Below are 144,179 nucleotides of genomic sequence, written 5' to 3' on the forward strand. Positions count from 1 at the left end.
GGGACGCCAGAGCACACCGTGTAGCTCGGTGTTTCACAGCATAGTTACTCTCATGCCCAAATCCCAAGTCCTTTTCTACATACAGAAAAAAATAGGTGGGTCTCAATGTCTCCTTATGATAAGGGTGTGTATTTTCTGAATAGCACTTCAAGTGAATTAGAAAAAAAGGCAAATCATAGTAGTTGCTTATTAACATGAGAAGTTTTCTCCAGAGCTGCTGTGCTGAGTAATGGCTCAGGCAGACAGTGCCACAAACCACATCCATTTGCTTGTAGACCTTTCAGGAAACTATGAAGCAGATGGTGCTGCTCCCTGGGCGCTTTTGGCAACACGGCACCTGGGCTCGGCTCCTGGTGCTTTCTGCCTCTGAGATGCTCTCTAGGCCAAGGCACTGCTCACGTCTTCTTCCTTCTTCCTTAGACAGGCTGTCTCCCATCTCTGGTTGGCCTGACCCAACCCGGAAGGCCTCGGAGGTTCCTTACGTACTGTAGTGAGATGTCACTTGGGGCCTCTGACCCACTGCGTTCAGTTTACAGATTTCCCTCCTGCCTTGGGAGGAAAGTTCATGGAATCTGTGAACCTTGACTCTGAAAGAGCCGACGCACAGCCCTGGCCTGAGGTGCAGCATCACCGTGTGGTGGGCTATGGGAAGTTTCAAAAACAAGCATGACCCCAGAGTTGTGGTCTCCAAATTAAACCAAAAAATGTAAAGAAAGAAAAGAAGAGGGAGAAATGGGAAGCTCAAGTCCAGTTAAAACACACACGCACACACACACACGCACACACACACACACAGTGATGTCATCAAAAGTTATGCTTTAAACTTACTGGCTACCTTTCTTGAACTTTTCTGACAATGCTACGTAACAGGGCAAAAAATACTGTTAAAGTTACAATTCTGCTTGTCATGAAAATTCCCTGCTGTTTGGGAAGAGGGTGGAATATCTGGAGGGTCCTTTGCTTACCAAGCCAGGTAAGTGGTAGGGGAGGGGGAGTGAGAGGTGGAATTAATGGAGATGAGGCAGCTGAGACCGACAGGGTGACGGCAGGCAAGGGACAATGGTGCAGGGTCTGGTCAGAGAAGGGGACGGGACATGGGAAGGTCCAGGCAGATATTTTTGCAGAGGGATCACTATGCTCCACAACCTTGCAGGGGGATCACTATGTCACCATCTCCTCCATCTCCCCAGGGGACACTCAGTAGACAGACCACTCCTTATTAGCACAGAGTAGAGCTGATATATTTCTGACAACCGCTGAAATTCTGAGTCACGTTTCAAGGTGGATTCAGGCTAAGAACTGAAGCTGCACAGGAAGAGCCCCATTCACGTGGTTTCCAGTTAGGGCTGGCAGTGACCTTAGGAATCCAGGAAAACACGGTAGCTTCAGGCCAGGAAATGCCAACCTGTTCACACAGCTACTGTAAGAGGAAGGTTTTACATCGATGGCTAGGATCAAATATCCTAATTCACTGGTAAATCTTATTGTGATGGGATCTGAATACCTTAAACCATTTTTCATAAAAAAAAAATATCTGGGATTTCCATAATACAGGAAGACTTGGGGGAATTGAGATTCTACTTTATTCTCAGAACTGTGCAAGATGCTCTCTCTGCTTTATGTACCTTTCCCTCTTTCCTTTCTTCCTTCTACAAATATTTAAACAGAGTTTTCTCCATGCTAGGACTGTGAGGAGCCCTTGCCCCAGCTACTTACCTCATGTCACCAACCCAAAATGCTTCCAGATGGCAGAAAGCGCTAGATAAAATCCTAACTTTTAGAGGCTAGTGGTTGACATGGGGTGGCACGTTTAGACAGGGTTTTAAGAGAGGCTTCTCTCACTTTGGAATGGAGTCCTGAGGGATGAGAAAAGGCTGTTCCAGGAAGGGATAAGGGACCCAACCACAGGAAGGAGCCGGTATAAACAGGATGAAGCAGGAGAAAATGCAAGCTCCCCACAGGCCTGCAGGACCCTGTGTGATTTTCCTATTATTGTCGTGGGTCACCACTATACAGTTTTAAGATTATCTGATATTATCTGATAAATACCTGTATAGAATCCCTGTGGTTGCTGTGAGCAGGAGGAACTGTAGGGAGATACGCATTACACCACGGTCATGTCAGATCTGTCAATTAAATATAGTTGATCACCTCTGAAGATGAGGAAACCGACTCAGGGCTTACATACCTTGTCCAAGAATATTTGGCTTAAAAATGGTGAATCGGTTTTCATACCCTGATCGGCACCAGCCTCAAAGCCCATGCTCTTTTCAGGGCTACTGTGTACATAGGTTTTGCCGGCATTTTCAGTAACATTGAGATCAGTTTTCCACGAAAGGGACATCCCCCTCTGAACCCCACTTTCTGATTCCAGTTCCCTCTAATAAAGGGCTTAGACTATCCTGACTTTCAGTGTTACACGTTCTTACTGCATATAGACACGGTCTACATCGGCTGACATGACTTCTTAAATATCTACTTCTGACACCAGCAACTGAATTCCTGCCTGAACCCCATCCTTCCCTGCAGAGCGATGGTTAATTTGAATATGTGTCAGATCATGGCCTGGGTACATTTTACTAATGTCAATATTTTTGCTGCCTAATAGTACACAGTGTGATACCTGAGATTTTCCAGGCTGGCAGGGTGCTATTACAAAAGATTGCTTAATTGTGGATTACTACTGTGCATTTAAATTTCAGTAGCATATTAAGTTGTCAGACTTAATTACCGCTGTATGTTTAGATTATGCCACAGATTATTTAGTTCAGTACCTAGGTTTGCCAGCCTGTTCTCCTTGTGATGTGACAGGGCAGTAATCAGAGCATCGCTGAGAAACCTGAAGTTTTCCGCAGGGATGTCCGGGGGGCCCGGCACTCCTACTGACCCTTTGGAGAGCCCTCATTCTGCTGCTCCTCTGCCCCCCATCCCTTGGTGAATCACTGAATTCGCCTGGGAATAGCCCTGGCAGTCCTAGTGGGCTTCATGCATGATTTCATCATGAGCATGCAGATGTGGGGAAGCCCAGTGATCTGACAAAAGGCTCAGCACATAAGCTAATAGGGAAAAGCTTCTGATTTCAGTGCTCTTGACATTTGGGGCCAAAAATTGGGGGCTGTCCCATGAGATATAGGGTGTTTGGCAGCACCTCTGACCTCTGCCCATTAATGCTACCAGCACCCTCCTCCGCCCAACAAGTTGTGACTGTCAAATCTGTCTCCAGACATGGTCAGAGTCTGGGGGCAACACTGTGCCTGGCTGAGAACCACTGTCGCGGAGGAAGGGGAACAGGACTGCCTGTCAGCTAATCCTGCATCAATGCTCAGCACGGAAGGTGTTTTCTACCTTCAGATGAATTTCACAATCCTATGCCATCCATTCCTGGAGGCGGGCATTCCCATTTCCACCTCTTGGGTATGGCACAAGAGGAGTATTAATAAGAAATGGGAAGAATGTTAAGAGAACCAAACGGGCTTCTCTGAGGATTGGAAATTTCTAGACAGCACCTCCAGGCAGATAGATTCCTATGGTGCTAAGGTATCTGGTGAAGTTTTAAGTAACGGTCCTTTGCTATTCTTAAGTGCTCAGAATGTGACTTTACTGATGCTATAGCACCAGATAAACAGACTTGATGTCTTCCATTAGGGGGTGCGGTAGAGCCGGTCTGGACTTGTATTTTCCCATCACACAAATGGGTATGAGGACTTCCATCTAAGGAACTGTGCAAGGTCCTCACAATACATTTTCCTCTAAATACGCTCCCTTTTGTCTTTGGGGAAAGCACCTACTCATACTTCATGATGATTCAAATACTCTGATATCCCTCATTTTCTCTTCTTCTTTTCCATTCATTTTTTCCTCTCTCCTCTACCTCCTCCTCCTAAGCCATCAGTTGCTCCTTTAAGGGCAACAGAGTTCATGACACATCATATAAAATCAACATATTTTTGTTGAATTAATGAATATATAAGGGAAAGGATGAATATAAAGAAGCCAGAAATAAAATCATAGGTTTCTATCTTTCTAGCCTATATAGGATGTGAAATTTTAAAAAATATTAATAGGAAGGACCAATCACTCAGATGATTAACTGGATGGCTGACGTCTGTTTAACCCAAGTTTATCCTGAGTGGGCATTTCATTTGCATATTGATGTGCCTGCCCTTCAAGTGAATACTTCTTTCCTGTCCAGTCATAGATAAGTTGCACGCAGGATGCACACGCCCACCCACACACATGCACTCACACACACCATACACTCCCCCCACACACATGCAAACTTTCTGTAAATCTGCGTGACCCTACTCGGTGAACTAAGGATTTATGTGCAGAACACAACAGCATTTTGATGGATCTTCAGATTTGTTCAGCAGAAATACGGCTCACACCTCCTAGGTCTGGATTTTCATAGCACTTTGGGTTTGGTTTCAGGATATTTGTAAAGCAGAACTAACAGCAAGCACTTCATGAATATCAAAATGCCATTTCCCAAGGGAAATGGCTGGATCCAGAGGACTCCAATCAGGGCTACTTTCATTTCTTGAATGGAAAATCTGTTTTAGATACAGACAGTTCTTCAGGAATAGTACTTTCATGTTAGCTTGAATGGCTATAGTCAATTTTTAGGAACAGACTAATATACAAGCCTTTTCCCATTTGAGGGGAAGGTAAACCACAATTGTGGAGTGGGAACTTACCTCAAGCACAGTCTGGGTACAGTGAAATGTGTGGTAACTCCTCAGGAGTCCAGCTCACTGGCTCATTTCCTTCAATTCAACAGGATTGTTTTAAGCATCCAAGTGACATAATTGAACCAGGCAGTGGGAAGAATTCAGAGGCGGGAAATACATGATTCCCACCCTGAAGAGATTCCCACTTTGCATGACCTCTTTCCAATCTGAAGCTGAAATATGACATTTTTCATCTATAGAAGTTGGAAGGGACCTTAGAGACAATCTCCTAAAACTCATATATTGACAGTATCTTGAAGAGTAAAGGAGATTATACTTCATTCTCTCAACCATGAAACCAAGAATACTGACTTCAACATCTACAAGATCCAATGAGACTTATGGTCAATAATACCCGTTATTAACTATAATAATATGCCAATTACTATGTTCACTGATTTCTGATTAATAACAACAGTAACAGCACTCACAGTTCCACGACTTTCCTTAAAATAGGAAAACAGTGTTACAGGCATTCCATTTAGAAAACGGGTATCGTTTTTCATTTGACTTAGGATTCCCCAGGACTGAGCCGTCTGAAACTTCTATTATGAAATTCTTGAGAGTTGGAAGGGACCATAGAGGCCAACTGGCCCTGGCCCAACCTCTCCTACACCCTGTGACTGAAGTTCTTCAGAGAGTTCACTCTCTCTCCTATGCCATTCCCCACGGCCCCTTCCTGTCAGGGGGGTGGTCTCACCTGGCTCTTTCTGGGCAGAGTAGCCGATCCGCAGTGATCCGACATTGAGGGTGGCCATGATGGCCTCTGTGTCCACCAAAGTCTGGCTGCTCGATGACATGGACGGCGAGGATAAGACAGCATACATGGAACACTCCTCTAGGCTGACTGCATGGAGGTCCGCAGGAAAGAGTGCAGACCCCTAGTGAGAGAAAACTGGGCAGAGGAGGGACTTGTCAGGCAGAAGGATTTTATATCATGGCTCCTGGTGGTGGCACTTTGTGGCTGATGTCGTTTTTGAGCCAAAGTGTCATCAGCCTCCACTGACTTGGTTGTAAGTCTTCGTTACCTGGTATCTGACACAATTAAGCCTTACCAAGCGTTAACATCTTAGTGTGACTACATTTCACAGACTCTTTCCTGAGAGCGAGTAAGGATGAGAGGAGAGGGGGCGGTGCTGAACCCGTTTAGATGATTCAAGTGGGAGAAGAGGGAACAGTGGTGAGGAGTTCGGGGAAGGAGGGGTGACCGATCTAACGCCCAACTCCGCCTCCTCGCCCTTTTGCTCCTGGCTCACCCTGATGGTACTCTTCTGATCAGCTGGCAAAGTGGTGGCTGCTTCTTTCCCCTGGTGAAGAAACGGGAGCATGTCTGGTCTGCTTTCAGGTAGCTTAGGCCTGAAATGACGGTGATTCCTAACACGAGGTGGATCTGAAGACCTCTGATCATTTTCTTTTCTTACTCTCTTTGGAATAAGTAAGGCACAAGTGCGGGAAACTTTGTGGTGGCTTTTAAAAAAAACAAACAAATGACATTTGCTCCTTGGGGGAACCATTTTTGACTTGTGAAAAATATTCCTTACATATTTGCCAGCATTATTTCATGAAAAATCAAAAGCTTTGGTGCATTTCATGCTGCACATAATGTTGTTGTTTTTCTTTGTTAATCCAGGGACATGGTGGCATAAAAGGGATGCAGACCTATGAAAGTTCAGAGCAAATACAGTTACCACCACAATGCCACATATGCGTAATGGATCCGTTTCTCAGAAATGTAAATCTAATTCTTCCTTTTCTTACATCTGTCAAGGATTGTGTGGCATTATGTGCTCCATAAAAGATGTGTCTCCAGAAAAGATGAGAAAATTAGAGCACAAAGGCTGGCTAGTACCAGCTTAGGTTTAGCCATTAAGCCAGAATCAGATTCAGAAACGCAGAGAAACTCTGATTTATATAAAGGCCATAAAACATGGTTACAAACATAAAACATAGAGCATAGTGACTCCTGGGAGTAAAATCAAGAGTCATGATGTCTGGATTTAAATCCTAGTTCTGCTACTTACCTGCTGTGTGAACTTGGACAGGTTACTTACTCTTTCCATGCCTAACGTTCAACATGTTAAAAATCTACCCCTTAGAGTTATTTTTAAGGTTAAATAAGTTAATATATGTAAAATGCTTAGAACAGTTCCTGGTGCCAGATACTGATTTCTGACATAACTGCAAGCTATTATTATTATTACTATTCTTATTAGTGCTAAAACTATTATCATTATAAATATTCACTATCCCTTATATGGTACTTACAGGTAGAATGTATATCTAGGGAAAATTCTGGAGAAAGAACCATTCTCTCTGCAGGTAATCTAGAGAGCCAATGAACACAATGTCCTTCAGCTCCTGCCGGGTATAGTTGCTAGTTCTCAAGGGCATTACAAAACTCTGAACTCCATCAGCATTGACTGGGCATCTCTGAAGACACATGCTACCACGTGGTTTCGAAATTTGTATTTTGTCTTATCAGTTCGTTTCTAAGCATAAGCATGCCAGAGTTAGGTCAGTCTGAGAACTAAGTTGAGGGGCCTTTAAAGAGGGCTCCTTCCCCTCATCCCACGTCTTCTAGGTGTGTCCATAGGAGCACTTCCGTAAGGACAACAGGACGTTTGCAAACTGCTCATAAGAAATGGAACTTACCCACAGTGGGATAATTATAGTTTTTATCTTTCTGTGGGCTTCCTTATCTCACTTTTTTTAGTTCTCTATTAGCCTGGAATTAGCTTGTAGTGCATCAATTAAACCGGAGATCAGCCTCATTCCTCAAGGTGTGAAATCAATGAAGCAAATGGCGAAAATCTCTCTTATTTTCATTGTGTTCTTAGACTTGTGTGCACTATAGCAAGGTCCAAAGAAAAACTAAAATAATCCAAATTCCATTGCTAAACTTACATCTTTTCGTGAGCCCTGAAAATTACATCAAGTCTTACAACATGTTGCAGTTTTCAGTGGGTTTTCATATGTAAGAAAATATATATCAGTTGGAACTAAATGAAATTGCCTTCTTATGGGTCAAAAGTAGTTGAATATTGGCAATTTCACGTGGTTCAATGGACTCTTCCCAGAGTGGAGGAAACTCACTATGTGCACAAAAAGAAACGAGAAAGTCATAAGAATTCCATTTGATCCCAAAGTATTACATTTTATAGGCATTGTCTCATTACTATTATCGGTATCATAAATTGTTTAACATCTCTTCTGTATCTCTCACTTTAGAACAAAATAATATATTCAACAGTATTTTGGTGAACTTTTCCCCACATTCACAGAGACATCTAAAAATCATAAATGTAACTTTTGAAACAGGAATGACATTCCTGTAGGAAACTTATTTTTGGCCTTTGTCCAGTTTCTTGCAGGGAAGGAGTCCGTGTCGTCCCTCGTGGCCCTGCGATGGAGCAGAAGGAGCAGACGGCCTGGAGTCGAAGACCTGATTTTGTATTCTGGCTTTGTCATTATAACTGTGAACAATTAGTTAACCTCTCGGACCCTCAATTTCTTTAAGTTTAAATGGTTTAAAAATAAACGTGCTAGTTCTGTTGTGGAAATTAGGTAACATACTGAAAGTATAGTGCTTGTATGGACTGTTTTCTAACTATTAATCCAATCTGAATCTTACTGAATTCCTAGACTTTCAGAGAAGGACTCTTGGAGGCTGGCAGAGAACAAATTAAATGCATTTAAAAGCAGTTCACGTATGAGTATGTTCTATTCCTGAGCACAGGAACACTCAGAATGGATATATATCATTCTCCTTTATCCCAATCCTTAGCTGAGTGAAATGACAAGTTTCTATGAAACAGGGGTTGATGAAATTCAACAGGATAAATAAGTAACACTTAACATCTCAACAATTAGAGTTTGTCCGATTAGCATATACTAAGAAATACTCTCTTTCCAAAGGGAATTGCCCTGTGAGGAGAATCAAAGCAACTTGTCTGGAGAGCCTTCCTGGAGAGTGCTATGAATCTTAACCAAATCTATTAAATTGTCTCTAGCTAATCTGATTAATTTTAACTTGTACAGTGAAGCTTCTACCGGTATTTAATGTAAAATGCCTGAAGTCCAACATTTGCTCTTTTCTGTAGAACTAAACAACTAGAAACAAGATACATGGCAGAATGCATTAATGGGCACAGCTTAAGAGGCAATTTCTCCAAGAAACTGTGGCACAAAACTGTCTCCAACTGAGAAGAGTGGTGGCTTTTGGGGAAAGGGGAGAATGCACTATTTGTTCAAAGTAACTTAAATTAACCACTTCCACTTGACCCTTCTGTCAACTAAACCCAGTTCAAAGCCTCCTGAATTCTGCAATCTGGACATTTCTCCTCTAGGGTCACACATTTCAAAACCTTTAGAATTTCTTAAATCAGAGGCCCTTCTAAACTTATCAAAAGATTCAACTGATGTTCTGAACTATATTCCACATTAAGGGCCATAAGGGAGGTATCTATCATAGCAACCTGTCTGCACGCTTAATAAATAGAGTATAATGTCTGCTATTTCCATTTCTTGGTCTCTTGGAAGCTTCTATCTGCAATCAACTTCCCAACCTTTCTAAAGATTTCCCTCCCACTGAAAACATGTTTAGCTTCCTTTTCAACGGGTGTTTATTTTGCTTAGCTTAGAATAAGACATATTTGCTAAGATGGTGAGTTTTAGCAACCCAAACAGTCTTCTACTTGATGTGACAGCTCTGACAATTCTGTGCTTCTGATCAAATGATTGATCATGCTTTTACAAAAATTGGAACACATTATGTCAGGACAATGGCACTGAGCCACAAGGATTGGGAGTATGTGTGTTTAATAGAAAAAAAGTGAACTAATCTACTTTCGGAAAGCAAGGAAAAAAATAATTATCAATTACCCATAGTTGAACAAATTACATGGGGTTCATAAACATGTGAGCAATCACTTTTATTAGGTAAATTTACCAACTACTTCTTGCAAGGTAAACCATTGAGGTTATACTTGAGTTTCCAGCTCTGGAGAAAATGAGAATAGACAGGAATCCAGAAAGATGTCAGAACCTGGATTTTTACATCTTAGCTGCTGGCAGTTTAGGGAGCTGAGTTAGTTTGTCTCCTTTTGAGAACAGAGACAGGGCCAGGATTCTAATATCTATATCTAATATCTAACATCTGTAAGGATTTGCCCATGTAGGAGGTGGGGCAAGCATCTAGGTGAAACATTCTTGCTAATGTGTTAGGCATAAAGATGGTCAGTTTTAAGAAAAACTACTATAGAAAATCTGAACTTTAAAGCCAATAATTAGGAAAATGTTGCTTTACTTGGAAAAAAAAAAGACTTCAGAGTTCTTATAAATGGTAATTTCCCTGGTACATTTAAATTAATTAGATTTAATAAGAAAACAGCATCGTTTCAGGAGAACAGTATTCTGAATAACTGACTCAGCTAAACTGGTCAAGGAGGGGAGAAGTAGTTGAAGAATCTCATCCAACTGTTTCCGATCCACCGTATTACCTACATATCTTTCTCAAATGCCACATCTGTTACCTTTCATACCATTGGTATGGCTGCTTTTCCTTCAAAAGTCACAGTTTACAAAGAAAAATGACAGGTGCTTGTAACTGGCAGAAGGGCATCATTTGCCCTAAGAGAAGCTTTATTTTATTTGCGATTTGGGGCAAGATCACCTACCAGAATCACCCTGTCCAAAGGGGTTGCTTTGCACCAGTGACACACGCCACTGCTGTCAAGCTGGTCAGAATTGTCTTCCGTTTCATACAGAAAAGTCCTAAAACAGGGAGAATGGAGAGTTAGCCTGGGACCATTTGGGGCTCTGGCGCGACAAAGCCAAGACGTCAAACGCATCAGGGCCTTGAGCCCAAAGTGAAGAATCACACTTTGGAGAATGACACTGGGTCTGTGAGACCTCAAAATACAGAGGCATGTCTGAAGGATACCAAGACCTGAAAGGTCCAGACTACATCACAGCTGACAACGTGCTCTCTGAGGCAAAGCCAGAAGGATTGTATGTGTGCGCACGTACATGGGGGTGTATGTTTTACAGACACACCAGTCTCTCTTTGACTTTAGATTAGACATGCCCTGAAGGTAGTTATTTCTGCTTTTAACTTTGCTACTATCATGTTGCTACTCTTGTTTGGAAGAATTCATGAGATGCGTTTTGGGTATCTGCATACAGAATTTAAAAGGCTGTGAGACTGAGTCATCAGTGGCACCTCCTTAGCCTGTTCGCCTCCCCTCTCCTTCCACATCTTTCCTTGTGGGTTCCTGTTGAAACATCCTTGTTTATTTAATGCATTTTACATTCGTTACAGCTTCTGTCACTGGCCTGCATTTGACGAAACTTTGCTCTAATCTTAGTCTGAGTCTTAGCAAAGCCTTCCACATGATCTCCCCACATTGCAGTTAGGCACAATGACTATTATGTAATATAGTAAATCACTGAAAGGGTTAGGAGATCTTTTGAAAAGCCCACCACATCCTGAGAAATGCATATTTGCTTGTTAAAGAAGAGGGGAAACCTTTCTGGAATCACAGAAAGTTTAGGGTTGAAAGGACCTATTTAAGTCAGAAGAATTTAGCTTGGGCTGCAGAAACAACCTCAAAGTCCCAAGGGCTTAACACAGCACAGGTTCTTTCTCACCCATATTATCTATTATACTTGAGTGAACAGATGTCTCCGCTCCACACAACCACTCAGAACCTGAGGGGGACAGAGACTCCACCATCTTACGACCACGCAGCCACATGCATCACCCTCAGTCACTAAGGCAAGGGAAGACAAGAAGACTGGAGAATCAAGCCGGGCTTTTAACTTTCTTGGCTCAAAATGACACATATCATTTCTGCTTACATTTCATTGGCCAGAACAAGTCACATGGCTCCTGTTAACCTTAAGGGGGACTGAGGAACACAGGAAGCAGTTGAAATATCTGGTGAGCATTTCTGTCTCTGCCAAGGACAGTAAAGACCACTCTTTATTTTATGGGGAGAAGTTAAACAGCCAGCAGATTATAAACCAGGAGTTTGAATATAATGCTGAGGATGAGTATTGATGCTCATGACATCAAATTATCCTTTCCTTCTTAGCAACTGGGCAGTCAGGTGGGGCCACATGACTAGTTATGGCCAATGAAATATGAGAAGTGGCAGCTGACATCATGAAAAACTCCCATATGATTCTTCAGGCTCTCTCCTAACCTGCTGCTGAGATGACCACCCTGAGTACATGAGCAAGAAATATATCTCTGTTATGGTAAACTACTCTAATTTCTTGGTTATTACCACAGCAAAAGCCCACCCTATCTTAACAAAAATACTTTTCTGGAAGAACAGGTTCCATGGAATATTAGTAATGAGAGAGGTTCTAAGAAATATTTTCTGTAGTCAAAGTTTGAAAAAAATGTCCTGTCTTTGAGATTCATACTGTACTTCAGCATATGAAAGGTTCTCCAAATCTTGCAAAATAAATCCTTTGAAAGTTTGTATAATCCAGTGTTACATACACTTATTTGACCATGCAAATTTTTACTATTTACTTATTTGCTTACTTATTGACCTGTTACTATCCTTTGAAACACCTTTTAGGAATACTATGCCAGGTCACACCACAGGTTAAGCCCTGGTTATCAGTAGCTACGACAGCACTCTCCTGGGAGGGTTTACTCTACATCCTGGGAGAAATACAACCTATTGTTCTCGGTGCTGTAAGGTTAGGGGGTCTCCCTGTGCACTAATATAGCTTGTTATTTAACATCTGGGCTAAAGATTCCACCATAGTATCAAGCAACTTTCTCTGTTTAATAAGATCAGTGTGTAAACTGCTCTCTTAAGTCATAATTTTTCAGGCAAAGGAACTTACTTAAACTTAGCTTGAAATGATACACCTAGAGTAATGGAATGGAGAGGACCCAGCAGAGAACTGTCGTGGGAGTATGGTGCACTGGAGAAGGGTCTGGAAAACTAGACAGCCAACTGCTAATGAAACAAGTCAAGGCCAAGGTGCAATCCTTTACAAGGTGCAATCCTCTACATTTAAGACCTGTAAACTTAGTGGATTCGAATCACTTACCTAGCCAGAAGATGTTGTAATGTCAGCCTCAAGGTCACGTGCACTGAAATGGATTCCTTCATTCATTCAAATTAACATGCCTTTGGTAGCTTGATTAACCATAAGTCATAAGCCCCAACCCAGATTTCTAAGAGCCATTCACGCTCTCTGAATGGTACTAGTCAGGACGTGGTGTTGGCCTTACGCCAAGCTTGTTCAAGGGCTTCATCAGGGGACACACCTGAGACCGGAGTCTTGGTTTTAATTCTTATCAGGTTTGAGATTTGGAGAACTATGTTCCTCGTTCATAGGACCTCCTTTCCTCTGCACGTGTAGCTTCCTGCATGCCACCCCTCAGCAGGTACTATAACGTATCCAATGTACCTTCCGGAGGTTGCTTCTCTGCCCTCTGCCCTCAGCACCAAGTTGCCAACAACTGCTAGTACTGCTCTTCTGGTGACTTTCTTCAGCTTTTTCCCTCTTCCTCTCCTTCTCCCTCTCCTTGCTCCACCCCCCCCCCCCCCCCCCGCCTCCATAATGGACAGAGAGTGTTTGGTCTCGAAATTAAATGCCCTTTTCACAAATGGAAGATGATGATCTTCCCCCAAGCACATTTTAACTTGACTCAATAGCAAATGAATCACTGTACACTTTTCTATCATAATAAAAGCATGATCTATGTACACAAGCTGTCCCAGACCACATCTTTCTTCATTCTGATGTTATGGAAAACAGATATGCCTTAGAGGAAACACCTGTTGGAAACCTGCATAAAAGAACAGGCTGGAGGAGCCCCACTTCATCACAAAGCCATCCATCTGGTGTCCTTACCAGAGCAAAATCTGAAGCAGCTCAGTTCACCGTCCCTTAACTAAAGCTCCCTCCTGCCATATGCCTTGCAAATGACATGATCCCTGCAGAAATATATGTTCCTAAAGAGACTAATCCATCATCTATGAGAATGTGCAGGGTTGGCAGTCTCAGAACTTGGAAACAAGGATCAGAACGCAGAGACGGATGCCATTGGGAGGAAAGGGGCCACAGGGCACCATCCAGGTCACTCAGGGCAAAAAAGAAAAGCCACATCCTGACCGCAGGCAGAAGCCTGCAAAGGGCTGAGGAGGCTCTCTGTGTAGGAGAAGTTGCAAGAAATGTGGTGGGAGTCACTGGAAAGGAGGAGTTATTGGAGAGGGCTGTCAGCAGGACATGCTTGGATGAGGGGGGATGGGTCACTGGTCACAAAACAGGCTTCTTATTGTGCAAGCAAAGTACAGTGCTTCCACCTGGGAGCACCTAAGAGGCCTTAAACCTTGAAATACCCTCAGAGTTGGGTCTCTGACTTCCACATTTGGAAGTTGACAGGTCAAGTGTGCTGGGTGAGAACAGCTTTTGCTGCCAGCCCTCTTGTGGAGGTGTGGAACAGCACACGCATGAGGCCGCCAGCTTTTTTTGCTGACCCCTGCCTTTTTTTGGACTGCTTTGCTCTGCATGAAGTCAATGTCTTGTGAGCACATGTTTGCACATGTCCCAGCAAAGGAAGGTAGGCTCTTTCCTCCTGTGTTTTCTGGAACCATTCTCCCAAGCCCGTAGGGTTATCCTGTGTGAACCCGATCAACTTAAAGAAATAGAAGTGAGGGGCCATGTGCCCGTGGTTTCCAGTGGTGGCATCTTAGGAAAGACAGAGATCAAACCAGGTAGGAAAGCCTCAGTAAGAAGGTGGGGCAGGTTTCAGCGCCAGGTCAAGAAGCATAGCTTCTCAGGGTGCACCTCTAATGGCATTGTCCCCTCCCACTTACAGGCTTGACTTATTCTGGAAGATGACTTGCCAAAGGCCGACCCTTCACGCTATACCCATTAGAAAGCTCAAAAGGTACCTACAGTTCTTTTTGCTCTTTTACAGGCCTCGTTCTGGATGTGTTAGAAAAGCCTGGCTGGTAACCATTTCATTTGAAGCCTTTTAAAAACTCCATAGGTGGTGTGTAAATTCTTAGGAAAGAGTTTTCTGGCAGAGCCATGTTTTTGTTTTTGTTTTTTTCACAAGACTTGAGTTAAATGAAAGTAAGTTTCAAAAAGTCTTCTGTGCAACACAGAGAAGACAAGTAGTGATTTTACAGCATCTTACTATGTTGATGGACAGTGACTGTGAACGGGGATGTGGGGGGGACTTGGTGAAGGGGGGAGCCTAGTAAACATAATGTCCTTCATGTAATTGTAGATTAATGATACCAAAATAAAAAGTAAAAAAAAAAGTCTTAGCAGGAGGACAAGTCCCTTGGCTGAGTGGTGGGGAGGAATCTGTCCATGTGTCCAAGAGTTTCAGCATCCTTCTTGGTTCAGTCTTTGGAAAAATCCACTGCAACTGCCTTTGAAGATAATGATCAAGTTCTCACCAAAAATGGGGGAATATTTTCAGCCCCGGGATGCCTTTGGTGCTGGTGAGGACTTTGTATCTTGAAGGCTACGGCCGCCATCTCTCCAGTCACTTTATATACAGTGACGAAGCTGCTCAGTTCATACTTAACCTGGAAATATCCACCTACTATCAATTCTGACTACCACCTTTTGTGTTCTCGGAAAGAGAAAATCACCTCAAATTTGGGAACATAAGGACAAGCTTATAATAAGTGTTTCCCACTCTATCCTGTGCCAGTACCTCTCTCTCTGCCTCTCTCAGTCCTACATACATACATTCCTATATACCTACACATGCACTATAGCTGTATTTCACAATATGAGCCTTTATGGCCACATTATGACTTCATTTTGGGGGGTTTCAACTGGTTACCAGTTATTCATTGCAAGGCATTATTTTTACCTTGGAGGGAAACTTAAGATTGAAAAACATGGATCATTTTTTATAGTCATTCCTTTAGGAACCTGTCTAAGAGCACATGGAAAAGGGCTCCTCTGAGCTCTAAGAAACTTTCAGGTCCAAGCAACTGTGGAAGAATCTTAACCTCCTTCCCCGGTAGAAGGACTGCTGTGATCACTTCCTTTGTCCCGAGAAGGGGGAAGCATGCACAGGCTCTGTGCATTCCTTCAGCTGGACCCAATATCCTCAAGGAGACTCCTTTACAGGGTAAAATGCCAGAAAGCCTGCATTAAATCTCATGGGACGTGACATAGGGTGACAGCAGGCTGGTTACCTCCAAAGCACCATGCCCTCTTGGTTGCCATGTGGGAAGGCTTAGGGAAGGTGGTGAAAAAGAGATTCACTGTGTGGCAGCTATGGTGACTGACCCTTCTCATTTGCTCAGAACTGGGGTTTCCCAGGACAGATGACTTTCAACACTAAAACTGATCATTCTACTGCTAGAATGGGGCAAAGTTCCTAGTGGGGAAGGGAGGAGGAGGGGAGAAAGAATAAAACCCTAAAACACAGGCAGTATAGCAAAGAGAAGACACATAATGACTCTATAGCATCTTACTATGCTGATGGACAGTGACTGCAATGGGGTATTGTGGGGGAATTGATAATATGGGTGAATGTAGTAACCACAACATTGCTCATGCGAAACCTTCACAAGACTGTGTATCAATGATACCTTAATTAGAAAAAAAAAAAACACTTAAACACTATACCCAGAAAACCTTCTATGATGGGTCCAAAACCCCTTCCACACCTCTGTGTCTACAGCTGAGTTTGATGTTCTATGAAGAGAGGGCAGCAAAGTGGTCAGAGCCCTGTATGTTTTAAGACAAGTAGTTTCCAATGAAGTATATCTTCTGACTTCTCTCTGGTTCCTGTCTCCTGATTCTTTGCATATACAGACACTTCACAAAGTCATTGTGGAATTATAAACTTGAACAGTAAAGACTGTAGGTATGACTTAAAAATCTGTAGATGGCATTTAAAAAAGGGTACATTAAATTCAGGGTATCACTGGATTCAGCATGATCTTAGTCCACATAGGAGAATGTAAACTGTGTTCTAATATAAATCAGCTGTGAATAGTGTTCTGTTTGCCTTTAAATGGTGCTTTACAGATACCATCTCCCACATCCACGGACTCTGTTCTCAGTGTTTACAACTGACAATCTCCACAGACATTTTCCCTACCCTCCTGCTTGGAAGTGAGCCGCGAGGTCGCAGTGGCCCCAGCCGAGGTGAAGGCGAGAATAGGATGGTGTTCCTGTTAGATAAACCCACATCTGAGCTCACATGTGAGCATCTCTCTGCTAAGCTTTGCTTTATTTCTGAGGAGTACAAACTGTCAGCTTTCTGCAGGGCATTTGCTGTGAAAACATGCACGCAGGCATCTCAGAACTTGAACTGTTACCAGACAGAAGATCAAGGAGAAAAAGAAAAAAGACAATTTCTCTCTTCCTCACCCATTCCCCAGACAGACCCCTATTTAAAGCCCTTTATATTTTACGGATATTGCATTTGGGATTTCCTACAATGTGAGGACAAATGAGGTGTGACCCTGAGTGGCAGGTACCTTTAATAAAGGCTGGAGTTCGTGCCCTGGAAAGAGAAGCTCCGAGCTTGGGGCAAGCCTCACATACCATGGAAACAATTTCCTCAGCCAGTCTTTTCAGCATGAGCTTGTATTATCAGGTCCTCTTCCCCAAACCACACATTTTCTAAATATCCACTGACATAGTTAACATAGAGGTGGACCTAAATGAAAAATATTCTCCTTCCACAGAATTTGGGATACAGTTCGATGGACTAGGAACTGAACAGGTAAGCCAGTTACTCTGATATTTCGATCGTAAAACATATTACTGAAACAAATGCAAATTTCAGGCAAAAGATTTTTACGTTTTTGGCGGGATATGGCAGTGGGAAGTAGGAATTTGAAGTATCTCAAAACTAGCTCATGTTTCACTGTATTCATGTACTTTCTAAGGTTCGATGGGATTGAACCTGGGTCAGAGATTAGCATGACAAAAATGTCTTCCTTATGCAGTGGGGTGAGAGGGTTGGTCTGGGCAATCACTAGCAGTAGTAGCCCCCAAAAGAAATTAGGACTGGAAAGAAACAGCATCCATCAATATGTTACTGCTATGAGTGTGCATGTGTGATTGTGTGCCTGTGTGTGTGTGCATGTGTGTACGTGAGAGAGAAAAAGACGTGTATCAAATAGGAAGGTACAAGCTGTGCAGAAGAAATAAATAAATTCCAGGGCACAAGAATACTACTGGATTATTTTTAAGATAAACTTATTTGTGAAGTCTTCTTATCCACATTCCTTAGTTTCTCTGAAATTCCTACTGCTGAATGTTGAAATGGAGATATTTGCTGGTGTGCTGGTGGTTACGGATTTTTGGAAACATTGGGAAGACCTAATGATGTATTGAGGGCCAGAGACTCTTAGAATTTGCTCACATCTGGAAGCCATCGCTGGAGGTTAGCCTGTTGAATAAAGGCATCCTGACTGTTAGAGCATTTTCCTTAGCACCAGTGACCTGTCGAGGAGCAACGGACGTAATGGAGGTGTGGGCCACTTGGGATCGCTCATGACAGGGCCCTCCTTCTGCTCTTCGCGCTACAGGAAGGCTAGTTTTAGAAGCAGCATGCCTTGATGAAAGGTGAAAAGTTGGAATTAGGGGTCTCTGGTGGGAGGGAAAAGGTTGTGGCTAGGGTTCTTTAACATGAATTAGTGATTAAACTATGGCTGTTATTAGGGATGAGAGGGAGGAGGATTTTTAGTGGGAGATGGAAGAGGAGTCACTGGAAGGTCATGGACACTCTTACTTAGATGTTCCCTGTGTTTTAGCTCTTTAAGTTAAGGATGAATGAGAACAAAAGAGGGTAAGAAGCAGAATGATCATCCTGTTCTGTTCCCCTCTAATCTGAAATTAAGTTTCTGCTGTGCCTCAAGTCTTGACTTGTGCTGTGTATGATCCTATCAGTGACATTCATATCTGAATTTCTTGAAGCTGAGGCCTCTCGCACCAACAAAACCATCTGATGCCCCACCTCTTACCCCTACTGCTTAACGTCCAGAAGGAAGTTTTTGAAGGCATTTATTGCCTTTCTAGTATTTACCTAGTGATTCTACGAACTTTACAGGAACTTCCCTATAACTTAAAAATCAGCACCAAACATACAAATGTTTGCACAAACATACACACACACTTTTGGCAAAAATTTCTTTCTGACGTCTAACTCAAATGTATCCTGCACCATGGGGCCATTGTGCATGTGGTTGAGTGAGTTTTGACGTGGATCTTTGTTGTTACGTCTCACAGCAGGGGCAAGATCACCCCATGGTCCACCACCTGTCACCCACCAGGCAGAAGCGCACACACATCCCTCCTCTCCGCCTGTGTAGACCAAACGGATGGACCGCATTGGTGCTTTGTGATTTTTCAGTTAAGAAGCTCTGGCTTTTGTAGATTAGAATAAATTGGCATCTGCACAGAATTATACAGATACTTAATATAAATCTGCCTTCCTGGTGAATAGTTTCTTGACTATTTTGCAAGAATGAAAATGCTTTTTCTATCATCTTTGTCTCTTCCATATCAAAATCTCCAAGTTACATCTGAGCTCTCAACACTGTGAAAAAATAAAGAAACTACATGCTCCAAAATCTCCTGAATTTTTCCATTTGACCATCTGACAGGAACCCATCTTCTTTCACTCAAAATGCTAGAGCTAAACCAAAGATAAGGTGTTTTAACGGTACTTTACTCCACTTTGTGATTCCTTTATCTTCTATGACTTTTTTTGGGGGGAGGGGGTTTCAGCAGGAAACAGATTATATAGTTGAAGAGTCAATTGCTTTTTAAGTGGGCAGTCTTTATTTATACCCCTACTTTTCCAAACTCTTCACTTCCCTTTTCATCTAAATTCAAAACTTTTCATAATAGTTTGAGATAAGAATTAATGCCTTGGGAGAATTATCCTAAAATCAGTCTTCAGCTATTATTTATAAGCATCTGATGTCATACTGATCAACTTAACCATCTAAAACAGGATCAAGAAATTTTTTTCTTTGAAGGGCCAGACAGCAATTATATTAAGCTTTGCAGACCAAGAGGCAAAACTGACATTATGCAGATAGTTCTATAATAAGACAGAAATAAATGTTCACAATATGTCATTGCTGATATTCAAAATATAAGTATAATTTTTTATATTACAGATCTATTAATGAAAAGAAAGGAATTTTTAAGGGATTTTCCTTAATTCGAATTCAAATTTGATGATAGTCTTCTCTATCATCAAAATCAATTGCAAATGTTCATACGTTAGTGCTGACCCCTAATAAGATTTGACATATATTATCTTTGAAAATGTATTTTCACATAGACAGGTACTACCAAGTACTGATAATGCTCCATGAGCATATGATTCTAATTGAGCATATCCATCACTTAGAAGGCATTTACAGAATTGTTAGACTCTTCTCTCAATATCTGCCATTTAACATGTCATTATATGGCAGATTAATCACTTACAATGGAAGGTTAGGGGGTAAGTCCTCAATCGCACAATTAAATAAACTTAAAAATACAGAAATTTCCTCTGCACTTGTATCAAGGTTCAAAAAAAAAATCCCTGCTGGAACTGAGATCAGAAAATACATCCACTGCATATTTGTGTGGAAATAGTGATCTCACTTTTTGTTTTAACTTTTGTCATGATGGGAAGTGCATAAGGCGGCCTGATATTACTGTGATTCAAAGAATGATAATTCTCACTGTGAAGACTTTATCATAGAACAAATTTCACATATGAGCACTGTTTTGTCTTTCAATTTAGGTTAATTTCATTAAGAAAAATTATCAAACCTGCAGTGAATGCTGTATTTTGAAAACTATTTAGTGTTCAATAATAGTCATTCAGAAGAATTTCAGTCTTGATCAGGAGCTCAAAATAATCACATTAAATCTTATCATTGCCACACTGTTGAATTGCTTGTGGTACGGCAAGTCAGAGCATTTAGCTTCTATTTCTGACAAAAAAAAAAAAAAAAAGAGCAAACGAGTTTCACCACTGACACTATTGGCTGAATAACTCAAGATAAATTCAAATATTTTCCACAAAATACCTGATGATGAATAATACGATGAATAACCATAATATTTACACACCTTCCATTTCAACAATTTTGTAAATTTGTCTAACTAGGAATTTTTCTGCTCCACATGTATTTTTAACACTAATAATTACAATACATCTTAGCAGATTCCACTTCAGACTGTACTGGAGTAGTGTTTGCTCAACTTTTAAAAATATTTTTTCATAGGTAGTTGTGCAAGAAACTATTCTCAGAGGCTAATTTTTTCAATTACTTCAAACTGTGCATTGGCTCCTTTAATAAACAACTACAAACATTATCAGTAACATTTATCAACTCATAAGGAGCTAAGGGAAACCACTCAAACTCATTTGCCTTATATTTTAATTGACTATTGATATTGCTCCCAATGTCAACTCCTTAAACAACTGTTTTGCTGAAAAGTTGATAGTATTAAACAATTCTATTTTTTCTGGACACATTTGTTGGCTGCTATAATTAAACACAATTTAACTGACTCACCATTAATAAATGTCTTCTGCGGCCTGGCTAGTAAATGAGCCACTTATAAACAAATTTTAGTTTCAAATTCTGCTGTGATGAAATAGTCTTCTTAAATTTTCTAATATTTAAAACCAGTGTTTTCCTGTGAATTAGGAATGTTATTTATGATAGGTGCCTAATCTCATAATGTTGATGCATATTGCACTCTTTTAGCATAGCTAGACTGTCACTGCAAATTAAACATACTGCTTTACCACAGCAAACCATTTAAAACAACTGGTGGGCTGGATTTGGCCTTCAGGATAACCTTCTGATCCCTCATCTAGAACATAACCTGACATCATTTTAAAGTAAAGTTTGCATAGATTTTTTTACTAGAGGGTCTCAATGAGAAATTTGTGCTGGCAAGAGAAATCAACAAACTTGAATATAGATCAATGGAGATTATCTGATCTAAAGAAAAAATGGCAAAAAAATAGTAAGAAGAAATATGAACAGAGTTTCAGGAAACTAGATCAAATGTACCAACTTACATCCCAGAAAACAAATAGAGAGAAAGGGGTAGAAAGAATATTTGACTAGATAATGGCCAAAAACACCCCAAATTTGAATGAAACCTTAATCTACATGTTCTGAAAGCTCAACATACTCCAAGCAGAATAATTAGAGATTTGTGCCTAGATACACTGTAGTCAAACTATTCAAGGCCAAAGACAAAGAGTATCATGAATACAGAAAAAAAAATTAGACACAAGACAAAAGTTATCAACTCTGTTTCTATTCAACATGGTACTGGTGGTTCTAGTCAGAGCAATTAGAGAAAAGAAGGGAGGAAGGGAAGGAGGGAGAATTATACCTTATATAAAATGAACTCAAACTGGATCAGAGACTTAAATATGAGATAAAAGTATAACTTCTTAGGAAAGAACAGGTGCAAATCTTTAAAACCTTGGATTAGGCAATATTTCTTAGATATAACACCAAAGAGCATGGCAATAAAAGAGAACAGACAATTTGGATATCATAAAAATAAAAATCTTTGTGTCTCAAGGGCTTTCATGAAGAAAGTGAAAAGACAACTCATGAAATGTGAGAAAATATTTGCAAATAATGTATCTGGTAAAAGATTTTATCAGAAACTTATAAATAATTATTTTAATTCAACCACAAAAAGACAATCTGATTAAAAAATTAGTAAAAAGGATTGAATAGATATGTCTCCAAGGAAAACTTACAAATGACCAATAAGTACACATGAAAAGATTCTCAACATCAGTAGCCATCAGGAAAATTCAAATAAAAACCACAGTTAGATATCATTTTACATCCACTAGGATGGCTATAATCAAAAAGAGTAACAAGTGTTAGAGAGGATGTAGAGAAATTACAACCTTTATACACTGCTAGTGTAATTGCAAACTGGTGCATCCAATATGAAGAATAATTTGATGATTCCTTAAAATCTATGCATAAATTTATCATACAACCTAACAATCTCCTCCTAGGTATGTAAGCAAGAGAATTGAAAATGTGTTCATACAAAAACCTATACACAAATGTGCACTGCAGCACTATATACAATTACCAAGAAAGAAATAGTCCAAATGTTTATCAACTAATGAGTGGATAAACACAATGGAGTGGCTGATACAATGGAATATAATCCAGTCCTAAAAAGGAATGAATAATTGACATGCTTATGAAAGGGATAAACCTTGAAAATGTTATGCTAATTAATAGAAGCCAGATATAAAAGGCCATACATTGTGTCACTCAAATTTTCATGAAATGTCCATAATAGGAAAATCCTTAAAGACAGAAAGTAGGTTAGTGATTGCCAGGGGTGTGTGAGGAAGGTGAATGGGAACTGACTGCTAATGGTTATGAAGTTTCCTTTGGGACTGATGAAACTTCTGAACTTAGACATGCATGATAGCTGTACAACTCTGTGACTAGTCTAAAACAACCGAGTAAGGGTGAATGTTATGGGAATATGAATTACATCTCAATACAGTTTTCATTTTTAAAAAGTAGCAATAAGAAGGAACAAAGTACAGTATTCTATTTATTTTCCTGTAGGGTCAAAATTTTCCTCCCATTTAATGAACTATAGCTGTACTGTGTACTATAACACATATAATTACTGACATTCATAATGATAATTGAACAATCTAGAAGTTCATTTGTAGTCAATACATTCTTCCATAAAGAATCTGGAAAGCACCTATGTTTCCAGGATTATTTCCATCTAAAATTATGTTAACACTAATGATACTTAGATAATTAAGTTTTAGACAAAGCTATCTGTAATGATTCATTCCAAGAGTGCTGACTCACTGAGGTTAGAAATATATTGCAATGAGTATCTCATATAACATTGAGATTTATAAAGATGAGGGGCTATTGAAATATCCTAGGGCTTACAAAGAACAACTACATGTTGAACTGAGTTCCATGAGAACAGAGATCATGTGTGTGATCTAGCACCTAGTGTAGTGGTCTTCAACCCTGAAATGACAGGGGACATCCAATGAATTCCCAATAAGTATTTGTAGACTTACTAATTGGAGATGGAATGACTGATGAGTGCCATTGACTGTATCTCTGAATTTGTCCAGTTGTGTTGCCACGTGTTATTCATTTAAGAGAGTTATTAGTAAGTCCAGACCATCTCTCCTATTACTAAGAAGTTCAAACTCAAAGATAAAACTCAACTTCCTTACAGCTTTCACCTATGATTTTAAGCAAATTCCTATCTATTTGTAGGTACATGGTGATTCTAGTGAGATGTGTGCCCCCGCACCCAAACCAGGAACTAACAGGTGAAATGTAGGGTAATAAAATCCGTATGATGAATACCACTGGATACATATGAGCACAAACAAGAGAGTCTCTAAAGTCCCCAGCTTCCAGGGGGAAAAGCAATCAGGAGAGCAGGGTGAATATGACTGTGATTTAGTAAATGGCTTTAATAAACACTATTTTTGAAGAAATGTTCTCTGAAAAAAACTCCCTTCAACCTAGGAAATGAAAGGGAGAGCTACAGTCAGCATAATCCATCTACTCTTCCCCCTGGAAAGATTTCTCCTGCTCTTGGGCTCAAACTCATTCAGCAACAGGTTGGAGAGGGGGCTCTGATCTGCACACACAGATGCTGCAGCTGTGAGGAGCGTAAGAACCTCTGAACTCATTGTGCTCTAATTTCAGGTTCTTCAGCTAAATTTCATATTATAATGTTTTATAACAGGTATGTACCATGCACTGAGTGGGCACTTCTAAAAATACACTATGCTAGGTACTTTATATTTATTATCGCTAATCTTACAACAACCCTGTAATTACCTCATTCTTAGATGAGGAATTTGGGGAAGCTAAGTAATTTGTTGCTCTGTGGATAAGGAGGGATGCACTGGCCACGGCTGCCTCACCACTGAGGTTCACGTGTCGTTTTATTGTCAAGTTGTATTTATATGCCTGCTTGGTTGGTGTTTATCCTTTCCAGAGAGGCCAAATCAAGGCAGATCAAGCTGAAAACCAAATTCTGAAGGGCAAATAACCACACATGAATACCATCCTCTAAGAAGGCTTGAAACCAACAAATATTGTCTGCTTCTCCCACTCAAACACTGATAACCACATTTACTAAGGCCAAAGTATTGGACAATTCTCTGAAAGAAATCCATTTCTGCAATATAATAAATTCACTGCAGAACAAATGGGACATCATGCTATGTTTCAAAACATACACAAATATCATTTTGTTTACAGGCAAACCATTTAGCCTGAGATTTGATGGGTAGGTAATGGCTTTTGTTTTTACTATCACTACAGTTTTACCTTTTCCAGAATTTCATATAATTTGAATCACACAGTATGCAGCCTGTTCAGACATACTTCTTTCTCTTAGTAATAAACATTTAAGATTCATCCATGTCTTTTTGTGGCTTGAGCTCCTTTTTTAAAACTGGCTGAACAAAATTCCATTCTTTGAATATAGCAGTTACCCATTGATGTATTAAAGGATATCTTTGCTGCTTGCAGTCTTTGGTGTTTATGAATAAACTGCTATAACATTCACATGCAGGTTCTCGTGTGGACCTAAGTTTTCAAAGAAGTTGAGTAAAATCCTAGGAGTACAATTACTGGATTGTGTGGTAAGACTGTGTTTAATTTTGTAAGAAATCACCAAAAACTGTCTTCCAAAGTGACTGCCATTTTGTATTCCCACCAACAATGAATGAGAGTTCCTACTACTGTGCATCCTTGGGAACAACTGGATAATTGTCTGTTTTGTTGAGTTCCAGCCAAATGAATGGGTAGGTAGTAGGGTCTCATTTTAATTTGGAATTCTACAATGATAAGTAACTTGAGCATTTTTTTTTGAAGTGATAAGCTTTGTGTGTTTATTACTTTTTTTTTTTTCACATTTCTATCACTTCGACATTTATTTCCTCACACAACATGCGCACACCAAATCTGGCTACACAGGGGTACAGAAATAACACAAATTTAGTTTTTCTTTTATTCCCAAATTCTATAAAATACACATAATGTGGAGCCTATGCAGAGTATCATAAAGACTATTGATATTTTTTTTTGAAGAACATTGTTTATTAGGCTCCCCCCTTCACCAAGTCCCCCCCACATACCCCTTCACAGTCACTGTCCATCAGCATAGTAAGATGCTGTAAAATCACTACTTGTCTTCTGTGTTATACAGCACTCCCCGTGCCCCACACACACTGATTTGAGCATTTTTTCATATTTTCTATTTATCTTCTTTGTTGAGGTGTCCTTTCAGTTATTTTGCCCATTTTTTAATTGGATTTTCTTATTGAGTTTCAAGCTTTCTTTGTTTATTTTGGGTACAAGTCCTTTATCAGATAGATGTTTTGCAAATATTTGCTCCCAATCTGCTTATCTTTTCATTTTCTTAACAGTATCTTTCAAAGAGCAGCAGCCTTTGGTTTTAATCAATTTCAATTTAATGACTTTACAATGGTTTCTTTTCTGGATTTTACTTTTGGTGTTTGATCTAAAAACTCATCCACAAGCCTAAGTTCACCTAGACATTCTCCCATATTTTCTTCTAGAAATTTTATAACTTGCATTTTATGTTTAGCTGTATAATCCACTTAGAGCCAGTTTTTGTTAAAGGTGACACGTCCACATCTAGGTTTTTTGTTCTTTGCATGCGGACATACAGTGGTTCCATTACCACTTGTTCAAAAGACTTGTCAGTTTTCCATTGAATTTCCTTTGCTTTGTCAAACATCATGATGTTGACTATATTGCTGTAGTCCTATTTCTGAGCTTTGTTATGTGTCCCATTGTTTGATGTGCCTATTCTTTCACCAATACTATGATGTCTTGATTAATGTAGCTTTCTTGTAAGTTCTGCAGTCAGGGAGTTCTTCAGTATTATGTTGGCTATTCTAGATCTTTCCCTTTTCAAATAAACTTTCAAATCAGTTTATCAGTATCAACAAGATAGTTCACTGAAAGTTTGACTGGGGTTGTGCTGCATCTACAGATGAAGCTGGGAAAAACTGACGTCTTAACAATATTGAGTCTTCCAATCTATGATATGGAATATTTATGCATTTACTTAGATCTTTAATTGCTTCCAAATATTTTGTTCTTGTTTTAAAAACAGACCCATACAAATTTTGTGAGGCTTATACATATACTACTGCAAATAGTATTTTCTTTTATTTCAAATTCCAGTTGTTTGTGGCTGGTATTTAGGAAAACAACTGACTTTTGTATGCTAACTTTATATCCTGTGGCTTTGCTATAATCACTTAATAGCTATATGTATATTTTTGTAGAATCGATGGGATTTTTAGAGACAATCATGTCATCTATGAAGACAGATAGCTGTATTTCTTCCTTTCCAATCTGTATTAACTTTTATTTTCTTTTTCATGCATTATTTCACTTGCTAGGACATCAAATATGTTGATAAATAAGAGTGATTAAGAGTGTATATCCTTGCCTTGTTCCTGATACTTAATTGGGACGTATCCAGTTTCTGACTGTTAAGTATGATGTTACCTGTAGGTTTTCTGTGATTCTCTTCATCAAGTTGAGGAAGTTTCTCTCTTTTCTCAGTTTGCTTAGATTTTTTTTATCATGAGTGTTGTACTTTGTCAAATGCTTTTTATGCATTGATTGAAATGATCATTTGACTTTTCTTGTGTAGTTTGTTGAAGTAGTTGATTACACTGATTGAATTTCAATGACTTCAGTTTTAATTTCAGTGAATCAGCCTTCCATAATCATGGAGCATAATTCTTTTTATATGTTGTTACATTTCAAGTGCCTCCATCTTGTTGCAGATTTTTGCATTGTGTTTCTGTGAGCTATTAACCTACTATTTTCCTTTCTTATAATATCTTTATCTGGTTATGGGGTTAGGGTAATGCTGGTCTTGAGTTAGGAATTATACATTCTGCTTCTTTTTTATGAAAGAAACTGTGAAAAATTGGTATCAATTCTTAAATGTATAGTGGAATTCACCAGTAAAATCTGGGTTTTTGTGGGGGAGGAGGGAGACTATTAACCACTGAATCAATTTATTTAATATATATAGGCATATTCAAACTACCTATGTCTCTGTGTGTGTTTCAAGGAACTGTGCTGTATCAGTTAAATTACCAAATTCTTTGCCTAGAGTTCATGGAATTCCTGAATTATTCTCTTTCTAATCTGTATTAACTTTTATTTTCTTTTCTTGCATTATTTCACTTGCTAGTTCATGTTCATGGCATTAGTAGTTAATAATCCCACTTTCATTTAGTCTGGCTAGAGGTTTATAAATTGCATTGATATTTTCTACCCAACTACCTTTGGGTTTTGTTAATTTTCTTTTTTATTTTTCTGTTTCCTGTTTTGATTTATCCTCTAATTTTATTACTATCTTTCTTCTGCTTGCTTTAAGCTTAAATTTTTTCTTTCTCTAGTTTCTTAAAGTAGAAGCTTAGATTAATAATTTTAATTCTTTCCTTTTTTCTAATATATTTAATGACATAATGACATTTAATGACATAAATTTCCCTTTAGGATTTGCTTTTGCTTCATTCCACTAATTTTGCATTTTCATTTTTATTCAGTTCAAAACATTAAAAAATTCCATGTAGACATCTTCTTTGACCTAGGTGTTATTTATTTCCACATATGTGGGGAATTCCAACTTTCTGTTACTGATTTCCAGTTTAATCTGAGAACATACTTGGTTAATGTATGTTCTAGGGACCAGAATGAAGTCTATTTTTTGTGCACTTCAGAATGTGTATTTTTCTGTTGTTGGAATATTCTACTAATATCAATTAGTTCAAGTTGATCATAATGCTGTTCCAATCAACTATATCCTTACTGATTTTCTGCTAACCTGATCAATTACTGAAAAGGGGGTCATGAAGTCTCCAACAGTGAAGAGTGGATCTATTTCCTCTTTCAGTTCTAATGATTTTTTGCTCCATGTATTTTGATTTAATGCTCTGTCTTTAGGTGTGTATAAGTTTAGGACTATTATATCTTCTTGAAGAATTGACTGCTTTATCATTATAGAATGTTTGTATCCATGTTTGGAAGTTTCTTTGAAATTAACATAGCTACTCAAGCTTTCTTGTTGATTAGTGTTGGCGTGGTTTATCTTTCTTCATCTTTGCATTTTTAACCTACCCAAATTTTAAGTTTAAAGTGGGGTTCTTGTAGATAGCATATAGTTGGGTTCTGTTTCTTTATCCAGTCTGAGACTGTCTGTCTCTTAGTTGTTTTATTTACACCATTCTTAGTAAACGTGATTATTGAAATAGTTGGATTGTCTACCATGTTTCTAATCGTCTGCTGTTTATTGCATTTATTCTTCACCTACCCCTTTTTTTCTGCCTTCTCTGGTTTTAATTGAGCATTTTATGATTCTATTTGATCTCCTCTCTTAACGTATTACTTTACTTCTTTTTTTAAAATTAAGGGTTTCCTACAGATTTGCAGCATACACTTTTAACTATCACAGTCCACCTCAAATAACACTGTACTTCCTCATGCATAATGCTGGTAGCTTCTCAGGCAGCATTCCCGCTTCCTCCCTGCAATCTCTTACGACACTGCTGATGTTCATGTCACGTAGCTATATGCTACAGTCACCCAATACAATTTTACTTATTTTCAGTAGCTTTATTTTAAACCAATAAAGAATAAGAAAAATAAAATATTTTTATTTTACCTTCATTTAATCCTTCTGTAATGCTCTTCTTTTCTTTATGTAGATTGGAATACCTGACCTGACCTATATTATTTTCCTTCTTCCTGAAAATACTTTTACTTTCTTAACTTCTTTTGATGTTTCTTGAGGGGAAGGCTTTCTGGTAATGAATTCCCTAGGTTTTTGTCTGTCCAAGAAAGTCTTTACTTTTGCTTCCTTTTTGAAGGAAAATTTCACTCCATATAAAATTTTAGGTCAATGGGTTTTTTTTCTTTGAATACTTCCAGTGTTTCACTGTGCTCTTCTTTGTTATGGTGTCTGACAAAAAGACCACTGTGATTCTTATCCTTGTTCCTCCACACGTGGGTCATGTTATCCCTCGGGGTTCTTTCACACTTTTCTCTTTGTCTTTGCTTTTTAGCAGCTGGACAGGATATGCAGAGTTATAGATGTTTTGGTATTTATCATACTTGGAATTCTCTGAGCTTTCTGGATCTGAGATTTGGAGTCATTCATTTTGGAAGGTTCTCAGCCAGTATTACTTGGCATCTCTCAGCTTACATTACTCATTCGTTCTTCCACATTGCTTATGTTTTTCATTAGAGCCCTTAACATATTAATCATACTCATTTTAAATTCCCTGTCTTGATAATTCCAAATTGGTGAGATATCTGAGTCTTGTTCTAATACGTGCTTTTTCTCTTCAGATAGCATTTGTTTTCCTTGACTTTTAGCATGCTTTGTAATTCTCTTTTTTTTCAAAGGGATATGATGTATTAGACAATAGGAACCAATAAGGTAAGTGGATCTGTAATAGCATAAGGTTTACAATGATCTGGTTAGCAGTGGCACTGTGGTTAAGTTTCCTGTAGCTGTAGTTTCTAAAGGCTTCAGATTCCTCTGTCCTTGCTTTTGTCTCCTTATTGTCTTTATGTTTCAGGAAGAACCCTTTCTTGAACAGTCTGCACCTTGCTCCTTTTTCAGCTGTAACACACTGTTACACTGGAGCCCTGCCGTTGTAGTAATAACGCACAGAATAGAGGAAGATAATGTGATTTTGTGATTGAATTTCAGTTTTCAGTGGCCCTATGTCTTGGGGCTGTGATTTTCATAACTGTATCTAGCTCCACCCTGCTCCCCTCAGATGAGAAGGGACGGCTAGAGGGGGCTCGACTGGGAGAAACGCCGTTCTTACACCTGAGATGAGGCACTGGTAGAATCTTTTCCCCTGGAGAGGGGGCTTTGCTACAGAGAACCCCCTGGGTATATTCACTGTAGTTACTCTTTCGCTCCCACTGCCAGAGTTGCTGAGGGAAATTTTCTGGGCTCTTCACTGCGAGAATTTGGTAGAATTCCTGAAGGCATGAAACTCCCAAAAGTGTGGAGGTCCCTCTAAGCCTAGAGTACCCAGGAAGTTTTCACTCTCCACCTAGTCTGCACTCAACCTCCAGTAATTCATCAAAATGACCATTTAAGTGTTCATACCAGTTCACGGTTCCAGTGGCTCTTTCCCTAGATCCTAAGCGGATCTCTGCTGTGACTCTCCAGATTTCAAGGTGATGGCTTTTTGTCCTGTATCCTCAGTTGTCTGACGGATGAAGAAAAGTCTTTAATTCTCAGTTTCTTCAGTTTTTTTTCCTACTGGAATGGCAGGAGTCATGACTTCCAAGCTCTTTCTCCATTGGAGCGAAAGCTGGGAATCGGGGATTGGCTTTCCTTATTCCCTGTACTGCAACCTTCAGGGGCTGGTTCTTCCGTGTCACAGAATCGGGCCGCCCAGTTTTCAAACACAGTTCACATCTCGGCACATTCCATCTACCTGTTTAATCTGAGAACTCCCTCTCTAGTAATTAAATATACTTTCTTTATGGTTCATTACGATGTGATTTATGACATGTGTGTAACTGTCAGAATTACTGTGGGTAATTAAAACATGAAGTGAACGCTGCCAGAGGCTTCAGTCACTCCCGGTGCCCTCATTAAAAATCAGGAGCTGACCAAATTATAAAGAGACTGGTTTGCAGAACTTCCCAGCAAAACCTAATTATGAAACTTATCCTTATTCCACCTGACCTCTCCATTATTCATGCAAATTCTAAAAATGAGTAAGTTATTTTATCTGCTTGAATTGTGGAATTAATAATAAAGAGGTGAGGAGTAGTGATTAGACATTACTATGAGACTTTACTATGTCAGGTCACTCTGGATAATACTGCCTCTCTTCCTGACCTCACATCCAACATACACACACACCGTTAAGATACTTTAATGTGTGGCTTAATGGTTTTAGTACATTTATGATACCCCTATTAAAACAAGGAAGGCTAAAACAAGGAGGAGAAGGATTTGTAAACTCTGCATAAGGTATTATTTTTGAATGTGAATTTGTCAGAGAAAGAGATTTGGCAATTATTATCATTAGGGGAATCTTTCTCTCCAGAAAAGGCCAAGAACCCCAAAGAGAAATCAGTTACTACGAGGATGTTTCAAGATACGGCGGCTGGAACAGGAGAAAGTGATAGAGCTCGAGAGAGCTTTAGATGATCATGTTTCATCTCGTCTCTGGTTTTCCAGTTAGGAGATTTAGTGTAGAGAAATTACGAGGCTGCCAGTGAGTAAGAGAGACATGGTGTGTCCGGCTGGCACCCTCATGCAAATGTGACAAATAAACAGAAATTCGTATGGAAGGTCCCTGGAATGATGACATAGGAAAAGAGATGAGAGACAAGGGAGTCAGAAGTACACACGAGAGAAGGGTCTGCTCTCAGCTGCAGCTCAGACTGCCTACACATCACTCCCAGAAAGGCAACCATTTTAAGAGATAGTGGAGGCAGAGCTTGACATGAAGGGATCGGGGGATGAGGAGATGAGTAAGAGAGAGAGATCAACTCAAGAAAATGCAGAGAGAAGGCAAAGGTCTGGTTGCAAAGTGGTGATTAAAATGACCACCTTCGACAGGGGTAGGAGACAAATCAACTTGAAAGTGTGTGTGGATATGTGTTGTATGACTGGACTTCACAGCAACACCATGAGGAGAACAGGAAGCATATTCTCACCCACATTATCTGATGATGGGACACTAAGGGACTCAAAGACCTGAGATTGAAAGCAGTGACTTTAGATTCCTGTCACCTAGACTACCTACTGTGTGTTCCTCTACAGTATGCTGGTCCTTTATAGAAGTGCTCAGAGTGGATGCAACGGTGCACAGGGAGGATAAGCAGGAAAATTCACACATACTGTCCCCTCCTCTTATAAACGAGGGCTTTTTAGTGGGTCACTTTTCTCTCCTGCAATGGTGGCAGGCCTTGGACTCTGCAGAGGGGCTCCTGTGGCAATCTGGCAGCTGCCTGGTGCCATGAGAGGAGGAGCAGCTAAGGATTCCCAAGCTCACAGCTTGCCTCAGTTATATAAGTCCTTCGAGGCCTCTGTTCCTGCCCCCTCCACAGGGGGCTGAACACCTCCCCGGGGCTCCCAGTCTTCCTCTCTGACTGACTCCAAGGAGCCTGCTGAACAGTTCAGATCACAGAGGCTTCTGTGCTCCCTCCAGGATGCTTGCACATCCACTACATCCTCAAAGAATATTAAGTCCTTTCAGTGTGTCTTTCTGCTTGCTCTACTGTTTGCGTGTGTGTGTGTGTTTTAGTTTCTCAGTTTTTTAGGAGGAGACTATGGCAAGTTCACCTCCAAATGTGGAGATGTCTCAGCAAGAGGCACGCGCTCCTGAGAAAATGCATTTCAAAACAGCACTTGTCTGGCTGGAGCCGAACACAGACACCTCTTCTCTTGCTTGGAATCCAGAGAGGGTGACTGCCAGTCGGGGATTCCAACCAGCTGGTGGAATTGGCCTAAACAGTCCGACAAAAGGGATCCCTTTTCCTCAACAGCAGCTTCTCCACCTCTTTCTCTCTCCTTGTTTGCCTGAGAATGCACAGTTTTTCACTTGTCCTTCATACAAATAACTGGAGGGTGGGAATTATTCAGAAAGCTCATGTCCGACACCCCATCTGTTCAGCTCTGACAGCCATATATAATGTAAGGCTATAAAAACTTGAAAAATAATGCAACATAAAAAGGGATTGACTCAGCTCCAAGAGGCCATAAATGGTAACAAATACCACGGGATGATTTATTTCATGCTGTAATCTTCACAGTAAGTCATCTTTCAGACATTTCCTTGTGACAGGTTTTAATAATATTAATGCCCAGAGCAATCCAAATCATAGCCAATAGACGTATTTATCAAGCTGCCAATCCAAGTAAATGAAATTCTATAAGCAATAATGTAACATGTTTAAAGGAAGCTAATAAAACAAGTCAGCAGAGAAATATTACTTCAAAGTGTTCTCTTCCTCTAATCCAGCCCTGTATGTAACACAGCCAAAATGCAAATCTTTCCATACTTGATTTATTGCTCCAAAAATACCAATGACCTTTTCCCAAGCTTCTGTATATTCACTCACACACATTCATAAAGCCTGCAGTGCATCCTGACAGAGCTGCTGAACACCGGAGTGCTCAGCATTTACTGTTAGTGTTTGTCTTGCTCTTATGCAGGTACTTGATTGGCAGCAGCAGTGAATAACATCTAAGTTTCTAAGCCTTATTAAAATGTAACAAATATCTGAGCCATAAACCAATCTGTACAGTGCCCACTCTAGGCTGGCCTTCTAGAATACGAGGGAAAGGGACTTGATTAAAGTCCTAATGGCTTAACAGTTGCCAGGTAAGTTTCATGTCACAGAAAGCCCACATGCATTTCCCTCCAATCAGGTTTGCTTTGCTTTGTATTAATTATTTGTTATTCATGCAGATCACAGTTTGCCAGCTGTTAAAACATTTGACATTTTAAATGCAGCTCCAGTTCTTCCTCCTGCAGGAAGCCTTCCTTATCAATTTCAGTAATTTTGTGATCTCCAGCACAGTATCTGACCCAACTTTCTAATTAATGAATCTGTGAAAGCACAATGCACATCAAAGGCACGCACCAAACATTAGACAGAAACACAGGGCATTGATTATTTGATCTATTCTACAATGAAATGATGATTCATTTTTTTCCTGACTACCACACTCATGATCCTTGAGAACAGATTTACTGTTTAAAGGGGAAAGCAAGTGTTCACTGGGCCACTGCGTATCCTGTAAGAGCTATATGCATATGCATGGATGTATCCCCTAACTGACATGATGTTATTTATGTCTTTATTATGGTTACGGGTCTTGTGTTTATTTGAAGTTGCTCCTTTGCGGTGTCTACCAATCCCACTATGTGCATTTCCTTCCTTCTCTGGGAACTGCCTCATCCCCCACTTAACGGCCAAGTTTGTTCCTGATGACTCCACCTCCTGGGTGTGACCGGACAAGTCAGGGACCCTGACTTCAGCTGAACCAAGCAGACACTCTCTTCCTGTAATGGGACCCTGGGACCCTGGGGGTCCAGCCCCCTAGTTTGTAGTAGCGGAGCTGGGATGTGACTTAAGGACGGGAGTGGCTAGATTCTGCAGAACAGAGTTACAGAGAGCCTGTGTACAGAGGATGAAGGCTCGTGGCGGTGACCACGCCCCGGGGGCAGCGTGCCCGTGAGCAAAAGCGGCCGCCTGGGGCACACGCTTCCACCTCCTGGCTCGAGGCTCCCATGCATCACTTTCTCCCTTGCGGTTTTTCTGTTCCCTGATTCCTTATTAGAAATTTTCTTGTCTTTCTTTAATTTAAAAGGTTTGTATTACTTGGAGGGAATTACTTAATTAAAATTTTATTAAATTAAATGTTTATATTAATTGAAATGTTTATGATTAAAATGTTTAATTAACGAAATGCTTATATTTCACTGATAAATCAATGTTATAAAAGACCACATGAGAGACATATTTTTATTTGAAAGGAGTTCATTCCTTATGAGTAGCTAGATTTTTTTTTTTTTGGCTGCTAATCAAATACAGAGCCCTTTGTACCTTGGTAATCCAAGGTATTTTGCACTGAATGGTGAAGGACTCTTGGAACAGAGTAAGACCTTACTAGACAAAGATGAGAAGAAAGCACATTTGAGTTACATGCACAGCCCACGGCAGGCAAAGCAGCACGGTGTCCGTCTGGAGAAGAGAATGTGGAACTGTTGGAGTTCTGACAGCTTTTATGACAGACAGGGGCCTGGTGATGAAAGGCATTGTTAACGATTTGATCTCATTCCTAAGGGCACTGAAAAACTACTCAGGGGAAGAAATGCTGTCAACTTTTCATTTTTGATACATCATCCTAAGTGGGGAGACCAGGTCAAAGGCCATGTTAGCAGGGGTCTAGGAAGAGAAGACGGCAGTGTGGGTTGGGACTAGGATTGGAGATGGAAAGGGTGGAGAGATTCAAGATATTTTTAGGGGTAAAATGGAGAAAATAGGAGACCTGTTTGGATTTAGGCGAGACCCCTATCTCAGAGCTTCGGCACTTGGTTCTTCTCACCCTCACCAGGACGGCGAGCCCGGGCGTTAGCTGCTCACGGGTCCTGCTAGGTTCACTGCTCTGCTGTTGGCCTGGCCTTTGTTTTTGCTTCTGGGGGCAGTTAACAGAGGCATGTTCTTCTTACGTCCTTTCAGCTTCAGTGTTCCTGACATGAATGTCTAGCCTTGCACGCAGTGATTCTCGGTGTGAGAAAAGCCAGCCGGGGGTGGCGCTAGATGATGGGTCAGGATAAAGTCTGAAGAGGGCGGCCACCCCCTGAGGTGTTTGGGTCGGTGCCCCCATCACACTCCTATGCTCCGGGCCTGACTGGGCCATTCCTTCTCGACTCTTCTATTATTTCCTGCCTTAGAAAAAGACTATGAGAGCACTCGGTGGCTGGAACAGTAAAATGAGGGACAGTAAAGACGAAGTAAGGGGCAGGTGAAAGGGAACCAAAGGCGGCTCCTCGGATCTGGCAGTGGGGGTGAGAGCATCTGGTGAAGGAGTGAGAACCTGGTTAGGAACCATTTTCCTCGACTTCCCCTCCCTCCAGGCAAGAGAAAGGTTCTAGGTGGGAAGGCCGACCTCGCAAGGCCCTCTAGAGGGAGGACTGTCACCAGGGGTGACAGAGAGAACCTGCTTATGCAGATCGTAAAAACATGTTTCTCCCGTGTTCCCCCTGGTCTCAAATAACCCTTAAGATTTAGAGTATCTGACATGGCTTTTGACGGAAAAACAGATGAATTTTAACTCACGCAGGAGAGTTCCTGCCTGTTGTACTCTTTAGTATGTTCACCTTTTCCAATACAAATTAGCTGTTAACAAAACAAAAAAAACACCTGATATAACCCATGTGGAGGGGTCAGGGCCTTGTGTCACTGCGGGGGCATTTTGTCCTACTTCAGGGTTTGCTCCTGGGTGAGGCTAAGGGACACAGAGGAAATCGGTTACTCTGGGTGGGGCACGGGTGCTCAGAACAGTTCCTGGGCGGCTGAGCTCACAGGCCACACACATACTGGACGTGGTCCTACAAATCCCTCCCAGTTGTCTTTTTACCTCTGAGCCATCTCTAAGTCTCTTGAAACCGGTTTCTAATGCTGATCCCCAAAAAGGGCTCCTCCAAGGATTAAAACAGAAGTCAAGTGAGAAAAAAGGAAACATGGTACATGGTCCTGGCAGCTGAATGCTGGGTATTTAGAAATGTCCAAGAATACTCAGATTTTCCCCCAAATACTGCAAAAGCTGTGCACCAGGCTTGGCTGACTGTAAAATCCAACAGGATACTTCAACTGAAGCACATGTTATGAAAATGTTTTTCATAGAACATTATTTTAAGAACTGGAAATAGTAATGTGCTAATACTTATAATAAAATGTAAATATAAAGGTATTAATTATAATGATCTTATCAATCAATAAATAAAAACTGAACATTTTTATGGTGGAAGAAGACCATTTGCATTGCTCTCAATTACTAAGCCATACCAATGGTTTAAGAGCTACTTTAAATCAAAGTGTGTAAAGTTCTCCACTCCTCTTTTCAGGCTCTTCAAGATCTTTCTGTAAATAGGTATATCTGCTATGAATGTATGTACAGGTACATGTGAAGTATAAATGTATAAAGTAACTCATATACATACATACATACATACATACATATATATATATATATACACATATATGCACAGGTATGTGTGATTTACTCCATTGACTGATTCTCACAGAGCAACACCAGAATCTTTGCCCAAAGAGTAATTTATCCACAATATATGCACTACTGATTCTAAAAAATATGTATTTAAAAATTCTTCCATTATCTAAACTGAACGTTTTAGGAGAAGTTTGAGACTGAAAATGACAGCTTCTCTCCCACTTATAAATTGCTTTATGATTTTCTGTTTGTTTTTTTTTAACTAGCTTTTCCCTACTGGTACCTTATATGCAGATGAGATATAACCATACCTACATTTCATCACAAGGAAACCAGAGGCAGGGACGCGGCAGCCTGTCTGGGTTAAAACTGCAACTGGGATTAGAATCCCAGCCTGGGGAAAAGAGGCGGAGCTTTGCCTGACTCAGGCCAAGGTGCAGAGGCCAGGCCGGGGCAGGTGGTGGTACCTGGGCCGCCCTGTCTGAGGGTAGAACTGAGGGTAGAGGAAACTGCAGGTTTTAAGACAAAATTAAGGGGTTATTTCTTGTCTGTATATAAGAATGCTCCATCTACTCACTGAGGACACAAAACAGAAGGACGTTTTAAAAAACACTTCATTTCCACGTGTTTTAAGGTATATGACGATTGGTTAAAGAGAGATGGGCTTGTAGATAAAAAAGAATGGCGATGACTCTGCTTTTCCAAGGCTTTGAGGACAGCAGAGTAGGTTTCCAGGAAGCCAGCTTATTTAATTTACTTTTTAGCACTATCTGCAGCAATGTTTCAGAGTGAAATAAGCAAAATATCTGTTCCTTTTCATCTGGCAGCAGCAAAGATCTTATTGAAAAAAATAATGAAGAAATATGTAATCCCCATGGTGTAATCCCAGGGTATGGAAACTCACTTCTCTTAAATACCTCCCTCTGGCATAATTGACTTTTCATGTGCATTTTAATAATGGTATTTCAGCAGGTTGCAAGAGAATTTTTTTTTTCTGTTGCTGTTGTTGTGAATTATGGTTTGGGGAAAAAAAAGTGTTGTAAATCTAATTACATTTTCACTTATATTAACAAGTCAGCACAATCTTCCAGCATGCTTGCCAAGCAATTCCAGTATTTACAGCTGACCTAACTGGTTGTGGGGTAGAAGCGATGAACAGTATTTTATTGCCCTGATGGCTGCGTATGTGCTGAAGACGGCGGCTAAGGTGTAAAGCTACCCGGCGACCCTGAAGTTCTGCCTGCCTGCTGTTTGCCTTCAACAAGCTGGAGGGCAGGACGGCATGCAGGGAGGGAATGGAAAGTGGGTTCCAGACTGGGGAGTGAGGAATTTTGTTAAAGATGCCTTTTCTTAGTCCTTGGCAAGGAAGATTTTCCCAATTATTTGGGGACTGTTACAGACTCAAAAGCTAACTTGTTCTTGGTAGGGGGGAAGGAAAAGTTAGCAATAATTGCATGAACGCCAATAATTTGTTGGGTAAGTATCCCCGATATCTGATGCTGAGTTGAGGACATTTATGGTCCTATCTTTGATTTTCACTATCAAAGGTACTGGTGTCATTCGGAGTTCAGCATGGGTCTAACACAGGCTAGAAATTTTTATATCCTCACGTGCTTAGACAAAAGGCTAAAAGGAAGCGAGCAGCCTTGGGAGGATGCTTCCTGGGGAGACAGGAACTGGGTCTACCTCTCACATCACAGAACGTGCGTCCTGCTGCAGTCCTGCCACCCCAGATGAAACTGAACTGAAATTTATCTCTGAGTCCTCTGTCTTTCCTACTCAGGCTATTGATGTTCACACAAATGGAGAATGCCAGTAAAATTTTAGCAGAAAGCTGCTTTGAGATGAGATTTTAGACCACGGGTTCAACTATTGTGTGGGACGATCCTGTCTTCTGTGTCGTGATCACTGCCAGCATTCACTGAGTGCTTGCTCTCTCCTAGGAACTTCACCGGGAGTCTTACACCCAATCCTCCCATCAGTCTTACGAGATTGGTGCCACTGGTTTTACAGATGAGGAACAGTAAGTGGCTTGCTCGTGATTACAGAGCATGGAAGTCACCGAGCTGAGGTCTGATGGCTAATGGTTTATACTTCTAGAGTTCTACCATAGTCAAGGGTCTGGGTGGCCTCTTTTATCATTCTTGCTGCAGCTGAATAACTAACATGCCACAGCAAACAACAGACTTTGAGGTGTGCTTTTAGACACACCCAGGAAGCCTCACCGAATGGCCCCAAAAGTTGCATTTCTCATTCTGGTTGATGCCTGAGCTCCCCCAGGGAGCATTCTGTTCCTCAGTCCTTGATTCTTGAGGAAAGAAGAGCTACCTTTGGAAGGACTAATATTTTAAACTTCTGTTTCTACAAAGGATGGTTCAAATCATAGAGGTTGATGGGGACAGTAAATAGCTGGGGACTGAGTCCCTGAGAAGGGGTGATGGCAGGGGTCAAACAGACAGCAGCAAAGCATGAAGAATGGAAAGTCTACACCCATTGTCTACTTGATAGCTTATCCCTGGAAATTATGTCAGCTGTGTCCTTAGTCCTTGAAAAGAGTTTTACTTAGAAACACTGGCTGAGCTTCCCAGAATCTTCACCTTGTCTTGTCGAGCTGGTCTTTTATGCATGACCCTAAACAGACAAGGTCTCATCCCTGCTTTTTAGATGTAAGTGACGGAATGAAAATATGTAAAAGCTAGTAATGACTCAATGCAAATAAACATGCATACTCAGTAAATGGCCAGTTGTTGTGCTGTGATACTTATTCCCATGCCATGAGGGCTGCTTCCTCATCTTACCACCCAGCCAAATCGATGGAGATTCCCATACCCGCAAGTCCTAGGAGAATCTGCCTTCATTTTTCTTAAGATCTGTCCACAGACCACAGAGAGGTTTAAAAAGGGCCTTTGTCCCTCCTTTATTACAGCCGTCTAAGCTAGTCAAACAGGGGGAGGGCAATGAGAGTAAGGGAAGGGATATATTGAATTTTCCAAGGTATTACCGGATTCTTTTATTTGTCTTTATTTTTAGGTAATAAAATATTGTTTGTGAGCCTAAAGAACTCATTTATTCAACTATGCATTAGATGAATTATTCTTCAATAAACATGGTACTTTGCTAGAGTTGTGGCACATTGCTTCTCAGAGATTGGATTTTTGCCTATAGACAGAACACAAGAACTAGGAAAGAGGTATGTAGAGGGCTTAAAGGAAAGTATCTACTATGCTTGCCAAATCCTCATTCTTCTATTCCCTGTCACCCTAACTCTTTCACCTGTCTTTGGGACTGAGGCTTGTTGTGCTTAAAAATATCATTTCTATACGTGCTGATGTATGTCAATCTGTATCCCTACCCCCATACCTATGCCTATAACTATATACGGGTACATTTGTATTACTGTTTGCTTTGGACTTTGTATTAAGCTTGACAAAGACGCTTACTAAACTTCATGGCTGATGCCCCTGCAAGTGATTCCTCCCTACCCAAATACCACAGAAGGAAATGAGGAAGGCATCCTCAGAGGTTCTGGAATCCCAGGTAGGAAACCACAGGACTGAGAACATAAGCACTACTTGAGTTCTTGGAGAAAGGTGACTCTGGAAGATAAAATGCTAGTGATACAATATTAAGCAAATGTGGATTTCTAGAAAATGATTTGAAGTCCTACAGTCAGGGCATATTCACTCAGTGTGTATGAATCAAAGAATACTTCTGACTGACCAGTTATGAATTATATCATACTCAAATAGAAAATTCTGTGCTTGTCTAGAGGAGTCATTTTAAAAGCTTAATATGAAAGAAAGGAAAAAAATAATGGTCTCAAATAATCTCATATGAGCAGCTACTGTGGAAAGCTCAGATAGGATGTGGAGAAAGAAGAAGAGCCATGTCTGGTGACTCATATACAATCTTATTCCCCTGGAAAGATCCTGGAAACTGGTCCTCAGTAGGAGTTCGGGTGTCACTGAGGCTAGAAGATGGTGTCTCTCTTGCCTGGATCATCGGGGGCACAGAATTCAATAAGGTGTGCAGAACTGAGAGCAAAGAGGAAGGAAGGATCCAGCCTCCTTTCCTAACAGTGTGTGTGTGTGTGTGTGGTGGAGGGGGCTCAGCAGCTGGAAGTGAGAGGGTGAGAGGTCTTGGGCCAGATGTTTCAGGAGTCATGCCTGGGCATAAATTATGTGGGGCTGCTAGTGGGTGGGCACAAGAGAAACAACTTCTCCCCGCTGGGTGGGTTTCCCCAAGTCCTTACGGTGTGTGCCTCTTACACTAACAAGCTTCCGGCCTGGCAGAGGCTCTACATGCAGTCCTTCTGGACGGACTGTAATTTGTTCAGAAACTGAAGACTGCCATGGGATCAGCTGAGCTGGAAGGCACTGGGAAACAGCCAAGGAAGGAGCAGGTCTGCCATGGACAAGAGTGTTCTGCAGGGGGAATGGCAAGCCATAGGCAGACCCAGACATGGCGAAGGGACTGTTCCAGAGGAGGCACCTCATCACAGACCCTCACTGAACACCTTGCTGACCGGGCCCCACTGAGCTGAGGGTCTGTGGACAGTGAGTAGTAAGCAGACAGTGAATGACATTTTGGAAGGTCTTAAACTTCAAACCCTCCACCACTGAATGAGAAAGAAATGGCTGCAAAAGCATGGAAATCAGAGAGCCAGGATAATGAGGGCAGAGGGGGATGGGAGAACAGAACAACGCTGTCAACCCTTTCCACTTGCTCCGACTTCGCCATGCATTAGGCACTACATCACTATGTGAAAACTGATCCATTTCATCTCATTCACTCCTTGCAACATTTCAGTTATTTAGGTTCTAATATGATCTCTACTTTGCAGATGAGGAAACTGAAGCTTAAATGTTTCTAAAGAAGATGGTGATCCAGGGCTTCATGCCTGCTATAGAGGCAGTGCTCATGGGTGGTGTTTGTGGGCCACCTGAGCTATAAAGACCTAAGGCTGGGTTACACATTAGGAAAGAGAGAAAAAATAACAATCATGGTGTCTGATATCTCCGGAAGAATAATGGGAATATGAAGATAAATTTGATGTTGCAAATATGATCTTGGTGACAGGTTTTCCAAAGACATAGCGGACAGGGAAGTTATGTGGGGAAGTATTTAGGTATCAGTGTGGTCTGTGAGAGTCGGATTAAACAGACCCAGAGGGAGGATTTGCAGGGGAGGGCTGATATGCCCAAAGAAGACAAATCTCTTTACTAGAAATGGCTTTCTCTCCTGACCCAGATCCATCATACACTGCTTGGAAAAATCTCTGCCTCTCCTCGTTTCACTGAGTATCTGTCAACATCTACTTGAGTTTATAAACACCTACTGTTAAAAATACTGCAAGTGTGGTTATTGTGTTACTGGTCATTTGTAGCATATTATAAATTACTTGTATCTAAATCTCTTCCTTCTAACATTTGTTTAAGATCAGTTTTACTGAAGAAGTTAATTTTGATAGAGAGGAGATGGAGAATAGTAATAACTATAGAAAAAAAAATGGGCAAAACTCACCCGGGGTGGTCACAGGAGAGAAATTGGAAGTGAGGACAAAGGAGCCCCAGGAGTGGCTGAAATACATTTTTATGTCATAAAATTATTCATGGCCTAACTTTATCACCCTGAAGAGGAAGAGGAAGAGGAAACATTCATTCTTTCTTTCTCATATTATATGACCCCTCAATTTAAGAACACAGAACTCAGGTGAATTGAGCTAGGGTTTATTTATGTACTCAACACATACATATTTGACTACCATCGGTTAGATAGACTTCTGTGTGCTATAGTCTTGAGTACCTAGTTGCTATTTATAACACTGCTTATTCTATGAGAAACAAAAGACCCGAGGGATGTCGTGGAATATTGGACTCTAACGTTTGTGTAAGTGAGGGCTATCTGTATGGCTTCAAGTGCTAAAAACAGAAGATAGTATGGTCTGAACTTAACCAGAAAACCCACTGTTGGCCTGAAGATTACATTTTTAAATGCAAGCCCACTGTCAGCAAAACTATAAATAATTGCATGATGTTTTTGGAACAAGTGTTAATACTGTTAGCACATCAAAAATGGATTACAAATAGCACATACCACACATTTTAGGTATTTTATCCCAGTAATGCTTAGTTGAATCTACTAAGCCATCAAGTCTATGTTACCACTCATTGTTGTTGCCCAGGACACATGTTTGCCTGTTTGTGAGCTGGAGTTATCTTTGCCTGCAAAAAAAAAAAATATCCCACAAAATAACCTGTATTCTATAGTACTAACTGGCACAGAACCCCTTTAAAAGTACATTTATGTCAGCTGAGCTAACCAACTCCACTGATGAACTATCCCAGGGATTCACCCCCAAATGGTGCGCACCTACTGAGGCATGTTCCACTGTCTAATCAACAGTATGGCCCTCTTCAGGTTTTTTAAGCTCTGTAGTTCAAGTGAACATACCTTGCTTTTGAATTAAGAGAGCAAGAGAATTAAGCATCATCTTTAGAAATGATCTGGATGGGTCACTCTATCACTATCTCTGACCTCCTTAACGGGATTTTATAGCATATTCAGAGTCACACACACACACACACAGCCAGTTGTAGGGCTGATAGGCTCACTCTGTACATGGACCAGACCATCTGGGTTAACTCTCCTTTTAGATGCCTGCTTTAGACCATTTCCTTATTTATCATAGACAATGGGGGAATTAAAGACAATGGGAAATATACCTTTCAGTTAAATTAATTTGTTTTTATAGCTGTGCAAAAGAATAGTGGGAAAAGTCTGTAAGCTAAATGGCTAAAACTACATTTAAGGGTTTTCTGTGGCTTTGATTATCTATGACTTGCCAATCCTCTATTATTACAGAGAAGACAGGGGAGAGGGCAAATGAAGCAAAAACATGGTTGGAGAACTTATCACATGCATTGTCTTTGTAGTGTCAAAACAGTTTTCAAATTTGTACATTTTTATAACAGGATTGCATTAACATAACATGATGTACACACACATATACACATGTGCATGATATGAACAGTCAAGAATGTATTCTTGAGAAACCTGAGCAGCTATTTCTCACAATACTCTATCACACACATCCATGCCTCCAGTCCAGCTACCTGGTACACGGAAGGCTGCATATTCCTCGTTACAGACTAAACAGGAGATGAGATTCCCCACTGTTCTACCTTTTCAAATCCCACTTCCCCAGGAAACTTTCTGGAACAATCCATCCAACCCTCATTGACAAAGTGCATCTTTGACCTCCTGCCAGAATCATTAATGTTGCACTTGAAGGAATGCTGCCTTATTTGGCCTTTGATTTATTTTATAGGAATTCATCTGTTTAACTAGCTAGATTGCTTGGGGGTTGAAACATGATTTCCATATCTACAAATGCACTACATGCGCACTGCCTACTTAGCCCACAGCCGTACTCAATGAATGCCAATATACCAACCCCTTGAAAAGAAAAAAAGAATTATCTGCAAATCTCAGTGTTAGTCTATAGCTGTTTTGTTGTTGAGAGCAAGACAAAAATCTGAATTCCTGAAATTCCACAGCCCCTTTCCTCAGAACAGTTCTTAATCCTTTCCCATAGATTATCTGTTTTATAAAATCCTGGAATGGAAGGCCAGGAAGGGCAGAAACTGTGATTCCCAGGACTTTACATTCCTCTTAGAAAGTGTTCACGTGAAGTGGTGGCACCTTTGTGGCTCTCAGCGGTGGACACCTGCCTCACCTGTGGGAGAGGCACAGCAGAACATGTTAACCAAACCCAGAGTCGCCAGTTAAAGAGAAATATGATTCTTCATGTAGTGAAAGAAGTGAATTATGGCAAAAACAAGATCATGGATTTATTTCAAAATCCACACTATTGGAAGATTCTGTACTTATTAAATATGCAGTCTAACTTTGTACACTTTCCTAGCTATATTGATAATTGCAATAATAAGAGACATTTAATGAGCATTTACTCTTATCAATCAAGCAAAGTGCTTTTAATATCCAATCTCAGTCAGATGTTAAAAAAAAACCTACAAAGTATTCATTATTATTATATTCATTTAAGATACCAAAACCGAGACACCTAGAAGTAAAGCAGCTTGGCCAAGAACACACAGCTTAGAGCCACCTTACATTATATAATGCCAGAAAATAACAACTGTGCTCTGCTGATAATACAATATTTAATGGTAGACAGTCACAATTCTCAATCACTGGAGATTTTCCTCGTATATTATAGCTTCTAAACTGAAGTGTTGCCAACATATTACAGAGTTATCCACAACAAAGCTTGGAGTGAGAGAACTTCTATTTAAAATCAACTCAACAGATCACCCCAGCCCTACCCTCCAACCCTTCATTCTGGTTAATCAATGTTGTAATGTACTAAGGGGCTGCAGGGAAAAGAGAGTGGGGAGAGGCGGAATCTGTTGAACCTATTTTACAGAATCAAAAACAGAGGCAATCTCAAATGATTTCCTTCATTTGTGGAGTATAACAACGAAGCAAAACTGAAGGAACAAAACAGCAACCGACTCACAGACTCCAAGAAGGGACTAGCGGCTACCAAAGGGGAGGGGTGGGGGAGGGTGGGAGGGGAGGGAGGGAGAAGGGGATTGAGGGGTATTATGTTTAGTATACATGCTGTGGGGGGGTCATGGGGAAGACAGGGCAGCACAGAGAAGGCAAACAGCGAATCTGTGGCATCTTACTACACTGATGGGCAGTGACTGCAATGGGGTATGGGGGGGACTTGATAATATAGGTGAATGTAGTAACCACATTGTTTTTCATGTGAAACATTCATAAAAGTGTATATCAATAATACCTTAATAAAAAAAACTAACAGAAAAAGAAAAAACAGAGGCAATCTCATGATCCACCAGTTGGAAATAGGGAATGGATTAATAATAGAAAAGCTAATTGAGAGTATTTTGAAATTCTGCACCAACCCACATTTCTGGAAGGCCTGAAAGGTGATCTGAAAGACATCAGGGTTCATAACCTTTGCTCATCATAGGTTAAATTTATAGCTGTTGCCTGCGGGAATATTCACTCAGCTTAATGATCCTGGGAAGGGTTGGGGTGAACTTGTGTTGGTGAGCAACAATTTCACTGGTCACTATAGGGGCTGACAAAGTAAATATTCTGCTTCAACTCAAATTTTTATTGCTCAGTGATTCCCAGAAAATCATGGAGTGCAAGGGCTCCTAGGAGCTCTTACCTGGGGGCGATGCTCAAGCTGCCCCCCATTTTTGACTGCTCCCTTGGAAAAGAACCCCTCGGTGTGGCAGACGAGAATTCCTTCTGGCTGCTCTTCTTTTTAATCGGTGTTGCATCTGCTCTGCACAGGATCTGAGTGAGCCGGCGGGATACCTTTCCCGAAGCACTGCTGGACCGTGCCTGGCGGCCGAGCCCTTTCCAGGCCCTTGGCTGGGGAGAGGTGGGGGATCCTTCCGTGCAGACTACTGAGCTACAGTTCTTTCCCTTTCCCCCCCACAATGTGGACCCTATGGGCCTTTGTTGAAAAAAAATCTTTTTTTAAACTGACATACATACAATAAATAAAATGCACAAATCTTAGTGTACAGCTTGATGAAATTTTGACATGTATACACACATAACCATCACTAAGATCAAGATATCTAATATTTTTCTTTGTTCTACAGTTTTTTTTCAGCTACAGTTCTAAGATGATGAACTGTAGAAAACTCACTCTCTTCTACAGAGTGAGAGAGCGGACGGCAGATGACTGGGGATTCTGGTAGTCATTTGGGGTGTGCTTGAAAGAAGTACCTGTCGAGGTGCTGGGATGCCTCTCTAACCCATCCCGCCTGCCGTCTCATCCACAAGCGCAGCATCCAGGAAGCCTTCCCGCTCCAGGCAGGGTCTACAGCCACGGCAGGACTCTAAGAAAGGGTCCCGATACAAGACCCTTTCTCTGTGTGCAGACACCGCTCAGACTGCAATTCATTCTTCTCAGATCTATTTCCTCCTTTTACTTTATTTGCCCTTCAAGGTTTCCTTTATTATTCATTCTAACTTTTGGAGACACTTGATCTGACATGGGATATGTCTCAAAAGAGTTGTGAATTTCCAAAGCTGGAAATAACACAAAAGCAAGTAATTATCTCATCTGCAAAATGGGAAAAATACTGACTTTAAAGGGTGACTGCGAAGATAAATGTAAGAATGGTTGAAATGCAATATTTACACGGGCAACGTGAAGCTGCCTCAAGATGGAAAAACCCTGACACATGAGCCATTACTTCTTCCTACACCCGTCTGTTGGTACTAATCATGCCACTCTTATTTCAGAACCTGGATTCCACCTAGGAATCCTTTAACACACAGGGCTAAGAAGCCATTGCTGGTCAACAAGAACTCGCACTAAGTACTTCTACTCTGCAGGGACCCTGCATTATCTGCTTGCCTGAGCCTGACTGCTGGGGTTCAGTGGGGAGATTGCCCAAGAAGAAGGACAAGGAGATGGCAAAGTCAAAGAGGTGCCACCACTGCTGGTCTTCCTCCTCTGCCCACCCCAGTGGAGAGAAGAGACATGACCTTTTTCCTTCTGGTCAATTTAAGAATCATCGCTGCACTCTGACGATGGACAGTTCAGGTGGAACAAGGCTTTAAAACCATGCATCACCAGGTTTTGGACAACAGAAAGAGCCACAAAAACATCTCAGTACCCCTCTCCTTTTGATGTAATTCTTTCTGAACCATTCTAACCCACAGAAAGTATCGAGTCGGGAAGAAGAGGGACATTCTTCGGGTATGTGACTGGTTGGCTTAGATCAGCGGGAATGGCACCACGGGGGTGCGCTGAGAGCCAGGTCTGGAACAAGACTGCTCCGGGCCTGTGATCCTCAGAAGCCTTCACTTACATGCAGAGGGTGACTCGCGTTTCCTTATTTCCTGGATACCTTTCGCCCTGCGGGGAATGGCTCAGGAGGGAAGGTCTGAAGGAAAATCTGAGTGAGGGCTAATGTGTTACCAGCTGTCAGGGTGTAGGCTAGCCAGCTCTGTACACATGACAGAAACTGAGCTACGGAACATGAAAGGCAACATGCCCCAACTGGCTGGGGAACAACGGAGCCCCCCGAAGCCTCTTTGCTTTCTCAAAACCTAACTCTCCAGCCAGCAGGGGGCAGGTATTACAGAGAGGGCTGTGGGGATGGAGGTAGAGGGGGAGGTGAGTGCTAGGTACGAAACTCTCACAATTTGTGCTATTGAGTCTTCCCTCATGCTATTTTTAACAAAAATCTCTTCCAAAAACTCATTAGTGATTAGTGTAGTTCTGGAAGCTTTCATAATTATGGCAGTAGATGCAGTATGTGCGTTGGAAAAAGCAGTCCACATGAGGGCTGGTGTGGGCCCTGGCTGGGTGCTGGGCGCATGATGCTGAAAGATGAATGGGCCCGCGTGATCTTCTTCGGTCCCTTCTAACCCTCAATCCAAAAAAAAGTCTAAGTGTTCTCTCTACCTGGACATAGACAGAGCAGTTCTCCTTTCCATCTCCCTCAAGAAATCTTATAGTTCACACGAGTGAAAGTAATTCCTATGTTATTTGGATAATTCTGAATCTGCTCCAATTTGCTACCAAACTAAGTTGCTGCAATTAATTACAAAAAACTTGGTATTTGCCAGGCATTGTGACACACCTGAAAAGTGACAGCATTTTTAAGAGCCACTGCTCTTAGGAGATGAAAAGGCAGCAGGACAGCAGATCAGACCAATGCCCTACCTTGCAAACTAGGGATAATGTTCATATATGGTCAGTTTTTAAATCTACATAGCTGCTCATGATCAGAACTTTATTTGTGAAACATTATTACAGCCATGAGAGATGGCATGGGTTGGCATGACAAGCGGCTAGATCCAGGGAAACTGGCTAGGAAGGTATTGCAATCACGGGAGTGAGAAATAAGGAGGGCCACAGCCAAGGGGAGATGGATGCTAAGAACTGGAGAAAATGAAACCCCAGGATCAACTACAGGATTAGAACAATAGCAGTTGTCATGGATATAGGAATACAAGATATTTGTGTATGGTCTTCGTGGATTTCATACCAAATTGCTTTCCTTTTTATTGAATTCAGTGGACATGTGAACCCTGACCCTGCTTTAGAGAAGAGACATAAGAGCACCTACTCTTGTGCCTCCCGAAGGCCACTGGTGCAGGACAGTGCAGCCTGGACCTCGCAGCTGCTTAGGGAGCCGAGTCAGGGAGACCAGCCCGTAGATGCATTCGGGTAGTTACACCTCAACCCAGGTTTGAAATTCTCCCAAGGGAACACTGGCTGGGTGACTCCCTCCTCAAAGAGGTCAGTTAGTCTTGTTTATGAAAAAAGGGACCCAGGACCAAAACTAAAGAGAGCTATGAAGTAAGGTAAATTCAAGTTTGGACCATCTCTTCAAACCATGTCTTACTGTGTCTTCCTGTCCCCGACTCCCTTCACACCCTCCTTCCAATTTCCTTTTCCTAACTCCCCTCTCCCTTAGGTGCGACTCCATCACAAAGTGAACGTGAGGACACGAAAACGGTTCTCAGCGAATGAGGATCAGGGCAAGTTGGAAACAGCTTCCCTTTGGGCCACTTTCCTACTGCCCCTCCCTCCACTCACCGCAGACAGACCCCTATATGCTCCTCCCGGGTTGAGAACCACCCCTGAAGCCTGAGGCACCAGAGAGTTCCCTGGCTAACTACCAGGCAGGGACCTGCACAGCTGGGGCTGGGGAAGATCCTGCCCAGTGAGTGATCTAATCGCACTAGGCAGAAAGGCAAAAAGGCAATTACTCCTGCCCTGAACGCAGCCCTCCTAGCCTCCATGCTCTGAGCGTAAAAACTATCAGGGCGGGGGGTAAAATACGTATAACCTACTAGGGCTTCTCTGCCAGTTCTTCCTCCATCTGTAATTCATTGATGAGAAAAGAAAGGAAATGCTTTTTGAGTTCACATTCCCACGGGTAATATAATAATTATCATATATGAAATACTATTTGCCAGGCACTGCTCTGAATGTTTTTTTATATTAATATCCTCAATTTGTATACTCCCTATGTATTAATATTCTGATTTAATCCTCTGAGGTATGTAATAGTATATCAACATGTTACAGAAATCTGAAGCATACTGAGAGGTTTAATAACTTGCCTCAAGTCACACAACTAAGAACTAAGGGACCAAAGCAGAATTCATGTTTTTAACCACTGTACCAGGCCGCCTCTCTGAAATGTTGGATTATGAGCTGAAGTGGAGAAACTCTGGTGTGGTCCCAATTTGGGAAAATGGAAGTAATCAAAGGAAGAGAGAATATAAAGCACAGAGCACCAGAATTGGGAAGGGCCATGGAGAGGAGGAGGTCTGCCTTGTTTGGAAATGATACTGAAAGGTAACATGTCTTGCCTGAACCCCAGCTAATCTGTTAATTCAAATCTTCTGAATTCTCACTGAGTACAGGAGGAGGAAGAAACTGGTGGGGCCAAGCAAACCTAATTAGCTCAATAAAGATAATTATTTGAAGGGGCTGGACTGGGGATATGCTTCATCTGGCTTTGAAACGTGAAATATTCAGCCTGAAATTCGTACTCATCTAAAGTCAGGACATTTTCTATCTTGTCATCTATTGGTAAATTCCTAAATCCTTTCTGGAAGTTAACCCGCTGGGCGAATTTCCAGATATAATCATGACGTTAAATCTGTGAGACTGAGCAGTCCTCTTCCACAGCGATCACCTCTAGCACGGTTTTGCCAGAACCAAGTCTCCAGGCTTAAATTCACTTCCCAGCCCCAGACGCGTGAGCATTTCATGGTGCTCTGCTGCCACCGTCTGGCTAACTCGAGTCAAGGCCCGCTGACTGCTATTTCAGAATCCTGCTAACAAATTAGTTAGTTCTCCGGGATGCGGTGGGATAGGTTTGGTGGGAGTGTCGACTGAGGATCCCTAGATCCCCCATCGACTGAGGATGCCCCTCCTGAGGGCAGGAAGAAATCGTTCTGGTGTGAGAAGAATGAAAGCTTCTGAGAAATGTGATGACTACATCGAAGATCAAACACTAGACTGAGCACTGGAAGTCATACTAAATTATTCCCTAGAGACTTCAAAGTACATGTCACAGAAGTGGGTACAAATATGAAGGCAGAGGTTTCCTTCCTCTTTATATAGAAATTTTCCCTCTTGATAAAGCAACTGTCTGCTTTAAAATATTTATACTAGAAACCACACTTAAAAGTCAGCTTAATAAAGGGGTGATTACTCTTTTTTATAAAACATTGCTGTTTTGGAAAGTGACAGCAGTGCATGCACATGAGTGTGCATAATTTATCTGCAAAAGTTTCATTTGTACGCTGTCTTTACAGGGATATGGTGAATATGTGAAACCTGCTAAATTCTCTTCTAGTACACAGCTGTGTGTAGTGAGATGATGCTTTTGATGTATAATGTTTTCTTTCTTATTCACACCTTCTTTATTGGGATATTTCTCCTATTTAGCCAGCTTCACCCATTGCCTCAAGAGACATTCATACTGTTGTAGAATGCAAAAAGAGTCAATGTTTAACTTTTGAATCTAAAATAGGATCTCAAAGCCTGTCAAATGAAGATATTCTTCAGACTCAAGCATTTGGTTGTGAACCCCACAGACAATAGGGATTTCAGGAAATTGCATAAGAATAACTTCTTTCTACACCCAAAACTGTTGCATATTTTCAAGGCAAAATCAAAAGATTGAGAGAAAATACAGACAAGCGCCTTTAGTTCTGCGTGTGGAAGCTCCATGGACCTCGGAGAAACAATAGCTAGTGAAAATGATTATAACACACACACGTTTAAATTCTTTAGAAATTGTCTTAAGGGCATATAGCAAATGAAGGAAATTTATTTGAGAAATTACACTGTACCTTAGGAGGAACGGCAAGGGCCACAGACACTCGAGCCACAAACCGCTTTCTCTGCTCCAACCTTCCCCCGCCCCCGCCCCCACCAAGTGGGACGGACGCTGCCTTCTGGGTAAGGGTGCCCCAGCTCGCAGCGCTCCCTCTCCCCGGACACCCAGCCAAGGGCTCCAGCCCGTCTCTGGGAGGGGCAGGGCGCCAGCATTTCCCACTCCTCCAGCAGCAGTTGCAGAGGCTGCGCCCCAGGTGAGCACAGCAGGAGGATGGAGGCTCCTTCCTCCCCCAGCTCTCACGGGGCGGAGGCCCTGCCCAGCCATCGCGGGGTGGAGAGAGGGGTACTGACCACCCTGTCCCCAGCTCACATCCCCAGAGGGAGAGGCAAACCAAGGAGAACAGAGGCTACCACCAGGGCCCAGGGGCTGCTCAGAGGCAGGTGTGTCGCTTTGCGAGGAGCGGACCGCTCTCCCTGCAGTGGAGCAGCGGCTCAGTGATTTGCCCAGAGAGGCAGAACAGGGAGCTCGGAAGCCCCTCCCGAGGGTAGTGGCTTCATCTGGAACGGAGTTTGGAGAAGTCCAAACTCACTGGTGCTCTTGAACACAGCGGCGATTTTGGTGGCAAACAATTAAGTGGAGGCTGGAAGCTCCATGAAAGCAACAAGGTAAACCACGGTGAACCGGGAAAAGAGAAGGCTAATAAGTGCTCTCTCAGGGTCAGAACAAACCTCAAAAACTGGTCTCAAAAACGACTGCAGCAAAGGGGTGCACATCTAACTGGATAACACTGTAGAGCAATAGACGCCCCAGGTTATTGTCAAAATTACAGAGTAACCTGCAGCCAGTTAGTGTAGCCTAAGAGCGGGGTGGGTTGCCAAGAGGCAGAGAGCTAAACAGAGAGACAGGGAAGGGGACGATTAGAAAGAGCCCAGTTAACACCACTGTCCTCCCCGGATGACTACGCGCAGGCCCAAGGCTGCCCACCCTGATGACAGGCAACACTGGAGGCTTCACAGCGCAGGGGAAACAGATTCCCAGGACAGTCACCTACCAACTAACCAAACAAGCAATGACAAAGCCTTGGTGCCTAGAGTTGCTACAATATATTAGCTCAAGCATAGTTTTCTAGAAACAGGAAAACATGAAACATACACAGGCGTAAAAAACGCAAACAACAGAAATTGCCCAGCAAGAGTCCTAATGTCAGCCTCAGTGGAGGAAGTTTTCAGAGCACCTATCACAGATGTGTTCAAGAGCTAGAAAACCATGATTCAAGAAGTAAAGAAAAGCATGATAACAATGTCTCTTCAAAGAGACAATATCAATAAACAGAGAGAAATTATAAAAAAGAACCAAATGAAATTCTACAGTTGAAAAGTACACTAAATGGAAGTTACTCAACAGAGGGGTTAATGGACCAAATGGTGTCCCCCTAGAATTCACGTCTACCTGTGACTTCAGAATGTGGCTACTGTGGACTGAACTGTGTGTGTCCCACTCAAAGTCGTACGTTGCAGCCCTAACTCCTGATTTGACTGTATTTGGAGACAGGGCCTTTACAGAAATAATGAAGGCTAGTGGGTCATAAAGGCAGGGCCCTGATCTGCTAGATGAGTGTCCTTATACGAAGAGGAGGAGAGAGCAGAGCCCACTCTCTCTGCCATGTGAGGATGGAGGAGGTGGCCATCTGTAAGCCAGGAAGAGAGCCCTCGCCAGTGCCTTGGCTGACACCTCAACCTTGAACTTCTCAGTCTCCAGAACTGAGAGGAAACAGATTTCTGTTGTCCAAGCTCCCTGGTCCATGCGGTTTTGTTCTGGGCTTAGCTAATACAGAGAATGGACATGGCGTCTTTGCAGATGTAGTTAGTTAAGGATCTCAAAATGAAATCATCCTGGATTTGGGGTGATGTCTAAGCCTAACGACTGGTGTCCCTGTAAGAAGAAGACACACAGACATGCAGGAGGGACAGAGGAAATGCCTGCAGATGGAAGCAGAGACTAGAGTTATGCTGCCACCGGCCAAAGAGCATCAGGAGACACAGAAGCTGGAGGAAGCAGGGCAGGACTGTCCCCAAGAGCCTCTGGAGGAAGCGTGGCAGGGCTGGTGCCTAGATGTGAGACTTCTGGCCCCAGAACTCTGAGGGAATAATTTTCTGTTGTTTTAAACCACCCAGTCTATGGTCATTTGTAATGACAGGCCTAGGGGATGAATGGAGGGGCTTTTGGTTGGCAGAAAATGCCCCCCTGCCCAAAGATGTCCACATTCTAATCCTAATCCTAATCCTAATCCTAAAGAGGTTCTAGGGGAGGCCCTATTTCCTTTCCTTTTCCAGCTTCTGCAGGCTCCCCATATTCTTTGCCTTGCGGCCCCTTCCTCCATCTTCAGTCGGCAGAATAACACTTTCTCTCTCTCGATGTGCTTCCATCACAAGGCTTTTGCTCTCATGTATGCCTTCCTAGTACAAGGGCTCTTGTGATTGCATTAAGACTCCACAGAGAGGATAGAGGATCTCATCTCAAAACCCTTAATATAATCACATCTGCAAAGTTCCTTTTGCCATATAAGGTAACATTCACAGGGGTTGGGGTATGGATATCTCTGGGGGCTGTTCTTAGCCTATTACAATACACATCCAAAGATCTCAGTGTAGTCCAAGTAGAATAAACACAAAGAGATCCAGACACAGACAGATCATAGTAACAATGCTGAAAGCTGGAGACAAGAAAAAAAACCTTCAAAGCAGTGAGAGAAACAAAACATGATGTACAAGTGAAACCCAATAAGATTAACAGATGACTTCTCATCAGAAAGAATGGAGGCCTGAAGGCAGTAGGAAGACATATTGCAAGTCCTGAATGAAACAAAACTGTAACAAAGAATTCTATACCTGGCAAAACTATCCTTCCAAGATGAAGGGTAAAGTAGACATTTTAATATCAATAAAAACATGGAGAGTTCATTGCTAGCAGACAAACCCTACAAGAAGTACACTAATAAGGGTCCTTGAGTTTGAAATGACAAGATACTAGGCAGTAACTCAAATCCACAATAAGCGATAAAGAACATTGGTAAGGGTGTATGTACATAAGTAAATATAAAAGAGAATCTAGGATTTTTTTCTCTTTGACTTAAATGATGATTATATAAAGCAATAGTTATATATCTATGCTGATGGGTACCTATAAAGATATAATTTCTGATGATTAACAACACAAAAGGAGGAAATGGAACTATGTGAGGATAAAGTTTTTGTATACTATGGAAATTAAGGTGTTAGCTAATGCTACAACGGCAACTATATTGCAATGTAAATATATCAAATCCATTCATTATACACTTTAAATCTACACAATGTTGCATGCCAAATACATCTCAATAATTTCTTTCACATGAATGGTCATGAGGACCAACCAAGCAGTCAGATACAGGCTGAACTTGGTGATTGAAGCTGGGAAGATCAGTGTGATGTAGTGAAAAAGCAACAGGCTGAAAGCCAGCATTCCTGGCTCGAGTTGGGAGATGCCTCCAACTGGCAAGTGACTTTGGACATTACTGAACTCATCTACCTGGCCTGTGAAGGAGCTGAGCTAGATAACTAGTTAAGGTTTCTCTGAGATCTGAAAGCCTGATTCTCAGGTGTTGTATGCCCAGTGGGGGAAGTGTCTGCCACTTGCTGGCCAAGTTCAAACAGGCATTGTCTTTCAAGAGCTGGAACCTCTCCTCTCCCCCTGGTCACACCCCCAGGATCTGGGCTGAGGACACCTAGATAGGAAGCACAGTTACCTGTGATATGTTGATGATTCTTGCTTTTGCAGCTACATTTTCCAATGAGCTCACGAGTGTACACATCACTGTGACAGGCGGCACAGTAAAAGGCGGCTCTGGACAAAGGAAGCAGATCAAGTATGATTTATGCGAGGCTCAACACTAAGCAAGGCGCTGACAGTCTGCCTGCCATTAAGCTGCATCCGTTTAGGACTTTCTTTCCACAAAGTAATAAAAAAAAATTACCTTTTGACATCCTTTGTAGATTCGGCGATAAAGAACCCTAATGTATTCTTATGCAGCCTAACTTCTGCAGGTGGATTTAATATCAGACCACTGGAAACAAAAAATAATAATACCGTAATTTTTCATGGAAACAGAAAACAAAAATACAGGAATTTTTTCATGTCTGTGGTAATATTTGGTGTTTCATTCTGTCATACCAATGGATTCTCTAAGCTGCAGTGTTAATAGGACTCTCCCTATTACTTCCCAATACAGTAGAAAATTTGAATTTGATGGCAGTTAATTCTTTGACTGATGCTGAATATGTGGACAGCGGGCCAAGGTCACAACCTAATTGCTAAGCTGCACACATCCTGGAGCAAAAAGCGAGCTCCTCCCTGGACAGGACTGTGTCCTGAATCTGAGGTGGTCAAACCAACTCAGAAGCAGGAAGCCTCGCGAACTCGGGCTATCCAATGCCAAACAGGCCAAGGTCACACAGTTGCTAGTCTTCCTGTCATCCTGCTGGTGTTCATCCTCACACTAGTTACCCTGTCAGATTAAATGACATCGAATTAATCCGCTGGATTCAGAAGTTCCTTTTATGTACCTATACAATGATTGAACTTGTATGTCTGACTTCTTTGTCTTGATTACAAGATTTCGGGGAGCAGGAACCACATGAATTGCTTCTATTTCTTCATTACTTAAACATTTTGACTTTCTATTTCTTCTGGCTTGTGTGCTTGAAAATGCTGTCTTACAGACTGCACCCATGATACTCCCTGGTGCAGTTCTCCAATTTGACTATTTGAGTTCCTCATGTTTTTCCCTATGTGCGTCAGCATCTCCCAGTTTTATTTCCTTTAATTCTGACCTCCAGTATGGTGAAGCCTCATGACCCTGTAACTCCCCTCGCTTTGGTGTGCATGATTCAAGTACTCCCTTCCTCCTTTAAAACACACTCCTTTTCTTTTCTTTTTTTTTTATTATTATTTTTTATTGAAGGGTAGTTGACACACAGTATTACATTAGTTTCAGGTGTACAACACAGTGATTCAACATTTATATACATGATAATTCTAGCTACCAGCTATCACCATACAAAGTTGTTACAATATTTTGACTATATTCCTTATGCTATACATTACATCCCGGTTACTTATTTATTTTACAATTGGAAGTCTGTACTTTTTTTTTTTTTTGAGAGGGGCATCTCTCATATTTATTGATCAAATGGTTGTTAACAACAATAAAATTCTGTATAGGGGAGTCAATGCTCAATGCACAATCATTAATCCACCCCAAGCCTAATTTTCGTCAGTCTCCAATCTTCTGAAGCACAATGAACAAGTTCTTACATGGAGAACAAATTCTTACATAGTGAATAAGTTACATGGTGAACAGTACAAGGGCAGTCATCACAGAAGCTTTCGGTTTTGCTCATGCATTATGAACTATAATCAGTTCAAATATGAATATTCGTTTGATTTTTATACTTGATTTATATGTGGATACCACATTTCTCTCTTTATTATTATTATTTTTAATAAAATGCTGAAGTGGTAGGTAGATACAAGATAAAGGTAGAAAACATAGTTTAGTGTTTTAAGAGAGCAAATGTAGATGATCAGGTGTGTGCCTGTAGACTATGTGTTAATCCAAGCTAGACAAGGGCAATAAAACATCCACGTATGCAGAAGATTTCTCTCAGAACAGGGGGGGGTGAGATTCTAAGCCTCACCTCTTTAAAACACACTCCTTTTCTATCACACTGGAAAGCGGTCAAGTCTTAATTTTGGCAAAACTTACCCTGTTGTTCTGGTCCTCTGAGGTAATGTGCAAGTTAGAGCCTTATAAACACCAGAGAAATTGTACCAAATGCCCTATGCCAAGAGTAGGAAGATTCTGAATGGCCGTGTTCAGGTAGTTTATTACCTGAGGCACTGGATGCATTTTCTGAGCATTTACTGACTGTTATTAATGAGTGGGATGATTGCTTTTAATTTTGAAAGGAAAAGAACATGGATTTGTGCCCACCCTAAATATCAATGGTTGATGTTCTCTAATTAGTAAACATACTTAGTTGTATCTTCACTTTTTTTTAGAGTCCTTTAACTCTTGCTAAACATTTAGTTATGAAGATACTGTCATGGTTGTATTTGAAAGAAGAGATGAACTTCTTTGGAAGATAGGCCCAAGCTGACATTATTGCCTGACACCCCCTTCATGAAAGCTGGCCACTTGCTCCCTTAGGGAAATGTTCACCATTAGCACAAACTCAGGTCACGATCTGACTGGGGTCAGACCCGGCTTTACCTCTTAGCAGGTGACATGTTATTCCCTGTGCCAAACCCTCATGATGATGCAGGTCTATTGTAAGTCTTAGTAGAGTCTATTCAAGAGTATCAATAAGAACAGGAAATAAGGGGTGGCAGAAAGATAAGCTTTCCCCCAGTCTCTCAAAATACTTGCCTAAAATCCAGCTGTGGAGACACTCTACCCTACTTTCCTTTCATTTAGTGTGGCTACAGTGGGTTTAGTACAGCTTGTTGATCAGAACTGAGCTCAGATTCTGGCTCTACCACTTGGTGGGTGGTGTGAGTTTGGAAAAATTACTTCACATTCATGGGCCTCCGCTTCCTCCTCTGTAAAATGGGACTAATAACTGTACCCAGTGTTGTGAGGATTCCAGAGTCAGTGTAAGTGCCTTTAGCACTGTTGTTCATGAACTAGCAATCTCATATATGAGATTTCTATTATCAAAAACATTGCCAAATCAGGATTAATCCCTTTGAATCACATGATATTCTGGTGAGAAACCAAAGGTGAACCTATGTTGGAGTAGGTTCCTCTTTCACTGGTGGTAGATGTGTGCTAAGCAGTAAATAGCACCAGAACCTCTTGAATACATGTGGAAGTTAGTTCTTAATAAATATTCATGTTTCTGGTGTATAAGGTCCTAATAGCCATCCTAATAAAGTTTACAGAAATCAGTTGGAAAGGATCTTAAAAGAATTTGGTCCAGTAGTTACCATACACCAGTGAATAAATTATGCCATAAAGACTTAAAAAATTCTCAGGCCCTACCCTCGGAGGTTTTGATTTTGCAAGTCCTGAAGTGGGCTTTTACAGTCTACCTGTCTTTGAAGCTTCGGAAATACCTCTGATGCAAAGCCCAGGTTGTTGAAGGTCCAAGGTATTGACACCTGACCAAGTTTTGGGCCAGTCTGAGACCCAAACTCCCTTATAACTCTTAAGACTCCATTTTTTTTTACCATGACCTATTTCTAGCAGTTGTGTGTAGGTTTAGATTTTGAGCTTTTCTTAAGCATAGCAGGGTTGTTAAATAAAATTTATCCAGCCAGACAATACTTTTTCTTATTTTCTCCATAATGGCTTCCTTCATACAGCACCCCATTGACTTCTTTTGCCCAGATATCTTCTGCATCAATAGATCTTTTCTTCTTTCCAACTTTTCATATAAAATCATTCCTTTGTAGCCTGGTATCATTCAAAATTATTGAATTTTGACTGTTCCCCTATAATTCTAGGGTCCCTGATAAAGTCCATTTTAGAACTGGAAGGAGTCTTAGGTATTAATTAATATGACTTCCTCATTTTTCCAGATGATAAACATTTCTCTAAGGCCACAGGCTAGCAAAATCCTAATACTAATTTTCTGCCTCCAATTCAAGTTAGCTAAAAAATACACATATGCCAACATAAAATACTCTCCTGTTCTCCATCCCATTTATGCTCAACTTTTTTTTATTTTTCAGAATCTTTTATCTCCGTATCTTTGCCACTGATTCTCTGTCCTAGATTTTTCATCTTTATTACATGGTAACTTCTCTTGTCATATTATCCAATATGGATTCTCAAGAAAAGCAAAGGGTCTGGTAATGTTACCCCTTTCCTTTATCTACCCTATCAACAGTAGGTTGATTGCCTAATATGTCATTGAAATTCTCATTTTGCCATACTTTGCAGCTTAGTTTCTATGGCTAGAGTTTGTGCATTTTCATCTTACATAACCCTATTTCATAGTACCGTTTCATGATCGAGCCTTACAAGATCTGGTAATATAGTAAGAGGAACAGATCTGAGAAGGTGACCATTTCTTCTCTCCTGTGTTCACAAGAGAGAATTGGGGCAGGGCCACAGGTACAAAGGCAGAGCGCCTTCCACCCACTAGGTGGACACTCTGATGCCCAGTCATCGGAGACACTACTATATACACCGCAGCAGCCTGGGCGTCCAACTGGCTGGCTCTCAAACGAGTGGCAAAAAACTTAGTTATGGCTGTGTTTTCGGAGAAGTCCAAATCAGATTGATTCTCCTCAAAAAAACTGAAGAGATTTGAAGCTTCATAGATAACAGGAACTGTGAAACCTGGATTTGTACTCAATGGCAATGAGCACGAGTTGCATCTTCACGAAGCAGAGCCTGGGAAGGAGGACAAGTGACTGTGAGGGACAGGAGGACAGCGGGCGCTAGTTCCCAATAACCTGACGCTTCATGCTCTGCGCCTGTAACGCCAGCACCTCAGAGCAGGGGCCTCCCAACACGGAACGTTCCCTCCCATGAGCAATCCCACCCCGAGCTAACGCACAGCCAGCGTGCCCCCAGGGGCGGAGATGAATACGGCCGACAATGACTGGGAGCTTCTAGCTTGCAGGGCCTCGGACTTACTCTTCCTTCTATCTTCGGTGTTTGTCATGGAACCTGGCCTACAGTGAGCCTTCAGTGAACATCGCTGAAAGAATGTCATCTCATGAGAGACAAGGGAAGTATCCCTTTCAACTTACCGGGAAACTTCAGGAAAACTCATTCCAGCGAAGTCATCAGAGAGACGCTGAGTCAGGATTTTGTTCTTCAGGCTGTTACAGAAATATTTTTGCCAGAACGCCAGCACCTCAGCAGAGCTTTTTAGGACAAACCTGGAAAACACAATCACACACACAGAACACATTAGCATGGAATATCGGAAGTTGTAATTCAAGTTGTATATTCTGCTGGGCAGCAAACCAGTTCCCGTAGCACTCAGGGCATAGGAAGGCGACTTGTCCCCGGGCTTAACTGAAGAAATGACAAAAGAAGAGCTAAATGTTAACACACATCTCAGCCATTTTCACTAGCCTAGTTCAAAATAAAGTGGAAGCACCATGACTCAGTTTCTCTCCAGATGTCATCTAAGAGTCCTTGCCGGAAATTAGAATTCTTCTGCTAATTTCAGCAAGGTAGACTGGTGTTTGAGTCAGCAGCAGTAAGATGGGAAGGATAATATGATATCCAAGTTGTCTTTTTCTAGACATGGCTGTTCAAGACTGTTCTTTTTAAACATATTAGTTTTCATTCTAACTGTATGTTACAAAGAAAAAAAGTATTCATGGCTTCTGTCCAATATCAGAAGCATTCATAAGTTCAAATGAACTAAAGAGCCATCCTGATCAATGGGAATGAGAATGTTCTGGACAGCAGTAGGTTTCTAGAGAAATAGGAGATGTCAGTGGAGGATTTCTCTCAAAAAGGTACGTGGCTTGAGGGGGGTGGGGGCAGTTGGGCAAAAAATCTCTGACATTTGTGTAAGAGCCTCCGGAATTTCTTATGCTCTGCTCGTATCCTGCCCCCGCTGCCCTGAGAATCACCATCACCCTGTTCTGACACGGCAGGACAGAATCTTGAAAGCCCAGAATCTCAGATCAAAGTCTGGGATTATTCTATAGACTCTGAAACCCTGTGGCTGTGGGGAGTCAGAGCCAGTTCAGAAGCACTCCTCAGAGGGCCATCCAGCAAAAACAAAATGAATACACAAACAAGTCCGCCCTGCTAAAAAGGACCGGGCTTATCATCCAATCCAGGCACCACCCCACCGCCCCTTCCCAGAGATTCAGGTGCCTCTCTTGTCCTTTCCCCCTCAAACTCCTCCCCTGACTGGACTCACCTCGCTTGGCAGTTCACACCACCACGTAAATCCCCATTACTAGAGAAACTGGCTTAATGCTGCTAATCTAAATGTTTCTGTTTTTGAAGGAGGGTAAAAAATGATAGCCACTGGGGTAGAGAAGACTTCCTGAGCTAGTTTTTAAGAGATCAGAAAGGGAAACAGGAAGACAGGATGGATTTTGGACTTTGATAGTAGAATCAGGGAGCTCAAGTAAATTAGTTAGATTAGATCTCATCTAAATTTAAGCTTAAGGCAATGTTCTGTGCCCAGAACCAACTGGAAATGCTCTTCAGACTACAATTTCTCACCATGTAATCATTGGAACTCATGGCATTGACCCAAGCCCTTTTAATCTGAGTATTCATAAGTTTTAATTTAATACTTGGAAAAATCAGGTTATGTGATTATTCTCACTTTATTGATGCAGAAACTAAGAGTCAGAGAAAATAACTGCCTAATCCAAGAAAAATGGGACATAGGACGCTGGAGTCCAGGCCATTAAACCTAAATTAGTAGTTTACCACAGACTTTCAAGTACCAGAGCAGAGAACAGCATTAAGAAATCTTGCCCTGACTCTGCCCAGTTTAGGATTTCTGGAAGTAGGTTTCAGACTTCATTTCCAAAAAAAAATGGTGACCACAAATCTCTCTCAATTTCTGTATTCCAAAAGCCATTTTATGGTGAATATTGACAGGTAACCATCCTCAGTGAGGTGGTTATACCTTCAGAGATAACAAAAAGAAAACCATGGCAGGGCTGGTTGTGTACCTCCACCCGTGTACACCTCCGTGGAAGAGACGAAGTCTTCATACAGAGCTCCTAATCCTTTCACTCTCTCCAGCCATGGAGACTAAAATCACATCCACCTGAACAGATACTGCAGTTATCCTCCACTTTCTAAGGACACAACAGAGGCAAAGCCAGTGTCCTTACACACCACTTCACAGTCAGACACAGTGGCCACTAAGTGAGGGAGAAAGCAGGTCAGTGGGCAGCATAAAGCTCATTCTCTCTGGCCCAGTGATTACTTCTGTGTGCCTGTATAGGACCTCCTCAGATTCACAGAAGGAATTACAGAAGAATTCCATTTTCTAGTTGGTATTTTGCCAACCACAGCATCTTTCACCTCTTTCACTTTTCTTAGCACAAGGGACAGGGCCAGAAAATTGTAAAATGCTTAAATTTATGGAACAAAGGAAATAAAGTACAAAGAGAGGCCAAGAGGGAATTTGAGTATGCGAAAAGGCATATGCGGGCTCATAATTAAATGGAGAGAAAGGTCACTCTCTGGAGAGGCTTTGCACAATTGGATACTGGGCCCTGCTGAGCATTAGAACACCTTTCCTGGAACATTTCATGGGAATGGCATTTTGGACGGCTGTACTCTTTCCTGGAAAAGTTCCTCCCAGTAGTCCCTTCTAGATGCTTATTTTATCTCAAACAAAGGTATCGAAGGACCTGATGTGGGAGTTTGCACAGATACCCAAAACGAGATACAGGGCACAGGGCTAAGACCACAGGTCACAGAATTCTACCTCTGCTACTCACTAACTTACTACACAATCACGTGTAGTTGGCTTCACTGGCCAAACTGCTGGACATCCATTACTGGATTCAAGGATACTACCTTGAATTATTGAGAAGAAACTATTTAAATTGCCTAACATGTAGTAGGCACCCAATATATGGTCATTATTATTATTACTGCATGGGATGTCCCCCAAATAACCTGGAAATTATTTCTGTCTGATGAATATAATTAGGCATTATTATACCAAATATTTAGTTTTTAACTTATATTTAAATATATAACTCCTCTATTAATAATATAATCTTTATTTATAGTTCTACTTTCAGTAACTCCAAGTGCTTTTACCTTTACAAACACATTTACATTCATAACATCGTGGACTGTAGGTAGCAAGCAAAGTTATGATTTCTAATTTGCAGATAAATATTCTTGGGCAAGAATAAGATAAATAACTTCTCTCAAGGTCAGTGCAGTGCCTGAGATGTCAATCTAGATCTCTTAGTCCTTTTGCAGTTCAAGTAGAAGTCAAATCTTATTTCTTGGGGCATTCTAGCTTTACTCAATTTTTTTTTTCTATTTCTGATCCTAATATATGTGAGGCCAGGGGGAAAGAGCCAAGATTCAACACCAATTTAAAAGGTTACCTTTTGGTTTTGTTCAACAAATAGAGACATCAGAAAGGTGCACAAGCCTGGCACCAAACAGCCTTGGGCGATAAATCCAAGCTTTAATTCAGCACAGCAGATAATGTTGTCTCCAGCATTCTAGTTCCAGCTGGGAATCTTTGGCAGGAAAACCTGTTTCATGGTAGAAAGTAGGTCAAACGTTAGGAATAAATATAATTCGAGAAAGTTCTGGAGGGATGTCTTTTTAAATTTATCTTACTTGAGAGCATTTATGGTGCTCAGGTCAGAAGAAATGATCAGAACAAATTAATTCAGTATTTAAAAGTGGTTATTGATCAACCGCTCCACTTAAAAAAAAAAACCATAGTCTTGCAAAATCAGGTCAGATGGCTTAGATCTCTGAATCTAATTTATGCCCAAATTTACAATCTTTTACTTGTTTGTTTTTATTGAGGTACAAACTGACACACATTATATCAGTTTCATGTATACAACATACTGATTTGATATTTGTATATATTGTGAAATGATCACCACAATAAGTCTAGCTAACAACAACCACCCCACAGTAGTTAACATACATTTTTCTTGTGATGAGAATCTTTAAGATCTACTCTCTTAGCAACTTTCATATATACAATAAAGTATTATTAACTATAGTCACCATATTGTATATTACACCTTGCCATGACTTACATATTCTGTAAGGTTGTATATTTTGACCCCTTCACCTATTTTGCCCACCTCCCCATCCCCACCTCTAGCGACCACCAATCTGTTCTTTGTATCTAAGTACAAGTTCCTTTTTTAGTCGGTTACACATATGAGATCATAAGGTATTTGACTTTTTGTCTGATTTGTTTTACTTAGCATATTGCCCTCAAGGTTCATCCATATGGCAAGATTTCCTTCTTTTGTATGACTGAATAATATTCCATTATATATATGTAATATGCATACACACACACTATTTTTATCCATTTACCCATTGATGGACACTTAGGTTGCTTCCATGTTTTGGCTATTGTAAATAATGCTGCAGTGAACATGAGCGTGCTTGTATCTTTCTGCATCAGTGCTTTGATTTTCTTTGGGTAAAAATCCATGAGTGGAATTGCTGAATCATATGGTAAGTAGTCCATTTTTAATTTTTTGAGGAGCCTCCACAAATTTACATTCCCATCAACAATGCCCAAAGGGTTCCCTTTTCTCCACATCCTTGTCAACACTTGTTATATCTCATCTTTTTATTAATATCCATTCTATATTTGTTATAAATTAATTCACCATATATGTGCAGGTTTATTTCTGGGTGCTCTATTCTGTTCTGTTGACCTATGTGTCTGTTTTTATACCAATACCATACTGTTTCAATTACTACAGTTTTGTAGTATAGCTTGAAGCCAGGAATTGTGACGTCTCCAGCTTTGTTCTTTTTTCTCAAGATTGCTTTGTCTCTTCAGTGTCTTCTGTGCTTCGATACAAATCTTAGGTTTGTTCTATGTGAAAAATACCACTGGAATTTTGATAGGGATTGCACTGAAATCTATGGATAGCTTTGGGTAGTATGGATATTTTAGCAATATTAATTCTTCCAATCCAAGAGTATGGAATAAGTTTCCATTTATTTATGTCTTTCTTCAATCTCATCCACCAGTGTCTTTTTTTTTTTTGGTTTTAGAGATATACATATTTTTTATTTTGGTATAATTTACAGTCACATGAGCAACATTGTGGTTACTAGATTCCCCCCATCATCAAGTCCTTACCACATACCCCATTATAGTCACTGTCTATCAGCATAGTAAGATGCTATAAAGTCACTACGTGTCTTCTCTGTGCTATACTGCCTTCCCCATGCCCCCCACCACATTATGTGTACTAATCGTAATGCCCCTTATTCCCCCTTATTCTTCCCTTCCCCAACCCTCCCCAGTCCCTTTCCCTTGGTAATTGTTAGTCCATTCTTGGGTTCTGTGAGTCTGCTGCTGTTTTGTTCCGTTCCTTCAGTTTTGCTTTGTTCTTATACTCCACAGATGAGTGAAATCATTTGATACTTGTCTTTCTCTGCCTGGCTTATTTCATAGAGCATAATACCCTCTAGCTCCACCCATGTTGTTGCAAATGGTAGGATTTGTTTTCTTCTTATGGCTGAATAATATTCCATTGTGTATATGTACCACCTCTTCTTTATCCATTCATCTACTGATGGACACTTAGGTTGCTTCCATTTCCTGACTATTGTAAATAGTGCTGTGATAAACATAGGGGTGCATCTGTCTTTTTCAAATTGGGCTGCTGCATTCTTAGGGTAAATTCCTAGGAGTGGAATTCCTGGGTCAAATGGTACTCCTACTTTAGTTTTTTGAGGAACCTCCATGTTGCTTTCCACAATGGGTGAACTCCACCAGTGTCTTATAGTTTTCATTGCACAGGTCTTTCACCGTCTTGGTCTTTCATCACTCTTTTTGATGCAACTGTAAATGCAATTGCATTTTCTTACTTTCTGAAAGTTTATTAGGGTAAAGAAATGCAACAAATTTTTGTATATTGACTCTGTACCCTGCAACTTTACTGAATTCATTTATTAGCTCTAACAGTTTTTTTGTCTTTTGGGTTTTTTAAATATTCATTTTATTATCATTAATCCACAATTACATGAAGAACATTATGGTTACTAGACTCCCCCCTTCACCAAGTCCCCCCCAACAGACCCCATTACAGTCACTGTCCATCAGAGTAGTTAGATGCTGTAGACTCACTACTTGTCTTCTCTGTGTTGCACATCCCTCCCTATGCCCCCCCAACATTATACATGCTAATTGTAAGGCCCCCTTTCTTTTTCCCTGCCCTTATCCCTCCCTTCCCACCCCTCCTGTCCAGTCCCTTTCCCTTTGGTAACCGTTAGTGCATTCGTGGGTTCTGTGATTCTCCTGCTATTTTGTTCCTTCAGTTTTTCTTTGTTCTTATACTCCACGTATGAGTGAAATCATTTGGTACTTGTCTTTCTCAGCCTGGCTTATTTCACTGAGCATAATATCCTCTAGCTCCATCCATGTTGTTGCAAATGGTAGGATTTGTTTTCTTCTTATGGCTGAGTAATATTCCATTGTTTATATGTGCCACTTCTTCTTTATCCATTCACCTACTGATGGACACTTAGGTTGCTTCCATTTCCTGACTATTGTAAATAGTGCTGCGATAAACATAGGGGTGCATCTGTCTTTTTCAAATTGGGCTGCTGCATTCTTAGGGTAAATTCCTAGGAGTGGAATTCCTGGGTCAAATGGTACTCCTATTTTTAGTTTTTTGAGGAACCTCCATGTTGCTTTCCACAATGGGTGAACTCCACCAGTGTCTTATAGTTTTCGTTGCACAGGTCTTTCACCGTCTTGGTCTTTCATCACTCTTTCTGATGCAACTGTAAATGCAATTGCATTTTCTTACTTTCTGACAGTTTATTAGGGCATAGAAATGCAACAAATTTTTGTATATTGACTCTGAACCCTGCAACTTTACTGAATTCATTTATTAGCTCTAACAATTTTTAATAGAGTCTTTAAGGTTATTTCTACATGGTATCATGTCATCTGCAAATAGTGATGGTTCTACTTCTTCCTTTCCTATTTGCTTTTTTCCTTCCCATTGCTCTGGCTAAGATTTTCAATACTACGTTGAATAACAGTGGTGAAAATGGGCATTCTTGTCTTGCTCCTGAACTTAGAGGAAAAGCTTTCAGCTTTTCACCTTTGAATGTGATGTTAGCTGCAGGCCTGTCCTTTGTGCCTTTAATATTGTGAGGTGCGTTCCCTCTATACACATTTTTAAGAGTTTTTATCATAAGTAGATACTGAATTCTGCCAAATGTTCTTTTGACATCTATTGAAATGATCATAAAATCTTTAACCTTCATTTAATGTAGTATATCAACTGATTTGCAGATGTTGAACCGTCCTGTATCCTTGAATAAATCCTCCTTGATTGTTGTATATAATCCTTTCAGTGTAACATTGAAATCAGTTTACTAATATTTTGTTGACAATTCTGTATGTATATTGATCAGGAATACTGGCCTGTAATTTTTGTTTCTTGTGACATTCTTCTCTGGTTTTGGTAGCAGGGTAAGGCTGGCCTTATAAAATGAGTCTGAAAGTGCTCCCTCCTCTTCTATTTTTGGAAGCATTTGAGAAGGATTGGTATTAGTTTGAATATTTGGTAGAATTTACCACTGAAGCTGTCTGGTCCTAGATTTTTGTTTGTTGGGAGTGTTTTGATATCAGTTCAACATTATTAATAGTAATCAATCTGTTCATATTTTCTATTTCTCCCAGATTCAGTCTCACAAGATTGTATGTTTCTAGGAATTTATTCATTTCTTCCAGGTTGTTCCATTTTTAAGCCTGTAATTTTTCACAGTAGTCTTTTATGATTCTTTGTATTTATGAGTTACTGGCTGTAACTTCTGTTTCTGATTATACTTATTGGGCCATCTGTTTTTTTTTTCTTGGTGAGTCTGGCTAAAGGCTTATCAATTTTATCTTTTCAAAGAACCAGCTCTTAGTTTCACGGGCCTATTTAGTCTCTATTTCACTTATTTCTGTTCTGATTTGACAATTTTCTGTAGATTTCAGATTTCTTTCTCTTTATACTTTGTGTTTCTGAGTTTTTGATTTGTCATTACTATGAGGCTTATATAAAATATCATTTATAATAGTTTAAGCTATAACAAGTTTGATTACATTCTACAGCTCTACATTTTTACAGTCACACCTTGTTTCTCACATCACAATTTAACTTACCTGTGTATGCCTTAATTATTGTAGTTATAGTTTTACTACTTTTGTCTTTTAACCTTCATACTAGCTTTATGAGTGATAACCTACAACCTCTACAACAGTAGACTTCTGAATTTTACTATACATTTACCTTTACCAGTGAGATTTATACTTTCATGTTTTCCTATTAGGAATTCATGCTCTTTCATTTCAGCTTAAAGGAGTCCCTTTAGCATTTCTTGTAAGGCAGCTCTAATGGTGATAAACTCCTTTAGCTTTTACCTGTATGGGAAGCTATTTTCCCTTCAATTCTGAATGACACCTTTCTGGGTAGAATATTCTTGGTTGGCAGTTTTTTCTTTCAATACTTTGATTATATTCACCCACTCCCTTCTGGTCTGTGGAATTTCTGCAGAAAAAACTGCTGAAAGTCTTATTGTGGTTCGGTTATGCATTGCAAGTTGGGTTTTTGTTTGTTTCTGCTTTTAAGAGTTTCTCCTTTAACTTTTGACACATTAATTATAATGTGTCCTGGTGTGGGTCTCTTTGGGCTCATCTTATTTGGAACTGTCTTGGCTTCATGTATCTGAATATCTATTTCTTTCCTCAGGTTAGGAAAATTTCTAGCCATCATTTCTTCAAATAAGCTTCAAATCTTCTCCTCCTGGGACTCCTTCGATGTATACATTGGTTCTCTTGATGCTGTCCTATAAGTCCTGTAAGCTGTCTTCACTCTTTTTCATCATTTTTTTTCTTTTTACTGGTCTGATTAGGTGAGTTCCACTATTCAGTCTTCAAGTTCACTGATCCTTTCTTCTGCTTCATGATTTCTATTTGGAACTAACATTTTCTGTCTCTTTATTGAAATTCAACTTTATTCACTTAGTATCCCAAGCTCAGGGAGCATCTTCAACTGCAGTTTTGAACTGTCAGGTAAATCACTTATCTCTGTTGCATTAACATCTTTTTCTAAGGTTTTATCTTGTTCTTTCATTTAAAACATATTCCTGTTTCTTCATTTTCCTTGATACTCTATGTTGGTTTCTATGCATTAGATAAAAGAGCCACCTCTCCCACTCTTGAAGTAGTGGCTGCATGGAGGACATGAACCTTATCATTAAATTCTGTCCTAGCTCAACCTTTGTGATTGTCTTATCAACCTACTTTATTTTTAGTGGCTCTCAGTAGTCAAGGATGTGCCAAAGCCTGTTAGCATCCAAAAGGGGAGGATCTCAGTCAACACAATTAGATTCAGGCTAACTGGAAGTTAGACTCTCAGGTTAGCAACTTTTAAAGTATTTGAATATAACTTTCTGAATTTATATTCTTAATTGAGAAACAATCTCTTAATGTGACTCCAAATTTTATCTACAATTGGCAGAAACTTTTCGAGTGTGAACCCATAAAGTAGTAAGTTCCATCTACTGCTTTAATGAACTAAGTTCACCTAGCTCCATAAACTAAAGGAAGAGGAGACTGGGTAGGATAGAATGTTATACCTTGTTATGGGACTGAAGTATCTGTATGATGACTCTGGTCTTAGGGTAATAGTTCTTGATAGAGAGCATGCTACATAAACAACAAATATGTTCATCAGTGAAGTGACATATCCAATGGCTTTGTAATATAATTCAAATCAGAGTTAAATTGCTCTGTGGATAAGCATAATAAAACAACATGTTTTAAAGTTCATTGTTTTACTGTTCTCTAAAATTGTTCTATTTAATAGCATACACATAGAAGGGTACTACTGTTTTAGTGACTTAGGAAACTAAATATATTTAGTCATCTTTTGGTATTAGGAGACTGTGTTATTCAGGGACCAATTCTTGAGGAGGAAATAACAATTTCATGTATTTTAGCTTTTAATCTCAAACACATTAATTATAGGAAATAAATGGAGATTGTATTGCTGTCTATAGCTTAAAGTAGTTCATAGACTGTCTTAATCAACATTCTCATTTTACAAATTAAGAACCTACCTTATATTTAAAGTCTACCTCATATTTACTCTATTATGCACAGCTGAAATTCTCAGCTGTCTCTTGCTATCTGTAGTGTCACCTTCAGTGGCATATATTTATTTTTCTCTGAAGGCCACCTGGGTTAGGCACAATGCCATTGCTCAAAGTTCACAGTTAAAGATGGTAACACCAACTTTAGCCATCTTGAAAATACTTGCCAATAATCACATCATACAGAACCATACACAATCTTACTGGAAGAGCTGGAGAAAAACCCCAATAAATGCTACAAACAGGATTCACAAGTTACAAATGGCATCTTTGTTTTTGAGGTGTAGAGGCATTACTTATAATGGTGCTGTCTGAACAGTTATCAGGTTTAGCGTGCTTGCTTTTAAAATTTAGGTAGCTATTATCCATATAAACTTCAGAAAAGTAGGCAGAAAAGCACATCGACAATCAGGGGCCTCTATTTTCACTCTTTTTTTCAAGTGTCTGCAGTCTCAAGTATCTGCAGAAACCTGAAATACATAGAACATAGTGCAGTAACAGATGACATCTTCTCTTATTTAGTCCTATGATTGGGCTTTATTTTAAAAGAGATAGAAATAAAATTAGCGTTGGAGCATATATAATACAGTGCCAGATTCTTACCTCCTAATGTTTGCAGTATCTTCAGCATGTGGATCACTACACAAAGGGTGGCTGTGATCAGGCACGCTTCTGCAGAGTCCACCTCTTTTTCAAAATTAAAGAGCAGCCCTCTGATTCATTACATGAGAAATGTCCTAGTGTTCCCCCTTTGGGTTTTCTTATGGTTCTGTCATAACATTTCCAATAAGAAAGAGAACACACTAGGGAAGGAGTTGTGAGAGAAATGTCTTTACAGCAGAATCACAGTCCTGCAAATGCTACAAGAGCTATGATGGCTGCAGTGGAGGGACCAGGGCACAGAGTCTCCAACATAGATGCAAGATTGCTTTAAAATAGGTCCAGTGCGTAGTTGTATTTTTCCTGTCATCCATAGCCATCAATTTATGCCTAGTGATGTATAATCAGACCTTTTTAGGCAACTGCCTATATATTTATTTCCTTTCAGGACAGCAAAAAATGGAGGAACTTGGAAGTCTGCTTGGCCCAAGGTAAGGAAGCATTGAATATCTGTGGTTCTGAATCTTAAGGTTCTAGAAAATTACTGAAGTGGCTCTTTTAACAAGTTGCAGGAAAGATAAAGATTGTTCTGGATCTGTCATTTTCTGCTTTAATTCTTTGTTAACTTTATAGATCTCTACTTAAAAAAACTAAAGCTTTTGTGAAAGCATGTTTTTCTGGAAAATATGATTCTTTGAAACCTACATGAGAGGAAGCTGGCATCAATCTTAAGTGAAAGCTCTCTAGAGGGCTGGCCTTTGCACATTAGTTTTAGTCTCAACCTTAATGGGATTTCTGCTGTTTTCCTTCATGTTCTTCCTATCAGAAGGCATATCAGTCTGTAATTCTGTCTGGTAAGAACCCTATTTGGATGGTTAAGTTAAAACCCACTTTAGCTAACCATAACCTTTTGAGATCTCTTAGACTGATAAAATAAAACTGCTCTAAGTAGAAGACTTAGTAAAGAAAATAATCTAAATGTAAGTGTAGGTAAACAGTGAGGTCTGCTTGATATTTGTCAAGGATAGTTTGTAGGTTAATTACTACATTTCCTTTGGGATCACTTTTTAAAGTTGAGTAAGTCATATTTTCCCCAATTAAAGGGTCTGGGTAATACTTTTGGAAGAACAATACATCTTATAATCTTAATGGCTGCAGTTTAGGGTAACTACAAGGAGGAAAAGAACTAGCTCTTACCGCAACTCGCCTCAGATCCTCCCATTTCGGGGCAGATCCAGAAATAAAAGTTGTATAGGCCATGTAGCATTGAAATATGGTTTCCAATACCAAAGAAGGAGGAACCCTGGGCAAAGAATGGAGTACCAAAGATGGGAATGGATGATTGATTTAGAGATCGTTATATTTATTTAATGCACTTAATAGTACCCCTAATGTCCTCTTGAAAAACATCCTTCCCTCACTATTAAGCCATATGGTTAGGTGATATTGACACAACTAGCCTAATCTGAGGGATGGGCCTGGAGCTCAGATCTAATCAATCATAGTGATATGAAGAAATACAAATGTTAATGCTAAAAATAATTTTAAAAATACTAAAGATGAAGAAGTTCAGCATAAAATAAAAGCATACTATTATTTAAAAAGATATATAGGATTTAATAATTATGACTTAAATAAAATAGCTTCTACATACATGAAGAAAAAATTGACAAAACTAAAGAGATAAAATGATGGCCACTGTAATGTTTTGTTGCCCTTGTCTAGCTTGGATTAATACTTAGTCTACAGGCACAGACCTGATCATCTACATTTGCCCTCTTACAGCACTAAATTATGTTTTCTACCTTTATCTTGCATCTACCTACCATTTCAGCATTTCATTAAAAAAAATAAATAAATAAGGGAGAAATGTGGGATTCACATATAAATCAAGTATAAAAATCAAATGAAAAATTATATCTGACTTGATTGTTTATAGTTCATGATGCGTGATCAAAACTGAAAGTTTCTGTGATGACTGCCCTTGCACTGTTCGCCATGTAAGAACTTATTCACTATGTAAGAACTTGTTCACCATGTAAGAACTTGTTGTTATGCTTCAGAAGATTGGAGACTGTTGAGAATTAGGCTTGGGGTTGATTAATGATTGTGCATTGAGTCCCTTATACAGAATTTTATTGTTGTTAACAACCATTTGATCAATAAATATGAGAGATGCCCTCTCAAAACAAAAAATCATGGCCACTGTAATGAGAAATTTCAATATATCTCTCTCAATTATTGATAAAGCAGAAAAAAGTCATCAAGCTTTATATTTATAAACTCTACAGACATTTAGGGTGTCAAATATTTTTAGAACTGCATTAAGGAATAACTGACAAAATATAATGGTGAGATATTTAAAATTTCCAATGTGATGGTTTGACATGCATATACAATGTAAACGGATTCCTCCTATTAAGTTAATTAACCCATCTATCACTTCACATACATACCTCTTTTATTGGGCTGAGACCATTTAAGTGCTACTCTCTTAGCCAATTTCCATAATACAGCGTTATCAATTACTATGTTATACATTAGATCCTCAGAAATTATCCAACTTGAAAATGAAAGCCTGTACCCTTTTACCAATCTCTCCCTATGTGCTTCACCTCAATCTCTGGCCCTGGCAACCACCTTACTACTTTGTTTCTTTGAGTTTGACTGCATTTTTTTTTAAGATTCCAGTTATAAGTGATACCATGGAATATTTATCTTTGGCTTATTTCACTCAGCACAATGCTCTACAGGTTGATCCATGTTGTCATAAATGACAGGATTTCCTTCTTTTTTAAAGACTTAATAATATTCCATTGTATAGGGAAGTCATATACACTACATTTTCTTTATCCATTTATCCATCAAGGGACACTTAGGTTGTTTACATACCAGGGCTATTGTGAATAACTGATACTTTTCAAGGGCACACAAATATTTATCAAAATCATAAATTACTTGACTAATAAAGAAAGCCTTGACACACTGCCAAAAAAAACCACAAAAAACAGTTGTACAAATTATGATCTCTGATGACAATACAATTAAGTTAGAAGTTAATAACAAAAAAATATATTCTTCAGATTTGGAAATTTAAGAAAATAGATTACTAAAAAATCTTATGGGTTTAAAGAAGAAACTACAATGAACTTTTAAAAATATTAGAAATAAATTATGTTGGAAACACTAAATAAGCCAATGGATACAACAAAAGCACTGGACATTAATATTGGAATAAATCCAAAGAATAAGAAGGAAAGAGACAATAAAAACAAAAGTGCAAAGAATGAAATAGAAAAGAAAGATGAAACAGAGAAGATCAACAAAGGCAAAAGCTGGTTCTGTTTGTGTGTGGTGGGTGGCAGGGGGCAGGGGAGACTAATATAATAGGCAAAGCTGTGGTAAAATTTATGGATTAAATAAGATGATTTATGTACTGAATGAAGAAGAAAATACCTATGGGCAAAGTAGATATAAGAATAAAAAAAGAATACAACAAATAACTAAATGCAACAGCTCTTAAGATGTAGACAGAACAGACAAATTACTAAAAATATATTTTACCGGAAATCACTCTAGATGAGACAAAAAGCCTGTATGGTCCTATGACTGTTAAAGAAATTGAAGCTGTAGTTTAAAATCTCTAAAATCAAAAACAAGCACATACACAAAGCCAAACACCAAACAAAATTTTTTAAACCATCGGTAGTAAATGGTTCTATAGGTAACTTCTTCCACATGTTCAAGCAACAAACAATCCCATCTTTATGAAGTCTTTCAAGACATTAAAAGAAGGAAATAGTTGGGATTGGGAGCCAAGATGGCGGCGTGAGTAGAGCAGCGGAAATCTCCTCCCAAAACCACATATATCTATGAAAATATAAAAAAGACAACTCTTCCTAGAATAAAGACCAGAAGACACAGGACACCATCCAGACCACATCCACACCTGAGAGAACCCAGCGCCTCGTAAAGGGGGTAAGACACAAGCTCCAGCGTGGCGAGACCCGAGCGCCCCTACCCCCAGCTCCCGGCGGGAGAAGAGGAGGCAGAGCGGGAGGGAGATGGAGCCCAGGACTGCTGAACACCCAGCCCCAGCCATCCGGGCCAGAGTGCAGGGCCCTGGATACTAGGAAAACAGGGCAGCAAGAACAGTGAGCGGGTACCAGAGGCCTAGCGCAGGAGGACATAAGAAAAGTGAGCGGCCTTTTTTTTTTTTTTTCTGTTTTGGCAAGCACTTTTTGGAAGTCTTAAAGGGATAGGGAACCCAATACTAGGGAAACAGGGTAGCAAGACTGGTGAGCAGATGCCTGAGGCTGGCGCCAGAGAATAAAGAAAAACGAGCGGCCATTGTTTATTTTTATTTTTATTTTTTTAATTTAAAAAAATTTTTTTTTTTTTTTGTGGTCGTTGTTTTGTTTTGGCGGGTGCTTCTTGGAAGTCTTAAAGGGGCAGGGCGGGACACTTAATCCAGAGGTAGGGAATCCCGGGATTTTTGGGCACCCTCATCCTCTGGGCTGCAGGGAGCTCGGAGGACCCTTACGCAGATAAATAGTCTCCAGGCCGCTCCCCTTCCAACGCGACTCAACCATTTTGGAGCAGTGGCCCGAACCAGGCCACGCCCACAACAACAGCTGAGATAAACTCCATAGCAGTGGGGCAGGAAGCAGAAGCCCTGTCTGCAGGCAGCTACCCAGCACAAGCCACTAGAGGTCGCTGTTCTCCCAGGAGAGGAGGGCCACAAACCAACAAGAAGGGAAGTCCTTCCAGCCGTCACTCGTCCCAGCTCTGCAAACTATTCCTATCACCATGAAAAGGCAAAGCTACAGGCAGACAAAGATCACAGAGACAACACCAGAGAAGGAGACAGACCTAACCAGTTTTCCTGACAAAGAATTAAAAATAAGAATCACAAACATGCTGACAGAGATGCAGAGGAATACGCAAGAGATAAGGGATGAAGTCCGGAGGGAGATCACAGATGCCAGAAAGGAGATTACAGAAATGAAAAACAAACACTGGAAGGGTTTATAAGCAGAATGGATAGGATGCAAGAGGCCATTGATGGAATTGAAACCAGAGAACAGGAACGCATAGAAGCTGACATAGAGAGAGATCAAAGGATCTACAGGAATGAAACAATGTTAAGAGAACTGTGTGACCAATCCAAAAGGAACAATATCCGTATTATAGGGGTACCAGAAGAAGAAGAGAGAGGAAAAGGGATGGAAAGTATCTTGGAAGAAATAATTGCTGAAAACTTCCCCAAACCAGGGGAGGAAATAATTGAACAGACCACGGAAATACACAGAACCCCCAACAGAAAGGATCCAAGGAGGACAACACCAAGACACATAATAATTAAAATGGCAAAGATCAAGGACAAGGAAAGAGTTTTAAAGGCAGCTAGAGAGAAAAAGGTCACCTATAAAGGAAAACCCATCAGGCTAACATCAGACTTCTCGACAGAAACCCTACAGGCCAGAAGAGAATGGCATGATATATTAAATGCAATGAAACAGAAGAGCCTTGAACCAAGGATACTGTAACCAGCACGACTATCATTCAAATATGATGGTGGGATTAAACAATTCCCAGACAAACAAAAACTAGGAGAATTTGCTTCCCATAAACCACCTCTACAGGACATCTTACAGGGACTGCTCTAGATGGGAGCACTCCTAGAAAGAGCACAGCACAAAACAGCCAACATATGAAAAATCGAGGAGGAGGAATAAGAACGGAGAGAAGAAAAGAATCTCCACACAGTGTATATAACAGCTCAATAAGCGAGCTAAGTTAGGCAGTAAGATACTAAAGAGGCTAACCTTGAACCTTTGGTAACCACGAATTTAAAGCCTGCAATGGCAATAAGTACGTATCTTTCAATTGTCACCCTAAATGTTAATGGACTGAATGCACCAATCAAAAGACATATAGTAATAGAATGGATAAAAAAGCAAGACCCATCTATATGCTGCTTACAAAAAACTCACCTCAAACCCAAAGACATGCACAGACTAAAAGACAAGGGATGGAAAAACATATTTCAGGCAAACAACAGCGAGAAGAAAGCAGGGGTTGCAGTACTAATATCAGACAAAGTAGACTTCAAAACAAAGAAAGTAACAAGAGATAAAGAGGGACACTACATAATGATAAAGGGCTCAGTCCAACAAGCGGATATAACCATTTTAAATATATATGCACCCAACAGAGGAGCACCAGCATATGTGAAACAAATACTAACAGAACTAAAGGGGGAAATAGACTGCAATGCATTCATTCTAGGAGACTTCAACACACCACTCACCCCAAAGGATAGATCCACCGGGAAGAAAATAAGTAAGGACATGGAAGCACTGAACAACACAGTAGAGCAGATGGACCTAATAGACATCTGTAGAACTCTACATCCAAAAGCAACTGAATATACATTCTTCTCAAGTGCACATGGAACATTCTCCAGAATAGACCAGATACTATGCCACAAAAAGAGCCTCAGAAAATTCAAAAAGATTGAAATCCTACCAACCAACTTTTCAGACCACAAAGGCATAAAACTAGAAATAAACTGTACAAAGAAACCAAAAAGGCTCACAAACACATGGAGGCTTAACAACACGCTCCTAAATAATCAATGGATCAATGACCAAATCAAAATGGAGATCCAGCAATATATGGAAACAAATGACAACAACAACACTAAGCCCCAACTTCTGTGGGACGCAGCAAAAGCAGTCTTAAGAGGAAAGTATATACCAATCCAAGCATATTTTAAAAAGGAAGAACAACCCCAAATGAATGGTCTAATGTCACAGTTATCAAAATTGGAAAAAGAAGAACAAATGAGGCCTAAGGTCAGCAGAAGGAGGGACATAATAAAGATCAGAGAAGAAATAAATAAAATTGAGAAGAATAAAACAATAGCAAAAATCAATGAACCCAAGAGCTGGTTCTTCGAGAAAATAAAAAAATCGATAAGCCTCTAGCCAGACTTATTAAGAGGAAAAGAGAGTCAACACAAATCAACAGTATCAGAAATGAGAAAGGAAAATCACGACGGACCCCACAGAAATAAAAAGAATTATTAGAGAATACTATGAAAACCTATATGCTAACAAGCTGGGAAACCTAGGAGAAATGGACAACTTCCTAGAAAAATACAACTTTCCATGACTGACCCTGAAAGAAACAGAAAATCTAAACAGACCAATTACCAGCAACGAAATTGAAGCGGTAATCAAAAAACTACCAAATAACAAAACCCCCGGGCCAGATGGATTTACCTCAAAATTTTATCAGACATACAGGGAAGACATAATACCCATTCTCCTTAAAGTTTTCCAAAAAATAGAGGAGAAGGGGATACTCCCAAACTCATTCTATGAAGCTAACATCACCCTAATACCAAAACCAGGCAAAGACCCCACCAAAAAAGAAAACTACAGACCAATATCCCTGATGAACATAGATGCAAAAATACTCAACAAAATATTAGCAAACCGAATTCAAAAATACACCAAAAGGATCATACACCATGACCAAGTGGGATTCATCCCAGGGATGCAAGGATGGTACAACATTTGAAAGTCCATCAACATCATCCACCACATCAACAAAAAGAAAGACAAAAACCACATGATCATCTCCATAGATGCTGAAAAAGCATTTGACAAAGTTCAACATCCATTCATGATAAAAACTCTCAGGAAAATGGGAATAGAGGGCAAGTACCTCAACATAATAAAGGCCATCTATGATAAACCCACAGCCAACATTATATTGAACAGTGAGAAGCTGAAAGCATTTCCTCTGAGATCAGGAACTAGACAGGGATGCCCACTTTCCCCACTGTTATTTAACATAGTACTGGAGGTCCTAGCCATGGCAATCAGACAAAACAAAAAAATACAAGGAATCCAGATTGGTAAAGAAGAAGTAAAACTGTCACTATTTGCAGATGACAGGATATTGTACATAAAAAACCCTAAAGACTCCACCCCAAAACTACTAGAACTGATATTGGAATACAGCAAAGTTGCAGGATACAAAATCAACACACAGAAGTCTGTGTCCTTTCTATACACTAACAATGAACCAACAGAAAGAGAAATCAGGAAAACAACTCCATTCACAATTGCATCAAAAAAAATAAAATACCTAGGAATAAACCTAACCAAAGAAGTGAAAGACTTATACTCTGAAAACTACAAGTCACTCTTAAGAGAAATTAAGGGGGACACTAACAGATGGAAACTCATCCCATGCTCGTGGCTAGGAAGAATTAATATGGTCAAAATGGCCATCCTGCCCAAAGCAATATACAGATTTGATGCAATCCCTATGAAACTACCAGCAACATTCTTCAATGAACTGGAACAAATAATTCAAAAATTCATATGGAAACACCAAAAACCCCGAATAGCCAAAGCAATCCTGAGAAAGAAGAATAAAGTAGGGGGGATCTCACTCCAAAACTTCAAGCTCTACTATAAAGCCATAGTAATCAAGACAATTTGGTACTGGCACAAGAACAGAGCCACAGACCAATGGAACAGACTAGAGAATCCAGACATTAACCCAGACATATATGGTCAATTAATATTTGATAAAGGAGCCATGGATATACAATGGCAAAATGACAGTCTCTTCAACAGATGGTGCTGTCAAAACTGGACAGCTACATGTAGGAGAATGAAACTGGACCATTGTCTAACCCCATATACAAAAGTAAACTCAAAATGGATCAAAGACCTGAATGTAAGTCATGAAACCATTAAACTCTTGGAAGAAAACATAGGCAAAAACCTCTTAGACATAAACATGAGTGACCTCTTCTTGAACATATCTCCCCGGGCAAGGAAAACAACAGCAAAAATGAACAAGTGGGACTATATTAAGCTGAAAAGCTTCTGTACAGCAAAAGACACCATCAATAGAACAAAAAGGAACCCTACAGTATGGGAGAATATATTTGAAAATGACACATCTGATAAAGGCTGGACATCCAGAATATATAAAGAGCTCACACACCTCAACAAACAAAAAACAAATAACCCAATTAAAAAATGGGCAGAGGAACTGAACAGACAGTTCTCCAAAAAAGAAATACAGATGACCAACAGACACATGAAATGATGCTCCACATCGCTAATTATCAGAGAAATGCAAATTAAAACTACAATGAGGTATCACCTCACACCAGTAAGGATGGCTGCCATCCAAAAGACAAACAACAACAAATGTTGGCGAGGCTGTGGAGAAAGGGGAACCCTCCTACACTGCTGGTGGGAATGTAAGTTAGTTCAACCATTGTGGAAAGCAGTATGGAGGTACATCAAAATGCTCAAAACAGACTTACCATTTGACCCAGAAATTGCACTCCTAGGAATTTACCCTAAGAATGCAGCAATGAAGTATGAGAAAGACCAATGCACCCCTGTGTTTATCACAGCACTATTTACAATAGCCGAGAATTGGAAGCAACCTAAATGTCCATCGATAGATGAATGGATGAAGAAGAAGTGGTACATATACACAATGGAATACTACTCAGCCATAAGAAAGGGCAAATCCTACCATTTGCAGCAACATGGATGAAGCTGGAGGGTATTATGCTAAGTGGAACAAGCCAAGCAGAGAAAGAGAAATACCAAATGATTTCACTCATCTGTGGAATATAAGAACAAAGGAAAAACTGAAGGAACAAAACAGCAGCAGAATCACAGAACTCAAGAATGGACTAACAGGTACCAAAGGGAAAGGGACTGGGGAGGATGGGTGGGTAGGGAGGGATTAGTGGGGGGAGAAGAAGGGGGGCATTAAGAGTAGCATGCATGGGGGGGGTGGAAAAAAGGGGAAGGCTGTACAACACAGAGAAGGCAAGTAGTGATTCTATAACATTTGCTATGCTAATGGACAGTGACTGTAAAGGGGCTTATAGGGGGGCATGGTATAGAGGAGAGTCTAGTAAACATAATATTTGTCATGTAAGTGTAGATTAATGACACCAGAAAAAAAAAGGCAGTTCCTGTGTGGAGACATCCAGTTAGTTCTACACAAGGGTATAAAGGGCATATAAAAGTGTAGGCAAAGGGTCTGTTTGTATTTATACAGAGGATCAAAGCCTAATTGGGCTACCCCAAAAATGAACTAAGATACGATATGAAAAAGAACTTCCAACATCAGCACTCTCTGGAAGACTCATGCCAGAAGATGATCATCAAAAAACCCCAACAAAGATCCACGCACTGCTACAGCTGTAGATGCACTCATCAGTTCCTGGATTTGCCATGGGAATGAAGGAGATTTCTAAGCTGGCCTGTGCATACAGTAAAACAACAAATTTGACTGGATCTATACTGTTGAAACTCAACCAAGATTTAGGAGAAGTGCAAATTGTAGCACTCCAAAATCTTACAACTACAGACTATTTACTGTTAAAAGAACATAAGGGATGTGAACATTCCCCAGGAATGGGTTGTTTTAATTTGTCTGATTTCTCTCAGACTGACTGTTCAAGTTCTGTTGGACAATATCCACCATATCATAGATAAGTTTTCACAAATGCCTAAGGTGCCTAACTGGTTTTCTTGGTTTCACTGGACATGGCTGGTAATTACAGGTATGCTTTGGTTATGTAACTATACTCCTATTATGTTAATGTGTGTGCGCAATTTAAGTAGTAGTTTAAAACCTATACATGCTGAAGTTCCTCTACAAGAAGATATGTCAAAGAAATAATCAATCTTCCCATGTTTTTTTCTACCTGCTACTTCTATAGCTTTTCTTCTTCCTTCCTAATTACAACCCTTAAATAGAATTCGTGCCTCATATCAAATTTACCGAGTATCATAATTCTTCCAAGTGGTAAAGGTACCTCAAGACAAATGCTGGGCATAGAAGCTACAGGGCATAAATATGCAAAGAAGTAAAAAGCTAACCTTTTCAAACAATAAGGCTTCTCTCTCAGTTACCAACTTTACATTTCCCTGTATGGCCCCGGAAGATGACTGGTAAGCCAGAGACGGGTAAGATTCCTCAAGGGAGGAACAACCTAAGACAGGCACAGTCGCAGGGGGGTCATCAGGTGAGAAATCGGGGATCAACAGAGGTGAGGCTTAGAACCTCACCCCCCTGTTCTGAGAGAAATCTTCTGCATACGTGGATGTTTTATTGCCCTTGTCTAACTTGGATTAACACGTAGTCTACAGGCACACACCTGTTCATCTACATTTGCTCTCTTAAAACACTAAACTATGTTTTCTACCTTTATCTTGTATCTACCTACCACTTCAGTATTATATTATTAATAATAATAATAATAAAGAGAGAAATGTGGTATCCACATATAAATCAAGTATAAAAACCAAATGAGTATTCATATTTGAACTGACTGTTTATAGTTCATAATGCATGAGCAAAACCGAAAGTTTCTGTGATGGCTGCCCTTGTACTGTTCACCATGTAAGAACTTATTTACTATGTAAGAATTTGTTCTACATGTAAGAACTTGTTTGTTACGCCTCAGAAGATTGGAGACTGACGAAAATTAGGCTTGGGGTGGATTAATGATTGTGCATTGAGCATTGACTCCCCTATACAGAATTTTATTGTCATTAACAACCATTTGATCAATAAATATGAGAGATGCCCTCACAAAAAAAAAAAAAAAAGGACAGACTTCCAATGGTAAAATAAATAAGTAAATGGGATGTAATGTATAGCATAAGGAATATAGTCAAGATATTGTAACAGCTTGGTAGGGTGATAGCTGGAACCTAGAATTATGTATATAAATGTTTTATCACTGTGTTGTACACTTGAAACTAATGTAATGTAATACTGTGTGTCAACTACCCTTCAGTAAAAAATAATTATCTAAAAAAAAAAAAATACTAGTGGAATTTAGTAATATGATTAGATAGAAGATTAATATACAAATGTCAATTGTTTTTTTATACCAATAGCAAAATACTAGAAAACATAATGACAGTATTTCTAGTATCAGAAAATATCAAAATACCTATAAATATAAATGAACTTAAAAAATATACATTTATAAATAAGCATCATATTATCACTATTCCATGTTGTATATTCTCTAAGGCTTGTTATATGGCTCTTCTGGAGATTATGAGAGCTACATAATACCTATTTATACATTCCTTTCTGCTTTAATTTATCCATAGTTAGTTTTTGTTGCATGCCACTAAGGAATATGACTTATAAAAGTATAAATCAGAAGTTTACCTTTATGACATTTGATAGCATAGTATCTTAGATTTTTAAAAAAATAATAAATAACCAAAGAAAGAAAATTGACAATTTCTGTATCAGCTATCAAATTTTTGCACAAAATCTTGCAAGATCTTTGTGGCTTACATAACAAATTATTATTTCTTGATATTCTTTGGTTTGACTGAGCTCAGCTGGACAATTCTTCTATCCTGTGTGGGTCTGCTTTATATGATTGCATTTAGCTGAAAGAGCCAGTGGGCTAGGACATCCACGAGAGCATGCAAGAGTTGTCCCGTAACTGGGCTAGCTGGAGTTGCTGGTGGCGGGATGGACTGCCTCTCCACCAGAGTGGCTGGACTTCATATACGGTCATTCAGGGCTGCAAGAGGCCTGCTAGGCTTCTTACGGGCTGGGCCCACAACTGGCCCAGTCACTTTTGCACATTTGATTGATTAAAAAGAGTCAATACTCCAGCCCATACAAGGGAAAATAGGCTAGACTTTTGTTAGGAGAAGAATATGTTTAAACATTTGGGAGGAATGGTTAGTAGCCATCTTTTAAAAACAATCTAACACAGTGTGCCATCTGGTCACAAGAATTCACATATTTCACTGTACAAAATGCTCTCACTTTCTCCCCCAAGTCTCATGTCTTTAAAGCATCAGCTCTAAGTTCTGGACCTTGTCAACTACATTAGGTCTAGACATGAATGGGGCTTCTCAGGCACAGCACCTTCCCATCTGAAGACCCATGAACCACCTCCTCAACACTCAACAAACCATTATGAGTCAGGAATGGGAAAACTGCAACTGATGCTCCTGAGGAAAAGAAACCGGGGTGGGAGGTAATGGAGGGAGCAGACATCCTTAGGCCCCACTGCTCCCAACAGTCTTCCAGGAAATCTTCTTAGACAGTTTCCCTAGGTACATTTCCAGCCTTCCGTGTTATTTTTGGTGACATTGTTACCAAAACCCTGCTCTTCCTCCAGTACCCTACAGCAATTTTTCCTCATTGTTTTATGGTCTCTAAGAGAATCCACGTAACGTTTCCAGTCCTTGCCTACCACTAGTTCCAAGGAAAGGCCATATTTTTGGCTTTTACTATGATAGCCCCCCACCTCAAGTACAACTCTTTATATTGGTTACCTCTTTCCACAAAACAAACCATTCTGGAACTGTTGACTTATGACAGTGGTACATTATTTCTCATGATTTTGTAGGCTGGCTGGTCTCAGACAGGTAATTCTGCTGTTCTACAATGTTAAACGTGGTCAGTCACGTGGGTACATTCATCAGGGAGCTTGACTGGGGGCTAGAAATTCCAAGATAACTTTCCACCTATGACTGTTATCTCAGCTATACGACTGGAGTAGCTGAGAGCTGGCTGGGCCTTCTCCTCAGCAAGCTAGTGTCACCTTTTCCATGATGGTTTAGGGATTCAGGACAGTGAAACTGCCTGTCATCTTAAAGGGAGGCCTGCAACTAGCCAAGCATCACCTCTGCCACATTCTACTTATCAAATCAAGCCAATCTGGCCCAGATTCAGAGGAAGGAGAAAGAGATTCCATCTTTTATTGAGAGGAGCAGCATGAATGTACTGTAAGGGAAGGAAATGCTAACAGCTGGTATTACAGGAACATCTACCACAATTACAGATTGTGACAATTGCTTTAAAGGAAACACAGTGGAGTAATGAGAGAGAAGAATTGACAGACACTAATTCAGAGAGCTTGGAGAGGCAAGGACTCTCTAAGTGCTGAAGGAGGGGAATAAATTGGTCATATAAAGTTAGGGGATGGGGCTCCTGAGCAAAAAGAACAAATCAATAAAGTGGCCTTTACAGAAATGTGGGAGAGACAGAGTAATAACTTGAATAAGGTGGTGATAGTGGAGACGAATTGGCAGAAACAGAATTAGTATTTATTTAGGAGATGAAAATGATGACATTGAAGCTAATGTTCATAGGGTTTGAGAAGGAGGGTATCAAAGGCAATGCCTGGTTTTTTGCTGTAAGAAGCTGTGATGATGAGGTCACATTTACTGAAACAGAAAATGCTAGAAATGCTGTTTTCTTTCTTCCTTTAATTTTTTTATTTGCCTTGTGAGATGGAAAGGGAGCATAAGATCGTGAATTTACTTTTGAAAATGTTGAGTCTGAGGAACCTTTGAAACACTAGGGTACAAATATCCAATAGGCAATTATATGTGTGAATGTGGAGTTGTAGAGAATGTCTGATGAAGCATAGAGACCTGGAGTCATAAGACTACATTTGTGATTGGAAAAATTCTACATGGATGCTGCCAACATTTACCATTTTAAAAATTTCATTCATTATCTTGATTAGGACATGCAATAACCTGTATTAGTCCCTGAAAATACAGCAAAGGATAAAATATGTCACTTTCTGTAACATTGATGTTTTCCTCTTTGTCATAATTGGATTGTAATTACTAACCTCTTATTACTAGTTTTAGCACTTTGGTTTTCTTACTGTTTTTCTGGAGTAAGGATTCAATACACAAATTACTGAAAAGACAGGCATAGCAATGAAACAGAACTGCTAGCCGCCCATCAACATCAAAATGCTTATTGGCTACCTGATATATGAGAGCCCAAAGTTACGGTGGATCGGACATGTCCTAAAGTAAAAAGTACGGAATGTTCAACTGTAAAATGCATGAAGGTTGAGGTGATTCCATATACAATCCTGTATAAGATCAATATGTCATTTCAAATATGTCTGATGTATTTAGTGTGTTGTGCTTGTATAACTGCTTAACCATTTGGACAAAATAAAGGAGTTAGTTCCCATTAATAAACAAATTAGTTGGTATATATTAAATAAAATGATTCATTTTATATATATACATCTATTTAATATACATTAAATAAAAATAATAAATAAATATATATTAAAGAAGTTAGTACACATTAAATAAATATAGTAAAGAAGTCTGTACATATTGCACAGAATCAATTGCAGAGAGCTTAACTATAAACATTTCAATATGAAAACATAAAAATGCTAAAGAAATATTTGCTTAATTCTGTATATTTGTCGGGTAAGCAAGAAGCCAAAATGAAAGAGTTAATTGGCTGGAGTACATATAAATCAAATGTTTCTGTATTAAAGTAAAAACACACACACAGAAAAAAGGCAAAGAGTGAAAAAATTATTTACAGTGTAAGACGCAATAGGGCTAATATAAAAATATATTAAAATATATTAAGGGTGCTTAAAAGTCGGTAAAACAACAGATGACCATCCTCGTAGAAAAAAGGATGAAAGAAATGAAGACAAATTTCAAAAAGGAATGGAAAACATCCAAGCACACAAAAACTGTTCAATCTTGCTAAGAACCGAAATTGTAGAAACAGTAAGCAACCACTTAGCCTACTTAAACATCTTTTTATATCAAGTATCCATTTTCCAGTGTTTCACAAAATATTTGACTTGGACTCTGCTTGTAGAAAGGTAAACTTAATAGAACAAAAATATCAAAAGTGACCTTTTCTGCATCTATTTGAACTTTACATTTCCAATTTTAAGAATTAACAGTAGAATAATAATTATTAAGTACACCAGACTTATGTACAAAATTATCATCAGATATAATAAAAAAGGGTGTAGAATGACCTATACCATAGGGGGTTCACTAAAATAATATATATATATATACACACACAGAAAAACATCTGGTAAGATAGATTTCAAAGTATTTTCAGAGGTTAGCTCTGGTAATGCGATTGCTTTTTCTTTTTGCTTATTATTTCCTAATTTTCTAAGAATATTATAAGGGTATCTTCCTCACATTAAAAAACAATTCACACATATTTCAAGTTTTAATTTAGAGCTCAAGAGCCAGATGGATACACTTACTCTCCCAGGAAAACAATCTTGGTGTTGATTTCCACTGACTTGCAGTGGAGAAACTTCCTCAGGAAGGCAGTCACACTGTCCACAGTGATGTTTCCACTCACCACGATGAACCTAGGTGGTAAGTACAGGTGACACGGATCATCCGAGGAACAGAAGTATCTTCCTGTCAAGGAACTACTTGCCAGGAACTTAGTTTTAAATAAAACTTAAACTTAGGTTTAAATAGTATCCTGTTTACATCACCCAGATATGTAAAATAGAAACACTAAGGACTGTATCTGCACAACAGAAAGGAAGCATCAGATTTCGGTAGCATCCAGCTAATTTCATACAGCATATGGGTCCAAATGTGAAAATTATGCATAACATTCCAGGAATACATCCATAACTGTTGAATTGCTAGATTTTTCAGGTTAGGAAGAACTTAGACTGGACCTGCACATGTGTTATTTCACTTGATTCCTACATGGCTGATCTAGTCCTTTCTCACTGGGGAACAACTAAGGATCCGAAAGGTTCACTGATTTTCCCAAAGTCAAAATAGTAGGACACAGGTGGCCCTGGAAACTAGGTTATTCCAGTTTATCTTTCACATCTAAAGTTACCTAGTAGTTACAGAAGAGTGAGTCCAGTGGAGAAACACCTAGAGCAAAAATCTATGCAAAAATTCTAACTTTCACGGTGAAAAACAGACATCAATTCCCTCAGCCTTAATATAAAGAATCTATTTTTCCATTTTTTATTAAAGGAAAGTGAAACCACAGTTTTAGCCTAAGTTAACCTTGAATTTCCCAGACCTTTAATGGCTAATCTAGCATGTATCCTATACCTATTTCCTGAGATGAATTGGGTCTGACTTTGGCTTATCTAGTTTATTTCACTGTTTTCCATAATTGTTTTTCATTTGTATCATTATTAGTGTTATTATTATTGTTTAACTTTCCTCTTAAAACTCCTAGGTCAGTCTTGGTTTTATCTAATTTCATCCGGTCAAGAGGATACTCCAAGGGAGTATCCTTTGTGCCTCTTTCCTTTACAGTAGATGGAGATTAGGTGGGGAAAAAAAAAAAAGAAAGAAACACTTCAAATTTAAGACCACTCTCTTTTTCTTAGAAGAGAAAACCCACAATGCAAACCGATGTAACATGTGTCTACAGAGAAATAAGGTACAAACAAGTCCTACTCCATTTCCCTCCTGGCAACAAAGAGCTGTAGGAGTGCTACAGAGGCTAAAATTGCTCCCCACTCAAGAGTTACCTCTGCCATGAATGAGCCCAGAATGCTTAGGGGAATTTTTGTGAGACAATTGACTTGAAGTAATTATTTTATATTCAAACCGTGGCTTTAAGTTGATCCGTTATATAAAGTTAGTCATAAGTTAACCAGACAACCAGTAATGGCTATAAGAGAAAATTAGCAATAAAGAATATAGAAATATTGCCACAATCAATATTTCACAGTGAATGACATTATCCACCATTTTAGTTGATTTACTCCCCTTATGTTTCATCTATAGTTTGTATCAATTAGCACACATCATCTTCTTAGGGCATTTATTCTAGCATAACCCTCTTTGTGAATGGAGGGCCTTGCCAGTATATTCACTGATGCCAGGTAATAGGTGTTTAGAAAGAGATAGGAGACTAGTAGTCTATCTCAAACTATAGAAATTAGACTTGAAAGCTACTTACTTCTTCCCTTTGACCACTTTATAGGAACTGGTGTATTTTCTCTTGTTGACAAAAAGTTCCACCATTTCAAGGACATAGTTTGCAAACAGTATCTAAAATGATCAACAAATAACACCTGAGGCCTTATTCCTTCCAAGGATTCTCCCAAAGATTACAAAGGAGAAAGGAGGTACATAAAACTTCCCTCCTCTAGAAGGTGCATGGCTTTGAACTGTATTTTAAAAGGCAGGCCATTTCTCTTCCTTACGTCAGCCTTTGCATTTTGTTAAAATGTAATAAAACGCTTTTCAGCATTCTGAATGATGAAAGCAAAGTCAAGCAGCAAGGAGACCTTCCTGCCGGCTTTGTTCCCTCGTCACTATCTGTGCTTCTGATTCTCTGATTGATACTATTCAGGGCCTTGGAGGAAGTAAAGCATATGGAACAGAGCAGGGTTAAGGGAAAATGAGTGAAATGGGGAGATTTTCCAAGGTGGACAGGGGAACATCAGAAAGGTGGAGCAAGAAGTCTGCTAAGGTTTTTAAGGGACTGAAATTGAAGTCACTATGAGAAAAGGAGGCTTCCTCTGTCTGGGACACACTCCTAAATCAAGTACAGATGTTCACTCATCTGGTTTGGAGAGCTTATTCATCTAGGCTGGAAAGAATGCAGTGTTCTTCAGATCATATCTCAAATGCCCTTCTTTGGAAGAAAGATTTTAATTTGATGGGCAAAAGATGAAGGAATATAGATAGGGTTGTTCAAGTCAATGTAGAGCCAAATAAGGAAAATCTGCTTTCCTTTGACTACCATCCTCCTCCCTGGCAATCAAGTAATTACATCATGTGCTCCAGGGGATGGAGTTTGCAAAATATGGGATCAATGTATCTTCATTTTCATTTGACACTTACTCTGAATAGTGCAACATTCACTTTCAAACCTATACTGCTATTTCTCACCATTAACTGTGTGCTTTGGTTTTTATAGCTTTGGTTTAGTATCTAAAGATATTAAAAATATTCTTTACCAAACTCCCCAGGGTGAAGAAAATGATGGTCCATCCTAGGCATGTCTTGGCCACCACATCTCCAAAGTCAACAGTTGACGCTGTTGCCATGACCAGGTAAATGGACTCAAAATACGTTATATTCTGTGAATTTCTACCTTTGAGCCAGAATTTTCCACCTGTTCAAAGACAGAAGACTTAGAAAAGGTCTATGAATGGAAGCCAAGTGAAAATTTATAGATAGTAGGCAAAATGTTGGATTAATGAAGTTTCGCTTAATTCAATCCACATGAAATATGAAATGATTCCTATGTTGCTGCGAAGGGTTTGCAATTTGTGGGCAGTGACTGTGAAGTCTTGTTTTCCTGCATTGTGATTATTGCTGAAATCTGAGGGGGAATGTGGCTTGAGCCCACATCTGGAATGTTCCACTGGGGACTGGCTGCCTGGTATCTCTTTCCATGTGGGCACATCATTGCATCCTGGAGCCATGGAATTCCAAAGGCTCTCAGATTGAGCAATTATTATTCATTCACTGTCAGTTTTCACCAGCTTATGATTATCACTAAGGAGACAGGCACTAAAATGAGCTTAAGCACGTGAATACTAGTGTCTAAGAAAAAGCAAACAAGTTATTTCTCCCCACCCCCACAAAAATCTTTTCAGTGATTTAAAGAAAAGACCTGAAAAATATTTTTCTGATTTTCCTTCTAAGACTTTACATTTTACAGAAACTAAATTTGTCAGATTACCATTTTTATATTAAATTAAAAGAGTAAGGCAATGACACTGTACTTTATAGTGTATATAAACTTATAAAATATATGTCATCATATAGAACAATTACATGCAATATATAAAATTTCCCTTGGTTTTTCCACTTTTAGACATTTTTTTCAAACCGCTTACATAGTTCCTAGATGTTTCCATTTCTATATTTAGCACAAAAATGATCAAAGGCTAGAGACGGCTGGGGAGAGTAAGTTTTTTGTTCTGTTGTTAGCAACTAGAATGGAACTTAGAAATAATATAGTTTGCTCAGGTATTCGATTATTTTTTCAGAGACACACCAAGGGCTGACCCTTTCTTAAATTAGAGGAGCATCTTAAGAGGATGGATTCCTACACTGCCCCCTCTAGATTAAGAGATTGTGTCTACACTTAACTCCCATGGCTGGGAGTGGACTTTGTTGCAAAGTCTATTAATCTGCTTCCGCGGACTGCTGGAGTCCTCACTATTTTCTGAGATCAGGGTACTATAACAAAACCAAGCTTAAATCACACAGATTTAAACCATATGTATTTATGTTTTTTCTTTTTTTCAGGTGTACCAGAGTTGCTTGGGACAGTTTCCTTTAAGCTAAGACTTTACAGTGTCTTTTAAAATCTCAGGATAGGGATTCAGTCATACCCTTGCATAACATGTTGTATAAACTAAAACTAAATTTATTCCAACCTGAAAGAAGCCTCACTCTCTCTGGGAGTGTTACTTCAGTGGTTGAAACCCTCCTAAGAGCTGGCAGCCTCTTGCTCGTCTGCTGGTCCCCTCTGCTCTTCCTCTTACCCATCAGTCCCACATGGGAAATAAGAGTTAGGATAAAGGACTATGGACCAATGTTTAGAAACTGAATGATCTGTTTTTCACTCCATATTTCAGAACTGAAATGTTATGTTTTTAAACTTTATGTCTCAACTTTAGGGAATGAGGATAGTCTTCCTTCTTCGTTTACCTCCCATTATTTGTATCAGCCTTATTATTTTACATTGTACATGCTTGTCCTGGTCTATACATGTAATTCCCTTGTTTTGTCTTTATTCCACTTTAAATTCATTCATTCATCACCACCACCACTTTTTAGGGGGGTTTCCTCATTCTTGAATTCTTAACCAGGATTCATCTCCTATGTGGCTGGATTTTATCATTAAGACACATTTTTAAGAAGGGCTCACATGGGCTCTATTTTCTCTTGCATGCTTAAAATGACAGGTCAGGTTACACTTCTCTTCATACAAACTTCACAGACACAGCTCTGTCAACTTCTGGTATTTGATATATATTGCCAAAAAATCTGAGGCTCGTTTCATTCTGTCCCCTTCATACAGACTTTGCTTTGTTCTACTTGGATTCGCTCCTGATCCTTGAAGGTCAGTGACTGCTCCAAATGGTTGCAATAAATAATTTATGCTTATTTTTCCTGCGATACAGCAAACTATTTAGCCCACAGACTCAAGACTTTATTTTAAAACACTTTGCTGGGGCCGTTTATTGTGTCCTTTTCTTCAGGAACAACACTAACTTTATAGTTTCTTGAATCGACATCACCCATTTTTCCTGTTTCTTAAGAACCTCTGTTCTTTCTCCTGGCAGTATTTTTTGCCTCGGTCCTGCCTACCATATTTCTGAGCATGTTTTTGTCACATTTATTACATTTTGGTTATCTTTGCTGTGGTTTTCAGCTTTAGAATGCTTTTTGCTTCTTTTTCTCATATCTTTCAGCACCTTTTCAACTCCTGCTACACCTCAATAATCTTTTATTTAAAATCTTATGTATTTTGTTTGAGTTATTATTTTCAATGGTTTAAAGCCTTTTCATTTGTATGTTTTCTCAAATATGGATGGTTTTTTTCTTTTTTAACTCTTCCTTCTTTCCCTTGGGCAAATCATCTTGTAATTGTTCTTATAACTATTACATAACTGTTGTTATATTTCTCTGCTTTCCACCATTATGCCCTTACTATTTTTGGCAGAATTTAAACACAGGCACCATATGGATTACTTTTTGGTCAATACTCATCTTTGAATGGTATTTGCTTTTAGCCGAAGGACAGTGTGAGTGTGGAAAGATGGTGAGTTGAGACGATCAGGTTTTATTATGGTTTGTCATTTCAAATATCCTCTCTAGAAAATCTGCTTTTTTTTTTTTTCTCATCTGGTTGCTTCTCCTCCTTTCTGTACACACCATGGCTAGAGGTCTCCTCTCCTGAGTGGCTGGAGGCCCAACCGGGGCACATGTTCACATGCTTAGAAGAGCTACACAAAAGACTTTCATGATTCAAGTGAGCCTAGTGGAGATCGTGTGCAACCCAGGAGTGCGTCCTATTCACACGGGAACAGCTAGTTTTTGACTATGGCTGGGGGTGGCCTTGGGAGAGTGGGCTGCCAGAACCTTGTGTTTTCTCAAAGAATCCAGGAATCCATTTTTTATGTGAGCTCTCCATAAAAGTTATCAAGCAATAAGAAAATAGAAAAGAAAAAATGAAAACGTAATTAAGTCCAGTGAAATACACATATAGTCCATATTCAGCCTCAGAGTCCCTCACTCACCGGAAGGCAAACAAGTCCTGTCGCCATGGCCACAGCCGTTCGCGTTATCTGCCTCTGTGATGGCCAATCGGTCTCCACAGGGACGCTGATGCCTGCTTCTCCCAGGGACGCCCAGGTGCCGAGGTCCATCCCTGCAGATCCAGGGATCCGCCTTTGCCACTCACAGTGACCCTTGTATCTGTGGAATCTCTCTTCTGCTTGAGTGCGGAGGAGGCATGTGGCCAGCCTCAGATTTTTTGAAGGTTCACATCATAGTTTGCATTTGGTGTTTGACATGTTTCTTTATGAACTGAAGATGGTTTTAAAACTTCTTTTCCTTATTGTTTTAATAAATTTTGAGGGGAGGACTCAAATGAAAGGACTTTGGTCACCTTTCTCCAAGGTCTCTTCAGGTTTTTAACATCCCACTTCAATTTCTGCATTTTATAATGACTGCTCCTCAAATGTCCTCAAGCAGTAAGTCCAGGAGTTTCTTATTGTTGAAATCCATTATTATGTCCCTGACTATGTGAGATAAGATCTAACCTTTCCCATTGGCAGGAGGTAGCTACATATACAGAAGGACTTCAGAACTAAGAAAGTCCCAAATCTCCCCTTTGCGACTCAGCAACTCTTTACCCATAACTCCCCTGCTTTTATTGTGTGAAATTCTCTCTGAGTTCATTTTTTTGACTCTTAATTCTTTTTCAATATGCTTGAACCCCTCTGATGATACAGTGATAAGTTTTACCTATTACCTGTACCTCTGAAGGGTAAGCTTATTAGATCCTTTCCTAAAAGCAGGTTTGGGAAGCTGACAGAGGGGATATAAATACACCTTGAATGTAGGAGATACACCTTAATGAGTGATATTATGGGGGTGAAGAAAACCCAGAAAAGGGAAGTGAAAAGATAACCCTCACATTGGGTACAGGAATGGAGATAAGACTTCAAAAGGTTTACCTCCATATTTTAAAGAAACAACAGTAGAGGGTCTGAGGAGATGCTTACCAGGTGAATGAATCCTGCAGCAGTGAACCAGGTACTAAGAATTATGGCTAACAGTTTGGAAAACTTCAGGGAATTGCTAGAGGAAGAAGGACAAAGAGTTGTTGAATTCTGACAGGTCCCAGAACAACGCAAATACCTCATTCTCAAAATTCTTGCTACTCAAAGTGTGGCTCATGAACTGGAAGCAATGATATGCTTACTGGGAGTGTTATTGTAAATGCAGAATCCCAGGCCCCAACCCTGACCTCCAGATCAGCACTGATACAAGATCCTCTGTGTGATTCATGCACACATTAGAGCTCGAGACGCACAGCTCTAAAACACACCGGTCACGCACTCTTGTTCAACCAGTTTAGATTCCGCCGTATCTACTTTGACATACTGCTTTTAAAAATGTATGTGTATCATTATAGAACAAATTTAATAGATCGCTGCCTGTCAAAACACAATGGTACAAAATGCAGTGTCCCAGGAATTCAGAGAGTGGGCTTGCAAAGGAAATGTTAAGAAGGTTACAGAAATGTGCTTTTATATTGCTGCTCATACCAGGATCTTTGAATGAAGATCAGCTTTCCTCAAGATTCTGCCTCCCATGTAAAGCCCTAGAGTTTAGCTGAAACCTCTGTGGTTTGTAGGCAGGGCCACCTGACACACAAGAACTGCCCTTTCCAATCCTGACTGCTCCATAATGCATAACACTTAGCTGTGAAATCAACCTGGTGTGTGATATGGTACACCTAGTGAGAACGTACGATATTTGATGTTTCTAGTGAGCACATAAAGGCACAGAGATTTTGAATGGGTGACTCAAAACTTAAACAAATTGCTTAAAACTTTAGAAGTATTGCTGCCCAGAGGTATTTTCTTTTTCTTTTCTTTTTTTTTTTTTTGAGAAAGAGACATTTAGGTAGCTCCGTTTTTTTAAATATAGTTCACTGCTACTACTGGGCAGCTCTCATGTTCAGGGGAATTGTCCTACACTAACAGACAGGCGAGATGTGATTCAAGAGAGCAAATGTATAAAATCAAAGCCTCTGAATTTCTTTGATTTAAAAAAATTTTTTTGGTCTGTGGGGGCAGAATTAAAGTCTGAATGGATGTACACATTTTAAGTGTAACAAAGAAAAAACTCATTAAAATGATTGCTAGTGACTGTGAAGGGGTATGTGGGGGGGACTTGTTAAAGGGGGAACCTAGTAAACATAATGTTCTTTCTGTAATTGTAGAATAATGATACAAAAATTAAAAAAATGATTGCAAACTTTTCAGCCTATGTGTGATTTTAATAGGAGAAAGTGAGCAAATACCATTATGGGAGCTAAAGAATTTCGTGATTTTTGCACTGAAATTACTTTTTTTATTGAAGTGCCATTGATATACAATATTAGTTCCAGGTGTACAACACAGTGATTCGATAATTATGTATTACTAAATGCTCACCATGATCGGTGGAGTTACCATCTGTCACCATCCGTAATTATTAGAATATTACTGACTATATTCCCTGTGCTGTACTTTACAGCCCCATTACTTATTTCATAACTGTAAGTTTGTTCCTCTTTATACACTTACTTTGCCCATCTCCCCATTCCCCTCCCCTCTGGCAATCACCAGTTTGTTCTCTGTAATTATGACTCTTTTTCTGTTTTGTTTTGGTTTTTTTTTTAGATTGCACAGAGAGGTGAAATCCTACGGTATTTGTCTTTCTCTGACTTATTTCACTTAGCGTAACACCCTCTAGGTCCATCCACATTGTCACAAATGACAAGATGCCATTCTTTTTTATGTCTGAGTAAAGCCCATTGTATATATGTGCCAAATCTGCTTCATCCATTCATGTGTCGATGGGCACTTTAGTTGCTTCCAGATCTTGGCTATTGTAAACAATGCTACACTGAACATAGGGGTGCACGTATCTTTTCACATTTGTGTTACTGTTTTCTTCAGAAAAATTAATGATTTGAGTTGAAGTTTCAGTTAACATTTTAATTTCCTAATCCAAACCAGTAATAAGTAGTAGTTGAGGCATTTACCTGGTCCTGATGGCTTGTAGAATTTGCAAGATTTGAAGGAGTTCTAGCAGCCACAAAGCTCTTAGGAACCTTAGACCTACAAAACAATTCAGAGGAGAAAGCTGCCAAAGAAGAGGGTCATGGCTGGGAGTATTCTGAATCATAACACAATTGGCACTGCTTATATTCTTTCTCTCCCTGAAATGATCAAATACAAAACAATATAATATCATAGGTTTAAGAGCATGAGTTCTAGTTCAAGCTTCTTTGACTTCTTTAGTTTCTCACCTGTAAATGGAAATTATACTAGGACCTACCTGATAAGGCTGCTAAGCTAATTTTATATGTAAAAGCATGCCTCACATAACAACAAGCACTATTCACATGTTACTCTATTTAACTTTTCTTTAAATGGAGAGCAAATGATCCACAAATCACTTAAACTCCTAACTATAGAATCTCCTGTGATACGCTCCTCGGTGTTGGCATGATGTTTTACTTTACATAGTTTGATGACAATGATAGCAAGGAATAATTTGTAGATAATAAATAGTAATATAACGTTACATAAAAACTGATAAAAGCCACATAACATCATGCACTGTCAATACATCCACCTTAAAGATGAGATTACTAATTAAATATATCTCTAACATGTCACAGCATGTCTGGATATGATGATTTATAACTTTTAAAGACCAAGGGAGGCTTGTCATCTCTCCCAGTCCGTGTGGGATCTCAGCATCAAGGCTCTGTGGCGGGCTGGGGTGGTGGGGCTGTGGAAGAGCCAGTCCATAAACAATAAACCACCACTGAAACCTGCTGCTCAGCGGGTATATCACTAGGTACTGAGGTTAAGAAGAAAGAGCCCTGAAAATATATTACATCACCATACAAGCACAGTGAGGGATATTTTAAGTGATGTCGAGGCTCTAAAGGAAAATGAAGGGCACTTACGAATGAATGTTGAGGCTTTTCCAGAGATTGCTCCTGATTACAACACACTTACCTAGCCAATTACTCTTCAGATAATAAGAAATAAAGGTTGGTGGGATGGTGAGGATGTCCACAATTGAATTCACCTCCAACCAGAACTTGATCTTATCATCAACTGCCAAAAACTATGAAATGAAAATAAAAGACTGTAAATTCTGTTACCCCCAAGAATGCAAAAGTGAACACAAGGGTGGCTTCATCAGCTTCAGTCCATTCATTGGCTGAAGCTCTGATTTCATCTATTATATATATACATATACATATACACATACATATTTAAATAGCTGTGTAGATGACTATATTTGTATATAGATGCATACATACATATAATATTTATATGGAGAGTGTACCTTTCGTGGGTGTTCAGTAAATGAATATGAACCCACTTTATTTGCCAGACCTTAACTCTCACACTTCAAAATAAACACTTTTTGGGCCTTCTTGCTATTAACTAGAGCTGTCAGATATATACATATATGTAATTACGTAGGGAAAACCCCCTATTTGTAAACAATGAAGATACATGATTTAGTGTGGTCTTCAAGGGAAAAGATACAGCTATCTAGAAGATCGGAGGCCAAGGGCTGTGTTTATGAGGTTCCCTATCTAGATTAAGAAAGCAAATATTTCCAAAAGGGAAAGTTTGCTGTAAAGAAAAAATTTTGATGGTCAGTGTGGTCAGAGCAAGTTTTGAAGGAAGGTCATAAAAATACATACCATATATATATATATATATATATATATATATATATAAAACATATATATTTGTGTGTGAATATATGTATTTATGCATATATTTATATACATACATTCATACAAGTATGTGTCTATATATACAGTCTCCCACAAACATTGGGTTGATAAAACACATTGAAATCAAGATCTAGGGTGTGTCCTCACTAAATATCTATGGACTGAGAGGATGAGTTAATAAAAGAGTGTAACAAAAATGAGACAAAGAGATAAAATTACTTTATATAGTTTCATGACACATATGCTACCACTGGAACTGATGGCATTTTCAAAGACTTGTTATTCAGGCTTGCTAGCTTGCAATTATTAGAAAAGCTTTCTCAGTGGTAGGTGGGAAGCCAATAAGGACGACAGTGTGACAGGGTGATGCTATTTGATAAAGGAATCATTTTCATTTGTGTTGGAATTTTGGGCCCAGTTTCCAGCTACAGGTTCAGGAGAGGGAGTTTCATTATACATTCAACAATTTAAGGCACAGACCCCCTTGCTTTAGAGCCTGAGTCACAGGCAGATTGTGTAACTAAGGTACAGATGCACATCTCTGTGTGTGCACCTGTTGTGTGCGCCTGTTTGCCTCCACTCTCAATAGGTACTTACTCTCAACCCAAAACAGAAACTGAAAAAAGCATTGAAAGCCAAATCAATAGGGATGGTTTTGCCTTGGTATGAAGAACAGCTTCTCACAGGGCTGGAAAAGAAAGGAGGACAGTTTGTAGAGATGTGCAGTTTAAAAGCTGTGTCAATATAGAACTAAATACAGGGGAAAGGTGGGCAATTTTCTCTTTATTCCCCATGAATGGTCAATCCAGACACTTAAGTTCACATCTCAAGGAAACTATTCTCTTGAAAGAAGAGGTAATACATGAACAAAACCACCACTAGGCTGGGTCTGGAGCTGACATTAACAGGAAAAGGGCCTGCTCTTTCTTTCATAGAGTTGATGGGTTCTATTTCTGTACCATCAGTAGGCTCCAGGCACAAAGAGATTATGGGACTTGCTCTGGTTTGCAAGACCATCCATACAGGACATTCTGGCTTCTCTGATAAGAGCTACCCCATGTCAAGTGCACTGATCCAAACCAAACGCAAAGGAAATTTCCGAAAACATCAGTAAGGAATTAATGAAACAGATGACTACTTTCCCTGGAATCTCTAAAGTTGCTCGACGTTTGTGGCCCTGTCATCCCAATTTACTTCAGTTGGAAATCCAATTAATTCCCAGAGAATCAGCATGGACTACAGGTTAGACTGGGTTGTGTCCAAGAAACTGTCCTAACTTTTTGGCACAAAAGAAGGGAATGCCTTCAGAGAAGAGCAGATAATTTGCTCCTCTATCTCAGGTGAGGCCTAGCATTTTCCTTTCTCAAGTCCATCCCAAGTTGTTTGAAACCTGTAAGAAACTCTGAGATGACTAGAGAACTTCTGCTTCCACATCTTTGCAATAGAAGGACATAAAGCCTTTGTAAGTGGGCCAGGGAGGAGGCCATCTGGAGGCATGTGGTCCGGTCCCACACACTACTGTTCTAGAACAGACCTGTGGACAGTACCCAGCCCCCCACACCACAGGATGATGGGACGCAAGAAAAACGCATGCATTTTTTGTGGAGTTGGGTTTAGAGTTTCCTGAGGGAAACTAAGCACAACCTTTTTTGTGTTTGTACCTTTGAGAGTATATTAAGTATTATTTCCTAGAGAAAATTCCAAATTAGCTGACAACTTACTTTTATAGCAGACAAAGGTGACTAGGGAGTTTACTCACTCAGTAAAGTTGATGAAATAGATTATAAAAGACCCGATGCTTAGTACAAAGACAAGGATCATCTGAAAAAGACACACACACAAAAAAGGACAAATGTACAAATCCACTGTATCTTGCAAATCATTGAATACAGATAAATGTACAAACCAACAAAATTGCATTCTTAACTTGCCTATGTATGTGTAGCCATTTTTCACATGTTCATTCATGTTACCATTCATTCAAGAACAACTGGCCCTTTACTGGGTATTCAATAAATGAATATATACCCACCAATTTAATTAACCTAATTTTACCTCTCACACACTGCAAAATAAACAGTCTGATCTCCCTGATGCTTCTCAAGCATTCTGATCTCAAGAAATCCTATCATTTATTCGCTCATTCACTCACAAGTACTAAGTGCTTAATATGTGCTATGCACTTTATTGCACTCTAGAAACTGAGGGCTACTGGATAAAGACTTGAGGCTTGAATTGCCTGTGATGTTGTAAAAGACATAGTCCCAAACATGTCTATGCCAAGGATGGTCAGGATTTTGCAGGGGGGAAAGTGCTATGCAGGCAAAAGAAAATTAGTGCTTTTAACATGCCAGTGTATCTGGTCTGTAAAACAAGCAGAGCCTGTGGAATGGAACCAGAAGTTCATCCATTCAAAACCTTCAATGCATTTGAATGAAATCTTTCCCAGCCTCCATGACTTTTCAGGTCAACTTCAGGTAACCAAAATTTTTCCAGTTATTTCTAGTTTCCAAACCATTTTTTAAATTATGTTCAGTCCAGTGTAGTGTTAATACTATTAATAATAGTAAAATAGAATTTTATTTACAATTAAAGCTTGACTCTCTTTCAGCTCAGGTGTTCGTGGGCAGATTACCTGTATTGGGGAAGGGCTCATTTTCTTTCCTATAAACCCTTTGGGTTTTTATTCGTACTTGCCCACTGACTAGGCTACCTCTGGCCTCACCAGAACTGCAGGTCAAGGGTGAGTGAGTGAACAGAAAAGGGTGGTCAGAGCAGGGAACGCTGGACTTGACTGGCGTTAGACCACTATGCTCGCTCACACTGTGGGGCACTCGGGGATGGCAGGTGTTCAGTGTTTACTTTTATGGGTCATTGCATTACTTTTCGGAGATCTTAATTCAATTCATATTCAGGTCATATGCGTTAGGCTTGCCATGGGAGGAAAGCACTCTCACACCTCTGCCACAACAGAGTTAATTCTATTTCCAACTCAGCCTGATCATCACTGGCTTGGGTAAGAGGCTAAGTGCTTCAAATGATTTTCTTTCCACTGCTCTCTAAGTGCCACTGCTAACCAGCCAGCACTTCCAGATTCTGCCTCTCAACCTGAGAGAAATGCACAGGTCCTCCCAGAACCACCTCCCAGCTCTCCGTGACCCACTGTGCAGTGCACACAAGGGGTTAGCTCCCGGTGCCTTCTCTGGGCTTAGTATATTCTTTTCCTGGGGGTCTCAGCTCTTAAAATAGGTTCTATTTAAACACCTAAATTTAGTATCAGTGAAGATATTATTAAGTTTGTGGATCTAACTGTAGTTAGAAATGTAGTCTGAAGCTTAGGAAAAATGTTGGGAGTGGGTATGTGTATATAAACATACATATATGCTGAGATACATATATATGTATATATACACATATAACTTTTTGATAATATCTATAATTATCCATCTTTATTTTTGATCATTATTAACTATTACTAAATAGAGTTCATGAATCATCAATAAATAGCTTTCTTCTCTTTTCATATGATTATATTTGTTTCTCTCTTATGAAATCTCGTGATTCTTCAAGTAGGCATCGTATACTGATCAGCTTCCAGAAAGATGAAGGCAGGCCTTCCAAACCATAGAAATTAACGAAAAAAAAAGAGAAAATTTTCATTTTACTGAAACTAAGAACAATATCAACCTCATGCCACAAACCTAAAGAATACCATCCAGAAATCATACATAACAGGAAAACATATACCAAGCCCAGAGAAGGCACTGGGCGCTAACCACCTGTGTGCACTGCTCAGTGGGTCAGGGAGAGCTGGGAGGTGATTCTGGGAGGACCTTGTGCTTCTCTGGGGTTGAGAGGCTGAGTCTGGAAGTGCTGGCTGGTCAGCAGAAAGCCTTCCCCCTGACCTACAGATTGAAGATGGAGCCCCAAAGCCGGGGGGGGGGGGGCAGACGAGACACTCTGAGGCCCAGCAGCAGCTGAGGAGGACCTCTTGGCTGTCAGCAATGCTTCTCTTCTAGAAGAACCTTGGAAAGCAGTCACAGAAAAATACATGGAGGAACCTGAGCCCTCATCCAGGGAGAGCCTTCTGTGTGGAGGTGCTGGCTGGCCATACTGTTATCCCCAGTGTTTGTCTCTGTGGGAAAACATTCAGTAAATTGAAAGTGATTTCCACAGAGGGGCTTAAAACCCCATCTAGTTGGTGGACAGTTATGGGTGTCTTCAGATTACAAAGAGTGGCCAGTGCAGTTAGCAAGGAACACTACGAATAGGCTAACCCTTCATTTGTGAATGTTAGCAGACAGACAATAGAAAATTGACAGCTAAATGGGAAGCATAGGAAAACAGGAGGAAAAGGCAGAGAAAATAGATGAAATGACCTATAATGAAAGAGTTGACATAGACTATGTAATTAACCTTTTAAAAACTACAATTAGTATTCCTAGTGAGCATCTAAAAACCTGTTCCACAGGATTGGAGGACTGGAAAGGCCAAAAGGGAATATGGGGGGGAACAGACGTAAAAACTGCAAGAAGCTGTATCCCAAGGCCTGGCTGGGGATCAACAAAAGGAGGTCAGGATTATTAACATTTAGCCTCTTGGAAGGGGTGCCCTCTGGAATTGGGATTCGGAAGTCAAGGAGGAGTCCTGGTTTGGCTGGCAATGCTGTGCTCTGAACTGAGGAGATACTGTGATCCTGGTTCTGGCAATGCTGGGAAAAAAATGGAAACAGGAGCCAAGCACTGCTACTGGAGTGAAAGGCCCCTGATTAGGTGAGGCTGAAAGAAAACAGATGGGAAACACAGAAGGAGCAGGTCCCTTCCTCTGCACTAGGCTTCCTGGCTTCCTTCGTACCAGAACCTAAATCTGAGCATAATTCAGCTGACAAGAGACACATGTAATTGCTGAGTCCTGGCCTCACATCACAAAGCAGAGGATAGAGGGTAGATTTGGAGCTGAGACACAACAGCCTTAGCATCTAGCAGGTAGCCTAAGTGCAAGAAGACATTAGAACAGCATTTACAGAGACTTTAGGAAAAGCCAAGAATTCTACACACAACCACATTGTTGTTTACTTGTAAGAGCAAGGGGAAAAAAAACATTTTTGGACATTCAAGGGTTCAGAAAGTATACCACCCATCCACACATCCCCTTGCAAATGAATATGGGAAGTAGAAAAAAATATTCAGAATGATAGTGTCATTTAAGAAAAAGTGGTGCCTAACAAAACTGGCAAAATTAATGAAATTTTAACTCTAATGCAAATATTAAGAAAAAAAAGTCTTACCAGATGTATAATACTAAAAACAAACAAAAAACCAGAATAGCAATCTGGAACTGAATGTTTAGATTAGTCCAACAATTTCTGGAAGGAAGGAGGAGTGGTGTGGACGAAAAACACGCCAAAGATGTCACGCAAGAGGACATAGATATAAAACCTGAAGAGATACATTGAGAAATACAGAGAGGAAAGTTTGATCTGAATTTGATTTACCTAATAGGCCTACGATATCCTATTACAAATGGAATCACCCAAGTCAAAAAATGCAAGAAAAAAATAAAAGCAATCAAATCTTAAAGTGTTATAATAAAAGTAACAAATAAATAGGAACATCAGCCAATGGTCAGTACTTACTACTCTGAATGGTTTACATGTATTACCATATAATTCTCCCTATAATACTTTAAGGAAGGTTATTTACATTACATGAATAAAATCCAACTTGGAAAAATTAATTGGCCCAAGATTACACTAGGAAGTGGGGGAGCCCATGTCTCTCAAAAATCACCATCACAATTCTGCCTCTCCAGTAAGCAAGGGAACTAAGACTGTGGCAGAGCCCTTAGCTGAGTATCTAACGTCCATTTTCTCTGTACTAACAGACCTCCCATTTGTTTGTTTAAGCCACTGTATTTCGGTGCCCTATTATGCAGCAAATTCAACCTCTAAATATTATGAAGACCAATAAAACAGATCACCAGAAAGGAGAATAATTAAATTCCCTGGGAAAATTTAAAAATTAATGTATTCTTCAATCAATAAGAGAAAAATCCAACTATATACTTGCAAGAACACACTTAAGAGGAAATAAGAAAGACTGATGAACGAGAGCTGGGCAGAGACATCCCACTCAAGTATGAATTAAATGAAAGTAGGGTCACATGCTAATATTGTATTCTGAAATATGCCGGAAAAAAAAAAAAAACCCGAAAAAGGAAAATACCCTAAATGTGACAAAAAAGGATATTTTGTATTGATAAAAGGCACTATCAACCAAGAAGATATAACAGGTAACTTAATGCATTAATTGATGTTGTATAAAATATGTAATGCAAAATTTACTGGAAATGCAAGATATTCGATAGAACTATAAAATCGTAAATGAAAATGTTCGACATGTCCCTTTCAATCAGTCAGCAGTAAGTAAGGATATGGAAAATACATATACCATAATTAACAGTGCTTATATATCAAACGGATAATACATATTCTTTCAAAAGTCCATTAGGTAGTAATAAAAATCGATTATGTATTAGGCAACACAGAATTTCCCCATAAATTCCGTAAACTAGAGATCATAAAGACAGTGATATTCTTGCACCATAAATTTTACGCAGGTAGAAAATATAGACACTCTATCTTCAAGAAAATAAAAGCTGACCACATTCCTGTAAATAGGTCATGAATCAAGCAAGAAAACAAAATTAAAAATTTAAACGACAAGGTGAATTAGGCTTTAGTAAAAGTAAGAATATTACTTGCCAAAATCTGTGAAATACGGCCAAGAAGCACTATGAAGGGATTTTTTTTTTTGACAATCCATAACACAGTTTATTACCTCCTTCTTTTCTTTTTCCTTTTTCTTTCTTTTCCCCCACCTCTGACAAAACTTTCCTGAGGCACTGTTTTCATATTAAACGCATGAAATCCATTACCATTTAAAATGCATTATTTGTCTTCTAAATATTTTAATTGTTCCTGAAAGTGTTGGTCCTCGCTGCCTCTCCTTCCGGACGGACCGGAGCCCTGCTTTGTTGGCCTCGCTCTCGGTTGCTCTTTTCACCTAAGTCACAGCGACCAGGCGGCCGGTGCGGAGGGTGCAGCACGGGGGGCAGCGGCCCGGGGGCCCCGGCCTCCACCCAGGCGCAGAGGCTCCAGGAGGAGCCCGGGGCCCCCCGCCACCGTGAAGACCCGTGGGTGCAGGACGGTTTTCCTTTAAGGGTCCACTTCTCCAAGTGCAACGCAATGCTATTGCCGGTTCATCCTTTTTTCCTCTGGGGACTGGAACTTGCTCTCCCAGCCCCAGCCAAGGGGAAACATGTCGGTTTGGGGATTTCTCTCAGTAAATTCAGTCACTTTTCATCCAACTTTTCCCCACACTTGGGGCGGGCTTTGGATGATGGGGAAAGAAGCAGGTGTAGTAAAAGAAAAGGTTTATGAGAAAATTCTCATCCTGAATGGTGGGGTGGCATGTGATAGAGGATCAGCATTAATGAAAACTGACTGGAAGGGGGAAAAAGAAAAGGAATTAAAGTAAATGGGAAACAAACGGGATACTAAAATTAAGAAGGATAAAAAAAAAAGATACTATATGTCTAAAACATGAGTCTAATGACATATATAAATCTCCAGTAAGGCTACATGAGACCAAAAGGAGGCACATGGCCCATCTTGAGAGGGAAGTGGTACGAAACATGGCCCTTTTTTCCTCTAGGAGCAGATAGAGGGGGAAAGTGTTCTTAATAAGAAGGTGGATTTTAATCTATAGAGCAGTCAAGATTTTCAAAGTTGCATTCCCTCTGGTGGATCCCTTTCCTTGGAAAATGTTCTGTGGTTTTAAAAACAAAAGTTTCCATTTAAAACTAAGGGAGCAATATGATTTCTTATCCAAACATAAAACTTTTAAGAATGACACAGACTCTGCTAACAATTACACCAGGACAACTAGCAAAAACTTGGGTTTATGATCATCCAGCTTATAACATATATTATCTTGTTGATTGAGTAATTACTGCTAAATACCTCTAAAAAATAGTACTCAAGTGGAGAAATGGGGGAATAGCTCTGTAACAGCAAGACAGGGGCAAGAGACTAAAAGGGAATTTAAATTTGCTGACCCCTGTCTCTAAATATATTTAAAGGTTTTTCTTCTGACTTATCATTGCAGTTGATCAGACTCATTTGATTAAAGCAGCATAACTATTTTACAAATTCTGATAATTAATAAACAAAAACTAAAATAGTATAGGAAAATTCATCCAAAAAAGATGGATTTTTTCAGTTCTATGTATTTAAGGGTCTTACTTATTGCTAAATTGAGAATAGGGTTCAGCATCAATCTTAGTCATTTTTTGTGTTTTTAGATACAAGCCCTGAGTATTTCATTTACAAAATTATTAATAATAGTAATACATATATACTTAATTTATGCTTGGCACATATATACATATATATTAGCATATATGTATCATTAGCTCATGTACTGTTACAATGTGTTAAGTCATTCTCATATATCAACTCATTTGTCCATTGAAATAAACTATACAAAGTATTTTTATCCCCATTGTATAATTTTTACATTCTATGTCTATGCATTAGATTCCACAATTATCAAGAGGATGTAATAATAATAATACCTCTCCTTTGTAAAATAGATAATAAAACAGTATTGGGAGAGGAGATCTGGTGTGAAGGGTTCCCAGGGAGGTTTATTTTAGGAACTAGCACCCAAGAAAGTTTCAGAACTGATGGTACCCACTGACCCTTTGGGATTAACCACTCAGTTTATACTCTTCACAATGAATTGCCACAAGGAATGATAAATGTTATTTCAAAATTTAGACACAACTTATGGGGGAAGAAGAATTGTCTTATGTCACCTAAACACCTAAAGAAAATATATCTGATAATGATACTGACAGTCTATAGGTTTAAAGAAAGAAACTGGAAGCAGTGTATGGAGATAGGGGTTAGAAAGAAACTGATGCTTTATTATGCACCTTCTGATACCTTTTGAATATTGTACTATGTGCATAAACAGACAAACAATGTGATCATCCACAAATAATCAGTGGGAATACTGTGTAGAATTTCTTACCAGGGTTTTTTATTATCATATGCTGAAGATGCCTAAACTAAAGCATCGTCTCAGACTATGTAACAAAATAAGTTCCTGATGCTTATTGTATATTCAGTATAAAAGATGAAATATATTTAAATATTTATGTTTAATGGACGTGGAAATGGAAAACATACAGATGAAGATATAACTCATTTCAAGGTGGTGGAGAAAGTTTTTAAATTTTATTTTTTAAAATAAACAGTGAATGTAAAGTATGAAAAGATTGATCATTTGTAGTATTTTTCCTACAAGTGTCATTTCATTATGAAAATGAGCAAAACCCAGCAAAATAAATTTTAGCCAATTTTCCCAGCATCATTTCTGAAATATTCTCATTTCCAAGTGAATTGTGATGCTTTCTTTGCTCATTCAGTTGTTCTGTATACAAGACTGACAACTGTTGCTCTCTAGATAAGGGCTTATTATTTACAGAAAGGCTTATACATTATAGAAAGGAGTCCAAAGTGGTAGATTACCTGAAGAAATAGAAGCCAGAGAAGACAGAAAAATAGGATGTGGACATATAATGCTACCTAGAATGAAGCTAAAAATAGGATACTTAATAAAGATAAGCCATAAATTTGGTTCTAAATATTAACAACATCCCCCAGTGCCCTCCCCTCTCCCTCCAAAAAAGGGAAAATATTGTTTAGGACTATTTAGAACTAAATTCAGAAAAAAAATCTCCCACAGGTAGTTCAAAAAACATACCTTGTGATAACTAAAACAAGTCCATAGGTTCTGCAGTGTCAATCAATACTTGGCCATGTTTTAATCTATAGAAGGGTTTCTGAAGGTATCCTGTTCTGAAGATAGTATTTTCTTTCCCTTTGATTACTGGAATTTTCCTGTTCCTCCCCTTTCCTTTCCTTGTTTTCTTTTCCTCTTTCCCTCTCTTTCACTTTCCTCTCCCCCATTCTTCCTCCTTCCTCGTGTTCTTCCGATGGGTGGTTGGCCACATATGCTCCCTGAGGTATTAAGGACATTAGCCTGCAGATTTATTTTTTTATTTACTATGTCTGGAGGGGGGCAGTCTTGATCTAGATATTGTGTTTTCATTGAAAAAGAAAATAAAATGTTTTCTTTTGTTTATTTTCTATGCCCTGTAATTGTTTAATTAGCATCAGAGATAGCCACTCCTTGAACATTTGGTTGACGGGACTTTGAAATTGTCTAGGCTTCTGAGGAAGAGGGGGTGGAGGGGAGATGGTGGTGGTGATGATATAACATCTTTGTTTCTTCCAGGTATTTGGTCTGTTTATGTTTCTTTCTTTCATCATCCATTTTGATAGTTTATATTTCCTAAGGAATCATCCAATTTTCAAATTTAATTGCATATGTATCTCTCAATTTCCTTTTTACCTGTACTTATTTTTTTCATTTAATGTCTTATTTAATGTGCTTTTCCTCTATTGTTCTTGTTTAGGCTAGTGATTGATTTCTCTGTTTTGTTTTGTTTCAAGTAATAAGCTGTTTTATAATTCATTAATCACTGACTTTTTACATTTATTCTTAGATGTAATGTGTTTTCTTTAGTTTTTTGAGATTGATACTTAATTCATTTGTTTGAATTATTTTTATTTATCAAAATAAGTTTTTATTGTTAGGCATTTAACCCAGAACCACTCCCATCTTATATTATAAGTGCAAGGAATATGTGGTGTTTTCGTGATCTTTAAGCTCTAAATATACTGCAATTGTTATTTTGATTTCTCTGAGCAAGAGTTTTTTGAGAGAGAGATTTCAGAATATTTAGTTGTAAGGTCTTTGTTTTTGTTTTTTTTCTGGGTTTATTTATTACTTCCTTACCTACTATTGCTCAGTGTTCAGCTGATGTTGTCTGTACTTTGTAAGTTTTATAATTGGGATTGTTTTTTGTTGCCTAATACATGCTGCATTTTACAGATAGTCCATAGACACTTGTAAGTTTAATGTCTATTTTCAGCATATGGAGTTTGATCATTTTAATCAGCTCTCTCTTATTAAGTTACTCCAGTTTTCTTTCTGCTTATTATAGTTAAAAAGAAATAGATCCAAAAGCTCCACCAAAGACTTAATACCTAAACTGAGTGAAGTTTCAGCCTCTCTCAGGAGTGAAACTTTAAAATAATCAGTCTGGAATTTCTTGAACATCACTACTGAGGTAATCTGCATGTTAAGATTTATCTGATATAAAAATTAATAGTGTATTGTGCAATTTCTATTATCATTTGCCTGGTATACCTTTTTCCTTTACTTTGAAACTTTTCTCCCTCTTGAATTTTTAAAATATAATTAGACCATGTCAACCCCATGCTTAAAAAACCCTCAGTGACTGCCCCCTGCATTAGAATAAAGTTATTCCATTTGAACAGCCTATCTCCTTAACTGTAAGTGCAAAAGGTTGCGTGATTCCCCGTCTCCTCTCAGACCTTCTGCCCTGTCCTCCATGACCTTGGACACAGGAGCCTCACTTTGATACATGTGATCTGAGCTCTTTCCTTCCACGAGTCTGTTCTATCAGGAATCTTGCTCCCTCGCTCTTCAATTGTTTTATCCTTCTGGTTCTTCATGTCTCAGCTCAAATCTTACCTTTTCAGAGATTGCTCCCCTGATTACTGTATCTAATGTGCTCTAACTCCATAACCACCAAAAATCTCAAACACAGCCCTTGTAATTCCCTCATAGCATTGATCACTATCTGAATTTAGATTATCTGTTTATAAATATTTATCATCTCTCTCCCCACTAGAATTTAAGTCCCTTAAGTACAAGACTCATGCCTGCATTTTCACCTTGTCTACAGTGTCCACCTTGCATATAGTTGGCAAACAATAATTATTTGTTGAAAGAAGAAAGTAATAAAATTACAAGGGAAGGAAGAAAGGATGGTTGGAAAGGAAACCTATAAGAAATTTTGTTTTCTTCTTATTCTTTCATAAAATATTTGCTTGGGACCCCTACTGAGTTTCTCAATTAGCCTTTCAGTGCTATTTATTCTAATCTAACCTTCACTCCATGCCTCTTGTTTTTCCAACTACTTCATCATCAGCTGTAACATATTGAAAGAACAATATTTCCATCATTAAAGAGGTAATTTTTATAGGTATGGTAATCCATGATCATGCCTTCTCCACCCACTCCCTCCGTGCAACACTTACATGGTGGGTGGTGTAAGTCCTCTTCAGCCTCACGCCAGTGACCTGTAATACATCATTCCCAATTTATCCTCATATAATGAAAAATGATTTGAATATTTGAAGAGATGTTAACCAAGAAATCCCTGATATAGTCAGAAAGTTTCACAAAATCCTTTTCTTATAGGTCATACAGACAGGGATTCCAGAAAATAACCAAAACTTTAGAAGAGAAAAAAGAGGCATGTTCCAGATGACTGAACACTCTCTGCAAATTGTATCAAAGCAGTTGTACTTACGTCCTTCCAAGTAAGTCTTAAAAATTATGTATATTTGAATTAAACAACATGAGCCAGAAAAGAGCAATGTTTTCACTAGTTACCCAAAAAGCAGAGTGTCATGTCCAGCTCACACACATCTGCTTCTACCGCACTGCCGTCCGAGGGCGGCGTCCACTCACAGGAAAGAGTCTATTCTTTAGTGTTTCAGATCAAACTACCGCAGTACTCATTTGTAAGGCACCTACTATTTCTAGACAATGGAATATAAACACTTCCACGACATAGTCTGTTCTCCCAAGGAGTTCACAGTGCACTAGGAGAGACAGCCATATGCACAGATAACTTTAATGACAATGTTCAGTGGATATTACAGCAGCTCAGAGGCTTAATAATGAGCTTAACTTATTAGGGCCTCAGCCTAATATGGAGATAAGGTAAGATATTCCTGAGGAAATGATACTTAAATTGAGTTTTAATATGTCCGAGTCACCTAGATTAAAACAGGAAGTAAAATGATAAATATCATAGCGGAGCAAACAGACTAGTTTGTATAATGAAGAAAAGAGGCTCTTGGAATAAAAAGAGGGGAAAACAGCTTTACATTTCAGGCCAGATAAACCCACTAAACATAAAAATTCTCAACATTTATATGCCAGACACCCATCTATATGAAGGAGAACAAAACACACACAACCTTTCCTCTAATAAAGCTTTTTCTCGTGGATAGGCTGACAATAAACAGAAAATATAATCAAGTAATTATATTCATTTCAAAAACTAAAAGCAAGCAGAATAATGGATAGAGAGGGTATACACAGCGAAAGAGCAGTTGGGAGGCATTATATTTTAGATAATGCCACCAAGGAACCCCTGATGCTTACTTACTTGGGTGATAAAATCTTCTATACCTACCTACTACAATCACAGTCATGGCTGAAGTCCATTAGCAAGCTACCAGGGAAATGTACTTACCAACACTTGCCCCTCAAAGGTCTGTGCTGAAAGCAACATTTCTATACGATCACGGAATACTCCGCAGAAGTGAAGGTTTTTAAAATGTTTACCACCGATGGTATTTGACATGTGAGTTCCCATAGGCAAGAGAAAGGAATTGAGAGTCAGCTGGATCTCAGAGAAAGTAATCCATTTTATATATGTCGATGGAGTCTCCTGCCATTGACGGAGCCAGAAATCACTCCACTTTGTCCAACCCAGGGAACCATACAGGCGTTTATTCAGCATTTCATAAACCGAATTTTACTGGTTTTGCATTTTACTGATCCTCTGCACAGCTTTTCAGTTTTGAAATCTGCAGTCTTCGTCCTGCCTTTCTACACGCTCCCAGGCGCAGACCCTCCAAACTGGCCTCGTGGTGGTCAGGACTGGGAGCAGTGAGCTTCTCTCTGCTCCGGGAATAAGTCTTACCCTCTTCTATCAAGATGCATGAACAAAGGAAAAAGATTACAAACTGCTCTTAATTGATTACTTAGGTATCCGCTTTTCTGAGAAAGAAGTTTCAGCAATTTTATGTTGCTTTTATTTCCGTATCTTGCTGAAATGATAATCTGTCCTCATATTTACAAAATGCCTTTACTTACTATATTTGAAATTTACAATAATCCTATGGGAAGTGGACAAAGTTAGTATGATTAAGTCCATTTTATACTGATAAGGAAACTGAGGTTTAGAGAAGCTAAATGACTCGCCCACGAGCAGGCAATGAGAGGCCAGCGCCTGAACTAGCTTCCATGTCTGCTAATAGTCTTGGACTACCAGCGAGAAAGACACAAGTAAACTGGAATTGACCGTGCCACGCTGAATAAGACCCTCTGACTTTTAGAAAAACTCATTTTATGTGGAGCCAGTGTTTTTAAATGACTTAATTCTTCTACTCGTTATTTTCTGAATGGTAGGAAGTGAAGTCTCATTCAATAACTATGTCGAGTTCATATCTTCATTGACAATTCGCCCTCTAATACCTACATGTAAGACTCATCACATGCATTCCTGATATGTCATCTGAGAATTGTCTTTTAAAAAATATTCCATATAGCATTAATACGGAACACTCATTTGAATTTCAGTATAAAATTAGAGGTGCTTTCTGTGGGAAAACAAATTAGCCTTTAGATATGGTAAAATCATACTTAGGACTGTAGTAAACATTTTTTTTTTTTCTGTTTGAAACACCGAGTTTGGGTATGGTTTATTATGCAGCAACAGATGACTGATACACTCTGCTTCCCCTAAGCATCTCACAGATCACCTCAGCTCCGAGCCCAGAACTAATACATCATTCTTCATTTACCCTACAACCTGTCCCTCCCCTTGCGCCTCTCATCTCAGAAACTGGCCCCTCCATATACCAAATCATGTATCTCAAGCCATCCTTGACTCCTCCCTTGCTTTCACAAAGTACAGATGATTTTAGCTCCTAAATATATCTTTTTTTTTTACAAAACAATTTTTTTTAATGCTTTTAAGAATTTGGTTTAAAAATCGATCGACATTTTGGGTAGGTTACTTTTTTATTTCATTTTTTTTTTTGGTATCATTAATCTACAATTACATTAAGAACATTATGTTTACTAGGCTCCCCCCTTCACCAAGTCCCCCCCACATACCCCTTCACAGTCACTGTCCATCAGTGTAGTAAGATGCTGTAAAATCACTACTTGTCTTCTCTGTGTTGCACAGCCCTCCCCGTGCCCCCCACACACTATACATGCTAATCGTAATGCCCTCTTTCTTTTTCCCCGGCCTTATCCCTCCCTTCCCACCCATCCTCCCCAGTCCCTATCCCTTTGGTAACTGTTTGTCCATTCATGGGTTCTGTGATTCTGCTGCTGTTTTGTCCCTTCAGTTTTCCTTTGTTTTTATACTCCACATATGAGTAAAATCATTTGGTACTTGTCTTTCTCCGCCTGGCTTATTTCACTGAGCATAATTCCCCTTAGCTCCTTCCATGTTGTTGCAAATGTTAGGATCTGTTTTTTTCTTATGGCTGAGTAATATTCCATTGTGAATATGTACCACATCTTCTTTATCCATTCATCTACTGATGGACATTTAGGTTGCTTCCATATCTTGGCTATTGTAAACAGTGCAGCGATAAACATAGGGGTGCATCTGTCTTTTTCAAACTGGAGTGCTGCATTCTTAGGGTAAATTCCTAGAAGTGGAATTCCTGGGCCAAATGGTATTTCTATTTTGAGCATTTTGAGGAACCTCCATACTGCTTTCCACAATGGTTGAACTAATTTATATTCCCCCAGCAGTGTAGGAGGGTTCCCCTTTCTCCACAGTCTCGCCAACATTTGTTGTTGTTTGTCTTTTCGATGATGGCAATCCTTACTGGTGTGAGTTGATATCTCATTGTGGTTTTAATTTGCGTTTCTTTGCTGACAAGCGATGTGGAGCATCTTTTCATGTGTCTGTTGGCCATCTGAATTTCTTCTTTAGAGAACTGTCTATTCAGCTCCTCTGCCCATTTTCTAATTGGATTATTTGTTTTTTGTTTGTTGAGGTGTGTGAGCTCTTAATATATTTTGGATGTCAACCCTTTATCGGATCTTTCATTTATGAATATATTCTCCCATACTGTAGGATACCTTTTTGTTCTATTGATGGTGTCCTTTGCTGTACAGAAGCTTTTCAGCTTGATATAGTCCCACTTGTTCATTTTTGCTTTTGTTTTCCTTGCCCAGGGAGATATGTCCATGAAGAAGTCACTCATGTTTATGTCCATGAGATTTTTGCCTATGTTTTTTTCTAAGAGTTTTATGGTTTCATGACTTGCATTCAGGTCTTTGATCCATTTCGGATTTACTTTTGTGTATGGGGTTAGACAGTGATCCAGTTTCATTCTCTTACATGTAGCTGTCCAGTTTTGCCAGCACCATCTGTTGAAGAGACTGTCATTTCTCCATTGTATGTCCATGGCTCCTTTATTTTTTTATTTTTATTTTTTTTTTATTGAAGGGTAGTTGACAACAGCATTGCATTACATTAGTTTCAGGTGTACAACACAGTGATTCAACATTTATATACATGATAATTCTAGGTACCAGGTATCACCATACCAAGTTGTTACAATATTTTGACTATATTCCTTATGCTATACATTACATCCCGGTTACTTATTTATTTTACAATTGGAAGTGTGTTTATATATATATATATATATATATATGTATATATATATATATATATATATATATATAGTGAGGGCATCTCTCATATTTATTGATCAAATAGTTGTTAACCACAATAAATTTCTGTATAGGGGGGTCAATACTCAATGCACAATCATTAATCCACCCCAAGCCTAATTTTCGTCAGTCTCCAATCTTCTGAAGCATAACGAACAAATTCTTACATAGTGAATAAGTTACATGGTGAACAGTGCAAGGGCAGTCATCACAGAAGCTTTCGGTTTTGTTCATGCATTATGAACTATACACAGTCAGTTCAAATATGAATATTCATTTGATTTTTAAACTTGATTTATATGTGGATACCACATTTCTCTATTATTATTATTTTTAATAAAATGCTGAAGTGGTAGGTAGATACGAGATAAAGGTAGAAAACAGAGTTTAGTGTTGTAAGAGAGCAAATGTAGATGATCAGGTGTGTGCCTGTAGACTATGTGATATCCGAGCTAGACGAGGGCAATAAATATCCATGTATGCAGAAGATTTCTCTCAGAACATGAGGGGGGAGGTTCTAAGCCTCACCTCTGCTGCTCCCCATTTTCTCACCAGATGGCCCCCTGCGACTGTGCCTGTCTTAGGTTGTTCCTCCCTTGAGGAATCTTACCCGTCTCTGGCTAACCAGTCATCTTCCGGGGCCATACAGGGAAATGTTAAGTTGGTAAGTGAGAGAGAAGCATGGCTCCTTTATTGTATATTAATTGGCCATATATATTTGGGTTAATTTCTGGAGTCTCTATTCTGTTCCACTGGTCTGTGGCTCTGTTCTTGTGCCAGTACCAAATTGTCTTGATTACTGTGGCTTTGTAGTACAGCTTGAAGTTGGGGACCAAGATCCCCCCCACTTTATTCTTCCAGGATTGCTTTGGCAATTCGGGGTCTTTGGTGGTTCCATATGAATTTTTGAACTATTTGTTCCAGTTCATTGAAGAATGCTGTTGGTAATTTGATAGGGATTGCATCGAATCTGTATATTGCTTTGGGCAGGATAGCCATTTTGACGATATTAATTCTTCCTAGCTAGGAGCATGGGATGAGTTTCCATTTGTTAGTGACGTCTTTAATTTCTCTTAAGAGTGTCTTATAGTTTTCAGTGTATAGGTCTTTCACTTCCTTGGTTAGGTTTATTCCTAGGTATTTTATTCTTTTTGATGCTATTGTGAATGGAATTGTTTTCCTGATTTCTCTTTCTATTAGTTCATTGTTAGTGTATAGGAAAGCTACAGATTTCTGTGTGTTAATTTTGTATCCTGAAACTTTGCTGAATTCTGATATTAGTTCTAGTAGTTTTGCAGTGGAGTCTTTAAGGTTTTTTATGTACAATATCATGTCATCTGCAAATAGTGACAGTTAAACTTCTTCTTTACCAATCTGGATTCCTTGTATTTCTTTGTTTTGTCTGATTGCTGTGGCTAGGACCTCCAGTACCATGTTGAATAACAGTGGGGAGAGTGGGCATCCCTGTCTTGTTCCCAATCTCAGAGGAGAAGCTTTCAGCCTCTCACTGTTCAGTATGATGTTAGCTGTGGGTTTATCATACATGGCCTTTATTATGTTGACGTACTTGCCCCCTATGCCTATTTTGTTGAGAGTTTTTATCATGAATGGATGTTAAATTTTGTCGAATGCTTTTTCAGCTTCTATGGAGATGATCATGTGGTTTTTGTCCTTCTTTTTGTTGATGTGGTAGATGATGTTAATGGATTTTTGAACATTGTACCATCCTTGCATCCCTGGGATGAATCCCACTTGGTCATGGTGTATGATCCTCTTGATGTAGTTTTGAATTCGGTTTGCTAATATTTTGTTGAGTATTTTTACATCTATATTCATCAGGGATATTGGTCTGTAGTTCTCTTCTTTGGTGGGGTCTTTGCCTGGTTTTGGTATTAGGGTGATGTTGACTTCATAGAATGAGTTTGGGAGTATTCCCTCCTCTTCTATTTTTTGGAAAACTTTAAGGAGAATGGGTGTTATGTCTTCTCTGTGTGTCTGATAAAATTCCAAGGTAAATCCATTTGGTCCAGGGGTTTTGTTCTTGGGTAGTTTTTTGATTACCATTTCAATTTCTTTGCTTGTAATTGGTTTTTTTAACTTTTGTGTTTCTTCCTTGGTCAGTCTTTGAAGGTTGTATTTTTCTAGGAAGTTGTCCATTTCTCCTAGGTTTTCCAGCTTGTTAGCATATAGGTTTTCATAGTATTCTCTAATAATTCTTTGTATTTCCATGGGGTGTGTCGTGATTTTTTCTTTTCTCATTTCTGATTCTGTTTATGTGTGTTGACTGTCTTTTTCTCTTAATAAGTCTAGCTAGAGGCTTATCTATTTTGTTTATTTTCTCAAAGAACCAGCTCTTGGTTTCATTGATTTTTTTCTATAGTTTTATTCTTCTCAATTTCATTTATTTCTTCTCTGATCTTTATTATGTCCCTCTGTCTATTGACCTTAGGCCTCATTTGTTCTTCTTTTTCGAATTTTGATAATTGTGACATTAGACTATTCATTTGGGATTGTTCTTCCTTCTTTAAATATGCCTGGATTGCTATATACTTTCCTCTTAAGACTGCTTTTGCTGCGTCCCACGGAAGTTGGGGCTTTGTGTTGTTGTTGTCATTTGTTTCCATATATTGCTGGATCTCCATTTTAATTTGGTCGTTGATCCACTGATTATTTAGGAGCGTGTTGTTAAGCCTCCATGTGTTTGTGAGCCTTTTTGTTTTCTTTGTACAATTTATTTCTAGTTTTATACCTTTGTGGTCTGAAAAGTTAGTTGGTAGGATTTCAATCTTTTGGAATTTACTGAGGCTCTTTTTGTGGCCTAGTATGTGGTCTATTCTGGGGAATGTTCCATGTGCACTTGAGAAGAATGTGTATGCTGTTGCTTTTGGATGTAGAGTTCTATAGATGTCTATTAGGTCCATATGTTCTAGTGTGTTGTTAAGTGCCTTTGTGTCTTTACTTATTTTCTGTCTGGTGGATCTGTCCTTTGGAGTGAGTGGTGTGTTAAGGTCTCCCAAAATGAATGCATTGCATTCTATTTCCTCCTTTAATTCTGTTAGTATTTGTTTCACATATATTGGGGCTCCTGTATTGGGTGCATATATGTTTATAATGGTTGTATCCTCTTGTTGGACTGAGCCCTTTATCATTATGTAATGTCCTTCTTTATCTCTTGTTTGTAGTAAACTTTTTAAAAATGCACATTTCAGGAGAAAATTATGACTCTCCAAATAATTTCTGAAAGAACTTTCACAGTACCTAGATCTGTGACATTTTTGCATTTGGCCAACTTTCCCAAAGGCCTAAAGAAAATTAGAGCACTCTCAATTAAAGTAAGTATACCAAATTATTGAGAAGTCACTCAACTTTTATCAAATTGTGTCCTCAAGCTTTAAAAGCAGAACAGTGTAGTATTTTGGTTGCTTGGCCTACACTTCTCAACAATTTGTAATATTTACTCCCTATCTGAAATTAAAAGGTACCCTTGGACTGAAGTGTAGACATGAGTTACATACAAGGTAAGACATGAAAAGACAGCAACTGTTTATGGACAAATGGGTTCTCACATTTTTGTAACCACACAAAATATAATGGGAAGAAGATAAATTTCCTGGAGCAGAAGTCTAAGATTAAATAATTCTACCCATTCACTGTGCATTGGAAAAAAATGAAAAAAGTAGAGGGCAGATGCACCATACCCATTACCCATTTTTGTACTCTCAGTCTTGCTAAGTCATTACTTCAAAATTCTTTCCCCAATTTTTATGCTACTGCTTATATTCTTTAATCTAGAAATAATAGAATGAGCTTTAGCAACAAAACCTATGAACTTCAATATTGGGTACTTCTTGAATGCAAAAACCTTGAATTCTATATTATGATATTGCCAATGACCTTAAAAAGTTACCAAGTTATAAATTCTGTTATTTCATGTCAATGTTTAACATTAAATGTTTTAAGCAACTTTCCAGTATTAATTATGATGCATAGGTGAAACATGTTCTATTATGATAATTATGATAATCTATCAGAAAAATTAAGTTGGAGAAACAAAATTGGAAAACAAAGCACACTGGACATAACAAAGCTCTTTTCCTTCGACCACTAGTAATAGAAGAGCCATTATGTAGCATTTAAGAGTTTAATTTCAACCTCTTAAGCAAAATCTTATCTGGGTAAGATACCATTATTCTTGTCATCATCATTTGCCAGCTGTTATTCAACAGCAGCCATGCTTGCAAAGCTTGTTTGGGCATGAGTAGTGTTTCCGCATTTGTGGCTGAATGGTGTGTGCATGTCTGCATGGGTTTCTGTGCGTTTGTATGTTCAACTCAGGGTGACATGCTCACGTGGTATATGGACAGCAGTGTGCACACCTGAATGTATATGCATCATGCACGAACAAGTTATAAAAGTGAGCTTGGCCTTGATGTTCCTTTTTCCTCCCTCATAGGTCCTAGCAGATTGTCATTTTGAAATTCAGAATAGAGATGTAGACATAATGCTTGTGGATGTTTCTCCAGACAGTGATCTCTGTTTCCAGAGTTAACATTCATCATCAACCATTTATAAGTCTGCGTCTCTAAGTGGTCAGAGAAGTCTGGCTCTGTACCTGTAGCCTTTGGAACGGTGGCCTGTGGTCTTGTTTCCCACCCCTGAGGGAGAGCTTCCCCTTTCACATCTCTGTTAGCTTGTGAAAACCGTGTGAAGCCTCACTCATTTCCTAAACACAAACACATGCCAAACCTGTCTCTGATCTTCATACAGTAGGATCCCAAACAGGGGAACTGACCGGGAGAGTTCCTGTTCTGTTGATGTTGTGCCATCTTTTTGTGGCCTTCCAGATCATCCTGAAAATGAATAAGATGAGGAGCCCACTGAAGAAGCTCACAAAGGGGGAAAGAATAAATGCTGCTTGGATCTCAGGTGTGCAGCGCATTTTCACAAGGTCTTCCCTATTACCACTCTGTGTCTTGGTTTGAGATATCAGGAGGCAGAATTGTCAGCCTTCTATGATGTCATCAGCACATGGTAACAATTCCAAGTTATAGAATTCAGTGTATTACAGAATCCTAACACCGGGGGGATAACAATGAGCGATTCCAGGATGAGAGTCACGAACCACCACGGTGCTCACTTGTAGGATGCAAATGAGTGAACAGAGGGAGAACGCCGGCATCCTCACCGGGTCTTTAGAAGATAAGAATTCTAGAGCCGACTCTACTACTGACTTTCTCCATGACCTTGAGGAAATTACAACCTTCGTAACTAAGGTGGCTTGGCCATCTATTTGGTTCGGGCAACCAATTCCAGAACAACTCTTTTTGAGGTAAAAGACATCCAGCCATCTGTGTGCCAAAGAGCTGGTTCTTCACCTGAGCGGGTACCACATTCTTAGTAATCTTGGGAGGACACATGAAGGAAGTACTTCAAAATGTTTGTTTATACCTCAATGAGAAAGGCATGGCCACTTGCTATATGACAAAGGAGGCAAGAGTAGACAGTGGGGAAAGACAGTCTCTTCAACGAATGGTGTCAGGAACGCTGGAGAGCTATATGCAAAGGAACGGGACTGGATCTCTGCCTTACACCACACCCAGAAGGAAACTTGAAATGGATTACAGACCTGAAATCATCATACTCCTGAAAGAAAACATAGGCAGTAAACTCTTGAACAGCACCATTAATAATTTTTTTCTGGATCTGACTCCCCAGGCAAAGGAAACAAAAGCAAACATGGACAAGGTGAGGCTGTATCAAACTGAAAAGCTTCAGCTCTCCATTTCTGAATGGGAGAACACATGTGCAAATGATACATATGATAAGGGCCAAAACATACAAAGAACTCACAAAACTCAATACCAAAAAAAAAATCTGATTTTGAAAAAGGGCAGAGGAAACGAATAGATATTTTCCCAAAGAAGACATACAGATGGCCAACAGTCACATGAAAAGATGCTCAACATCACTAACCCTCAGGGAAATGCACATCAAATCCACAGTGAGATACCACCTCACACCAGTTAGAATGGCCACCATCCAAAGACAAGAAAGAACAAATGTTGGCAAGGATGTGGGGAAAAGTTGGTGGGAATGTAAAATGGTGCAGCCACTGTGGAAAACAATATGAAGTTACCTCAAAAAACTAAACATAGAAATACCATACTTCCTGGCAATTCCACTTCTGGGTATTTACCCAAAGAAAACAAAATCACTAATCTGAAAGATATATGCACACCTATGGTCATTGCAACATTATTTACAATAACAAATACATGGAAGCAACCCAAATGGCCATCTAGATGAACAGATAAAGAAGATGTGGTACATATGCACAATGGATGATTTCTGAGCCATAAAAAAGAAAAAATCTTATCAATTGTAACAACATAGATGGACCTAAAGGGTATCACCCTAAATGAAATAAGCCAGGCAGAGAAAGACCAGCACTACATGATTTCACTTATATATGGGATCTAAAAAACAAAACAAACAAATAAAAAAGAAATAGACCCATAAAAACGGACAACAAACTGCTGGTTACCTTAAGGGGGGAGGGATAGGTGAAATAGGTGAAGGAAATAAAGAGATATAAACTGCAGAATGTAAAATATATTAATCATGGGAATGGAAGTACCATATGTAACATACGGCCAGTAACATTGTAAACTCTTGGCATGGTAACAGGGGCAAGCTCCTAGCAATGTGTATAATCATTGGGTCACTATGTTGTATATCTGAAACCAACATAATATTGTATATCAACTTTTTTCAATAAAAAAGTGAAAAAAGTGAAAAAAAACAAAGAAATAGACTCACAAACACAGAGAACAGTCCGGTGGTTGCCTTGGGGGAGGGAGTTGGAGGGATAAACAAAATAGGTGAAGGGGATAAAGAAGTAGAAACTTCCAATTATAAAATAATTAGTCACAGGGATGAAAGTATCGTATTGGGGATACAACCAGAAACATTGTAATATCTTTGTATGGTGACAGTTGGTAACTACACTTAATGGTGGTGAGCATTTAGTACTGTATATAACTGTTGAATCACTGTGTTGTACACCCGAAACCAAATAATGTCATGTGTCATATCTACTTCAGTTTAAAGAAAAAGGCACAGTATGGACTGCAGGTATTGCAGAAGGCAATTTTGCTGCTAGTGTGAAGATTAGTCAATTGCTCTTTGAGTCCAGGAAGCTGCTCTCCTCCTCTCTTCTTTGTGGGACCCTCTCCTTCCTTGCTTTTATCACTGCCCTGTCAGCAGACCTTTTGGTCCAGCAGAGGTTAAGTTCAGAAGGAGAGCAATTGCTTTTATTTTCTCTGATGTTATCAAAGAAAACGTCATGCCTCTCAGCGTGCATGAGTGGCAGGCAAAATGTCACCGCCGGATGAAGGGTCTAGCCCCTCAGTTACTGTGAAGATGGCCTGACACGAGGTGAGGAGACCCAGAAGTGTCGTTTGGAGCCACCATGACTCTGCTCTGTGTGGAGCCATTTCCAGAGGAGAAATATAACATTTTCTACAACCGTGGCCACAGTTAATATTTTCTTCCTTTAAGCCTGCCTATAATTTCCCCCAAGTCCTATCATTAAGCTGGCTAACTAGCATAGGCTAGGATTACAGTGGACTCTGGTCTAGGAGTCAGGAGCCCTGAGTTCCAGCCCCAGTCCTTCTATTAAGTTATTCTGTGATGTTTAAGTCACTTCACTTTTCATAATATTATGTTGTGTTGCAGATAACACCTGATAATTTGATAGAATTTGTGTTGGGTTCAATAAGGTAGCATGATCACATTTTGAAAAGCATAAAATGCAATACAAGAAAAGATGCCATTAGTTATTTCAGTTGCTTTTCTGAATGGCATTGATAGTAAATGAAGGAGAGAGGAAGGAAGGAGGGAGAGAGGAAGGGAGGGAGAGAAGGAAAGGAGGGGGAGGGAGGGAGGAATTATTGCTTTATAGCTCACACACACACACACACACACACACACACACACACACACCTGTAGCTGTGGAACATAAGATCACAGTTTCCAAGTCAAAGTTCATTCACATCATTTGCTTGATCTGATTATTCTTAAGTAATGATTAAGTAAACTTCATCTGTCATCAATGGAATTTTCTCATTTTCCAAAGTTTTGCTATTTAAAATTGCCAAAGCATCACCAATTTTTTTTTCCAAGACACTATCTAGGCATCTTTTCCCAGAAAATTGTTCTATGAAAACAAAATGCTTCAATTCAATTTAAATAGCCAGGTAATTTGTCCATCGAATATTCTGTTATTGCAATAATATTAGCTTCTATGAATGAGTCAAAAAACATGTGGGTGGTTTCAAAGTCAGTCTTTCCAAATTCATCTTGAATCTGAGCTGTTCAGCTATCTGGCTTTCCTGGGACTTTCCCAGGTTCAATACTGAAAGTCTATAGCCCTGGGAAACCCCTCGGTCTTAGACAAACTAGAATACTTGGTTCCCCTGCCTGCCCGCACTTCCTTACCTCTTCTGTGCTCCAGCCACACCGCCTCATCTTTGCTGCAAGAACATACAAAGCCTTTTCTTGCTCCGGGCCCTACACCACATTCTTCCCTCTGCCTACAACATTTATTCAATCTCTTAACAGCTGCTATTTTCAGACTCCATTTAAATGCCCATCATGCTCTCCTGACCATCCTGCAGAAAAAGAGGGCCCCATCCCATGCCCCACAGTTCTCTGGAATTCTCGGGAATCCCCACAGCATTCCGACCCTTTCCTTCAGGGCACTTCACAGCACTCAGAACTGTAATTATGTTATTTCTTGTTGCTTGGTTTATTTTCTGTTTTTCTGCACAAGAATGTTTAAGCTACAGAAACTTAGGGATCATACCTGTTTTACTCATTGCTGAGCACCCTGTGTCTGGTAACATAGTTGGCGTTCGTCTGGCACATCACACTAACATTTGGTGACCAAACAATAAATCACAGGTCCTGAAAACTTTTGTTAGGGGAATGTCAACCTAACCTGAGCTGGCCACACTGCTCCACTCCTCATTTCCCACCTTTCACTGTGTACTGTCCTGGTGAACCAAGCGCTGTCTGCAGTGTGTGTATGCACGGTGTGTGGCGTGTGGGGTGGTGGGGGTGCAGGGGTGTAGTGGAAGGGGCATCTGTGGATAAGGTGCCACTCAAAGCTTTAACATCTTTGATGACAGGTTCAAATTTGACAGCTTTTCTAGGAGTTACTGGATGTCATGGTGGAAGTGTGTGTGATAAGGAAAAGCTGCCATTTGTAGCCTGGTAGCAATTCCGTGTTCAGAACTTGGGAGGTAGACAACTTTGAAACAGCATTACTCTTCATAGTAACTAAGAAAAAACTCTCCTTGTATTTGATAGTTTAAAGAAATAAAAAGTGCCTACTCTGCTGGCTACCTACTACAAGCCAGAATCTTTGTCCAATGTGTGTATGTGTGTGTGTGCGCACAGTGTGTGTGTGTTGAGCAACTACTATGTTCCAGGTATCGGAAGCACAGGGGACAAGAAAACAAACCTAGTTCCTTCCTTCACAGGGGATACAGTCAGATGAGGAAGACGTTTATGGTTGGAAACTGGGAGATGAGTCCTGGGAAGAAACACAAATGGCGAACAGAGGAACTTAATCTAGGCGAGGAGCTTGGAGCCTGCCTCAGGTATGGCATGTGCGAAGCTGAGGGCTGGAGCATGAGCAGCTACCTAGGCCAGGACCCCTGTGGGCCCGGGGAGGCTGGGAACAAGCATCGTCATGCTGAGGCACCACGGTGGGCAAAGGTGGGTAGGAGAAGGGCCCTTCTGAAGAGGGTGGTGGGCTGCAGAGCATAGCCCAAGAGAAGGCTGGCTGCTTGGGAAGGGAACCAGGATCATGCACAGCCTTGTGTTCCAGTTTAACACAAATAAATACAAATGAAGAAAAGCTTTATCCTAAGAGCAAGAGGAAACATTTGCAGGGTTTCAGAGAAGGGGGGTAAGTGACTGAATGTCAGCTGTAAGAAGACCACCCCGGCTGCCATACAGATGACTTGGCGGTGGGCAGTGGGGAAGGCAGGTGCGAGCCAAGCGCCAGGCTCACCTGCGTCCGAGCCGCCCCTGCGTTTCTGGCTGCTGCTTCACGGTTGTGCCTCTAAAACTCCACCTAAGAAATGTGACTCTGCAACTGAAGAACTCTTTTTTTTTTGTTTAGCTCAGATGAACTTTTTTTACATGATTAGAAAAATAGTATCTTCATTTTTTACACATCTTTGTAATTTACCTCCGGGCACTCAAATATTCTGGAAAAATTATACTTTATAATGAGATTGAATCAATGTTTCACTTTTAAAATGTACTCTTCAAGAAATGGGCCACATCGGAGAAAGGAAAATAAGAACTCTTTTTTTTAAAGTGTAGATAGCTGTGTGCTCATGACTTTGTGTGTGTGTACTTAATACTTCTAAAAGTAATAAATCATATTGTAATGCTGTCTTTTAAGGACCTAAGTCCGTGTTAAAGGTATAACCCTACTTCTTTCTGTTTCTACAAGCAAAGGTTTATTTCACAGCCCCCGCCTCCAAAGGACATCCACACCACTGGTCAAACACACTGGTTGGAAAATACTAGTTCTCAGTCCATCCAGCACGTCAGTGACAGAACTGGGTCCAAAGAGTCAGGGATGACGATGGTTTTAGCTGCCACCGAGCACTCACATCATAGGGAAAGTACCTCACAACAAGCGGCTTCTGGGGCAAATATTTTCCTGATTTGATGTACTTATCACTTTGAAAATGTTACTTAAAGATTACAGCCTCAGTCTCTCTGCCTGGCCTCCCATTCCTTTTCTCACTAATTTGCTTTCTGCAGGACCTCAGTTATACTTCATTTGAGGTGTTGGCAAGAGTGTTTGTGTGTCCATATGTGTATCAAATACTCGGGGGTTTTACTTGGGTGAACTGCTAAGTGAAAAGTGAAGCATTTCCCCAACCTTTTTTCTTTTCTGATTTGTGACTCCTAATTATTGTACTAAAGATTTAGAGGGTGATCTTCATAAATCTTGGCACAGGCACACCTTGGAGACAGGGTCAGTTTGTTTGCAGACCACGGCACTTAAGGAATTATTGCAGTGAAGTGAGTCAAATGATTTTTTTTTTGGTTTCCCATTGTGTATGAAACTTACGTTTACATTGTACCATGGTCTATCAAGCAGGCGATAGCATTATGTCTACAAAAATGCAAATCCCTTGATTTAAAACTACTTTTTTTGCTAAAAATAATGCTCATCATCATACGAACTTTCAACAGGTCATCATGTTTTTGCTGGTGGAAGGTCTTACCTCTGAGTTGATGGCCGCTGACTGATCAGGGTGGTGGTTGCTGATGGCTGCACGGCTGGGGCAATTTCTATAAATAAAACAACAACGGAGTTTGCTGCATTGATTGACTTTTCCTTTCATGAACAATTTCTCTCTAGCATGTGATGCTGTTTTATAGCATTTAACTCACAGTAGAACTTCTTTCAAAATTGGAGTCAGTCCTCTGAGACCCTGCTGCTGCTTTGTGAACTAAATTTATGTAATATTCTAAATCTTTTGTTGTCATTTCAACAATCTTCACAGCATCTTTCCCAGGAGTAGATTCTATCTCAAGAAACCACTTTCTTTGCTCAGCCATGAGAAGCAGCTCCTCATCCTTTCAGGCTTTATCCTGAGATGCAGCCATTCAGTCACAGCTTCAGGCTCCTCTTCTAGTTCTAGTTCCCTTGCTATTTCCACCACATCAGCAGTGACTTCCTCCACTGAAGTCATTCATGAGGGTTGGAAATCAACTGCCTCCAAACTCCTGACCTCTTCCCATGAATCATGAATGTGCATAATGGCATCTAGGATGTTGAGTCCTTTCCAGAAGGTTTTTAGTTGGCTTTGCCCAGATCTGTCAGAAAAATCACTATCTATAGCAGCTATAGCCTTATGAAATGTATTTCTTGAATACAGCCTACAAGTTGAATTTACTCTTTGGTCTACAGGCTGCAGAATGGATGTCATGTTAGCAGTCATGTAACAACATGAATCTTGTGCATCTCCATCAGAGCTAAGTGCATTGTTAATGAGTGGTGATATTTATAAAGGAATCTTTTTTTCTGAGTAGTAAGCCCCAACAGTGGGCATAAAATATTCAGTAAACCATGCTATAAACAGATGAGTTATCATTCAGGCTTTGTTGCTCCATTGATAGAGCACAGGCAGACTAGACTCAGCACAATTTTTGAGGGCCCTAGGATTTTCAGAATGGTCAATGAACATTGGCTTCAACTTAAAGTCATCAGTTACATTAGTTCCTAATGAGCTGAGTGAGCCTATCCTTTGAAGCTTCGAAACCAGACATTGGCTTTTCTCTAGCTATGAAAGTCATAGGTAGCATCTTCTTACAATATAAGGATATTTTGTCTCCATTGAAAATCTGTTGCTTAATGTAGCTACCTTTACGCATTCTCTGAGTAAGACCTTCTGAATAACTGGCTGAAGTTTCTGCATCAGCACTTGCTGCTTCACCTTGCACTTTGATGTTATGGAGATGGAGTCTTTCCTTAAGGCTCATGAACCAACCTCTGCTACCTTCCAGCTTTTCTTCTGCAGCTTCCTCACTTCCCTCAGCCTCCAATACAATTGAAGAGAGTCAGGGCCTTGCTCTAGATTAGATTTTGGCTTAACGGAATGTTCTGGCTGATTCAATCTTCTATCCAGAACACCAACATTGTTCCATACCAGCAACAAGACTGTTTTGCTTCCTCATCATCCACGTGTTCACTGGAGGAGCACTTTTAATCTCCTTCCGGAACTGTCCTTTGAGTTCACCACTCAGCTAACTGTTTAGCACAAAGATGCAGCTCTTGGCCTGTCTTGGTTTTGATGAGCCATCCTCATAAGCTTAATCATTTTAGCTTTTGATTTAAAGCAAGAGATGTGAGTCTCTTTCTCCCACTTAAACACTGAGAGGACACTGTAAGGTTATTAATTGGCCTATTTACAATGTTATCGTTTTTTTAGCGAATAGGGAGGCCCAAGGAAGAGGGAGAGAGATGGGGGAATGGCTGGTTGGTTGAGCAGTCAGAACACACACCACATTTATTTATTCAATTTGCTGTTGGGTATGGATACAGGTTATGGCTTCCCCGAAAAATTATAATCTAACATCAAAGGTCACTGGTCACAGATCACCACAACAAATATAATAATAATGAAAAAGTTCAACATAATGCAAGAATTACCAAAACGTGACACGAGACATGAAGTGAGCAAATGCTGTTGGAAGATTGATGCCAACGACTTGCTCAATGCAGAGTTGCCACAAAAACCTTCCATCTGTAAAAAACGCAATATGTGCAAAGAGCAATAAAATGAAGTGTGCCTGTACAAAAAAAAGTGAAGACATGAGCCTTCTCCATCTGCCCAGTAGATGGAAGTATTTCACAGGGAATTAACAAGCAGTGAGGTTTTGTTTGTTTTGGGTTTTGTTATTTTTGTAAGAAGATGGGGGACCCGTTCTGGAAGAGAAGCAAAAAGGAGAAAAAGGAGAAATGAAAACCAGAAACTAAGAGACGAAGAGAGGGACACCCAATCTTATAAACTACGTGGCCTCCAAACTCGATCTCACCAAACCCGTTTTCTGTTCAGGCTCTCTGTTTATTCTCTCTGACTCTGCCCCTTTTGAAAGAATAGAAAGATGAATTAAATTGTTGATAACTCTGGAGGATTTTTTTCTTTTAATATAATCTCTATGGATCCTCGGGAGTCCTAAATATCTCTTCCTGAGAATGAATAATGCAATCAGTGTCTTCAGCAATCAGGCCCGCTGAACATCAGGCTGGTGATTTCATCGGAATGCTTAATGCCCACCAGCAAAAGTGGTGTGAGGGAAACAGCAGCACCGGTTCCCCATGGGTGGCTCCAACCAGCAATTCCAATGTAGCTGTGGCTCCAATGTTGTGACCATTCCTGTGCCCATCCTCTCCACTGCTTCTGTTTGGAATTCCTGGTCTACCACTGAAAAGTTAAGGTGGATTACCAAGCACTGTCCCAGCACCTGGTGGCATCATTCCTCTGGGTAGTGTGTTTCCAAAATTCCAATTTCAATGACCTGTGTGTTTATTTGAGTCTCTGGGCAGTGGGATCCAGCTCGAAGATTACATTGAAAAACTGAGTCATCACCAACAGCGCAGGAGATGAAAGCCATCTTTTCTGTACCGGCTCCCGTTGAGTTGGCACGTTCACTCAGACACTCTACTCCAAGCTCTCACCCCCGTCTCCTTGCAAGCTTGGGCAGGAGATGAAAGGACTGGCCTTTAGCTCCATGCTTGGTTTGAGGACTGCCCTTCAGTTTTCCAATTATCTCAGGAGAAGAACTAAAGCCATAGATACAAAATAACTTTCTAAAAACCAAATTTATTTTCATCTATATATTTTAAAGAAAATCCAAACAAATGACAAAAGGTGCACACAGGAGGCAGATCAAGTGCATTGAAGCCAGTTAACATCTCCTGAGACAGAGCTTCACTTCTTCACCAGTTCTATTATCTCTCCCATCAAACAGTAATGCTGCCCTCTTTACTGGAATTTTCTTCTCCATCAGTATCGTTTTTCTAATTGCATTTGTCTAAAACCTGCCCCTGTAAGCGATGCCCTTGACATAGAGTTTGAATGTAACTGTTGCATTAATACATTTATTTTCTTTTCTTAGGGTGTCCTTGAAGGAAGGGTCTTTTGGAATATCATATGCAAAAACCATGTAATAAGTATTGAAGTACAAGACTCACTGAGCATTAAATCTGTTTATCACTAGGTCCTACTTGTTTCTTTTAAAAACAAGGAAACTGAGACCAAGGCAGAGGAATATATTCTTCACTTTGTGGAAGCAGAGCTAACCCAATGCATCCAAATGCATAGCATTTTGGAGAAAAAAGGTAAACCCCTGATGATAAGTAGTTATCAAGGACTAATGATAAGCTTACTTGGTAAAATCTTTGGGACTTCTGAATATTTAAAAATATATTTTAATCTCACTTCTAGCAAGCATTGAATTGATGGTGTGAAAAAATTAAGTGCTACAGAAAAGATAAGGATCTGATCTTTGCTGGGCAGAGATAGTGAAAGAAGAAAGTGTAGCAATTTGGTGGCAAGATTTTATTTGCTTGTTGAGAAATCTGCACTCCATGGAATGGCCATCCCTGAGCAAGAAACCCCACTCCTCTCCCCATTTACAGTGTCTAAAATCAGCAGGGCCAAGGGGATTTCTTGCCTAGCAGACATCACCACAGATATATGCACAAAAGCAAAGGTTGCTCTTTGGAAATCTTGCCACTGGAGAGCAACATTGACTAACTTTTGCTCTGAAGGCTTTTTTTTTTTAAGGAGGGGTTGGCTTCTTTGCCCTGGGGTACATCCAAACAAAGCCCTCAAAACTCACACCTTTCCAGTTCCTGCTCAGCATAGGGGAAAGAAGTGGGAGTCTTGAGTTACAAGGAGTTAAAGAGCCCCTGACTCTCCCTCATTTGCAAAGAAAGGCCTTGGCTGACTTCAATAAAGTTGGAGGGACAAATGTTTCCGTCTGTGCCCATGAATCTCATTAGTTGAAAAGGTTACTCAGCATACCTCTCCGCTCTGAATTTTCATATGTCAGAGAACTGTAACTTATGTTTGTGAAGTTAATCCTTGCCCTGAAGCATCATCCTTGGATTAGTAAACTTAATGACAGAATGAAAATAATGAATTTTATTGCATCTCCACTCAAAATGTCTTCTTTAGCCTGGGCATTTCTTGCTGCAAAGACCACTTTACAAGAGTGATCTCAGTCAGAGACAATCAAGGTCCCCCCTAGAAAAAAAGAAATGGGCAGGAGAATCTTAATAATCTTGCCCATTTAATGCGACAATACAAAGCAAAGCACAGAATGGCAGGAGAAATTTAACTAGTTTTTTTTTTCCAGAAAGACAGTTGTGCTATAAGAAAAATGGTCCAGGAGTCTCTTCTTTGGCTTTGTGAGTTCCCCCTAATCCCTTCCCCAGCAGTAAAATACGCTTCTGGAAGCCCTTTTGATTTCCAGATTCTACTTTATAAACCCATCGCACACTGGTTGTCATTCTCCCTTATACCAGCTGTCCCATAAGCTTCTCACTCTGGAGTGAAGCAACAGTTCGTAGTAGACATGTTCAGAGCCTAGTGCCCCAGCCTGGCCAGACACCACCCAATCACATCATTAACCTTTCTATTGGCTGTGGGGCTGGGGACCAGCCAGCTCTGCTTCCCTGTTCACTAAGAGTTCCTAGTTTGAAAAGCATGCATTTCTATCTAATGGGCAATCATTCACTTGTACTTTAATGGAAATCACCTGCTCCTAGAATAATTATTAAACACGTTGATCCAGCACACAATAGCTGGATGTGTCAGCTTTAATACTGCCTGGCTGCATCCAGTAGCTGGAGAGAAAATAACTGAAACACACCACTGCCTGTTGTTTGGAAACTCATTATTCATAGGGGAATGACTGCCTTTGCAGATGGTGGCTTCTCCCTTGGAGAGCGAGAGGTCCTCTGTGGCCAGGGGCAAGTTTTCTGGACCTTCCAAAAATGGCTTTGTGTCTTGACTGCTACTTATCAGAATCTGGGAAGAAAAAAAAAGAAACCAGTCTCCTGGGAGATTAAATACCTATCTTGTCTTCCTCAGGCATAAGGGTCAAGGTGCTACGAGGAGAGCACTTGGTACACGTCAGGTGTTAAGCCCTCAGTGGGATGGCACTTTGGACTCTCTAATAACAGCTGTCATGGACTAAGCATAGGCTTCCATATTAAATGCTTTATGCAGATTGTCTCACTAAATCATCCCAACCATGAATGATAGATATAAATTTCTGTACAGAGATTAAAAATTTGAGGCCCAGAGAAATTTAGCAGTTTTTCCAAGGTCACGGAGCAAACATGTGGTGAATTTAATTCAAGGTCCTGTCTACAGTCGTTTACTCCAGAATGTGTCCTCACTGATGGGGTTCAGGGCGTGCCACCCTGTTGCTCCAGGATGAGGAGGTTCTCCACTTGGGGCAAGTTCCCTGTGAATTCGTTGAGGCCCAGTAAAGGCCAGGGCAAGATGTTGGGGGGTGAAAAGGGTTCATACCATGTTCATTCTCATGGCAGTCACCCAGCTAAGTATAAGCAGCTAGGTCTGGAGCTGCTCCCTCCTGCTTCCCAGCCCAGAGGGCTTAATCCTCCCCTAGCCCCGGGGCTCCACCAGCCACTGTTCCCTCCTAGTTCTCCCTCCAGGCTTCCTTTCTCTGCTTTCCAAGCTCTCTGCTTTCAGGCTCACCATGTTCTCTCCCCACTCTTGCAGCTCTCTACTTTCCCACCCCTAAAACTCAGAGGAAATCTGTGGGCGCGTCTCTGGTGACTGATGGACTCCTGAACAGTTACGTACCAAGGACTGAGGAGAGGACAGAATGCGTGTTTCCTCTCTGCCCTTCCCCTGCAAAAGTACTCCCAGGACCGACCAGCTGCTCTTTCCCCAGTAAACATCCCATAGATGTGCAAACAGGCTCTTATATATGTACAATGGGCACCATTAAGCCCAGGTGGGAATCCTTGCCAGAAAGTTCCATTTTCTCCACATACTTCAAAATACGGCACCTTGGCATATCAAATATATTAAGGAATTTTTTAAATGGCAGAAGCAAGAAGGTTTCTTTGACCTCCCCCTATTGCCCTTCTACTGTGAAACAGATCATAAATTCCAGAGACAGGGAATTTAGGACTAAGAAGTCTATATAAACAAACCTTGCTAAACTAACCCCTACCTTCCTAGTTACTCCTGCATCATTAACTACCCCAGACCCAACCCCCTTTGTCCTCTCAATTCTTCAGAAGTTTATTGTTTCTTTGTCTAAAGGATATAAAAACTTCCTCATCTGGTTGCTTCTTTGTATCTCTTCATTCTCTTGTGAAGGCTCCCACGTACATGTAAAAATCCAACAAAATCTGTATGCCTTTCTGCTGCTCATCTGTCTTTGTCAGTTTAATTTTCAGACTCAGCCAGGGTCCCAAAGAACGTCAAGGAAAGCTTTTTCCTCCTCTGCATCACCATTAAGCAACACTGGTTACAGACTGGTGTGTCACAAGCTGCTGCCTTAATCTTGAGCAGTGAAATCTTCGGCTTCTGAAGCTGCTTCCCTGCAGAGAGGTTAAGCCTCCTTCCTCCTTTCGGGCTGCATGGTTCATTACATAGGGGCACGTGATGCTCATGAAGGGTCTTTAATGGCACTAGATATCTGATGGCCTCCACTGCTCTGATTTGGAAAATCACATTGTATCTTAAGGGGAGCTCTTCAGACGGAGAAGGAAGGAAGGAGGGGGGATGGAGAAGGAAGAGCAGAGCGCACTGAAGGGATGAGGCAGTCACCACACCTAATTAGCAGCATTTTGCAGCCTGCACTGGAGGAGAGCTCTCTAAAGGGGAAGTCAGACTAGGAGGTGGTGGTACCTTGAAGGTACCTCTGTGCCCTGGGAGACAGGAAGGACTGGACTCGGAGGTGGACCCAGGGCATCTGGAAGTACTTCAGTTTGAGGTCTCAACTCTGAAGGCTGTTTTCAGAAAAGAGAGATGGCCCCATAGCTCTTAAATGCTTTGGGAAGGGGATGTAACCTATATCATTTGCCATTGACTTCTTGGTGTCCATAGCTGGACTTAGTTTGAACCCTCCATACACTTTTATAAGGTCCAAGTTCCTTGGTTAGGGTAGGGTTGGCAATAGGTGGTTAACTTCTTGTGTGTTGGTCTTATTTTGATAAATAAAAAAAAAATCTGAGATTTGTATATCTTTTCTCTTCACTCCATCTTGCTAAATATGTTCACATTTTAAAAGATGGGTTTAGTGGGGGAGATAGTTGTGCAGAGAAGGCCAACAGACAGAAAGCTGTGAGAAACTATGAATAGGCATTTGGTACTTAATTATAACCTCAAGGAATCAGCCCCAAACAGGAATTTGAGATCAGAAAAAGGCAATAATAAAGACCATGCAGAATTTAGAAGATGAAGGAAACAGAGAAAATCATGCCAGATGATAAAATGTCATGAAATGCAAGAATGAATGTACATACAAAGGAGAGAGGAAACAGATATACTGTCTTTGTAACTAGCCCTTTTCCAACATTTCCTTTACAATAGTCTTGGAAGGTGAGTGTTATGATACTCAATCTACTCAATGACTCAAGTTAACTTGTCTAAGACCATAGACCTAAACAGGGGTAGAAGTCCCAACCCTTTCTTTGATCCCAAAGCATGTGTTCTTTCCTTTAAACCATTTCTCCTCTTCATTTCAGAGCTTGATTCTACAAAAGAGAAATGAGATTTACAGATCAATACCTAAAGAAGCAAAGATAGTGTAAGAAAAATTCCAATAAATTCCAACTGAAATAAGCAGGCGAACAGAGGCAACAAAGGGCCAGGTAGTTTATTTGAGTGCAACTCCCAGGTGATGTTCTGCAGTCTGGCTATCACAGGCCAGGGAAGTCACACCCGGTCAGGGAGGTGGGGGGCTTATAAGGGGTTAGGAGGGGGAGGAGTGGGCAAGCTATCCTAGGGGGCGTGGAGAGGTATGATTGGCTAAAGGTGACATAATAGACAACTAGAAACTTTCTTCCTTCCAAGAGGGAGGAGGCTGACATCCGGGTCTTAGTTGGCACATCAGAAGGATGGAATTCAGGAAGAGCTGTCCCCTTTCCATATAAGGCATGGACATAGGGTCTGGTCTGTCCTCCTTTTATGGTATCTCTCTATTCTGTTTGCATGTTCTTATTTTCCTTCCTCCAGCCTATCAGATAGGTAGAGAAGAAAAGAGATAAAGAAAAAAATAAAAACCAGAATAAAATCCAGTTCCTATTTGTCTGATCTGGCAAGGAAAAGATTTGCTAAGCATAAAAAGAAAGAAAGAAAACCTCAAAATGAAAATGGATTTTTTGAGTATATGGAAATTAATTTTTGTATGCTTCATAAAAATTACAAAATTAAATTAAGCAATATATTTTTACTATAAACAATTTGCCCAAATTTTGATACCTCTTATAAATAGCTAAGAAACTTTATAAGAAACACTAAACATTACTGAAAAAAATGAAAAGGGATATGAATATTCACTGAAGATAGAGACAAATATTTGAAAACAATCCAAAAATGCCAATAGAAGAAAGTCTTTTAATAAGTACAAACATGCTGCCTCAAATACTGCTGTTGAAATGTGAATGTTGCAAAAACATCACAATACTAATTTCCTTTGGTTCAGTAATTTACTTTTAAGGTGTCTATCCCTAGGAAGTAATAATCAGAACCTAAAAAAGAAAACTCAAAAAGATAATTTTTAATGGAAAGTATGTAAATATTAAATGGAAAAAGAAAAGAATAAAAACACCCATGGTGGTTGATTATCCTTGAAGGGCCCCCACCCATAAGATGGCAAACTTCCTGCTTCTCTTCCGGGTCCTCGGTTCCCGCCGGTGCCACCTGAAGCGCAATCACCCCTCGCCCCCCTCCCACTCCCAGCACCTAGCCAATAGCCACCAGCCCCGTAGAAGTGACACCACAATCACCCCATGCCCCTTCCTATATAACCCAGCACCTTTCCCTAATAAAGAGGAATTCTCCAGTGAATTGCTGCTGTGTGTCGCTGCTTCCTTTCATTGTGCCAAAACCCGGGAGACGGGACACCCCAATTGGGCCCCGTCTTCCCCCGACACCAGCAGCAGCTTGCCCTCGTCCTCTTCTTCCGGCGCTGACTCATCACACTCACCACTCCTCTCTGGCCTTTGGGTAAGTTTTCCCCCGGAGTGGGCCACTCTTCCCCGAGCTATCGCAGTGCCATTGACCGTGATCGTCTGGCAAGGCCCTGATGCTCGGAGATGAGGAGGGAACTCTCCCCGCCTCAGGCCTTTATGGCTGCTGCAGACCCTCAGGCCCCTCCTCCAACAGCCATAAACGAGGTGACTCTTTTGTAGATGAGAACACTCCCTTTCCCCCTCTCTTCCTCCTTCCATTCCTTCCACCAAAAATTCCTAGTACTAGGTTCCTTGTGACTCCAGCACTCTGCCTTCTTAGAGAAGTCTGGGTGACGACCCACACTTCCTAAGAAACTCCGACTCGTATATGAGTTTCCGCAGACCACCAAGGATCATCGGGGATGCCCTTTCTCTCCTTGCGGCCTGCTCCCAGTCCAAGGAACCCCTTTCATCTTCCCCTGTTCATCTCCTTCTCTGTTGTTTGGCCATGGGAGCTTCCTCATCCCTCCCTGAAAGTTCACCTCTTGAATGCCTGCTCAAGCATCTAACTACCCTCTCCCTGACACCTGATATAAAACCAAAACTTCTCCGTAAATACTGCTCCCAAGATTGGCCGACATACCCCCTAGACAATAACAATCAAAGGCCCGCAGGGGGAACACTTGATCCTAACATCGCTCGCGACCTTTCATTTTTTTCTTTGTAGATAATTATTTTTTATTGAAGGGTAGTTGACACACAGTATTACATTACATTAGTTTCAGGTGTACAACATAGTGATTCAACATTTATATACATGATAATTCTAGGTACCAGCTATCACCATACCAAGTTGTTACATATTTTGACTATATTCCTTATGCTATACATTACATCCCGGTTACTTATTTATTTTACAATTGGAAGTGTGTACTTTTTTGTTTGTTTGTTTGTGAGGGCATCTCTCATATTTATTGATCAAATGGTTGTTAACGACAATAAAATTCTGTATAGGGGAGTCAATGCTCAATGCACAATCATTAATCCACCCCAAGCCTAATTTTCTTCAGTCTCCAATCTTCTGAGGCATAACAAACAAGTTCTTACATGGACAACAAATTCTTACATAGAGAATAAGAAACATGGTGAACAGTACAAGGGCAGTAATCACAGAAACCTTCGGTTTTTCCCATGCATTATGAACTATAAACAGTCAGTTCAAATATGAATACTCATTTGAGTTTTATACTTGATTTATATGTGAATACCATATTTCTCTCTTTATTATTATTATTTTTAATAAAATGCTGAAGTGGTAGGTAGATACAAGATAAAGGTTGAAAACATAGTTTCGTGTTGGAAGAGAGCAAATGTAGATGATCAGGTGTGTGCCTGTAGACTATGTGTTAATCCAAGCTAGACACGGGCAATAAAACATCCACGTATGCAGAAGATTTCTCTCAGAACGGGGGGGTGAGGTTCTAAGCCTCACCTCTGTTGATCCCCAATTTCTCACCTGATGACTGCCCTGTGACTGTGCCTGTCTTAGGTTGTTCCTCCTTTGAGGAATCTTACCCGTCTCTGGCTAATCAGTCATCTTCCGGGGCCATACAGGAAAATGTAAAGTTGGTAAGTGAGAGAGAAGCCTTATTGTTTGAAAAGGTTAGCTTTTTACTTCTTTGCATATTTATGCCCTGTAGCTTCTATGCCCAGCATTTGTCTTGAGGTATCTTTACCACTTGGAAGAATTATGATACTTGGTAAGTTTGATATGAGGCACGAATTCTATTTAAGGGTTGTAATTAGGAAGGAAGAAGAAAAGCTATAGAAGTAGCAGGTGGAAGAAAACATGGGAAGATTGATTATTTCTTTGACATATCTTCTTGTAGAGTAACTTCAGCATGTATAGTATAGGTTTTAAGCTACTACTTAAATTGCGCACACACATTAACATAATAGGAGTATAGTTACATAACCAAGCATACCTGTAATTACCAGCCATCTCCAGTGAAACCAAGAAAACCAGTTAGGCACCTTAGGCATTTGTGAAAACTTATCTATGATATGACGGATATTGTCCAACTGAACTTGAACAGTCTGAGAGAAATCAGACAAATTAAAACAACCCATTCCTGGAGAATGTTCACATCCCTTATGTTCTTTTAACAGTAAATAGTCTGTAGTTGTAAGATTTTGGAGCGCTACAATTTGCACTTCTCCTAATTCTTGATTGAATTCCAACAGTATAGATCCAGTCAAATTTGTTGTTTTACTGTATGCACAGGCCAGCTTAGATATCTCCTTCTTCATTCCCACGGCAAGTCCAGGAACTGGTGGGATGAGTGCATCTACAGCTGTAGCAGTGCGTGGATCTTTGTTGGGGTTCTTTGATGATCATCTTCTGGCATGAGTCTTCCAGAGAGTGCTGATGTTGGAAGTTCTTTTTCATATCGTATCTTAGTTCATTTTTGGGGTAGCCCAATTAGGCTTTGATCCTCTGTATAAACACAAACAGAACCTTTGCCTACACCTTTATATGCCCTTTATACACTTGTGTAGAACTCATTGGAGGTCACCACACAGGAACTGCCTTTTTTTTTTTTGGTATCACTAATCTACACTTACATGATGAATATTATGTTTACTAGGCTCTCCCCTATACCAGGTCTCCCCTATAAACCCCTTTACAGTCACTGTAAATCAGCATAGCAAAATGTTGTAGAATCGCTACTTGCCTTCTCTGTGTTGTACAGCTCTCCCTTTTCTCCTACCCCCCCGTGCATGCTAATCTTAATACCCCCTACTTCTTCCCCCCTTATCCCTCCCTACCCACCCGTCCTCCCCAGTCCCTTTCCCTTTGGTACCTGTTAGTCCATTCTTGAGTTCTGTGATTCTGCTGCTCTTTTATTCCTTCAGCTTTTCCTTTGTTCTTATATTCCACAGATAAATGAAATCATTTGGTATTTCTCTTTCTCCGCTTGGCTTGTTTCACTGAGCATAATACTCTCCAGCTCCATCCGTGTTGCCCAAATGGTAGGATTTGCCCTTTTCTTTTTTTTTATTTATTTGTTTTAATTTTTTTTTATTGAAGGGTAGTTGACACACAGTATTACATTCCATTAGGTTCAGGTGTACAACATAGTGATTCAACATTTATATACATGACAATTCTAGCTACCAGCTATCACCATACCAAGCTGTTACAATATCTTGACTATGTTCATTACATCCTGGTTACTTATTATTTTACCATTGGAAGTGTGTACTTTTTTTTTTTTTGTGAGGGCATCTCTCATATTTATTGATCAAATGGTTGTTAACAACAATAAAATTCTGTATAGGGGAGTCAGTGCTCAATGATTTGCCCTTTTCTTATGACTGAGTAGTGTTCCATTGTGTATATGTACCAAATCTTCTTTATCTGTTCATCTACCAATGGACATTTAGGTTGCTTCCAATTCTTGGCTATTGTAAATAGTGCTGCGATAAACAAAGGGGTTCACTGATCTTTCTCATACTTGATTGCTGCATTCTTAGGGTAAATTCCTAGGAGTGCAATTCCTGGATCAAATGGTAAGTCTGTTTTGAGCATTTTGATGTACCTCCATACTGCTTTCCACAATGGTTGAACTAACTTACATTCCCACCAGCAGTGTAGGAGGGTTCCCCTTTCTCCACAGGCTCGCCAACATTTGTTGTTCTCTGTCTTTTGGATGGCAGCCATCCTTACTGGTGTGAGGTGATACCTCATTGTAGTTTTAATTTGCATTTCTCTGATAATTAGCGATGTGGAGCATCTTTTCATGTGTCTTGGCCATCTGTATTTCTATTTTGGAGAACTGTCTGTTCAGTTCCTCTGCCCATTTTTTAATTGGGTTATTTGTTTTTTGTTTGTTGAGGCATGTGAACTCTTTATATATTCTGGACGTCAAGCCTTTACCGGATGTGTCATTTTCAAATATATTCTCCCATACTGTAGGGATCATTTTTGTTCTATTGATGGTGTCTTTTGCTGTACAGAAGATGTTCAGCTTAATATAGTCCCACTTACTCATTTTTGCTGTTGTTTTCCTTGCCCGGGGAGATATGTTCAAGAAGGGGTCACTCATGTTTATGTCTAAGAGGTTTTTGCCTATGTTTTCTTCCAAGAGTTTAATGGTTTCATGACTTACATTCAGGTCTTTGATCCATTTTGAGTTTACTTTTGTATATGGGGTTAGACAATGGTCCAGTTTCATTCTCCTACATGTAGCTGTCCAGTTTTGCCAGCAACATCTGTTGAAGAGACTGTCATTTTGCCATTGTATGTCCATGGCTCCTTTATCAAATATTAATTGACCATATATGTCTGGGTTAATGTCTGGATTCTCTAGTCTGTTCCACTGGTCTGTGGCTCTATTCTTGTGCCAGTACCAAATTGCCTTGATTACTATGGCTTTATAGTAGAGCTTGAAGTTGGGGAGTGAGATCCCCCCTACTCTATTCTTCTTTCTCAGGATTGCTTTGGCTATTCAGGGTCTTTGCTGTTTCCATATGAATTTTTGAATTATTTGCTCCAGTTCATTGAAGAATGTTGCTGGTAGTTTCATAGGGATTGCATCAAATCTGTATATTGCTTTGGGCAAGATGGCCATTTTGATGATATTAATTCTTCCTAGCCAAGAGCATGGGATGAGTTTCCATCTGTTAGTGTCCCCTTTAGTTTCTCTTAAGAGTGACTTGTAGTTTTCAGAGTATAAGTCTTTCGCTTCTTTGGTTAGGTTTATTCCTAGGTATTTTATTTTTCTGATGCAATTGTGAATGGATTTGTTTTCCTGATTTCTCTTTCTGTGGTTCATTGTTAGTGTATAGGAAAGCCACAGATTTCTGTGTATTGATTTTCTATCCTGCAACTTTGATGTATTCTGATATCAGTTCTAGTAGTTTTGGGGTGGAGTCTTTAGGGTTTTTTATGTACAGTACCATGTCATCTGCAAATAGTGACAGTTTAACTTCTTCTTTACCAATCTGGATTCGTTGTATTTTTTTGTTTTGTCTGATTGCTGTGGCTAGGACCTCCAGTACTATGTTCAATAACAGTGGAGAGAGTGGGCATCCCTGTCTAGTTCCCGATCTCAGAGGAAATGCTTTCAGCTTCTCGCTGTTCAATATAATGTTGGCTGTGGGTTTATCATAGATGGCCTTTATTATGTTGAGGTACTTGCCCTCTATTCCCATTTTCCTGAGAGTTTTTATCATGAATGGATGTTGAACTTTGTCAAATGCTTTTTCAGCATCTATGGAGATGATCATGTGGTTTTTGTCTTTCTTTTTGTTGATGTGGTGGATGATGTTGATGGACTTTCGAATGTTGTACCATCCTTGCATCCCTGGGATGAATCCCACTTGGTCATGGTGTATGATCCTTTTGGTGTATTTTTGAATTCGGTTTGCTAATATTTTGTTGAGTATTTTTGCATCTATGTTCATCAGGGATATTGGTCTGTAGTTTTCTTTTTTGGTGTGGTCTTTGCCTGGTTTTGGTATTAGGGTGATGTTAGCTTCATAGAATAAGTTTGGGAGTATCCCCTTCTCCTCTATTTTTTGGAAAACTTTAAGGAGAATGGGTATTATGTCTTCCCTGTATGTCTGATAAGTTCCGAGGTAAATCCATCTGGCCCTGAGGTTTTGTTCTTTTGTAGTTTTTTGATTACTGCTTCAATTTCGTTACTGGTAATTGGTCTGTTTAGATTTTCTGTTTCTTTCTGGGTCAGTCTTGGAAGGTTGTATTTTTCTAGGAAGTTGTCCATTTCTCCTAGGTTTCCCAGCTTGTTAGCATATAGGTTTTCATAGTAGTCTCTAATAATTCTTTGTGTTTCTGTGGGGTGTGTCGTGATTTTTCCTTTCTCATTTCTGATCCTCTTGATTTGGGTTGACTCTCTTTTCTTCTTAATAAGTCTGGCTAGAGGCTTATCGATTTTGTTTATTTTCTCGAAGAACCAGCTCTTGGTTTCATTGATTTTTGCTATTGTTTTATTCTTCTCAATCTTATTTATTTCTTCTCTGATCTTTATTATGTCCCTCATTCTGCTGACCTTTGGCCTCATTTGTTCTTCTTTTCCCAATTTCGATAATTGTGACATTGCACCATTCATTTGGGTTCGTTCTTGCTTTTTAAAATATGCTTGGATTGCTATATACTTTCCTCTTAAGACTGCTTTTGCTGTGTCCCACAGAAGTTGGGGCTTAGTGTTGTTGTTGTCATTTGTTTCCATATATTGCTGGATCTCCATTTTGATTTGGTCATTGATCCGTTGATTATTTAAGAGCGTGTTGTTAAGCCTCCATTTGTTTGTCAGCCTCTTTGCTTTCTTTGTACAGTTTATTCCTAGTTTTATGCCTTTTTGGTCTGAAAAGTTGGTTGGTAGGATTTCAATCTTTTGAAATTTTTTAAGGCTCTTTTTGTGGCCTAGTATGTGGTCTATTCTGGAGAATGTTCCATGGGCACATGAGAAGAATGTATATCCTGTTGCTTTTTGATGTAGAGTTCTATAGATGTCTATTAGGTCCATCTGCTCTACTGTGTTGTTCAGTGCTTCCGTGTCCTTAGTTACTTTCTGCCCAGTGGATCTATTCTTTGGGGTGAGTGGTGTGTTGAAGTCTCCTAGAATGAATGCATTGCAGTCTATTTCCCCCTTTAGTTCTGTTAGTATTTGTTTTACATATGCTGGTGCTCCTGTGTTGGGTGCATATATATTTGTAATGGTTATATCCTCTTGTTTGACTGAGCCCTTTATCATTATGTAGTGTCCTTCTTTATCTCTTGTTACTTTCTTTGTTTTGAAGTCTATTTTGTCTGATATTAGTACTGCAACCCCTGCTTTCTTCTCGCTGTTGTTTGATTGAAATGTTTTTCCATCCCTTGACTTTTAGTCTGTACATGTCTTTGGGTTTGAGGTGAGTTTCTCGTAAGCAGCATATAGACGGGTCTTGCTTTTTTATCCATTCTATTACTCTGTGTCTTTTGATTGGTGCATTCAGTCCATTAACATTTAGGGTGATTATTGAAAGATATGTAGTTATTGCCATTGCAGGCTTTAAATTCGTGGTTACCAAAGGTTCAAGGTTAGCCTCTTTAGTATCTTACTGCCTAACTTAGCTCACTTATTGAGCTGTTATATACACTGTCTGGAGATTCTTTTCTTCTCTCCCTTCTTATTCCTCCTCCTCGATTCTTCATATGTTGGGTGTTTTGTGCTGTGCTCTTTCAAGGAGTGCTTCCATCTAGAGCAGTCCCTGTAAGATATTCTGTAGAGGTGGTTTGTGAGAAGCAAATTCCCTCAGCTTTTGTTTGTCTGGGAATTGTTAAATCCCACCATCATATTTGAATGATAGTCGTGCTGGATACAGTATCCTTGGTTCAAGGCCCTTCTGTTTCATTGTATTAAATATATCATGCCATTCTCTTCTGGCCTGTAGGGTTTCTGTCGAGAAGTCTGATGTTAGCCTGATGGACTTTCCTTTATAGGGGACCTTTTTCTCTCTAGCTGCCTTCAAAACTCTTTATTTGTCCTTGATCTTTGCCATTTTAATTATTACGTGTCTTGGTGTTGTCCTCCTTGGATCCTTTCTGTTGGGGGTTCTGTGTATTTCCGTGGTCTGTTCGATTATTTCCTCCCCCAGTTTAGGGAAGTTTTCAGCAATTATTTCTTCTAAGATACTTTCCATCTCTTTTCCTCTCTCTTCTTCTTCTGGAACCCCTATAGTATGGATATTGTTCCTTTGGATTGGTCACACAGTTCTCTTAATATTGTTTCATTCTTGGAGATCCTTTTGTCTCTCTCTATGTCAGCTTCTATGCGTTCCTGTTCTCTGGTTTCAATT

General features: G+C 39.8%; 1 protein-coding gene across 1 annotated transcript; it reads right to left on the minus strand.

Moving 5' to 3' along the window:
- Positions 1-5,278: 5,278 nt before the first annotated feature.
- Positions 5,279-120,548, minus strand: KCNU1 (potassium calcium-activated channel subfamily U member 1; the record flags this gene model as incomplete). The annotated part of the gene is given in 23 exon segments (XM_057504953.1): positions 5,279-5,611; positions 10,406-10,502; positions 46,789-46,903; positions 56,241-56,338; positions 56,469-56,558; positions 59,674-59,677; positions 60,829-60,896; positions 61,259-61,365; positions 64,574-64,726; positions 70,830-70,899; positions 71,949-71,997; positions 72,000-72,030; positions 73,143-73,248; positions 88,069-88,179; positions 89,760-89,851; positions 90,766-90,913; positions 95,039-95,134; positions 97,092-97,167; positions 98,080-98,191; positions 99,417-99,507; positions 100,579-100,640; positions 112,311-112,444; positions 120,350-120,548. Coding segments are annotated over 23 exon segments (2,442 nt in total), but the record flags the coding sequence as incomplete, so codon positions are not given.
- Between the last annotated feature and the right edge of the window lie 23,631 nt (positions 120,549-144,179).

Source organism: Manis pentadactyla, chromosome 7 (assembly GCF_030020395.1).
Source record: "Manis pentadactyla isolate mManPen7 chromosome 7, mManPen7.hap1, whole genome shotgun sequence".
NCBI lineage: Eukaryota > Metazoa > Chordata > Mammalia > Pholidota > Manidae > Manis > Manis pentadactyla.